The 112,000-nt window shown below is 38.6% G+C and overlaps 1 protein-coding gene across 2 annotated transcripts; it reads left to right on the top strand.

The window, feature by feature from the left end:
• The first annotated feature begins 7,873 nt into the window (after positions 1–7,873).
• LOC101737292 (uncharacterized) lies at positions 7,874–85,558 on the top strand. 2 transcript variants are annotated; one of them, XM_062672799.1, is made up of 3 exons: positions 7,874–7,971; positions 14,523–15,770; positions 83,013–85,558. In XM_062672799.1, the coding sequence occupies exons 2-3, from the start codon at positions 15,044–15,046 to the stop codon at positions 84,305–84,307; spliced, it is 2,022 nt and encodes a 673-aa protein (XP_062528783.1). In that variant the 5' UTR covers positions 7,874–7,971; positions 14,523–15,043; the 3' UTR covers positions 84,308–85,558. The 2 variants fall into 2 exon arrangements, with proteins under 2 accessions (XP_062528783.1, XP_004924463.1); XM_004924406.4 differs by lacking the exon at positions 7,874–7,971 and adding an exon at positions 14,337–14,427.
• The last annotated feature ends 26,442 nt before the right edge of the window (positions 85,559–112,000 follow it).

Here is a 112,000-nt window from a genome sequence, read left to right as displayed (position 1 = left end):
TCATGATCTGTACAATCTTGCGATTTACTTGTCCGTCAATTACGGTGTGCACGTTGCTCATTAAGCGTCCCATGTGAATTAAAAATAGCGTGTCGGAGACAAGAGTTTGTTTGTTTGCATTGAGAAGGAATTTAGTTTTGACCACATTTTATTTTCCCGACCACTGTAAACCATTCTCGTATTCTGCTCTATTCCGCCTTTAGATATACCAAGATACTCCACTAAGAGATTTCGTAGTCAAGATTTAATTGAATTCCACGTCATTGATATTAAATAATATTGTGTGGCCTGCCCAAGTAAGTAAGTACCCTATCCTATTTATTTTTAACACGTTTTCATTAACTTTATCGTTGTCTGTATATAATGTAATTTTCACTAATTTTAGGACGTCCGACTAAAAATTTGCACAGGGGCATAGAATCGATGACAATACAATAAATTATTTTATTACTATTGATCTACTGTATGCTTATGACATGTCCTTCAAAGGAGGCTTGCAGAGAGCACTCCGCGGCAGGCAGTGGCTTGGCTCTGCCCCTGGTATTCCTGACATCCATGAGCCACGAAATTCACTCACCATCAGGCGGCCAGTACCCCCATCTACCTACAAAGAGAATAATAATAATAGCTTGAACAGGATCACGAGTGTAAAAAAAACAACTTTTCGTTTTTTAGTTTTGCTTCCTATAAAAAAGTGTCATAGTATAGTTTATTTCCAAGCAATGTTTTATTACACTACAATACAATTGAGGCTTCCAGCTCTTGATATAAAGTGGATCGTGACATTCGCCTTGTAATGCTTGCAGATCTCATTTCAGATCTAATTTCCCCCGCGGATCATTGCCACAGCTCCGGTAAAAAATAGAAACCTGACCAATTAAAGTCCGAGATACACAACACAAGAACAACAGGAAACAGGAATTACACGTGATAAGAGGACTCGTGTATAAATGGATGACTCACCTGGTACTCAGAGGCAGTAATCACAGTAAGTATAGACGAACGTTTGATAGTAAACAATTTACCTTGCATACTCATCTTGCATAATTTGCACACAATGTTAGGAGTTGTTTACTTTTGCAAAGATGCATAAAAAACTAGAAAATGGTCGCAGTTTTAGTATAAAAATTTGGTTGTTAGATCTATATTTATGGGATGGATAAGAAGGAACCAAGAAGGTATAATGGATAATTTAAAAGAAGTATGCGATTGGGGACGGGAATTAAGAAGATATCGTATGAGGAGTCGTAATGAGAAAGAAAAGTAGTAAGGTATTTTAGTAATTTCATAATAAGTTGTTTTGTTTCCCATTAGGAAGGTATCTCGGGCGCTGTCTGTGAGAGGAAATCTGAAGCGCACGAGACAAATTTCTCATAATTTTATTTTCGAGACCCGCTTTATAATAATATGAAATAGCTATTCAAATTCATTGGTGGGTTTTTTAGCCTTAGTCACAGTTGGTTATCGAAACCCATAGACATCTTGACAGGTCCGATGACAGCATGCATTAACATCTAGTGGACCGATATATTTAGCGTTACACTTTGTGACCAGAAGTCAAAGTATCAATAATAGCGGCTTCCGATCTGGATTCCGAGTCACAGTACGGCCAATAGAGCTCACCCTAATTCGAAGTGATTACATAATTGCGAGAGAAGGAACCATTTGACTCCGTATAGTCGTCAACATACTTATTAGAACCTTCCCGAGGGACGTGTGAATAATTTAACTTCTGTTTACATCGCATGGCGCGCTAAAATGTCGCATACATAAAATGATTACATAAAGATAGTCGTAAGTCACGTACCTCGCAATTTCTGACAGCATCACCAATATTGAAAATATTAAGTAATAAATTATCGTAGCTTTTCTGTTTTTATAGGTTTTTTTTTTTTTGCGTTTGTATGCAAACGATCATACGGCCCACCTGATGGTGAGTGATTATCGTCACCCATGGACGGATTAAGCCGAGACGCTAACTACCGTTAAGTGCTCTTCACAGGCCTCGTTCTATGGAAACGCACGTGGTAGCCATTTTCAGATCACACTAAACTATAAAAAGCTCTTGATAGAATATGAAACTGGTACAAAAATTTAAACCTAAAAATGAAGGTAGGCACGGTTTTATGCCTTATTTGTTTTAATAGTGTAGATCGGATGAAGACTTGAAACGAAACGTCTTTAGGGTCCGTGGTCTTCCACGACATCTATTCCGCTACCCATTTTTAAACATTAAGGCAAAATTTTCGATACACTGAATGAAATAGTCCGGCGTCTTGAAAAGGAAGGGCGGATCGTGAGCACTTCATCCGACAAGGGTTGCAGGGCCCCGCTCACTTTCAATACAAGTTATATTGGTCTTGTGAGGTCACGGGTAGGTTAGGTAATAAAAATCTTGCTTTATATATCGTATATGATATTCAAGCGTCATTCTAACATCTATGTTGATTGGATAATGACGGAACCACGTTACAAGAATAGAGCGTCGCAACGCGTCATGCAATTGAAAACTTCCTCCGTTTGTACTATAAAGCTATTTCTGTCTCAAGAAACATATTCATCGTTGAATAATAGGTTACATTGTTACTAGTACTCTCTACTGGAATATGTTTTGCATATTTCTAAAGTAATATCGCCGCAGCCCTGTTAAATTTACGCCCGTGAATTAATCGTTTTTTCCTTATCTTCGACATAGTCACATTAGTAATTTAGTAAAATATTTGTTGCGTGCTAGTTGTTTCTCTCTGAGTGCTATTTAAACTAATTTTCAAGAATACTATTAGCGTTTTCGCTCAGAAAACAGTTTAATTGCGAGCCGAAATGTTAGTCTTTCGGTAAATCCGAGGAACTGATGAGAGTAACGCCATCGTTTCTATCTACCACCCTCTGAAGGGCAGCGGAGTGGAGTTTATTTCCATTTATTCTCGTATGTCGGACGTACAGGACGCTTCCAGAAATCATTTTCTTTCCGAACCCTATATGTGTGTAATGATATTCCTCCTTCAGTATTCTCTGACTCGGACATGTTTCTCTTTAAACGAGGTTGAAGAAATGCATTGAAATCAGCGACATGTTTGTGAACCTTACGATACCGATGTCCACGGGCGGCTGTGATCACTTCCTGTCGCTGTGGGCTCGATACCTGACCGGCGTAAATACACTCTGTAAAAAAATGATTGCGCAAGTAGCTAACTACATCACACATCTTTTAGAATTTTCTCTTTAACATAACAAAACAAAGCTCCGTAATATTTACATTTTGTTAATTTTATTTAATATCGAGCAAGAATAGAAATGATAGTCGTAAACTTCAACTATGATAAAAAATTAAATAAACATGTCGAATGGTTACAAAGTGAATGCAGTAAATGTAAAACATCTATACGTGCATTGCCGATAAAACTGGCAATTTTTTTAATGCACCAGCCATGACGTCTTTAGCACAGTCTAATAGAGCGTCAGTTAGTTTGTTCATCCTGCTGTCGTCCACTGCTGGTATTAGGCCTGTCCCAATCCACACCATCTAGCCTAGTCTTCGGTTCTCCTTATCTATTCATTAGTTTGTTAATAAATCTTATTTTGTGACCTAGGTTTTATATGAACCACGGGCCGGGGGGGGGGAGCCTGCTGAATGCGGGCTACACAGAAGTGGACAAACCTCACTTGGTTATGAAAATAATACGAGATAGTTTAACTGCTGTGGCTGTGGACAATTTCTAACTCATGTATTTTTCATCATAGTAAATTTGTTAATACTAAATGTTCATTACACTGTAAATTTCATCAAGAATAATTCGCAGATCCACCATACATTGTGGAGAAATTTATGTTCTGATGACGCATGTACCATCATTTGATTTAAATACACGTTTTCAGAAATTGAACAATATATTTTTAGATGAATGCGTAATCGGACTAGTACTGCACTCGCGGCTAATAGGAATACGTCCAATATAGGCGTGTAACAATATCGCATTATTCGTTCATTGCACAAGTCTTATTATACAACACACTAATTGGATCTACAGAGGCTTTGGTTTTCTCCGTATCTGATACCGTATGCACTACGAAAAGTGCTCTTAGGAACACTTGAGAAGTTCCCATAATCTCCTTTAAATTTTGTCGCTCCATCCCAAAATGTAGATGATCCCAAGACCTGACATCGCTGCGACCACGGTGCATTACGATAGGTAGGTATTTCTTATCCGGCTCTGGACTAAATCCATTCCAAGGGGCTTAGGGTTACAACGAAATGTTCTTCTTTAGGCGAGATTTAAAAGACTATTCAATTTATTTTCGCTGAAATTGGTGATGTCTTTGAGTGACGGATGAGTAGTGATAGCTTACCATCAGGTGACTCGTGTGCGATGAATGACTCTAAAAATATATATATTGTTTATTTTAGTGAGTAGACGAGCCTTGTGTGGCTCAACGAAACTACCGTCCACGTCGCCCACATGTATACGAATAAATATAAATATCCTTAACTGTTTTTATCAGGATTTAATAACGCATTAATAATCTTATTCTTCGTTCGATGTCATAGAATTACGTAAGACAATGCTGCCAATTGATGCGAACTCATCACGCCCCGCCGATACCTAAATGTAAGAATGTAAATTGTAAGTACTCATAATGTCAGGTGGTAAAACCGCAGGTAATCTTACGCTGGGTCATCTAGGCACGTGCTCGAACACGTGCTTGTGAACAGCTCGTGCAGTCGTGTTGGTACATCTGTGCTTCACACAGCCGAGATAAACATGCAGTTAAATTTGAGAGAGTTAGTGGAACATTTTTAAATGAAAATGATTTCGATTCGTTGTACAACAAAACCGATGATTTGCAGCTAGTTACATACAAACAACATTTCGGTATCTGTATAATTACAAAATTTTCAATTAAGAAATAAAAATCTAAATCTGTTTCATGTTCTAGCGTAGGATTGTGTAAAATGCAAAATGTTGTAAAAATCCTAAAAAATGTCTTAAGATGCCTTTGAAATCTCATTTTACATCAAAGGTCTCCACGACATTCAGAGGAAAATATTGACGGACTTTACTTTAGCATCGAAACAAACATTTCATAGAAGAACATTAAAGTAACCAATCTGTATCCGACTGTAAATACGAGCCAAACATTGAGAGCACGTCTGTACATTGACACTGGCAGTCTGACCTCACGTGACCCTCATCTGAACGTCGCTCTATGTACGTATATAAAATTTTTTTGGGGAACGAGTATATTAAATACAGTAGCAGATGAAAAATAAGTATTATGTTCTATGCATATATTCAATGCCTTATACTTAACTTAAAATACAATATATTTGTAGTATATTTGAAGTTTACCAAACGGCGCTGTTCGTTTTTTGAGCTATGTTATAGTTTTTTATGTACATATATTTGTGCCATTTCTTATGAAATTAGTTACTGATTAGTTACTACATCTTACAGATAAACTACGTTCATTAAAAATGTCCGCATACCGACTGATAGCTGTCAATACTCGCATTGCTCTATATTCCATTGTAGGTACGATCACTCTCAGAATAAATAAATTTATTTACTGAGATAACACAGGGTCTTGTTGCTTCAGAGCGTGAGTAAAATATTATTTATAAAAGAAATTATATCTTCCTCATAACTGCTTTCACAATCCTCCAGGGTTGGCATTTTATTATTTTTAGTGAGCTCATTTAGGAATGCGTTATTATTAATTGCATCTAGTCAAGAAAGAATAAACTGCGTGCTCTTTTATCAGGCAATAAAAATTCTTAGCAACGTTGACCGTAAATAATCTTGACATTGAAGTAGAATGGCTCCATAAAATCACATGGTACTAAAATAAGACTGAGCAAGCGATCGATGTATGAGTTTTATCGTCTTGAAACTGTTAAAGACATTATGTCTCAGTAAGTGATTGCGATATCGGGCAATACCTATATATGTAGAACTATATGTGTGGAGGTCGGATGCAAGCCTGCTTGTTCGTCCTTCTGGTTAATAAAGTAATTGTAATTTGTTATTACTGGTGGTAGGGCTTCTTGTGAGTCCGCACGGGTAGGTATCACCACCCTGCCTATTTCTTCCGTGAAGCAGTAACGTGTTTCGGTTTGAAGGGTGGGGCAGCCGTTGTACTGTTAAAAGTGAGACCTTGCAACTCGTGTCTCAAGGTAGGTGGCGGAATTTACATTGTGGATGTCTATGGACTCGGGTAATCACTTAAAATCAGGTGGGCCGTGAGCACGTTCACAAATCCGTGCAATAAAAAAATAATTGAATATTCCGTGCTTAAAATCAAATATACTCTCACTAAGCAGCCAGTGTAGATTGTGGTTATTTCTTAAATGTTATTAGTTTCGACGGAAGCTGCGGAACTCTTCTGTGTGTTACCATCCGGCTATGGAATGAACTCCCCTCCACGGTGTTTCCCGAACGCTATGACATGTCCTTCTTCAAACGAGGTTTGTGGAGAGTATTAAGCGGTAGGCAGCGGCTTGGCTCTGCCCCTGGCATTGCTGAAGTCCATGGGCGACGCGCATGAGCGACGCGCTCGTCTGCCTACAAGGGCAATAAAAAAAAGGGAACGATACTAGGCTACTTCATTTCGAGAGCAAGTATTTTCTGTAATAACGCTATGACTAGACGTGACATTGACATTTTCGAAACTCCCTTATTTGCACTTAAATAATTTACAAAACGGTGATTTAGTTACCTGAATGTTTCCTGAAAGTTTCCTAAAATGAAAAGTACGTCTACTAGGGCGATTACTAGTGGGTTGCGCTTACCACATACAACACGTACCTCCTACTCTAGTAACGTACATGGCATCGACAGCGCAATGTGTAATTAACTTCTTGTAAGTGTCTTCCTCCTTAAAGTTTAAGAAGGATCCGTGCATAAGTATTAATTTTTTTTCTTCAAATTTTAACGCACTTTATCTAAGCAGGTCAATGCTAAATTGTTAATTACAGAGATTAAAGGGATCTGTGACCTTCGTCGCCTCCATGCCCTTTTACATAAATCGTTAGATTCAAATTAGGTCGATCTGATGTTATTAGTGTTGGGATATTTAAACTCTGATTTTTTTAGTATAGTTGTTTTTGTTTTAAACGATTACAAATAATATCACTATTGACCAAACTGTGCATTATGCTAGTCATTGTTAGCTTACGGCAGAGAGTTATGCATTTCAAGTTTCACAAAAAAATGCAATTTTTGGAATAACTTTTAGCAATATAACCCTGTCTAGACGTCTTGAAAGCTATACTATTCCAGGAATGTTATTGTAAACAGATATGTAAGGCTTTGTATTGAGAGGTGCCTTATTACTTGTAACAATAGGCACCGGAGAAAATATGTATAAAGAAATCAATAACAGGAAGAAAACGGATAATGGGAAAATTCCGGAAAAACAATATGCTGAGCCGCCGCGTCATGTTGCTCAGGCATACGTCGTACATTCTTCAGAATACAACAGTGACTATATATTGCTGCACTTCAACGAGCAAGTAAAGTCCTCCCCCAAGCCACCAGCTATCGATCACAAAATAAACAATTTGCTCTTAAAATTTTTTAAATACTTTCACAAATGAATATTCAAAATTTCAGTTTATCATTTTTATCAAACCTTTGGTAGCAGTTTTGGGATACATTTATACCGCTCAATAATGTTGATAATGTTAACACTACTTATATAGTATAACACTATTTATAGTGGATAAATTCCCGGCTAATCAAGTCAATGGCGAGTTTAATCTAAATAAAAGCTCATTTGAAACGCGAACAAACGTTTGTGGTCACAATTCCCCTTGACCGCTTTTCAGTAAGCTTTTCGAGCTTACCTTAAGTTCGAGTGAAAGCTGTAAGCTCTCAGTCAGCCGGTAACCGTCGTAGAGATGCTACGCTGCTACGTTACTACGTCGTAGTAAACTGTATCGTGTTTTTATTTTTGATTTCAAATACTTATTTGGTAAGTATTCATATTACATATTATTTCGTTAAGTTATATGTTATATGTACGCTCTTATTTAAGTTAAATTCCGTGTTATCGTTTGATGATTAATCCTTTAATTTGAAGTCATGTTAATACATAGTGTTAGATGACAATACAATAATACATGAGCAAGCTTCATGTAGATAGATAGTTCTAAGTCACTAAAGTAGTATTTACCCCACTGCTTTGTATAAAGGGAACCGACTTTACGAAACGATATTCAATTGTTTCTCGATCTGAAGAACTACGTCCGTACCCACTAGGTGTACTGCTATATTTGATACATTTAGTTTTTGCTATTTTTATTATCAATTATGCAAGGTAGGTATAAAGTATAAGTCGTATGTTTTAAAATTTACCCAAAAAATATTTAAAGGAATCTGTCTTTTTTTATCTGTTTTTTTTTATAGCCCTTGTAGGCAGACGAGCATACCGCCCACCTGATGTGGTGGTGGAGTGGTTACCGTCGCCCATGGACTTCAGCAATGCCAGGGGCAGAGCCAAGCCGCTGCCTTCCGTTAAAATAAAGAATCAATAAGTTCAGAACAAAAAATTAATAAAAAAAATCTACTCAAAATTCTTGAGACGCTACGAAATCAACGAGTAAAACGGAGTGTGAGACTTCAATCTATTTTTAACTCAATTTTAACCTCACATCTCAAAATTTCGGTAGGCTCTCGATCGACAGTAACAGAGAATAAAAGGTTCATATCGATTTCATGACAGCTTTAGATTTTAGATTTAGACAAAATATAATAAAAATAGAAAAAAAATTACAAACATTGCTTCGCTGGATTTAATGCAACGCTATTAAACGTAGTATTATGTAATATAGGTAGGTATACTCGACACACGTGTGATAGAACATAGTTGTTTATCAAGGTCAACATAAGGCATATTTTACCAGCCACGTAAAATCAATTAATTTATTATTAATTGTCTTGAAGATTTATCAAATACATTTTTCATCCATCTGATAAGGCCAATGAGCTTTCTTCGAGCAAAATGCAGATCGTTTTAAACAAAAGCTCAAGCATGGCCGGCTCTGTCACGGGTGTCATCAGACTCGGTCGATATTAAATTTCTTTATTGACATCAGAAACACATATCGCTGCTGTGTTACATACAGATAGGTGCATGCACAAATTAGAAGCTGTACAGAGCGTGTACAGTGAGGTAAGGGTATAAACATTCGTCACTTATGTTCGAGAAGCGCAATAACTGGAATGAGAGAGAGAGAGAGAGCATGCTTGCATGTACACAAAGTAATAAAAAAATGGTAGGATTTCTTGTGAGTCCGCGCGGGTAGGTACCACCGGCCTGTATATTTCTGCCGTGAAGCAGTAATGCGTTTCGGTTTGAAGGGTGGGGCAGCCGTTGTAAGCAAAGTTGAATTCTCGTTGTTTTGTCTAAGCATATCAGTTAGTTGTCTATCATGTCATAATCTTAAGCCGTGTAAGAATAATTATTAGTGCAGGATTACAAAATAATTCATTCTGGACGTACCCTAGCCGACTGCACCGAGGTACTTGTTCAATTGTTTATAACAATACGTTTCGACCGCTGACGAGGTTAACGCAGCTGGTGTGTCGTATGAACATCACACATATGGACGAATATTTTAAGCTGTTTACTGTACAATTATATGTTGGAATGGTATTGAAATCTACACACACTCCAACGCTAATACTTTGAGACACGAAATCAAAGAAGTTTTGAAATTTCCGTGGCCTAATAAGTAAGATGTCCTACCATGGTTTAGTTTCTGAATATTTTGTCAAAATGATTACAAACTATTATCATCGTATTACACAATTTACAGTTTGCTATCACGGTAGGATCATGTTCCGACCTCACACGGCTTATATTGACCCGGTAGTCGAAATTCGACTTTATTTAATTGTAATTATAAGTTTGTACACTCTTATGATTCTATTGTGAAATTCTATAATCACAGATTTCGCCAAGACGACACTTTAGGCAATATTAGTAAAGACGAACAATATTTAATTATTCTCAATTGGACTACAGACTATAAGCAATAAGAAAAGTTTGACAATAAACAAATAGTACGCATGCGTGTGTGTCACATACATGGTAGTGTGTAATGTTTTTTTTATTGATTTATTGTATTTTTTATGCATAATTTAAAAAAAAATTAACATTCTGCACTCCTTCTCTATAGTCTCTACTAGCGGTCCGCTCCGGCTCTGCACGGGTCTTTAACAAAAATTTCAGCGATATTTGACGTTGTTTTATTTTTTTAAATAAAAGAACATTTATTGCGGCATATCTATAACAATTAGACATATGCTGTCGCGACACTTTTTGTAAATAATAATGTGTTCTACAAAGTCGTAGTACATTTTTTTATTCTATCATCAATAGTTTTCGCAGGGCACGCGATGTAAAGAATATTTTAGGTAATTTTTTTACACCTTGGGTTACATTATTAGAGTTTTAGTAAGGATCCCAAATTTAAAAAAAAACATATTATAGCCTGTGTCCATCGATATATCCTGTGTCACTCGGGAATAACGTAGCTTCCAAACAGTGAAAGAATTTTTCAAATTGGTTCAGTAGTTTCGGCGCCTATTCAATACAAACAAACAAACAAATCTTTCCTCTTTATAATATTAATAATAATATAATACATAGTATAGATATAGAGATAAGTGTGGGAAATTTCATACTGCTCCGTCCGCGCAATTTTGGTAAAAGAAGTCCAAAATTTTTGCTTCACGTATATATACCTAGTCAGGTCATAAGTATTGTCATACAGTAAAAACTTTTCTTTTAGAATGCTGGCCACAAAAAAGTTTATTGAATTCGAATTTCGAATTGTTCATGAAAATAAAAATGTATACTTTTAGAATTTTACTCATTTTTAAATATGGAGTGGACGCTTAAAGAAGACCGTGTTGCAGTTATTGCGTTGCATCGTTGCGGTTACGCGCCAATTCAAATTTTTAACATACTGAAAAAATTGAATATAACCAAAAGATTCGTTTATCGTACCATCAAACGATACAATGAAGACTCTAGTGTAGATGACAGGTCAAGAAGTGGTCGCCCTCGGTCTGTTAGGACTCCAGCAGTGATAAAAGCTGTGAAGGCGCGAATTCAAAGAAATCCCAAACGTAAGCAGAAACTGTTGGCCCTTCAGATGGGGTTAAGCAGAACCACGGTGAAAAGGGTGTTAAATGAAGACTTAGAGCTTCGGGCATATCGAAGAAAAACAGGACATCGTTTGAATGCTCGTCTAATGGATCTGAGACTGAAGAGATGCCGCGCTTTGTTGAAGCGGTACGCGGGAAAAAAATATCGGGAAATTCTTTTTTCGGATGAAAAAATTTTTACCGTAGAAGAGAGCTACAACAAACAAAATGATAAGGTGTACGCACACAGTAGTGAAGAAGCGAGCAACCGTATTCCGCGTGTCCAACGAGGTCATTTTCCATCCTCGCTTATGGTATGGTTGGGAATTTCTTATTGGGGCTTAACAGAGGTACATTTTTGTGAGAAAGGTGTAAAAACGAATGCAGTTGTGTATCAAAATACAGTCCTGACGAACCTTGTGGAACCTGTTTCTCATACCATGTTCAATAACAGGCACTGGGTATTCCAACAAGATTCGGCGCCAGCTCATAGAGCGAAGAGCACACAAGACTGGCTGGCGGCGCGTGAAATCGACTTCATCCGGCACGAAGACTGGCCCTCCTCCAGTCCAGATTTGAATCCGTTAGATTACAAGATATGGCAACACTTGGAGGAAAAGGCGTGCTCAAAGCCTCATCCCAATTTGGAGTCACTCAAGACATCCTTGATTAAGGCAGCCGCCGATATTGACATGGACTTCGTTCGTGCTGCGATAGACGACTGGCCGCGCAGATTGAAGGCCTGTATTCAAAATCACGGAGGTCATTTTGAATAAACTTTAGTGTCATAAGAATCTATGTTTTGTTAAGTTTATTTTGGTATATGAATGGTTACATAATGAATAAACTTGTTTCAATTATTTTACAGTAAACATGTGACAGAATTTTTGACCTGACTAGGTATATATAGATTTGTGCTGCAACCGATCTGTGCATGCATGACTGATGCCACGCGATTCGTTTTGATATGTAGGACGGCAGTTGTTTCGACGCAATTGCGGCTTTGACCTTGACGTTACAAGGCTGCGGTGTTGTACATAGATATGTACGGACTCCACTAACAACTTAACGTCAGACGGGCTGTGAGCTTGTCTAATTATCAATGCCAAAACAATGACAATAAACATCACTGAATCGGCCTTTTATTTTCTGGAGTCTTGAGAATTAAATCTATTCACTTGTGGCAGGACCTCTTGTGAGTCCGCACGGGTAGGTACCACCACCCTGCCAATTTCTGCCGTGAAGCAGTAATGCGTTCCGGTTTGAAGGGCGGGGCAGCCGTTGTAACTATACTTGAGAACTTAGAACTTATATCTCAAGGTGGGTGGCGCATTTACGTTGTAGATGACTATGGGCTCCAGTAACCACTTAACTCCAGGTGCGCTGTGAGTTCGTCCATCCATCTACGCAATAAAAAAAAAATAAAAAAAATGTTACCGAACATTTGCTACGCTTTCGCATCATTACAATGATCACAAACGACATTCGAATGAAACCAACGGAACAGAAGAATTAATCGATTGAAATAATGTTTCTCGTTTATGATTGACGAGTGCGATGAAGCATTGATGTGCACTACGGGTACGGTTTACGCATTCAGTTAAACAATTTTAATATACAATATAATATAATAAATTTATATCAGTGGTTTTGTTTGTTTCAACCTAAATCAGGATATTAAGAAATAATAAATTTATGTGCCATGTTATATGCAATTAGGTATTTTTCCTACGAAATTGCCGTTTAGTAGACAGAACTTTAAAATATATATTTTTATTTCTATCAATTTAAATATGCACCTTTTTTATTGCTTAGTTGGGTGGACGACCTCATAGTCCACTTGGTGTTAAGTGGTTACTGGAGCCCATAGAAATCTACAAACGTAAATGCGCCACCCACCTTGAGATATAAGTTCTAAGGTCTCAAGTATAGTTATACAACGGCTGCTCCGCCCTTCAAACCGAAACGCATTACAGCTTCACGGCAGAAACAGGCAGGGTGGTGGTATCTACCCGCGCGGACTCACAAGAGGTCCTACCACCGGTAGTACCGATAATTCTTCTCAGTAATACTGTCCCATTTGGTAGAAAGTTATGATAAATTATACCGGCTCATATTTCTAGTGAATTTTATCCTGCCTTTTTCTGCTGCCAGGGTTACATATATTTTTCTTCTCTTTATGGCCTTAAAATGAAGAGAAGTATACGGTCCAGCTGATCGAGAGCACATGCAGATTGTTCATAGATGACTCAACCTGCTACCTGGGATCGTTCTTGAATCTCGTTAAAGAATGATATGTTATGCACTCAGATAATATCGTGTACTGAATTTCATTGTAAAGCCGGTATAGTAAGTGGAAAAAATGATTTTTAGGAATGCTTTATCAATGAATTAAATAATTTCTGATAATAAGTAATGATTCTGCTTCTATAGTTGGTGATGCGATGATCAAACTCAAAATTAAGATAAGTCTGACATTAATGATACTATTGATACATTTTCAGCTTACGTTTCCAGAATATACCTTCGCGTTCAACTCGTAAACAATTCATTAAAAGTTTTTTGTTCTAGTCACGCTGCTCTATGGTAGAAAACTAAGACGAAGAAAGCGGCGTTGTCCGATACTTTGTAAAATAACTATTGTCAAGATATCTATTTATATAAAAATGAATTGCTGTTCGTCTCGCTAAAACTCGAGAACGGCTGGACCGATTTGGCTAATTTTGGTCTTGAATTATAGATATATCTAGATAAATATGAAAATGCTCGGAATTAAATAAAAATAACAAGTTTGTTTTTCCTTTGATGTCGGAAGGATTCGTTTTGTTTGTTTTAAGTTTATTTTATACAAAAGTTTAGGTCTTTTATTTATCGATTGAGGCACTACGAAGTCTGCCTGGTCAGCTAGTCTATTATAGTTTTATCATTATTTACTTTTTTGAAGTAAATTTGAAGAATTATTGCACTTTCCGTAGTAGTAACTGCCGCTTGGTGATGTTGATGCGTAAACAATGCGTATCAACACGGTGTAGTTTGTTCGGCCTCCGATGGCCAGTGGATGGACTATGAGCTAGACAAGACATTTAAAATGATAAATTATTAGGTAACCATTGCAATCACTTAACGTTTTATTGCACTGCAAAATAAATAACCGCATTATATTAAGTACAGTCGAAGAGTACGTACAAGTACACAAGTGCTGCAGAATAATACTGATAAATTAACTGTGTCACACACCTGTTTCATTGAATTAATCTTCAACACGAAGTCTTACGTACTGTTTCGTTATATACGTAGTCAGAAGCATTAAATACCACGATTTCAATTCTGCTTAATAATTTACTAAAATAATTTAATTCTTTGTTTCAGCGTGGGATCGCTGAGTGCGCATTATTACTCGAGATTACGGCGAACGAGTATCGGACATCGGATTTACATCAATTTTGTATTTACTCGCTGTGCGACAGTGTACAGTGTGCGCCCGCGCCGATCCCCGCCGCCTCCACTTCATTCGGTCGCAGGGAGTAGACGGCTATGGTGGTGTTTACGCTGCTCTCACATACTCGCAACCGCGATAACTAAACACAACAATTTTCTGTCGAACAAGTAAATTAAACCACAAATTAATCTTTAAAGTGATCGTTACTAAACATTAAAATTGTATTTATATCAATATAACTCCTTACAATCGAACAAGTGCATTTAGTGTCGAGAAGGCTACATTCCAAACCGGTGTCGTTCTTGAATGGACGAGGTGTGTGCTCTGTGTGTGTTATTACTTACCGAGGAGTGACTGGTTTGTGCTCGTGAAAGCTCCCGCTGGAACTGTGTGAATAAACACAACATTCATAATGTAATAGTCGTCGACGATCACAGAATTATAAAGAAAAATGGCTCGAGAAAACGAGCGAAACTGTATCGAGACCGCTGCAAAAACGCAATCGGATAGATCTCAAGATGCGGAAAAAACTCTCAGTGATTGCAAACCTAACGGTCTGAGAGTGCGCTTCCTGGATGAGGAAGGTAAGACGGAGAGGACGGTCAGCGCTGACGAGGTCGATTGCAGCGTTACGAGGGTCAAGAAAGTACATATCCTTAAAAATAGGAGCTCAAGCGAAACGAGTATTTTACTGCGGAATCCATCTCTTCTCAAGAGACGTTCCAGCGAACACCGCTTGGTTGACTGTCACACCGACAATCTCAACAATAACAACAACAACAACACGGCTTCCAGCGAGAACCTCAATGGCAAGGTCGAACCCTCCGACGCAGACGGTGGCGAACAAACCAAAGAATCAAATGGACTCTTCAAGAAGAATTGCAACGTCTACAGTGTCCATCAGGCGAAGACCCTTACGCCGGAAAGGAAGAAGTCGATACCGCTGATGATGCCGCGGTTATTGGCGCACAAGCCAGCGGAGGGCAAGTCCATACTACCCGCAGAGGTCTGCTTGGCCGAGGGTCTATCGGGGAAGGACTTTACAGCGAGAGCTATTGGCCGCCTGTCCAGGGGTATCGGTAAGCTCCTGCGTCGGTCCAACAGTGTGCGGATCAGCGAACCAGACCCCGTCTACAAGGTGGCGTATCTCGGCAATGTTCTCACCGGCTGGGCTAGAGGTAAGTCCAAATAAGATAAACTTTATCAAGCGTTTGCCAATGTATTGAATCGATTGAATCTAGGTCAACAATTTCGATAAGTTAAGAAATATAAACAAATAAAAAATGGCAACTTCGTCTCCTGCGAAACGATCAGTTGCTACAATCAAAACATAATACATTCACTTTTGAATTAAATGTAATTACTAAATACAATCAACCCGAGGAATTCGGCAATATCAAAAGTATTGTAAGTCTTTATTGGCTCCGATAATCGTTTCAATAAGCAATCGATAAAAACGCGAATACCGTGCTAAAAAGCAGTAATAGCCGATGTTTACGGTGTGAAAGAACGAGTCAATGAAACATCAGCAAACTACGACATTGTGTAACTGGTCCAAGGCAAATCACTCGACCGAACGATTTTGATCTTCAAAATCGGATACCAAACGATCGTACGCTAATGTTAATCGAGCTTAGAATCGAATTAATTGTCAAAATTATTCGATTATAATAAAATGTTTTTGCACCAGTCGATAATCGTTTTGTAAGAAAAAAGTGAAGTAATCGTTTGGTAATTGTATTTTGTTTTAATAACATGCTATTATATGGCCATTCCAAATTCAAATAACAAAAATTAAATATGAAGTTAAATTGCTTCAATTTTCGTAATTAATTAAACTTATAGGTAGGTATTCAGTTTTCGATAAAGACAAAGGCTTGACTTATAATTTACTAAACGAGCCTCGCTTTACCACTCTCTTTAAATTAAAAATTAAAACATTATGTAAAGTATACTAGTCATTTCTTAGATAAGTTGATACATATAACCACGAACCTACGCACACATTGTCGTATATTTTTATAGTGTGTTCTAATAGAACATATCACCTTCATTCGTTTAAAATAATAGAAAATTTGCAAGCGATGAATATTGAACAATCAAATTAAACATTAAAAATAAAGGCAACTATTATTTTCGGACAATAATTTCTATACTATCAAGGATCTCGTTCATTGTCGTATTTTATTATTTGCTTAGCAATCATTTCGTGATTGTCATCGACTTGACTGACACATGCCAAGGAGGGTTGCTTATAACGGTAGTCCCACCTTTCAAACCGGAGCGCGTTAGTGCTTCGCGAGAGAAACCGGCAAAGTGGTATTAGAGGTGTGTACCCGGCATTAACCGCATCGTGTGACTTAACATGATATTCTATGTTCTAGTCTGATGTATAAGCTATTTCATTGCGTAGTTTCATTACAACTCGTCCACTACTTTTTGCCTGAAAGCGTAACAAACATCCATCGATTTTCACAAGTTTTAGTATTTGTTATATGAGCAGGTTAGTTAGGGATAAAATCCAGGGTGCCTACTTGACATAAGTAAGCAGTTGCTCCATTGATTCTGAGTGTTTGTAGTTAACTTCAGTGCTAACACGTTTGTGACATTCACGAAATTTATGTATCAGAAGATTTAAAATAATTTTGATTCAAGAAATAAAACAAACAACACTACGTCTGTGACGTCCACAAATTTTGTGTGTCAGCAGACTTCAATTACTTTTGATTCAAGATATAAAACAATTAACATTGCGGTTAAAGATTTGCGGTAGGCAGCGGCTTGGCTCTGCCCTTGGCATTGCTGAAGTCCATGGGCGGCGGTAACCACTCACCATCAGGTGGGCCGTATGCTCGTCTGCATACAGGGCCAATAAAAAAAAAACATTTCATTTTTGTTCCTAGTTCCATTTTATTAAGCGCATTCTAGCGTCTATCAGTTTTTATCTTAAATTGAATTTAGTCGTCGTGGCCTAACGGATAAGACGTCCGGTGCATTCGTGTTGAGCGATGCACCGGCGTTCGAATCCCAGGCGGGTACCAATTTTTCTAATGAAATACGTACTCAACAAAATGTTCACGATTGATTTCCACGGTGAAGGAATAACATCGTGTAATAAAAATGAAAGTCGTAAAATTATAATTTGCGTAATTACTGGTGGTAGGACCTCTTGTGAGTCCGCGCGGGTGGGTACCACCACTCTACCTATTTCTGCCGTGAAGCAGTAATGCGTTTTGGTTTGAAGGGTGGGGCAACCGTTGTAACTATACGTGAGACCTTAGCACTTATATCTCAAGGTGGGTGGCGCATTTACGTTGTGGATGTCTATGGGCTCCAGTAACCACTTAACACCAGGTGGGCTGTGAGCTCGTCCACCCATCTAAAAAAAACACACAGTTGGTAAGTAGCCTTTTGACAATAACGACACGACTGACTGGATATATTTTTTGACTTTATTAATTCGTTGAAATATAACTCCATCTAAAGCAATATTTACTTTGTCGTAATAAAACAAAGAATTTATCAATAACATTAGGCCATCATTGTACGTGGTCTAACAGTACCATTCGTTATGTAACTAAACATGTCTTATATAATTACTGATGTTTGTTGTAATTCTGTTTTTCTGAATGTAAAATATTATGTATCAATAGCTAAATATTAAATATATAATTCATAATTCCGTAATTTTGAAGAAAAGAACATATTTAATACCAGTTCATTGATCTCAAAGAGTAGTAAGTAGTACAAAGTGGCACACCATTTTGGCTGTTGCGCCATTCCCGATCCTGCGGACAGAATGGAAAGCAGTCGACGTCGCCCCAAACACGTCATTTCGGATCCTCCCGATCCACTAACGAAGCACCGTTAGTGGATCGGATTAGGTACCTCAAGCACCGGTCATCGTCCTCGTCGAACCCGTCGATTGCGACGAAGGGCTCGACGAGTAAATTAACCCTCAGACACAGCCCACTGAGTTTCTCGCCGGATCTTCTCCGTGAGGCGCGTTTCCGATCCGGTGGTAGATTCTGCGAAGCACGGCTCTTGCTAGGGTTCGTGTTAGCAACGTCATCAGGTTTGAGCCCCGTGAGCTCACCTACTAGTTAAGGATCTGTGGCGGGTAGCCATCATACAACGCAAGATAATTGACAGATGCCTGAATCTCGCTTACGACATTTTCAAGATAAAGCGCATATATACAAGTTCCGAACAACAACATTCGGACCGTCGGTTTACCGAGCAATATCACCCGCTCGGTGGAAGATCTTCCCTCTGTCGTTAAGCTACCCCAAACTGGTGACCTGCGACGTGATGTGAACACGCAACCTTCTGATTCATCATCAGCGCATCAAGAACTTCGGCTACCACAATCCCCGCATTCTCGCAGATAAAAGCATGTCATTGACAGTCGTCCCACAGCAAGCCAGCATCGCAGCCTCAACAGGACCATCGCAGCCGACTCACCGCGCTTCCTGGTCCTACGGCACGCAACTTCACTGCCTCATCACGCCGCTACAGTTCATCGCAGCCCACGACCGGATCATCAACGCTTGGGGTCACACATCTCCGGCGTGGCAGCTCTGCATCACATGGACTACGCACGACACGCACGCAACATTCAAGCTCAGTCTCGACTCACCGCAGACTTCGAGCAGCACTGGCGACAATCACGCAGCATTCAGCTCAGTTTCGACTCACTGCAAATTTCGAGCAGCACTGGCGACACGCACGCAGCATTCAAGCTCAGCCTCGACTCACTGCAGGCTTCGAGCAGCATTGGCCCTTGCAAGCTAATCTCAGCACGGACAACGCTAACTAAAAATGACACGACCTTCAGTCTCGGAGGAGAGTGATGTGGCGGGTAGCCATCATACAACGCAAGATAATTGACAGATGCCTGAATCTCGCTTACGACATTTTCAAGATAAAGCGCATATATACAAGTTCCGAACAACAACATTCGGACCGTCGGTCTACCGAGCAATATCACCCGCTCGGTGGAAGATTTTCCTTCCGTCGTATATTCCCCAAAGATCCACTGATATAGCCTCTCAAGGTTATCAGCTTAGGAAGGGAAAAAAAAAGCTGTTGCGGTAATCACAATGTTTTCTAGTTTGACCGGCAACCGCAGCCAACCACACTTCTCAAGCATGGCTTGTTTTTTTACAACATATCAATGAAATTATTAATCGTTCTTAATTGTTTTTATGATAATAATTGTCTGAAAGTTTCACAGCATATTGTTGGTCATTTGCATTGAATGGAGTCACGTTGGAGTCAATGCGATGTAATAATAAAGTTACTTTTGATTTGAATACAAATCGTTTTAGTTCACAATTCATTATGCCAAACTAAATTGTTAAAAGTTAATTCATATATACATTTATAAAACTTTTTTTGCAAAAAAAAAATCAGACACTTTTTTTCAATTTTAAAACAATTACTTAAAATAGATCGACTAGCCGGTGTAGTTATATCGGGCTTAGCTTCCTTGTTATTTGTATATTTTTTTTTTGCTTAGGTGAGGGGACAGACTTACGCCCCCCTGGTGTTAGGTGATTACCGGAACCCATCGACATAAACAATGTAAATGCCACCACCCACCTTGTGACATGAGTTTTAAGATTCAGTGTTTACAGTACAACGGCTGCTTTACTCTTCAAAATAAAACACATTACTGCTTCACGGCAGAAATTGGCAGGGTGGCGGTACCTACCCGCGCGAACTCGCAAGACGTCCTGCCAACAGTAATTACGCAAATTGTATTTTTTGCGGGTTGGAGTTATATTACACGATGTTATTCCTTCATCGTGGAAGTCGATCGTGAACATTTCCTATGTGCGTATTTCATTAGTAAAATTGTTATCTGCCTGTGGGATTCAAAGACCATCACAATTGCATCGTTCGATACGAATGCACCAGGCGTCTTGTCCATTTGGCCACGACGACTTCGAATCAGTGTAAATAATTTTATCGCATGACTGCGTTAACAATTTACGCCCTATTTAGTGTTAAGTGGTTATGGGTGCCATTAGAAATCTCAACGATAATACCGTTATCCACATTGGAACATAAGCGCAAAGGCTCAATTGTTATTTTTAAAGGACGACCCTCCCTCCCTAACAAATGAAGGAAGGATGTGTCAAAGCGTGCTCTGTCACCGGTAATGCAAATTATTTTAAAACATAGTCGGAATGTAATGACACCACAAGTACACATCTCGCGTTGCTGCCAAAGTACTAATCAGAAGAACTGCATTCTTAAGTGTGAGCCTACGTGCCTTGAAACACATTAACTTTTTGTAATACACACATACACTACAGTAACGCAGTCCTCACCTGTAAGGATTATACAATGCGGAAAATCACACATAGCTATAGTTGGAACTGTAGATTAGATTACCACAGACATCGGTTCTCGTTAAGTGTGAATACTGGAGAGGTCGAGATTTCAACATTCGTCCCTTGTGATTACCTTGGCAAGGGCTACTTCCTAAAAGTTAAATTTCAGGAAAATATCTATTGTGGCTTCCGTGGGTGCGATCCGACCAAGTGTGCGCTAGTGACCGATCGGGTACAGTTGCAATTGTAATGCATAAAATTAGAGTTAATTTTATCACTTTTGAGTAGTCACTTAACATTATTCTTGATCATGATGAACTCGAGCGATACGTTATCCATTTGACAAACAAATTAGATGTTTTACATTTCCTTCATCTTCCTAAACATGATTTGACTGGAGTCTGCGGAGGTCTAGTTTGGTGGTGGTTGGATAGAGTCCAGGAATGACGATAACCACTCATCATGCTGACCACTGGTTCCTCTGCCATTGTAACAATACAATCATTGAACGGTCCACAGTTGTTAAGAGTGCCGGATACGTAATAAGTGCAAGTGCACAAGTCGGAACAAGTATACTGAAATTCTGAAGGTCAAATATATTTAACAAATATGCTCTGACCAAGAATAAAACTCGGAACCTCTGTATTTAGTGTCATTAACCACTAGCCCAGCGAGGTGAACGCTTGCGAAGTCTGTTGCATCCTAATTCACAGTGAAAACACAAATGAAAGCACCGTTTTGCATTCGCACTTTTCAAAACCACTGGCCCTCTGAGTCTGGACACGTGTTTACATTGTCTCCAAGCATGGTCTACTCTCGGCCATGAGGGGTCGTGTGCCGGTGTGCGGTGAAAGTAATCGTGCAATGCAGAATCTTGATCACTCACTTTTACTTTTCCGCTTGAAACGGACGTTTCGCGAATGCATTCCGACAGACAATCTTGCTGTTGAATATTTACATTGTGCTTACGGAAGTTTCGTATCCTGATTTTGTGTGTCGAAAAAGTTTTAGTAAAAATTCGTGCTCGGGTTAGTTAACCGCTACATTTTAATTAGGAAGTCTTATGCTGGCAAAAACACATAAATTTTATAGGAAATTCAATAATTCAAATCGTTTGGAAGTGTCATAATACGTAATGATTTTTTCTGCTGCAATGCTTGTCAATTTTTATTGTGTAATGGAAGACGAATTGTATCCCGCGCGGGAGGCACCTCCATACTGCTTTATTCCGCGTTCTATTGAGAAGAGCGCCCCTCCCAAGCAGATCGCAGACCGGACGAGGACATTAAAAGTTAAGGCGATTTAATAGAGTCGCAAAATATTTGCAAGGGATAAAGAAAATCCCCTTGTTATTACCAAATCCTGGCTCAGGCGTGTATGCTGATCATAATCTGTATTAACTTGCCAAAGTTAGTTCAAAGCATGACGCTACTACATGCGCAATAACGTGATAATCACAATACACGCGCCGTTATCTACAGGGGGCCTGATCTCAGTTTAATTGGTAGCGGGGATTTAATGGGATTAAATTGAGTAATTGACTCTTAAGTCTTTGGATTGAGGGGAACGTCACAGGCGGATAGTGTACTTTGTATGTTGAAATATTAGCAATAATCCAGGTTCATACGAATACCACATTAAATGTGAAAACAATTATGTGAGTTCTCATTAACATTAGATTAGCTTTGAAAAAGGTTAAATTTTTCTAATTTTTTTTTGCAAACAAATTATAACTAATTTAAATAAATTAAAAAGATAAGCCTTGACACGGTTATGTATTTCATTAATTAGAAAACTTTATTTTTATTTTCTTCGGTTATCGTACTCGTGAACGTGATTCAAAAACGTGGACAGACGTATTATTATACGGTCGTTTTTGAATAATATATTATAACATTAATCTTTTCATTATTTTACTTAACTACTTAATGGCATGTTGTATTGTAAGGTTTTTTGTTAATTCTTCAAGATAAATTTGTTTTTGTAGGTCACATTATTTGTATAAATATTAAATAATGAAGTTTTCAGCTATTCATGTTTTGTAGTCAGCCAAGCAGTCAACAAGCCCACGCAGACACAGAATGTCAATATCTGCCTGTTTCTAACGACGAAAGAACAGCTTTATTAGTAAATGCATTTTATAGAAATTATTTCAGTTTAATTTTGCTCGTTCCCGCTAATATCTGAAGCGCCCTGGTCGGCCCTGGGCCCGTTTGGGGGGAATTTCACGGGCTCAGCTATCTAGCTGATGGTATGAGGCTTTTGCTTTTCTTTTTAATTATTTTTATATCTTTAAAATAAATAGTTCCACCTACAGAAATTAAACGTATCTAATAAATAGTAATTCGATTCAAAGAATCCTATTCAAATGGGGAATGATTATTAATATCCGAGAGAGCCTCAGCAACCGGGAATATAATCTGGATCATGTGATACAGTACTCAGGGTGACTAATTAAATGAGCGAGGTCAAAACGTCCTTATGCCCTTACAAATAAACGTTAAAACATTAATGTTCGTATTGCGGACCCCTTGCCCGGAAGCACGGTCGGCGATTATATCTTTCAACTCTTACATTTTTTTTTCTTTTGAATCGCATTCCAAGCATTGTTCTACAGCTCCCACAGACACGGTTCGTCTAACACTGTCGCTCAATGAATTATTACCTTTAAAGTCTGGTGTAAACAGTTCAAAATAGTGTAGAAATATTTTTTAAGTTTATAGACAAGCAATTATATTCTTTATTTATATGACTTTAAAATTCAATTACAAGTGTACTATGATTTTATTCATATCAGGTTTGTGTTAATTCAGTGTCAACCTCCGTGGGATCGTTAGGAAATGTTTTTGGGTCGTTTACGTTGTCAACTCCGATGCAAAAAGAGATGTATAGTATTATAGTTATAAAAGTTTGAAGCTTTATCTTTTTTTTGCCTTTAAAGTTTGATCTGTATGAACAATGAAATCTTCTCATTTCGTCTGATGATCAACAGCTCCATTTTTAGTTACAATAAAGAGATCATAATGTTTTCGTCCTATTGATTCGCATGGCTAGTGGCATTGTGTTGGTTGCGAAAACGATAACGATTTTTAAATTTAAATTACTTACTTATGGTCGTTGATGATGACGAAGTAACAATAGCAGCTAGGCAAGAGTAGGAGGCCTCCATCTAGATGGACAGTCCTCTCCTTGGCAGTACTCTTGGACTAAGACCATTCATGGTGTTCATTCGTTACCGGGACCCATAGAAATCGCAGCGTTAATGCCCAATTTCGAGATATTAGATCGAAATCTCATTTGTATTATATAACGACTCCCCATTTAAACCAAAACCCATGAAACTGGCACCAGAAATAGGAGGAGTGATAACACACATATTATTATGTGGAATCATAATACGTCCCTGCACCGGCTATTTTCTATCAGGAATATTGTACTGAACGCACGGAAGATTCTCATAAACAGGCTTTTTATTTTTTTCCTACCTAAGCTGATAGTCTTGAGAGGCTATTTCAGCGTAACCTTAACTAGTAGGTAAGCTCGCGGGGCTCAAACCCGACGACGTGGCTAACACGAACCCTAGCAAGAGCCTCGCTTCGCAGAATCTACCACTGGATCGGAAACGCGGCCCACTGAGAAGATCCGGCGAGAAACTCTGTGGGCTGTGTCTGTGGGTTAATTTACTCATCGAGCCCTTCGTCGCAAGCGACGGGTTCGACGGGAACGATGACCGGTGTTTGAGGTACCTAAAAGCACCGTTAGTGTGGATCGGGGGGATCCGAAATGACGTGTTCTGGGCGACGTTGACTGCTTTCCATTCTGTTCGCAGGATCGGGAATGGCCAATAAACAGGCGCTGACTGACTTTATTTCCTAAACCTTTCGTATCCATGTTGTAACGATTGACCATCTAGAAGTAAGAGTGACTGTAACGAGACACAGTACGTTGTTACAGTGCATCGGCAGTGCAGTATGTTCAGTCACGGCCGAGCGCGCCGAGAAAGTACCCGTGAAGGCTACGGATACGCTCCTCTTGGTATTGTGTAGAACGAAGGTGAAACAACGCTCATCGGTTTTAATTTAATGTTAGCCGATAAGGCATTATAGGTTTCAGTTTTAATTGTGTTCTAGCGGTATCATCACGCGTGTCCCCAATTCAAGGGGCAGCAGGGATATATTCTGTTTGTGTGCGGTGGTTCAAAGTTAGGATAGCAGTTAGGATAGATAGCAAAACAATTGGAATTTCACCTCACCCATCTGAAGGTGTGCATACTGTCTGCCTGTTGGACTGTGCTGTGTTCCCACACAGTTTCCAAACTCTATGATCATAAAATCTAAAATAACACGTCTCGTACAATTTTTTATATTGCTTGGATTTGTGGATGAGCTCACGGCCCATCTGATGTTAAGTGGCTACCGAAGCCCATAGACATCTACAATGTAAAATGCCGCCACCTACCTTAAGATATGAATTCTAAGGTCTCAGTTTTTACTGTACAACGGCTGCCCTACCCTTCAAACCGAAACGCATTACTGCTTCACGGCAGAAATACGCAGGGTGGTAGTACCCACCCGTGCGGACTCACAATACGTCCTACCACCAGTAATTACGCAAACTATAGTTTTGCGGGTTTGATTCTTATTACACGATGTTATTCCTTCACCATGGAAGTCAATCGCGAACATTTGTTAAGTACGTACATATTTCATTAGAAAAATTGGTACCCGATTGCGGGATTTGAACACCGGTGCATCGCTGGATACGTATGCACCGGACGTCTTATCCTTTAGGCCACGACTTTATCCTTTAGACCACAACGACTATGTCATTAACAATGTCGAGTACAGATGCCCCAGTGACGACATTCGTGAACGCCATTCGTTGTTTCATTATCACATAGATATATTCTTCACATAAAATCAAAATACTAACTAATTTTAAATTTAAATTTGATGTTGTTGCTAACCGAACAAATGTAGTGGTTTGTTGTTATATTATTGGCGTTTAATTAGTCGCTGCGATTGCTGTCTGCTGCGATTAGGGTTTACAAAGACGTTATAACTACGATAATTATGTGTTGTCATGTTTTTAACGTCTTCATCATTGTTTTTACAAATTTTTCGAATGTAATGTTTAATCTATTAGCAACCGCTGCTGTTCTGCGTCCGTTAAAGATATTGAATTTTGCATTAAATCTATATATAAATAAAATTGCGCGGACGGAGCAGTATGAAATTTCCCTCACTTATAGAGAATATAGAGAAGGAGTGCAGAATGTTATTTTTTTTTAAATTTGCATAAAATATACATTAAATCAATAAAAAAAACATTACGCACACTACCATGTATTTGACAGACACACGCATGCATAGTGAATACTATTTCCTTATTGTCAAACTTTTGTTATTGCTTATAGTCTGTGGTCAAATTGAGACTAGATTAAATATTGTTTGTCTTTATTAATACTTGTCTTAAACATAGTCTTGGCGAAATCTGTGATTATAGAAGTATAATAGTCTGACAATAGAACTCTATTCAATTAATTATAGTCGAATTTCGACTACCGGATGACCACTAGTTCATATTAATATGTATAGTGTACGACTACTACATAATAACTACACATTATTATTGTTATTTAAAAGTCCTCAACGTGTACATAAATGAACATAAATGACAACACATAAATGAAACAAGTACAATAAATAATGCAAAGTGAATACATGAGTCAATCATTACAAATAGCAATTTATTGTATTTATCCTCAGAGAACTACATTTTCGAGTTTCAATAGCTCACTATTTTATATTGAATCTGGATAAGTTGACGATCGATGATATCATGGTCTTTACGAGGATTATGGAAGCATTTACCAGAGTTCATTCTAAAGGACAGGACTAACAAAAATAAATTATCACTACAAGCAAACCATAACGGCCGTCTGGTGTAGTGGTAAGTGACATGGTCACTACACAAGGGGGTCGCGGGTTCGAATCCCGCCAAGGGAAGGTATTTGTATGATAAATATAAATGTCTTTTCCAGGGTTATGGATGTATCTTAAATATATGTATGTGTATAATAAAAATCTTACATTTATTTCCGTTGTCTGGTACCTGTAACACAAGTTCTTTACGAACTTATCACGGGACTAGTTAACGTGGTGTGATTGTTAGTAAATATTTATTATTATTATTATTTATTATATGATCTATACCACATTAAATTATTTGATAGGTAATTGTCAACCCTGCATACACACCGATATTGTTTGATAAGCCCTCGCCTTTAGTTTGGGTCGCTTCCAATTATAGTTGTCCGTAGGTCACAAGTCACCCGGTCGCTCATTGGTATCCATGATAACAATTTAATTGTACGTTTCTATCTATATTTAATTTAAAATGACTGTATTTATTACTGGTGGTAGGACCTCTTGTGAGTCCGCACGGGTAGGTACCACCACCCCGCCTATTTCTGCCGTGAAGCAGTAATGCATTTCGGTTTGAAGGGTGGGGCAGCCGTTGTATAATAAAAACTGAGAACTCATATCTTAAGGTAGGTGGCGGCATTTTACTTTGTAGATGTCTATGGGCTCCGGTAACTACTTAACACGAGGTGGGCTGTGAGCTCGTCCACCCATTTAAGCAATAAAAAAAGATTATCTATTCCTGTTATGAAATATTAATAAGAACATGTTAAAAAACTGAACAAATAATGATAAGTAATTATACCAACAGCAATTTGAAACAGTCGTTTGCCATTTTTGTTTTTTTGTTAATACAGAATTTAATAAGATCAATTTTGTATTATAAACTTCAACTTTAATTCGTAGAAATAAGATTCATCTTATCTAATATATTTTGTCAATAGCCGGTTCAGCCTGTTCCTGTCATGATTCTCGAATATACCAGCTAAGATATAATTTTTTTAAAGCCACTTCTTAAATCCAACGAAAATGACTAAATTTTAATTTTATGAAAATAATCGTACACGCCTACATGTTCTGTAGTTTTTGTTCGGTTACCTGACAAATATTTAAATATTTTGAATTAAATTACATAATTTGGTAGTATCATATTAGTGCTACAAGCATAAATTACATTTTGTAGTTGAAAAACGCCTTTGCTTGAAAAATATATTCCAATTTATGCATCTCGTGGCGCAACTAACATCTTGGCTGTTTCGTTATCACAGTTAATGATGCATTATTAAATATTAAATATTCAGTACATTTATACACTTACACATTTGAGGTAACGCGATATTCAATGTTTTTAGCGTTACTTGGTTCATTAATTTATGCTTGTATTACCGCCAATACCACTCATTGCACGATCGAGTTACTACATATAAACGGTGAACTTGGAACAATTTTGAATGTTGGTCAAAATTAAATGAAAGACAATGCATGTTTAATTAAATTAATTATTAAATTTATAATGTTCAGATTTATGATCGGTAATTAAAACAAGACCCAGCTGTACTATAGTGAGAATCACTAACAACTCGACAGTTAGTATTGCCACAATAGGTTGTTTCTACCTGACATACAATAAATAAATAAACGCAAATAAAAGAAAAAAATACCTAACAATAATGTATAATACCTTCTACCAGATAAAGAAAAATTAATACGAAAAGAACGTAATTAATGCATTATGTATGTATATATCATTGCAATTTCCATCTGCTGTGAATACAATCTTTTGAATTTACATATTAACACAGAATATTTCGAACAAAAGTTGTATAATTAGCGTTTTTATTTAGCTGATGATTCCGATGCCAGATATTTGCATTCCAGTCAGACACATTTATATAACTTTGAGTGTCGACTTGTCTGTCAATTATTTTAGCACTCTTTGATAGCTAAAATCTTCATTTAGGTAATCAAATAAACTTTAACGTTCCTAGCAAGCGATTTCTAGTTCATACAATTGTTTTATTTCTTAGACGAGTTTACTGCCCGCCTTGTATCAAGTGGTTACCGGATCCCATAGACATCTACGACGTAAATGCACGACCCCCCTTGAGATATAAGTTCTAAGGTCTCAAGTATAGTTACAACGGTTGCCCCACCCTTCAAACCGAAACTCATTACTGCTTTACGGCAGAAATAGGCAGGGTGGTGGTACCCGCGCGGTCTCACAAGAGGTCCTACCACCAGTAATTACGCAAATTAAAATTTTGCGCGTTTGATTTTTAGTACATGATGTTATTCCTTCACCGTGGAAGTCAATTGTGAAAATTTTATGAGTACGTATTTCATTAGAAAACATTGGTACCAGCCTGGGATTCAAACACCGGATCATCGCTCAAGACGAATACACCGGACGTCTTATCCTTTAGGCCACGACGGCTTCGCACTTACTTATTCATCTCGTGTTCGTGTTGCTTATTTATCGTCTCTTTACTCTTTATAGGAGAGGTACAAGGTGAACAACGCGTGCAGCACACAGACAATAGATTTATTGGAACTTAAAAAAAAACACGTGGTATAAGTGAAACATTCAAAAAGTTTGGCTCCAAAATAATGAGATGAATGTAAAATTTCGGGAAGAGGTTAATTGTATTTAGTAATGATAATAGTGATACAAAGTTTGATAATTATTTTACATTTTATTCATATGTATTATATGGATTTATTTAGAATGTATTAAGTAGGAATATTAGGTACGAAGCAGAGCACAAGAGAACCATGAATATAAGAAACACTGTATAATGCCTCCTATCTCATTTTCTCCCACGTTAAATCTTATGAATTCATGTGTCTGTCTCTTTTTACTGTCGCTTTTTCGTTACATCGACTTTCGAACCACAACGATGCTAAATAAGTTTTCACTTCAAAAAATACACGAACCTACTGAAATAGCTATCAGGTTTAATAATAATCGTAGCGAACAGGTCGAGCTAAGTTATTCTGCACAACATGTTCATTTTTCTCGGATATTTCTTCTCATCATACACAATTTACATATATTTACAATTTTATTTTGTTCATAATGAGCATCTTATGAAATATTTAACGTAGTGTGTAGTGGTGTGTATTCTAAATTCTTATAAATATTAAAATTAAGATTTAAAAGTGCGTCAAAACGTCAATACGTTACGCACATTACGTTAATATAACTAGATTTTAACATTTAATTATGTATTAATATACAATGTAAAATTAATGACCTCCTTTAACCTTTACTTGAATTAATTGAGATTAAGCCACTTGTGCAATTTATAACTATGATAAAAGTGTGTAAATATTCTGTAACGCAAAAACTAAACATTTTAATATAAATTAAACAAATAAACCCGAAATTAAAACGCACTAGTGGTCCCCCAGTAGACGAAATTTATAAAAATTATAAGTTTGATCATTAATAAGGTTCTATTGTCAAAGACTATTATACTTCTATAATCACACATTTCGCCAAGACTACACTATAGACAAATAATATTAAAGACAAACAATATTCATTTAATCTCAATTTGACCATAGACTAAACAATAACAAAAGTTTGACATTATACAAAGAGTTTCATTCGTCTCTGCAATTTCGTAAAAAGGGGTATAAAGTTTTTGCTTCGCGTATTAATATATAGACTTCTGATACTGCGCTAAAATGTCCCAAGTTGTAATCATTAGTGTTGGCAAGTACACGCACGTCCTTGCTACAATCGGCACACATACCGACGCGTTCCTAGTGATGCCTTAACTGAAGTGATTACGTTTAGGCCCACTTGTATTATTAATTTAGGGCAGCGCGTATACTTAAATAAAAATTTGGCTTTGCAAATTGAAAAAAAAAAGCTTTAGTAATGAAAATATGTTTAGTATTTTCTCAGGGTTTCTGTATTTGTGGCAAGTAGTGTTGTTATGGGACATAAAATGCACTTTATATGCTTTACATGCTACTTAAAACATACACGTGCTTAAAGTACATACATATGTATGAGCTATTTTATTTTGTATATTTCGCAAATTCACATTTTCATCAGTTCTTGTAATAATTACTATAATTAAATTTGTCACGTTTTTGTAATATTTTTTTTTTTGTCATTTTATGTACTGTCTAAATTCGTTTTTGTGGTATTTTTCGTCCTTTCCTTCTTCACCAGACTTAAGAACCACATTAATTTGACTTAAAGCTATATTTGTTTATTTTCTTTTCTTTTAAGTTTGGATATTCCTTTTTGCGCTAATTACTTGTAGCTAAAATGGCAGATCAGTCTGTGACCTCGAAACTAAAATGTATGAAATATAATTTTGTTTCGTCGCGGCTGTCATTCGTGAACGCCGTGAAATTTACTTAAATATGTGGAAAAAAAAGTCCAATGACGGATCCACATGTGAAGGTGCATAAAAATAACGTCTTACCAATCATGCCACTGACGTTTTATACATACAGTCTATGATTTTTATAAAAATTATCGGGTAGGTCAATCTTCTTTATTATAGACACGTGTACTGCCTAATATGATTGGTACTTTTTTTTTATTGTTTAAATGGGTAGACGAGCTCACAGCCCACCTGATGTTAAGAGGTTGCTGGAGCCCATAGACATCAACAACGTAAATGCTCCACCCACCTTGAAATATAAGTTCTAAGGTCTCAAATATAGTTACAACGGCTGCCCCATCCTTCAAACCGAAACGCCTATTTCCTAATCCTCCTAGGTGGTGGTACCTACCCGCGCAGACACACAAGAGGTCCTACCACCTGTGAAACGGAAAAACAATGTAGTTTCAATAAAAAATTACCTATCAGATAACAAAAACTCGTTGATAGCTCACTCAGATGTGTCTTAATATATATTTTTTAAGTTCATGTTAGGCTTTTATCGGTTTTAGTCTAGAAGGTCTGTCTAGAAGCGACATGAACAAATTCCGAAGCATTAAAAACACAATGAGACTAAAATGGTTATAGCATGACACGATAGTTCGTTGACACCACGCAAATTCTGCTGCCCACTTTGAGATTTTATCACATTTTTTAATAATTTAACCGAATTTATATGTTGGCATTTAATGATTTTTTTCTTGGTTAATGATATCGACAATGAGGTAGTAACATTTCGCTCGAAGGTCGCCTTTTGGTATTTCCGTGTAATTGATGACATTCTGAAGACCTCTTGGGAATTATTTTGTTTCCAATGTAAAATGGTGAGTGGGAGGTGAAAGCTGCTGCTATTTACGTAAATATAAATCAACAAGTACAATTACATCCGTAGTGGTTTTATTTTGGACCAGTTGCTTGCTACTATGTATTATCTCTTCGAATTTTGCAAGTCGTACATATGTATGTACATACATAATGATATGTAATTAAAACTAGATATACGATTTAATCTCGCGTTTATTATTTTATGACTAAGGAGTTAGAATAGAGGGGGAAGAGGTTGACCGAATAATACATGGATGGAGTGTGTGAATGACGATATGAGAGAGTGAGGAGTGAGTGTCGAGATGACGGCTGATAGATGAGAATGGAAGAGAAAAATTAGCTGTGCCGACCCCACCTAGTGGGAAGGTGAAGAAAAAGAAAGAAAAGTTGTTCATTGATACTTGAATATTGTGCTAATTACCGCTAAATTGAAATATATATTTTTATTATAAAAATAAGTTTGGTAATGGATTATAGATATAAAATAGGTACTGTTGGCGACAGCGGCGTCGCCCCATAATTATAGAATAAGTTGAAGAATATAATAGAATATAGAATAGAATAATAGATTTATATAGATACGTACATAGACATAGAGTTATAACAAATAGATAAATAACAAATAGATAAATTATATAGAGTGCATATAGATAGATAAGGATATAGATAACGTGCTTTGAAATAAATAGTATACACTTTTGCTTTATTATTCCCGATAGTTTTAAGATTAGCATATTAACTTAAATGAACACGCGCCCGGCCCGCGTCCCGAAACGATGTAACAAACAGCATTTATCTGTGTTCAGGACCGGGTATTTTGTTTATACGGGCGCGTCATATAGATTAAGCATAGAATAAGTTATATGTATCGATAGGGATTACAACATAGAATAGTTAAGTATAAGGCATTAGTATATACATTTATTAAATAAATAGATATAACGAATAAACCGAGCCGATCATAGTGAAAATGATCTCGACGAGAGCCGTATTTTACACGAGATCTCTGTAGGGTAACATTCCGAGGTAGTTAAGCGACCTGCCGACTTGCCGACCGACTACCTGCCGACCTACCGACCGACCCTCGACCGACTACCTGCCAACCGCCGGCCGCCGACCCTCCGAACGAAGATTACATAAAAAAAGCACGAGTAAAGACATCAGCGCCTCGAAGATATTTATTGAAGACTCGAAGACCATTGAAAAGATCGTCGGTTATTGAATTCGGTTGTATTGACAGATCGGTCGGCTCGGTTTACGTTAATTAGTAAAGTTTTGAGTTTTAATTTCGAGTGAGCTTGTACGATATCGTACACCTCAGGACCCTACATCGACTGCTTCAGATCGACACGAATAATCGCCACGAGACGGGCATCCGGCGTCTTATAGGATTTCAAGAAATCTTATAAGATTCATAAACCCGTCCAACCTGGGTTGGCGTCACTCGCCTTATCGACACGGGTGACGTGCTGCGTACCCAACAGCTGGTCCTTCGAGCCGGATACAGCGATTATTCAACGATGCCGATCACCAGGAGCAACAAGGGATCATCGAGGGAACAGCCACTCGAACCTGCGGTTCAAGAATCCAGTCCGGAGGCAACAGAAACGACGTCGTACGAAACATACGAGAGCTCCGCGACCGGTACGACCCAGAACACAAAACTTGAAGAGGCAACGACGCGGTCACGTGGTGAAAATAGACCCGCGTCGAAGAAATCGCTACGACGTAAGGAACTGGCAGCGAGAGCGGAGCTGGCGGAAAAAGAATTGATAGAAGCACAAGCAGCCACTATAGCCGCCAGACTCCGCCTGCAATTGATTCAGGCCGAAAGCGAAGACGACGATGATTCCATTATAGAAGAGCCAAAGGACCGGGAGGACCAGCTCAGGGCCTGGGTCCAAACGTCAGCGGGCAGTATGGACAAGGAGCCCGCAGGCGAGCACATTGAGAACCGTCCCGTCAGCAAGGCCAACATGGAAGAGTGCGGCAACAGGGACCTGGCTAAGGCGATAGTGGAAGCAGTGAGGAGCGCGACGACCAAGGAGCTGCCGCCACAACCCGACTACATGCACCAGTTGCCGACGTTCGAAGGCGACTGCAGAGAGTGGGTGGCCTTCAAGGCTGTCTACGAGGATACCGCTCCACTCTTCTCAAGCGCTCAAAACATGGCGAGGCTGAGAAGAGCGCTGAAAGGGCAAGCCAGGGAAGGAGTTCGCAGCCAGCTGTACTCCGAGAGCACACCGGAGGAAGTAATGGAATCACTGCGGCGGTGCTATGGAAGGGCGGACGCTTTAGTCTTAGCGGAGCTAGACCGCATACGAAGACTTCCGACGATAAGCGACTCCGCCTACGACATTTGCTCACTGGCGAGCAATGTTAACAATACCGTCGCAGCGATCAGGGGACTGCGGAAACCCCAATATTTGATGTCGCCCGAACTGCTGAAGAGCATCGTCGACAAGATGCCGACCATCCTGAGGTTCCGGTGGTACGACCACATTATCGATAAAACTGAAGGAGACCCGGACCTCAACACGATGTGCGGCTTCCTGAACAAGATGGCGGACCGGTGCGGGCCACACGCCGTGGCCGAGGTGGCAACAAAAAGACAACCATCGAGGCAACAGGCGACGCACGCCACAACCGACTGTACCGAGCGCGAAACTTCGGACAGAGCAATGAGGGACAAGCCGGCGTGCCCGCAATGCAAGGAAGGACACCCGTTGTACGACTGTCCGAGATACAAGGGAGCTACGGTGCAGGAACGATGGAAAATGGCCAAGGAGTCGCGCCTATGTTACAAGTGCCTCAACGGTAAGCACCGGAAGCAAACATGTCAACGACCGCCATGCCGCACGTGCAAGCGCTGGCATCACCACTCGCTACACAACGAGAGGCCGGAGACAGAGCCAGCAGAGAACAGGGAAGTCGCGAACAACGTGCGACTTCCTATCAACTGCACACGGATCAGCAGGGCGTACTTGAAGATGGTGCCCGTTGAAGTGTACGGGCCGTCGGGATCGACGACGGTGCTGGCCCTGCTGGACGAAGGCTCCACGGTAACTCTCCTGGACTCGAGCGTGGCGAAGCAGATTGGCCTGAAGGGACCCAAGGAGACGCTCCGCCTTGAGACCGTGGGCGGGAAGACCCTGACAAAGAAGGACTCGATGAAGCTTAACATCCGAGTTCGAGGGCTTCACCAGCGGCAGAAGAGGACGATCGTCGGAGCGCGCACAATGGATGACATGAGCCTTGCACCCCAGCGACTGAAAAGAGAGACCATCGAAGGCTACGCGCACCTGAGGAGCCTGGCGGACCAGTTATATTACGAAGAACAATCCCCCAAACTATTGATTGGGCAGGACAACTGGGGACTCATCGCCGCCAGAAGGACGCGCAGGGGCAGGAGGAACCAGCCGGTAGCCTCATTCACCCAATTGGGATGGGTGCTACATGGCCTCGACGGCAGCAACGCAAAAGAGGTCAACTTCCTCACCTGCGCCCATGTATCGATGCGCGAAGAGGCCTTGGACAGACAGGTGAAGGAGCACCTCACGATAGAGTCGCGCCCAAGCGTCCGAGCACGAATATGGAAGCGAAGGTGCTCGACATCTTCGAAAAGGAGGACGACAGAGGTTGGAGACGCGATGACGGCCACTTCGAAGCTCGGACCTACAATCCCTGTTCGAAGCGTTGTTGCGGTTCCGGCAAAGGCTCGTCGTGGTTGTCGCGGACATCAAGGAGAGGTTCCTGCAGATAAGGATCAGGGACGTGGACCGCGACAGCCCAAGATTCCTCTATAGAGAAGATCGACGCGAGGCCGCTCCAAAGAGTATAGAATGACGTCGGTCATATTCGGAGCGGCCTGTTCACCGAGCGTGGCGTCGTTCGTTACAAATAAGAATGCCAAGGATTACGGGTATCGATATCCAGAAGCCGCGCGGGCAATAGAAGGCGCTGCATTCTGGTGAGCCTCGCAGGCGGTGCGACCCCAGGAGACATAGAGCTGGGGTCGAAGGAAGAAAAGACCCTGGGCCTGCGGTGGTTCTACGAGTCGGACGAGATGGGATTCCGGATCCATCCACGAGACTCAAAGGATATAGAAGCACGAACCCCGACCAAACGAGAAGAGCATTTGGCGGAGCGGGATCGACTGGGACGACGTCATCCTGGAAAAGGACGAGGTGGCGTGGAAACGCTACATGGAGAACCTCCGCATGTTGCAAGGCCTCCGAATAGCAAGGTGCTTCTCGTGCTGCAGCACTGAGGGGGGGCTGCACACGTTCACCGACGCCAGCGAGAAGGCCTACGCGTGTGCAGTCTATTGGCGTCAGAAGACAGACGAGAGCACCTACCGCATCACGCTTCTAGCAGGGAAAGCCAGGGTGACCCCACTGAGACCAGTCTCCATCCCAAGGCTGGAGCTGCAAGCTGCGCTGCTGGGGACAAGGATGGCGCAGGCAATAGCGGACGAATTGGACATCGCAGTCGGTGTAAGGACGTACTGGACTGACTCCAGTACAGTCCTGACATGGATAAAGACCGACCCACGCACGTTCAAACCTTTCATCGCGCACCGACTCGCCGAGATAGAAGAGTCAACGAAGCCCCAAGAATGGCGATGGGTGCCTGGCTCGCAAAACCCAGCAGACGACGCAACTAGGGAGGCGCCGGCGGATTTCGACCACACGCATCGGTGGTTTAATGGACCCAAGTTCCTGACGTGGGATGGATCGCGCTGGCCCAAGCCGCGAACATTCAAGCAAGAACCGTCTGGAGAAAAGAAAGAGGCCTTCCTGGTCGCCACGGCGAGGACCGCTGACGCTCGACCCACGCCCGATCCGCACAGATTCTCAAGCTGGGTCAAGTTATTGAGAGCAACAGCCAGGGTCCTCCAGTTTATCGAGCTGTGTCGACCCCGGAAGGAGAGCGCCTGCGCGTCCAGACAATTGAAGCAGCAAGATCCCACGTGGAGGACGACACGAACGAAGCAGCCCCGATCAACATGGAAGTTAAGGACCCCGGAAGCACCAAAGGAAACGTGGCTGCCGCTTGATCCATCCCACTTGAAGGAAGCGGAGAAGATCCTACTGAGAGGTAGCCAAGGAGAGAGCTTCGGTGAAAAAGATCCCGAACGTCACCCCAAGTTGCGACGGCTCGACGTCGTGATGGAAGATGGCCTGTTGCGCCTGCGCGGACGTATCGACGCAGCGCAATACATAGATGCAGGCTGCAAGCGACCGATCGTGCTGGACGGGAAGCACGTGATAGCGAGATTATTGATCAAACACTATCACGAGGCGTTCCAGCACGGTAACCACGCAACGGTGATGAACGAGGTGCGGCAGCGCTACTGGATCCTAGGTCTAAGATCGATCATTTGAGTGACGGCCATCCGATGCCAGTGGTGCAAGGTCTATCGGAGTACACCACGCCTACCGCCCACCGGAGACCTGCCGATAGAGCGGCTACGACATGGAGAGCCGCCGTTCACCTGTGCTGCCGTCGATTACTTCGGGCCGATGACGGTGACTGTAGGACGACGTCACGAGAAGAGGTGGGGTGTGCTGTTCACATGCCTCACCACGAGAGCAGTTCACATGGAGCTAGCAGCGTCACTGACGGCAGACTCAATGCTGTTAGCGCTGCGCAGGATGGCCGCCCGGCGAGGAACGCCCAAAGTCATTTACAGCGACAATGGGACTAACTTCGTCGGCGCTAACAAGGAGCTCAAGCAGGCGATCGAGAACGCGAGGGAAACAGACGTCGTGTCACGGGCCGCTCAGATGAACATAAAATGGAAGTTCATCCCGCCAGGAGCGCCGAATATGGGAGGCGCGTGGGAACGCTTGGTGCGGTCCGTGAAGACCGCGCTGGCGGTCACACTGAAGGAAAGACACCCGAGGGAAGAAGTTCTGCACACTCTTCTGTTGGAGGCAGAGCACGTCATCAACTCGCGACCGCTCGTCGCCAGGGAAGAGAGTTGGGAGTCAGAAGCACTCACGCCGAACCACTTCCTCATAGGGAGGTCTTGCGGAGCTCCAAGCATCGGCGACTACACAGACGAAGACCTGACCGGCAAAAGGACATGGAGAGTGGCGCAGCGTATGGCAGACCACTTCTGGAGTAGGTGGGTCAAGGAATACCTGCCTACGCTGCTGCCCAGGAAGATCAACGGGAGAGCAGCCGGCGAGAACTTGCAATGTGGGGATACCGTCCTCATAGTGGACTCCACGCTGCCACGCAACACATGGCCGCGCGGGCAAGTTGTTCACACCTACCCAGGCCCCGACAACCGTGTACGAACCGTCGACGTCAGAACGAGCGGCGGTCTGCTTAAGAGACCTGCCTCCAAGATGATCCTGCTGGTGCCTGCAACGAGCGACGAGCCCACGCCCATAGAGTCGCCACTACAAGGAGTCGGTGCTGCGCACGAGGGGGAGGATGTTGGCGACAGCGGCGTCGCCCCATAATTATAGAATAAGTTGAAGAATATAATAGAATATAGAATAATAGATTTATATAGATACGTACATAGACATAGAGTTATAACAAATAGATAAATAACAAATAGATAAATTATATAGAGTGCATATAGATAGATAAGGATATAGATAACGTGCTTTGAAATAAATAGTATACACTTTTGCTTTATTATTCCCGATAGTTTTAAGATTAGCATATTAACTTAAATGAACACGCGCCCGGCCCGCGTCCCGAAACGATGTAACAAACAGCATTTATCTGTGTTCAGGACCGGGTATTTTGTTTATACGGGCGCGTCATATAGATTAAGCATAGAATAAGTTATATGTATCGATAGGGATTACAACATAGAATAGTTAAGTATAAGGCATTAGTATATACATTTATTAAATAAATAGATATAACGAATAAACCGAGCCGATCATAGTGAAAATGATCTCGACGAGAGCCGTATTTTACACGAGATCTCTGTAGGGTAACATTCCGAGGTAGTTAAGCGACCTGCCGACTTGCCGACCGACTACCTGCCGACCTACCGACCGACCCTCGACCGACTACCTGCCAACCGCCGGCCGCCGACCCTCCGAACGAAGATTACATAAAAAAAGCACGAGTAAAGACATCAGCGCCTCGAAGATATTTATTGAAGACTCGAAGACCATTGAAAAGATCGTCGGTTATTGAATTCGGTTGTATTGACAGATCGGTCGGCTCGGTTTACGTTAATTAGTAAAGTTTTGAGTTTTAATTTCGAGTGAGCTTGTACGATATCGTACACCTCAGGACCCTACATCGACTGCTTCAGATCGACACGAATAATCGCCACGAGACGGGCATCCGGCGTCTTATAGGATTTCAAGAAATCTTATAAGATTCATAAACCCGTCCAACCTGGGTTGGCGTCACTCGCCTTATCGACACGGGTGACGTGCTGCGTACCCAACAGGTACAATAAAGATTGAAGATCTCGTGTTGATAACTATTGTGTTACTTCTAAACGAGGAGAGATACAACTTATAATAAATAAATAAAATACTTGAACAACAAAGGATTTTCTCTGTCTGTAGTATGCTAAAACCATTTAGAATATGAGTTTAGTATGGTTTAGTTAATCTTTTTGCGAATTTTATGGAGAAGCTCTTTTAATTTCGTTAGTGCTTCAAACAAATTGAGTGTTAGTAATCATACAGGAATCCTTAGTAATGGATGTTATGTAAGAATTGTGAATGTGACTTAGTTCACAAAAGGGGGAGGTTCTCAATTCAACTAAATTTTCCACGCACTATGTTTTAAAGAATTCTTACCAGGATTTTCACATTTAATGATTTCCCGGTATTTTGGCGTGTAGTAAGCGCCGTGACTACGGGCAGAGTCATTATTAGTATAATGTGGATAATAGCGAAAATTTCGAGTTCAGAAAATATCGGAAACCCAATCTGGATGTTTATTCCTCTATGATACCACAAGCGCACATAGCCTTAGTAGGAAACAACATATATCACATATCTAAGACTTGATAACACCTCTATGCACCACCATTAACCGTGAAGATCAGATGCTATTGCGAATTCCATGGGCGCCATAAATATGTATTGAAGGGCCTGGTATTCGATCCCGTTATTAACGGACCAAGGCTGAATGCTTTACCGCTTAATCGTTCGGATTTACTGACTTTTAGATCGGTTCGCTAAGAGACTAAATCCCACAGCTATACTCGTAATGGTGTGATAGATCTTTGTGACCTCCCGAACACGTACGTGCTTGTGTCAAATGTAGTGTGGAGTTTTTTTTCTAGTGCTAGTTAAAATGAGTCCATTTGTCTACCAGAGCAGTCTGAAAAAGCGGGATATAATTATTAATTTTAAAAATTAAAATCTAACTCAAGAATACGACCCAAAGTGCTTGTTTTGCTATATTTTTACGCGGTATAAATAAAGGGAGGCTATAAAACAAACAAAGAAAACAAATTATGGTTTGTCTTAATTTTTTCCTTTCCTGATAAATTTAATTGAAAGAAATGAATATTTAGCTAGCCCGGGAACGAACTTATAATAATAAAAAACCAAATAGCTGATGTAAAGAAGCTAATTCAAGGCTTTAAAACGATAGCTAGCCTCTATCAAGCGTTATTCTTTCGTTATTAGAAATTTCCACAAAAACTCACTTCTATTATAATACTGTAAATCCCAAAAAAACACATGAAACAAAAAACCCTTCAAAAATAACCGGCTCATCGATTTTCATCTTAAACGCCATAAAAAGTTTTGATGCTCAACTCAACAATCCAAACCTGATTTTTAGATTGACGTAAAAAATGATACTTGAATTTGAACTTGAGATGTTGTAGTGTAAATAACAGAAAGACAGTTCACTGGAAATAATTCCGACTGCTACTTTAGGGATAGATTATGAGGCTCATAATAACCTCAGCAAGCTATACTTGCTTTACCGGATGAGTTTAATTATATGGTGGTAAACAGCATATAAACTGTTTCGCGAACAAAACTTCTTTGTAAATAATTGTAAATCCAGAATAGCAGAAATATTAAGAGTCTAGCCTCGAACTTGCGTTCTCTGGAATGAGGTACGAATCATACTGCAGAGACGTGATATGAATAATTAGTTAAGTTAATCAAGTAATTTACTATAAAACCTTTTATGATATTCAACTAAATGTTTTCTGCGTCTTTTTTGAAGTGAAACTTCTTTATCGGCGTTGGAAAAAAATTTACCGTCACATTTTTCGGTTACGCGTCACATTTTTCCGTTACGCGCCATCTTTTTTGTATTCATGTCTATGATAATAAAATCCTTTTGTTTAAACTTTATCTAATTTAACTTTATTTAACCAATTTCTAGAAAGTTGCATGTAGATCATTTTTCGAAAAATAAGGCCATAAAGAAGTTTCACTTCTTACGTGTGTACACTAGTACACGCACACATTTTTTTTTGCTAATGATTATTAATCAACGCGTTATTAAATATACAAGTTGTTGTAAAACACAAGTTTTTTTAAATAGTAATCGTAACTACATAATTAGATTTGAATGTATTTTAATCACATGCAAAAATGTGTTCCACGCTGGGAGACGTTTAAATGGATAAACAAGATGTGAACAAAATATAAATAGAGGGATAAATGACCATTAGATGTTAAATTGTATTTCTTGAAAATCTTTACTTAGCGTACTTTGAAAACTTGCTCTGCTCAGAAAACTTCCGTACAATGATAGCAAAAGGACCATTGATCATTGCACTTGCGATTCGTGAGACATTCCTATCGAAGTGTAGTGAAACAATTGAGATACATTTTGGTGTGAGAACTATGAAGGAATTGAGGGTTTAATTGAATAGATTCTTAACAAGGTGAATAAATTGTACAACACGAAGGCTCCCTTAACACAGAGTCAATTCTAACATCTCAAGACGCAATGAAAGTAGCATTAACAGCTCCAAAAACCCGAAAGAGTTTAAATATTAATGAATTAACTGAACTAATATTCTCAATTGAATGAATTAATTTGAAGATGAACTAGCCATGTAATGGCACAGAATGTTGCTGGCGTCGGCGCGTACTAAACTCGATGTAGGATAAGTATGATTCCAACAAAAGGATTTAGTACTTATTTTATGAAACTCGCGCCAGTCACAGCTAAACGTGGCGGGCTTCATGGCTAATGTTTTATCAAAAATTGTTAATGAATATAAAAAAACCGCTTATTTTTCATTTCTAATCCAAAGTGCTAATGGCGTCAATAATTGTGTGTCTTGTCCTACATACTACTGACTACATATGTACAAAGCGTTGGGGCAATAGAAGAGGTTTGTATTATATATTTGAAAATATACCTATCTATAGCATTCGTCGTAATTCCCCAAATTCCAAAGTAGTAAATACGGTAAAAACTCAACAGTTTTGCTGTTTGCTCTCTTTGTTTGATTATTCGATGATGATTTAAGATCTGTGTTCAAATATTAACCTGTACATTAAAATCATTATTGGAAAAATAATGGAACAATTAGCGATGATTCGTTTGTTAATGTATTACAGATAAAATGTGTTATTAATAACTATTTAATTGCGGATACAAGAGTAATTACAGATATAGGAATATATTTACGAAAACCAATACATATAAGTACATTCGAATCGGTATTTCGATAATACGCTTTTATTAGCTTCAGACGTATGTATGTTTGTAACGGAATCTTTGAACATGATTTTGATCCCCTTCCAAAACATCGGATTAACTCAAAATTTGGTATACTTATTAAGGACTGATAGCAATACAATTAAAAAAAAATTGAAAAAGAAATGAAAAACTTAAAATTCAAATAAAAAATTAAAAATAAATAATAGTTAAAAAAAAACTAACTTAATACGCTTTTATAGAAACTCCAACTAAAAAATAGAAAATAAATTTTAATAAATTTGAATTAAAAATAGTGATAGATAGATATTTATTTTACTACTAGGAAAATCAGTTACGATAAAAAAAAATTTGCGTAAATGGGTGAACGGCCTTTCTCTTGTCCGTGATAAACATTTCGCTTGTCTATTGTTATGCCCCCTCTTTGTATGTTCAACAAAGAAACTAACTTTAATCCCTTAAAAATAGAGAATTTTTTCCGTGTTCAAACTCATGCGCAGGTCCGGAAATGCGCGGCGCCATCTTGTCCAAACGTGACTTCCGTTACCTTTCCCCTCACACAACCAATTATATTCCGTGTCTTTTATGACTTATAATTAGTACAAGTATTGGAACTGTGACTTGAATTAAAAGGCGGTTAACCTGTTACTTTGGAAGTGCTGGACGAAGAAACGGTTGAACGGATAACATAAGCCAGAGTAGGCTCCGAATAGCCCCATAGTCCAGAACCATCTAGTTAATACATGTCCAGTTTATCTTGAAAACCTTATGGCCTTGAAACCTTGAAAACATTATGAAAGGCTTATGATGAAGAGAAATCGCCGCCTTTCTACGTGTTTTGAATGCTTCCTCTGAGATAACAGACTATGCCAGATGGACGTTGTTACCTCGAAAAATAAATAGGCCTTAAACGGAATTAAATAAAATGTCAAAGAGGTTATTTTGCGTAATTACTGGTGGTAAGACCTCTCGTGAGTCTGCGCGGGTAGATACCACCACCCCGCCTATTTCTGCCATGAAGCAGTAATGCGTTTCGGTTTGAAGGGTGGGGCAGCCGTTGTAACTATACTGAGACCTTAGAACTTATATCTCAAGGTGGGTGGCGCATTTACGTCGTATATGTCTATTGGCTCCAGTAACCACTTAACACCAGGTGGACTGTGAGCTCGTCCATCCATCTAAGCAATAAAAAATTATAGTTTTGGATAGCCACGAAAAAACACACACACACAATTAAGCTATTCTTAATCAAAAATCTGCAATTACTACTGTGAGTTCATTTTGATCAGATTTTTATACTGTAGTGTGTTTTAGTTAAGTCAATAAGGAGCGAACCGGTTCAACGAATTTCGAATAGACTCAACAGACTTTATAATTTTATAGCTGTTCCTACTTTAACTTACTTAATTTATGTTAATATCGTAAAATCTGTTCTCAAGTATTCACGGCGCTACAAAGGCTGGCGCTACGACTAAAAGTGTCCAAATTGCTAACGTCAGTGCTGACGGATGTGTTTAGTGAAAACTCGAGTATTGATTTTTATTCATCGTTGACTGAATATAATATTGTCACCAGTCAAAACACCGACGATCATATTGGGGTCTTATCATGAAGTAGTGCGTCTATCTTGGTGGCGGCACTTTTTGATCTTTTGTTTACATCTATGTTGTACAAAAGTGATAATATGTAACTTTGTTTGCCTACTTTTGTCTAAGCGTTGATTATTCTATGGAGCTGAATCTTTCTAGTTGAATATTATTAAATATTAAGAAGATTTCTGCATGCTACCAAAAAAATACGGACATAAGTACGAATGAATTTGTTGGAGAATTTGGTTGCTAGCGTTGGTTTGAAATATAGCGTCTAAAACAGTATTACGACTTAGTCAAATGATTCATTAGGAAACGTTTAAGGCATCAGCAGTGGCTGGTTGTTGTGTTATCTGTCACGAAGAAGCATTCCGGTTTTCCGACAGATTCGATATTCAGATGGTCGTGAATACACAAGTTCTTAAACGACCACAGTGATCCGACTAACCTAAAGAAGCGGGATTGGTAAAGTTTGGAGGGAGTCACATAGATTGGTGGACCGCAGGACCGGATACTACACTTTCGTAAGTCAACGTGCAACTCAGGCAAGGGCTAGTGCAAGTTAGGTAAAGTGCCATCTTTCTACGAAGGAACGTTTTACTCTCTTGGCAGAACATTGGCTGAAGCCTGCCGATCGTCGAGGCGCGTGATTACTTCGTGGCAGCAATAGTCGTACGCTTGTTCACAATTATTAATTAATTATGTAAAAGCTTCATTGTGGAAGCAGCTTCGAGCTTCGTGCACTATTGAATGTAGTGAGCGATGTGTAGAACACAATATTGGGGTCCTTAAACTTGTCCGTTACACAATACGACTTTCGTAATGATTCATGTCTCACAGATGCATCATTACGGGCAATAACCTAGATTTTATCGAGCGTGTGTTTTTGAGCACATTGTGTAATATGTTATGCAAGGCTTGCATATTTAACGCGAACACACGTTTTCGGTAGGCTTATATAAATGTGATGAATGAATTACAATTTTAATTTTGTTGTATAAATTTGAATTATTTTCTTTTTCCTTTTGCTTTAGATAGACAGTCGAGCTCAGTACACATTCGGAGTATGTATGTAGATCTTACAGCGGGAATTTCGCTGTTTTTTTTAAAACAAAATATTGAAGTCTCCTTTCTATTACTACATCGGCAGTCCTCCTATGTTTTAAACTAAAACGCATAATAGATTTGCAGTAGGAATAGGTTTGTGTTGTTCAAGATCGGATAATCTTATAGATGTGCCTAAGCTATCTTATATCCTCACAATAAAAGAGGCACGAATGACCTAGTGCAGCAGCTATAGAAGGTTACAGAATCCCGAGTGGGTAAAGTGTATTATTTAGACTCGACTTAAACTGTGATATAGTTTTCCTATTAATAAAACTTGTTTACGAATCACACAACCATTTATTAACAATCTTTATACGAAATATGTTTCCTCAATTAAACAATCATTTTATGTTTCTTCCGTTTATAAGTAAAAAAAAATAACACAGTAAACCTTCGCATTGGTGGCGTGTTGGCACAAAACGTCAAAGTTCAAATCATTGTATTAACTTTTTGCTTTGTTTTCGATTTCATGACGGAACTCGAAAAATAAGGAATAGCCAAAACATACTTAACCAAAATGTATACACAATCTAATAATCGTTGAAATTACCGGAGCCCATCGCTATCACCGCGTATGCCGCAATCCACCATAAGCGACGAGGTGACTATTCCAATTATTAAATGACTATTCCACCTTACAAATCGAAATACGTGGTACGCGACAGCAAATAGCAAGATGATGGTAACTACCCGTGCGGGCTTACAATACGTCCTACAACCCGATACCCTGATTCATCTTTTACAATATCCGCGGAGTAATGTTGGGTGGAGCTATTTTACCACAATCACAACTCAGCCAAAATGTGCTGTCAGCGATTTAACGCTTTGTAACCAGAGTACGTTGTCATTCCGCGGTCCCTTAACAAGGTTGCCTTGAATCGTTTTTGTGTCAACATTGGCTAATCTATATATTAATACGTTAAGCAAAAACTTTGTATCCCTTTTTACGAAAATTGCGCGGACGGAGGAGTATGAAATTTTCCACACTTATAGAGAATATAAAGAAGAAGTGCACAATGCTAATATTTTTTTTAAATAATGCATAAAAGATACATTGAATCAATAAAGAAAACATTACACACACTACATACCATGTATTTGACGCACACACGCATACATACTATTTATTGTCAAACTTTTGTTCTTGACGTCTGTTGTCAAATTGAAATTAAATATTGTTTGTCTTTGTTAATATTTTTTATAGTGTAGTCTTGGCGAAATTTGTGATTATAGAAGTATAAAATACAATCTTAATAGTGTACCAATTTATTATACAATTCCAATTAATTATAGTCGAATTTCGACTACTGCGGGACCACTAGTTAAAACAATTTTCGTATTAGTCTCGGAAAACAAACCACGTAAATGTTCAGCGCATTAACTCGACATTAAAGAGTCGAGTAGGAAATATAATGAGAGAATAGATAATAGCAGGAAGGAAAACTGTTTCCAACATTAGTGTTGTTATTGAACAGACGATGATGCACCACCTCGAGACATCAGGTCGGCTGCATTGGAATAAAGGTTATCCTGTCCCTCACGGAACATGCGATTGGTTCGCGGGCTACATCTAACGTATGCGCATGAGCAACTAGTGATACGACAAGAATGTTTTCATTAGTCAGTGTAGTGAACAAATAACATGTAATTTTCTTCCTTCTCTTTTTTTTTGTGTGTTGAAAAATAGCTAGCCAGTAGTCAAAAGGTCGTTTTCGTCTACTACTACTCAGTGAAATTTTACGTTTTTAAAAGCACTTAAATTTTTAAATGTTATTATTAAAATTTTAAAATGAGTATCGTTCACAGCTCGCAACCTTTTTTCTTTTTTGTTAAACTGGTTACAGAACTTCCACAGAAATGGTATTGGAGAGTAGAGTGAAAAGAAAAGAAAATTTTACTTTTCCAGAGCCTAGAAAATTTAATACTAGGCCGAAGATTTTAGAAAAGCCAGCGAATATAATATAATAATAGTCTGTCTGGCCCACTGAAAGATACAACCACAGCCACTAGACCGACCTATATATTGCGACTAGGCGCTTCCCATAACCGTTGGTAATATAATAACCTTAAACTTATTTTTCCAACCTAATATTTTCCACTCCTAGCTCTTAAGTATTATTAATACTATTAGTTGAAGGCGTTAGTACCATCGTCCATTAACTACAAGTAGTTTGCGAGCACATCTGCCCATCTTCTTAATAAAATTAATCCCTAATACCTACAGAAAGCTAGATCAACTGTATGCGCATACCAAACCCGAAGTGCTCATAATAAAATTAGTATTAAAAGTTATGGCACAGTCGTAAAGACACGCGTGGCGAGAACTGGCCTCATTCCCGCCACTTTCCAATGTCCAACTTACTGACACGAGCTGGTAAGATAACATTCTTGACTGCCGCAATACATCTATATCTACTGCTGTCTGAATCTCGACATTAGCGGAAATGGACTCTCCATAATTTCAACATAATTGAACAATTAAATACTATTTGGTATTTATGCAAAAAACATATATACAAGACTAGCGACCCGCCCTCGCTTCGCTTCGGAAACTGTAATTTATTATTGATTTCTCCACTATTTAATGGATGTTATTATACATATACTTAAACCTTCCTCTTCAATCACTCTATTAAAACAAAACCGCATCAAAATCCGTTGCGTAGTTTTAAAGAATTAAACATACATAGGGATATAGGGACAGAGAAAGCGACTTTATTTTATACTATGTAGTGGTAAAATCGATAAGGGATTTGTCTATTCAATTCCTGCCAATCCTATTGACAATTCGACTTGACGATATTAATGTGGATTCCAACTAACACCGACGTATGACTAACTGACTTATGGTTCCGCTTAATGTAAAAATTCACAGTAATTAAATCCTCAGTGTCACCTTGCTAATACAAAAGGTACACGTGAATCGTCTCAATCTACTACTTGCCCCATATCCCACATTAACGCACAAACTAAAACTCTATTGGGTTCGTTAACCAGGACCTATTTGATCGTTTGAAATCTATTTGATCTATAAACACTTATGTGTGTAATAACGTAATGATTTTTTTTAGCCTTAAGTGTCAAAGTTCGATGATGAGGCAACAAAAAATGGCGTGTGCGTATGTATTAATTACCTAAATGCGTGTGATTTGAATTGTAATAAAAAAAAGCCTACACATGCTAAATATCGTCGTAAAAAAAGTTGCTCGGCAACATGTGTAGTAAGGCGGAGCGTGTAATGTACGCTCCCCGACAAGTTCTCGCCGCGCGCGGCACTGATCTCCGCATACTATCGGCACTAAATATCACAAACTGCCTAGAAATTTACAGATCGATCGTACATCTAACATTCACTTAGAAGATTAAAATTGTAAGCAGAATAAGTTAGTATGAAATAAGAATACCTAGTTATATTGGTGTTTTTCCTACCTATGCTGATAGCCTTGAGAGGCTATTTCAGCTTCACCCTAACGTTTGTAGGTGAGCTCACGGGGCTCAAACCGGAGAGTTGCTAACACTGACCCTAGCAAGAGCAGTGCTTCGCAGAATTTACCACCGGATCGGAAACAAGACCCACTGAGAAGATCCGGCGAGAAACTCAGTGGGCTCCTAGTTATATAATGTTAAAAGTTAATAAGGTAGCATATACTATCTTATCTAGCACTAAAAATGAAAATGTAAATAGATAATAAGCATAGAATAAGAAATACAAAATGTTAGAACTTAAGAACACATTGATTAAAGTAACGTAAGGATGTCCCAAAATGCTCTGGTGTTAACAGTCGTAAGTGTTAATTGAAATAAAGATAATAATCCTGAAATTATTCCCCCGATTAAACTAAGAAATATAGACAAAAGATGAATAAAGTAACGGGAGTAATATCCCGGATAAGAAAGAAAGGTGATGGACGAATGTGTAGTATGAAGCTTGCAAGTGCGAGAGGCATAAATGCGTGAACTAGTATGAATGAGAAAACATAGAATAATAAGATCCCGTTGAGCCTATGAACGGGGAGAGGCAGGAAACAAAAAAAAAAAGTCTTAGAAATATATAGAATACGGACCGATGCGACATTCGTCAAGTTGCGTTCACCAGAACTGATCTGTTTGAAGTTTTGCTCGTTTTGACTTCTGCATCATTTATCTTCAATCATAGATTTTGCATAATACAATAATATTCGATATTATAAACCCTATGGCACAGCATAAAAGTCTTCATATGGTAGTATGAATAAGTATCTAAAATGAAGTTTTTTTTTTATTGCCCTTATAGGCAGACGAGCATACGGCCCACCTGATGGTGAGTGGTTACCGTCGCGTCGGTAATGACATCGCGTAACAGTTAGCATGTTAGTAAACAATCTCGGATATTCTATAATTCACGGTGAAGGATGTCATGACGCAACATAAACAGGCTTGTGATTTTGATAACGCTGGCTTATCTCGAAACTAAATAAGGATTATCTAAAAATGTCACGAGATGTCCACATGATTAATTCATTAATTGATTAGTTTACGGGTGTCATTTTTTAAACCTAAATGCGCAGAATCCAAACAGTGTATAATATATTAAAAATATTTTTTTATAAATTCGTGTAATCCAATCATTTGAATAGACACCGTGGAGATATTTTTGAACGACGATAATCAGTCGAATCCACTTGTCTCTTTGTCGAGGACAGTTAAAAATGAGCTAAAACGCATGACAACAGACAGACAGACCGCACGCTACTTGTAACAGAGTGGAAGATATTCGCTAACATCTGACACGGCCTTAACGGTGACCTTGATTATGGTAACTTTCCTACATTTTTGGTAGTAGCAAATCCGTGGACTCTAAAACAGCTCAACACGAGCTGGGTTTCTGGTCTACTCATGTTTTCAATATTCATAACATAAGATAGAGCTCGTAAAAAACATATTTTGTTTACAGAATAAAAACGTGCTAAAATTTTCTCTGCACTCTGTTTATCAGTTGTACAAACTAATTAAAATAATTAACGGGTACGTGCAAGTTGTGTTGAACAATATACGTAACGGTGTTGGACGCGCACGCGGCTTAGTGCATATGACTGGGGTCCGAAACTAGGCTAATGAAATGTGGCTTTTTTCTTCATAAAATACGCGTTAAATCTCCAAAAGTAGCTCATAGTCCTAGATGACCAACCGCTTCTTCTATATCTAATTTGTGCTTACCACGCCAATTCAGCATTTGTATAAACTTTTTTTTTCCTACCTAAGCTGATAGCCTTGAGAGGCTATATTAGCGTCGCCTTAACTAGTAGGTGAGCTCGCGGGGCTCAAACCTGATGAAGTTGTTAACACGAACCCTAACAAGAGCCGTGCTTCGCAGAATCTACCACCGGATCGAAAACGCGATCCACTGAGAAGATCCGGCGAGAAACTCAGTGGGCTGTGTCTATGGGTTAATTTACTCATCGAGCCCTTCGTCGCAAGCGACGGGTTCGACGAGAACGATGACCAGTGCTTGAGGTACCTAAAGGCACCGTTAGTGGATCGGGAGGATAAACTTAAATTGAACCTGTAACACTAACATTGACCCTTCACTATACAATAGAAGGGGGGGTTCCGTACATTTGTATCTGTTAATATCACAATCTGGAACTTGGATCTAAAGTTCGGTCGTCAGCAATGTGGCAACCCAAGTTCACCGATGACATTTAAGACGGTGCTCGCCACTTGATAAGTTTTTAAGTTACACAAACATTCTACATGGACGAGCTCATAGTTGACTTAATGTTGAGCAATTATTGGACTACATCATAATGTAAATTCTGTCGCCCACTTTGAGATATAGAACCGATGCCCCAAATACATATAAACTTTTCTATATTTCAAACTGTTTCGGTAAAAACACCTCACACCGCCTCCTGATCCTTTATACAACAGTATCTTATGAAATGATTTATAGCTGAAAGTAATTAGTAATTAAACGCATGATTCACATTACTCTCGACGCTTAGACCGCGGTACTGGTAATTACTGGTTAATTGACGGGCTCGAACCTTTGACTTGTAGTAGTACACTTTATGATATTAACTAGAGCTCAGAGGTCAATATCAATATGTCAAAGAGTTTTTGAATGTAAAGCAAAATAATTTCAGTTTATTTGATACGAATTTTCAAACCGTACAAATATATTTCAGTTGCTTTTTCCTTTATTTTCCGGATGACTGACTGACTCGACGGTGCAGTAGTGTGGATCTGACACGAACAGAGTCGTGGGTTCTATTCCCACATCAGGCAAATATTCGTGTGATGAATAGGTTTGTTTGCTCTTTGTCTGGGCTTTTATTATTCATATATGTATATAATTAAACATACATAAGTATGTTTATCAGTCTTTGGTAGGTACCTATAGCGTAGGGAATTTTAAATTAGTGTGTGATTTGTTTCCAAATTTTATAAAAAATAATATGAGCATGTCCTTTACCCCATTGCGAAAAAGATTCTGACATCCTTCGGACTTCGATTACAACTCAAAACCAGGTGGGTCATCTCTGTTCATCCAAATCAACAAAATTATTACGTTGAAGAGATAATCCTCATTATCGCAAATTCACTTCATCCGTCTTCAGTCTAAACAATACTATACTAGATGATGTCTGATGAAGTATTTATTATAAGTTTGATTCAATATTTCGACTTGTTTTACAACTAGCTGCCTGACGTCAACCCTGCCTTGGGATTAGAGGATTCAAGCCAGGACATGCATTATTTTTTAGGAGCAAGTTAGATACTACTTAAGACTAGTTCAGAAGCGTGTATTGAGGTGGACACGGTCGGTCTCGTGCGCATTACCATTCAAACATGGGTTAAAGCTAACGATAACCGTTTTAGGTATTCTCATGTTAACAATACAAGACGATGTCAACAAGTACACTTCTCATTATTATTTACCCAATTAAATCTTCATGCAAATAGTTTAGTACAAATAATATTTAAGTCTCGTTTAACATTTGTTCTGAATCATAACGCTCTGAGTCAGGCCTGTTGAGATTGGTTAAGAACGTGTAAATAATGACAAATGCCCGATTCAAACGAGTTAATCTTCGGCCAACTTTTTTTTTTTAAATTGCGTACCTAATCTGTCTTTTATTTGTGATAAAGTTAACGATTTGAAGAGAACGAATGAGTGTTTGGTTTAAGGTTAGACAAAGAAAATTATTATTATTATTACTGTTGGTAGGACCTCTTCTGAGTCCGCGCGGGTGGGTACCACCACCCTGCATATTTCTGCCGTGAAGCAGTAATGTGTTTCGGTTTGAAGGGTGGGGCAGCCGTTGTAACTATACTTGAGACCTTAGAACTTATATCTCAAGGTGGGTGGCGCATTTACGTTGTGGATGTCTATGGGCTCCAGTAACCACTTAACACCAGGTGGGATGTGAGCTCGACTACCCATCTAAGCAATAAATAAATAAAAAGTTTTATTTATTTATATTATTTGTGTATTTTTAACTCACGTATTCACTTAAAAATGCCTAAACGATCTTGGAATATTTCATCATTGTATCAATATGTAATTCGTATTTAAATATAATTTCTAAAAAAACACAATTTAACCAAAAAAATATATCAAGCAAAGCTCGATCATCATCTAGTATATTATTATGTAAGTACTTTAGTATTGAAATTTTAACCTAAACAATAATACGTTTTTCATTTCTTTACCGCAACTAATATTCAAGTCTTTTTTTTTTGGAGAAGTCAACGATTAATTTAATCCTAGGAAAATACAAAATTAAAATGTTAACTAGCAACACTCTATAAAAAATACGCCATTGTTTCTGTACGTAATCATCTTCAAACTACAAAATTACTTTAGTGGTCTTGTAATTTATAGAAGAAGAATCTAATTTTATTGTTTTTCTTTTGTTCTCAGGTAAGCGAGTTATAAAACTCGTTTTTGGAATTCATCCAAGATTGGTAAATAGTACATATAGAAGGTAATAGAGTCAGTCACCTGTTGAGTGTTTCAAAATCGTTTGTTAGGTATGTACTCTTTTCTACAACGGAGTGCTTAGTGCGAGTTTTTTTAACGTTTGCCTACGTTTGCCGCTAGGGGCGCTGTTCCAACTGCATACAAATTTGAGTTAACTTTTACGCTATCGAGAACGTTAAAAAACTCACACTAAGCACACTGGTAGTGTATCATGAGCCCATATGTTCCTCCCGATCCACTGACGGTGCTTCTAGGTACTTAAAGCACTGGTCACCGTTCCCGTCTATAAGAGTCCACTTCCAACAGTCAGGAAATAATACACAGATTGCAGTAGTTTACTTAATTTTGCATTGCTTTATTTGAAACTCCACTTTTACAATCTTTTGACATCTGCTCACTACCGAATACACTGATTTCTGTCCCGTTTTTTCAGACTACCGCCTTTTTTATTATGTCACGTCCCCACTACTGTAATTGCTCCCACCAACAGTGTTGCTATTTGGCAATCCGAAAATTGCCTTAACATTAACAAAATTAATTATTTTACAACAAACCTTACATTCGACCGTCCTGACACCATGTATGTCCCCATACATGACCCAGGTGGTAACCTTACATTAGGCCAATATTTACTCAATTAGTCGTCAGGTGTCCCTTCAAAGAAGCGTGCCTTTGTTGGTGCCAAGGGAAATTTAACAGTAAATTACAGATAATAATCAAAAACATAAAAAAAAAAATTGTGGCACTTGAGATCCAATACATTTTCAGTGAAATAAAATACTTCTTAAAAGCTATACATATCAAAATTCCCTTGAAATAAACAATTTTCAATTGTAAAACTTCCTTCAAACGAGTCAATTCTCAGTCGTGAAACTGCCATGACCAGTCAATTCTCAGTCGTGAAACTGCCATGACCAGTCAATTCTCAGTCGTGAAACTGCCATGACCAGTCAATTCTCAGTCGTGAAACTGCCATGACCAGTCAATTCTCAGTCGTGAAACTGCCATGACCAGTCAATTCTCAGTTAATGTGTGCCTTGAACCAATCAATTCTCAAGGACTTTATGAAATACACAAACCGAATCAATCAATTCTCAGCTGTAGTATTTCCTGTCTTGCTTTGAACTAATCAATTCTCAAGGACTTTATGAAATACACAAACTGAACCAATCAATTCTCAGCTGTAGTATTTCCTGTCTTGCCTTGAACCAATCAATTCTCAAGGGCTTTATAAAATACACAAGCTGAACCAATCAATTCTCAGCTGTAGTATTTATTTCCTGCCTTGTCTTGAACCACTCAATTCTCATTCTGGTCGAGGTGCGAACCGATCAATTCTCGCTCCTGACCTGTAAACAAAGAAAGAATAATTCTGTAGCGTAAGTGCTTCATCAATTCAGTTATATATTTGTATTATTTAATCATTCATTTATTACAAAACAACGTTATGTACAGGTTTATAACAACCCTTCATTATTATTTTCTGATAAATAATGATATCTCAACGATAACGATTACTTTAAATTTACAAATGAATGTATATTATTTTTTTGAAGATTTAAAGACAAAAGTTCAGATGACGCGATATGTACCCATGGCTGTATTAAATCAAATTAACAGTATTTTTATGCTTATTTCCCAGTCCCTCAAACTCAGGGACTACTTTATAACGATCTAAAGCTTTTACGATCGGAGATGTACTGACTGACTGAACTTGATTTATAACTAGGTATCTCAAAATATTCTTCAGATACTCTACATAAGATCTTAACTATTTCAGCTGCTCAGTTCTTATACAAATCTAAGTGAGACAGTTCAGACTCCATGCTTAAAAACCGTGAAGTAGCGGAATTTCCATAATGATCGATTAACGAAGAATTATCCAACAGCTGGTTATCACCTAACCTACATAACACTAGCACGAAAGTCATCAATCTCGAGATGAAAAGGTATACTCCTCGAGGACTATATTAGCTTATAACCACAGTCTTTCATGATAGTTGGGCTATTGTTTTGAATGTTCTCTATTCTATGTGTGACACGACTCAAAGACAATATCGTTAAGATAAACGTTTTCGGTAAATTTTGCACTAGAGCTTTTAGAGACCGCACCGAATTCGGTTGAGGAACCCCCTTCCTGATTAAAACAGGTTTCCATGTCGCTTACCAGGAATACCACATAGGTTTAACAGAGACAGTTTTTTATAGTAGTACTCATCTATGAGCTCATTAAGCTTGCTTCTTCGTCGCAACATGTCTTCTAAGCACTGGCCATAATTTGTTCGTGAGGAAACGCGTTTATAATTTATCTTGCCCCTATTGCCACGTAAGATCGTATTTAAACTCTCGAACCACAACTTGGACAGTCCTTGAAGTTTTTTGTAGTGAAAAGTGTATGGTGGTCCTATCGTCCCAACCATAAACCAACGCACATTCATTAACCTTTTTCAGCCACACATCTATTCGCTGATTTTTAACAGAAGAGTCAAAACTTTAAAGAATATTCTTGTGATCTATATTTTCATTAATCATTGTTGTGTTCTGCGGTAACGGTTGAGATTCGGGACCGTGCTTAATAGACTATTATTTTGACAACATCATTGGTAGAAAAGGAAGGACTACGTGACCTGATATGTGTTGCCCGACGTTCATGGTTGACTATTGCATGCTGCCCATCGTCACTCCGGCGCGCCTCGGTAGCTGCACGAAGCGAGGTCGCACGTGGCCTCTCGGTTGAAGAGAGCCGTGTATTTCTCTCGCATCGCCGTACAGTCTCCCGCTCTTGCTGCAGTTCTTGTTCTAGTCGCTGGATACGTTCATGGTATAGTTCCAGCTCCCAGGCCCGGCTGCACGTGCGAGAGCTGCGGCCGCGAGTGCGAGATCGGCTCGGACCTGCTTCGCCTCTGCGTCCTTTACGGCTGCGCGAGTGTGTCATCAAACGACGATCGTCTATTCATGTTCTGGAAGTGAGTCGATCCCACTTCTGAGATATAAGAGTCCACTTCCAACAGTCAGGAAATAATACACAGATTGCAGTAGTTTACTTAATTTTGCATTGCTTTATTTGAAACTCCACTTTTACAATCTTTTGACATCTGCTCACTACCGAATACACTGATTTCTGTCCCGTTTTTTCAGACTACCGCCTTTTTTATTATGTCACGTCCCCACTACTGTAATTGCTCCCACCAACAGTGTTGCTATTTGGCAATCCGAAAATTGCCTTAACATTAACAAAATTAATTATTTTACAACAAACCTTACACGTCGAACCCGTCGCTTGCGACGAAGGGCTCGACGAGTAAATTAACTCTCAGACACAGCCCACTGAGTTTCTCGCCGAATCTTCTCAGTGATAGATTCTACGAAGCACGACTCTTGCTAGGGTCAGTGTTAGCAACTCTCCGGTTTGAGCCCCGTGAGCTCACCTACTAGTTAAGGTTACGCTGGAATAGCCTCTCAAGGCTACCAGCTTAGGTAGGGAAAAAAAAACGGCCCATATCCGTAGACAATGTCTGTGGAATATTTTATCAAATTTCAATTGCTACACTCTATATGATTATTCTTTTTGACGCGTCAGTTAAAACAAGCCACTCGGCCACAGTCAAGAAGTTGTGACCTACAGCAGTTGGCTGGTCATAGTTCGCGATTGAAAACTCTCCCTAATTCGTCGCTAGAACTGATGATTTAAGGTTAACTGGTTTAAGATCCTAGTATTTGTGCGAAGCCATTAGGCATTTGGGTTCAAACGGCAGACATAATATAATGTTTCATTCGATAAAAAATCACATGACACGATCAAAATTACATGTAAATTTTATTATTAAAGTAGGAACAGCTCAGCTTTGTTTTCGATCTCATACTACAACTTTGAAATGAACATACACACACACATTTTTAAATTATTTATTTATGACCACTATGTAGTAATCAGAGGAATAATTGTCTAAAACAACCGGTCGTCAAAACTGAGTTCTAAAGATGATGTGTTAGCAAAAAAAGTTTTTATGTACTCAAGCAATTTTCTCTGTGGCAAAAAGTAAAATGATGTTAAATTGTCGCGAAAATTACTAAAATCACATTGTTAATAGTGCTATTGTGCAAAATTGGCACTTTGCTTTCGAGTTTATTTATAGAATCCTGTATATCTCATTCAGTAAGGTGCATTCCGATTTCAATATTAACTGTTATTTCAATACAATTTCTCATCAAGACTTCACTTCGTGATTAATAGCCTTTAATAACAATTTCCGTGGTCAGTGTATGAAGTATGTGAAGTGCTGGAAATAATATAAAACGAGGGATTAAATCGTAAAAGCAGTTTTAAATGCAATAAAAATGTAACAAAAAAAAAGTCGCTAGTCTGGTCACCAATAATACCTACACAGATACAGGAGTATCTCATCACATACCAAGATAGAAAAGCGTGCGGCCTCATGTGAAGCCGTTGTCGGAACGCATACTCAACAATTTACTGGTGGTAGGACCTCTTGTGAGTCCGCGCGGGTAGGTACCACCATTCTGCCTATTTCTGCCGTGAAGCAGTAATGCGTTTCGGTTTGAAGGGTGGGGCAGCCGTTGTAACTAGAGAGACTGAGACCTTAGAACTTATATCTCAAGGTGGGTGGCGCATTTACGTTGTAGATGTCTCCAGTAACCACCTAACACCAGGTGGGCTGTGAGCTCGTCTACCCATCTAAGCATTTAACGGCCGTCTGGTGTAGTGGTAAGTGACATGGTCACTACATAAGGGGGTCGCGGGTTCGAATCCCGCCAAGGGAAGATATTTGTATGATAAATATAAATGTCTTTTCCAGGGTTATGGATGTATATTAAATATATGTATGTGTATAATAAAAATCTTACATTTATATCCGTTATCAGGTACCTGTAACACAAGTTCTTTACGAACTTACCACGGGACCAGTTAACGTGGCGTGATTGTTAGTAGATATTTATATTTATTAAAAAATAAATAAATAAAAAAAACAATAAAAAAAAACTGCCGTCGCCGCACACATTGAAACAACAACAATCGTCCTATCGTTGAAATAGGAACGCATGTATCGACCAAACACACGCAGGGATGTGAAAGTCAAGCTGGCTTACAATATGCCCTAGCCATACTACTTCAGCTAGGAAATAGGGGATTAAGGATTGCGTAATAGGGAATGAATATAGGTGATACTGTTGTACTGACAACTACAGTATACTCCGAAGCACAACCGTAGCTTGAGGTGGCTGAGGTTAAATACCCATAATATCTAAATAATGATCTCTAATCTCACTTAATGTGTGGTACTTAATGTGAGTTCTTCCACTTATCACGAGTGTTCACGATTAGTGTAATAAGTATATTGACATTAACGACGGCAACTGGCTGACGTCTAAGCTAAAAGTCTTCTTGTAACTCAAAATGTTCAAACCAGATACAACCTCCGTATTATTATTTAAATCCTTGGATGATCATTCATGTCAATCGGAAGAGGCTTTTCTTTCTTTATATAATACTAGCGACCCGCCCTCGCTTCGCTTCGGAAACATTAAAACACAAATGAAACCAAAAAAAAATTAAAAAAAGTAGCCTATGTTCATCAGGGACAATGTCGGCTTCTAATGGAAAAATAATTTTTCAAATCGGTCCAGTAGTTTCGGAGCCTATTCGAAACAAACAAACAAACAAATCTTTCCTCTTTATAATATTAGTATAGACTTATAATTCTACGGTCTATGCGCTGCGATGATCATAACAATGAAATATAAATCGCAGATAACTTTACAAATTCAAACACATATTTCGTTCATTATAAAAACAATAGAGATACATCTAGAAGCAATAACAATACTAAATGAATAATATTACGCCAATATTCTGATATAAGCGTGCTGTTAACGATCGTTTATTAATTCATTCGAACTCTTTAAGAATGCTTGTTGCGTGCACACGAACCTAATAAGGCTTGGACGTCAAACGTGGGCCAAATACGACCCCAGCGGACCTAACAGACCACGCTATTAAAAATAATCGTGCCAATTCGACCTTTAGTGTTTCAGAAATAAAACAGATATTCGCTGATCGACCCACATTTAAGTAGGCTATAGTGCATTACTAAATTAATAAAATGTAACCTGTTTGTGCTTTACGGCGTTGAAAATAAGAGTTACATTAGTTATCTATGACGGTAATCAAGTTTTATGTCAGTACCTTTATTGAGCGCTGTGGTTTTTTAATATTGTGTAGTTAATGGTTATCAGTATTATGCATACAAAATGAATCGACGTAGTTTTTGTGAACGTTCGTTGCAAACCCACCAAGCGGAAACTCATCACAGATTATTGAAGTATTATACGGCCTGGTTGTTAAACAGTTCGGAGAGCTCATGGACACAACGTGTAGGCCGTCGATATTGAGACGTGTATTCGAAGTCTCAACTGTTCCGACATTTCCAAGGGTCAATTTATACTTAAACACCATAGCCCATGTAGAGACGGCAGTACTATGTCCATATATCTTCGGCCTTCGGATGCACTTCGCAACAGAACTCATTCTCATAATCTGGAGCCATTACGTTTATCTCTGCTGCGTTTAGTTCTGGAATTAATTCCCTTCTACGATAATTCCCGAATATTACCACGTGTTTTTTTTAAAAGGGTAGGATTAGATGCTTCATTGGTAGGTATTAACTTGATTTTGCCCCCGATGGCACAAGCAAGTCTGCGTATAAATGCGTATTATTGCGTATTATCTTACATCTAACTCTGCAGGCGTATAGGCAGCGTCACAAAGTCCGTTCTTTGAATCTATGTTTATTATTCGTGTAGGTAATACAAGTGCGTATTTAATTACCATTAATTTTAGGTCGAACTAGATAATTCGTCCGCCATTGTTGTGAACCAATATGAATGTTGCTGGTTTAGGCTTTATCTTTTATTACTGGGTCAAGGGAAGCATTTCTGAGACTACGTGCTTGAGGAAATTTAGATTTTATTTATAAACTATTAAATATACATATGTTTGTTACATTGGTTTAAAATTTTTCGCGCTCTTGTGATCTCTTTTAAAGAAGGATAATATGTTTTTTGCGTATGTGTGTAGTTGAACTCGTGTCTATCTTTTGCCAAGTTATTGAAAAGGAAATAGACAGCAGTAGTAGTAACTCTACAAATACTTATGACCAACAAACAGACATACTCTGATCATGTAAGCTCCTCTGACGTTTACATTGTGAATACATAACATCGACAAATTAGAAGCGAAATTTAATCTAAATAATGTAATTTGCCGATATACATATATTACACAATTAACATAACTACACCAGCTCCCACCCACCTTACACCCACGTACATTGTGTAAATGTGGAACTGTATTCGTGAATGTCAATGACATGATAATATGTAGGCTTTGGGACAGTTCCTACATATAGCCTTGGCTAGTAGAACATGCGGTAAATGTAAGTTTCCATGTTGTTAATAATTAGGAAATTGTTGCCTACTTTAAGAACTTTAGGAATTTACTGCTGGTAGGACCACTTATGAGTCCGCGCGGGTAGGTACCACCACCCCGCCTATTTCTGCCATGAAATAGTAATGCGTTTCTGTTTGAAAGGTGGGACACCCGTTGTAACTATACCTACTTAAGACCTTAGAACTTGTATCTCAAGTTGGGTGGCGCATTTACGTTGAAGATGTCTATGGGCTCCAGTAACCACTTAACACCTGGTGGGCTGTGAGCTCGTCCACCCTATCAACTAATAAAAAAAATTGTAATTCGCAAAACTCAGTCCCAGCAAAGTCCGCCCGTCGTCGTGAATCTAGAAAGAACTCTGGGTCACAAGCAATTCCTTCATCATAAAAAGTACATACTCAGGCGGTTTCTACTGTTTTAATTTTGTTTTTATAACATGCAAATTCTTCCTTGCATATTCACCTGTAGGCTAGTGTCGTCACCTTACTTTACGGCCTAAGTTACTGGATATCTTCTATTCTAGTTTAGCTTTGAGTTAGTACCAGTGACATGACGTGCCGCAGATCCGCACTCTCTGGTGCCACCATACTGCCTATATCTGTCGTGAAGCCATGCCTTCAGTTTTGAATGGTAGGGTAGCTTTTTTATTAATTTTTTATTGCGTGGATGGGTGGACGAGCTCACAGCCCACCTTGTATTAAGTGCTTACTGGAGCCCATAGACATCTACGACTTAAATGCGCCACCCACCTTGAGATACGAGTTCTGAGGTCTCAGTATAGTTACAACGGCTGCCTCGCCCTTCAAAACGAAACGCATTACTGCTTCACGGCAGAAATAGGCAGGGTGGTGGTACCTACCCGCTCAGACTCACAAGATGTCCTACCATCAGTAAACAAGAGGTCCCACCACCAGTAAAGCCGTTCTCTACCAATGCAATTGAGACCTCATTTTATGTCTCAAGGTGGGTAGCGATATTCACATTGTGGCCCTCGTGGACTTGAAATAAAAGTATGCAAGCTATGTTTTGATAGCCCGAATTACCTCGGGGATCAGTTTTGTGGGAAATGTGCCTCTCATGCGAAGTGACAGCTTCCATTTTAAAGTTCTGAAAGTCGGCAAAGACTTCCAAACCGAGAAGAATGTGTGCACTTGTAAAACTTAAAAAACGAACAAGAATAACGTTTTTCCAATAATGTTTTAATTTGCCAAAATTATTGGCAAAATACCAAAACTCGTAAATTAGATAGATCCGCGCACAGCACGAACGATCATTTATTATTAGAACATTGTTACCGAGCAAATTAAGATGGGTTCATACTGACGTTAAAAAAAACGTTTTTTTGGGTTTTTTACATTTAAATTCAAACAGTTTATATTAAGTCAAAAGTCATTAAAACATACTTGTTGAATATCAAAATACAAAAAGTTCCAAAAAATAATCAGCATCGCGAGAAAAGGTCCGTTGAAGTACTGACCAGCGGAATTTATTAACGTGACGTCAGAGTTCGAGGTCTAAACCGGGAAGCTTGTTGTTGTTTTTTTTTTTAAATAACTACAAAACGTGGCTGAATGCATTTACATTCCATGTGACGTCATTCAGCTAAATCGACCAGCTGCTGGTGGCTGGGCGCTGGTGCGCACAACGTGACCGAACCATAGAATATACCTACACTGAAACACAATGATTAACCACATGACATCATATCTTGTATCTTGGCAGAAGTGTACAATTGTTACATTTTACAATTTAAACTATTAGGACACGAAAAATAATAATAAGATGATCATGTAAATCTAATTAAAGACCTTCATAAATACTTCTTAGATTATTTGTTAAGGATTTCCGATTGTCTATGCTGAGTAGCGGTGACTGTTGTACCATTCGGATGAGGGTGCACGACTCACGCTGCACACAACTTCTTCAACGCGCAGTTTTTTTCTTACCTATTTGCGGGTAGTTTTTTTTTTTCTTCCTCCCTGTGCTGATAGCCTAGAGAGGGTATAGCAAGAGCAGTGCTTCGCAGAATCTGCCACCGGATCGGAAACGCGACCCACTGAGAAGATCCGGCGAGAAGCTCAGTGGGCTGTGTCTATGGGTTAATTTACTCGTTGAGCCCTTCCGTGCTTGAGGTACCTAAAAGCACCGTTTATGGATCGGGAGGATCCGTAATGATGCGTTCGCAGGTAGCTTAAGAGGCTATTTAAGCTACGCCCGGGTAGGTGACTTTAACCTGAGAGAATTAGCTAACGCGGGTCCTAGGAAGAGCGGTGCTTCGCAGAATCTACCACCGAATCGGTACGCATAGTGTGAACGGTTCCTGTTCGAATAAAAACCTGATCGTGTACTTTATATTTCGTCTTGATGTTCCGTCACGGTACACGGCCCCGTCGATTGATTTGTTGAGATCTATTCTATATATACCAATATTATAATGCTGTAATTTTCCTTAATGATTGTGGTAGGCAGATAAATATGTAATGTATGTAAATTACTAATAATTTAAAAGTGAAGCTACTTTGGAATGAACGTGCGTATGTTTTCAAGGTTGAATTTGAGTGCAACGGCGTAAAATATTTTTCTCCATCATTCGTATCTTTTTATTGATCGAGTTGCAGCAACGAGCTCGCGGCCTATCTGGTGCTAAGTGGGTATTGAAGCCCACAGACATTAGGTCGTAAATGCAATATCACATCTTAAGACATGTAGCGGTTGTTTCGTTTGTGTAAAACATTGATGCTTCGCGGGAGAAATAGGCAGAAATCGTGAAGATGTTCACCACCAAAATAATTCTTGATTTATTTCTGTGATGTTCGCGCTTAGAATATGATCTTCGCTTTTGTCGCGTGGTATACGCTATCTTTGTTAGCTATCTTTGGTAGCAGGAAAAAAACACATTAACACATTTTTTAACGCAGGAAAAAAACAATATGTTGCGGCCAATGAATATACAACGTTTGTCATTTATTGATTAATAATTAAAAGTCATTAATAAAAATTCGTGTTGAAATATTTCGAAAGTGATTGCGTCCATAATATCTAAAAACAAAACAAATTACCCACTTCGCTAAGAACACTTCGCAATCCAATAAGAAAATCCAACTTCAATGTTGAACATGTTTACGGTCGGTAAACAAACCTTAGCCTTGTTTATCGTTAGGCGTAAACACATTAGAGCAGATTGCTGCGATTCGTTACTGCCTTTATCGATAGAGCGTTAATAAAGTATTGTAGTAAGTGTAAACAATTATTTCTGATTGCGTTTTTTTACTGAAACATCTGTTTTGTGATGTAGGTTATCTAGTCGTAACCTCTGAAGATTGTTATATGTAACTATGGGGCCTAACAAACACAATCGACTTTGCAAAATTTACTTCTTGCTATTATTTCTTCAAGCTGTAGTGATAGATTTGGGGTAGATATTGTTAAAATAAATTTAAACTAAAGTTCAGTTGACCTCGATAAGTTCATGTTGACGCATTTTGTTTGTCATTTTCTAATAGTCCTTTTAACCAAAATTTAAAGCAGCATGATTATTTTATTACATTCTTATGCTATGTACATAAGTCCACAAATAAAATAAATCTCGTGACGTCACCGCTACACGCGAGCGTGCGAAAGAGATAGCGATATTTTACTTTACCACTCTTCAGTGCTTTTCAGACAAATATTCCATTTTAATGGTTTTCATTATTGCTTACAAAACAATATACACATTAAAACATAGTATCGCTCCAATCATGAATTTACTTATGATGGCGATGCTAATGCGGTAAATTTTACCAGTACTTACATCATTTACAGACGACATTACAACTTGACTTTGAAGGTAGACGCAGGCGTAGGTAGACCAGCATACAGCCCGGTCTCGTTATTAAGAAAAAGTGAGAAATGGTCTGGCGGAGTGTAAGTAAATGTAAAAAAACAGAAAAGTCGAAAATTTTTATTTTTCGTAATTGTTCGCGGTATGGCCTCTTGTGAGCCCACAGAACTAGTAATTACAACCCTGTTTGTATCTGCCGCGAAGTAATAATGCTTTCCTGCTTCTAGGGGCAGCCGTTGTACTTATAGAACTCACGTCTCAAGGAGATCGGTTGCAGTCACGCAGTCCATGGACTCCGGTACCCAATTGATATCTAGTGGGCCGTGAGCTGGTACACTCGTCAAAGTAAAACATTAACGTTTTATCATATGTAACAGTATTTATTCGAAGTCGTCGTAGCCTAAAGAATCAGACGTCCGGTGCATTCGTGTTGAGCGATGCACCGGTGTTCGAGGCGGGTACCAATTTTGCTAATGAAATACGTACTCAACAAATGTTCTCGACTTCCACGGTGAAGGAATAACATCGTGTAATAAAAATCAAACCCCCAAATTTTAATTTGCGTAATTACTGGTGGTAGGACCACTTGTGAGTCCGCGCGGGTAGATACCACTACCCCGCCTATTTCTACCGTGAAGCAGTAATGCGTTTCGGTTTGAAGGATGGGCAGCCGTTGTAACTATGCTTGAGACCTTAGAACTGATATCTCAAGGTGAGTGGCGCATTTACGTCGTAGATGTCTATGGGCCCCAGTAACCACGTAACACCAGGTGGGCTGTGAGCTCGTCCACCCATCTAAGCAATAAGCAATAAAAAAATAAATTATGACCAGACGATATATTTCTGCATGACATCACATGTGTCATCCGACGGGCTGAGACTCCACTTCCCGTGCATTGAACTTACGAATACAAAAACACGAGTTTGTAAACGACTAACTCGGTGGTGCAATAATTAGAGCCCCTGACTGTTGCGGAGAGGGCCGTGGGTTCGATTCCCACATCGGGTAAATATTTCGTAATAAACTTTTTTTTTTTGCTCGTTGTCTGTATATATATAAACATAATTATATTATATAAGTATGTTTATCAGTCTCTGGTACCCATAACACAGGGAATCCTAAATTGGGACCAGATGATCGAGCGTGATTTGTTCCCAGTTGTTATTATTATTCTACTATATTTATTTAAAATATTATTAATTATAAAATATTTATTTAAAAAGATATTAACAATAACATTTTTAAAAGCACTATATATAAATAGATTACCGCCGATGGCGGTGTCTACTTTGTTATTATTAATCATTATTATAAAGTAACGGCCACATTCAAATATTAATGTAAGATTTAAGAATGAGTCCATAATCGTTGTAGCACTATAATCACGCCCATGTCGGTCGATAAGCTATATGAATATATCGACCCACGAGGTCGCGGCTAGGCCCCTGAAGCTGGAATACTTTAAGACAAATATTTTTTCTGTACGGCTAGCGACATCTTGTAGCGGATGCCCCTAACTTTATACGTTGTTAAAGTTAAGGCATTTAGTTATGATATAATTAAATACAGAGAATAAAAAAAAATAAAAAATCATACAATTCTTTATTTTTTATAGACAAATTGATTAAATTTTATCAATTTGTGGTTTCTGAAAATTTACAAAATCCTTCATTAAAAATAAAATATACGTAATATGTTACTGCCATTTACAGGAGTAATGAGAAACTAATCGAAGCGAATCCATCTAGTGGCTGACGCCCGTAAACATTTTTTGTTGAGCGCTTGAGTTGCTTATCTATAACTAATTTATCTGGAATATCTATGGTCGGGGTATCTTATATTGAAACGTATGATTATAGATTTCATTATGAACTAACTGAAAGTCTAGTAAAGGAATATTATACTGGTAATGTGCATGCCACGGGTCACGGCTTACCTTTCCGGTTTTCGTTTCAATTTACAAGTATCAATATTAATTTTTTCATTAACTGCCCTAATGGGAATTTCATACCTTGCCGAGGCTATGTGATATGTCTAAGGACAGTCATAAGGCGTGTTGTCAGTTCCTAGTATTTCATCACTATGTAATAATTTATAAAAGAGCTGCCGGTGACCACTTAACATTTCGAAGGATTCGTGAGTTCATGTGTAATAAGAAAAAGAGCTGCCACTTAAGTTTTCGGAGGGCTCCTGAGTAGATCTGTAATAAAAAAACCTGAAAATATCATATTTAATAACTTATATCGTACAATCCACAATTCTAAGCAGAGAATAAGGGACAGTAAAGTAGGTGGAGCTTTCTCTAAACTCAGGTAAGAACGCGAGCTTTCGCGGCCATAGAATGTCACTATTACTTGTTCCAACATTCCCATCGTGGGATAAGGTGTTTTATTGGTACCACTTACTATTACATCGGCCGTTTGCGTATTAACTAATTAGATGCTTTATTTTTTAAAGTTATACTTTACAGCAAGAAACAAATATTATTCTTTTACATTTAAATATAATAAAGATATAAAATACTATTATTAATAAGAAATTATTAAAGGTATAAGAAAAGGGTGCGAATTTTTTTCTGAATTATATTTATATTTTAGTCCGTCGACGATCTTTTTATTTATTTTTAATTGCCTCTGCTGGCAGCCGAGCATACTGCCCACCTGATGGTGAGTAGTCACCGTCGCTTATAGAAGTCAGCAATGAGTAAAACCAATTCCAGATCTTTATCGAACTGTCTTTGCCATTGGACCAACGTTCACCTATTACCTAGATAAAGAGGTTAAATTAACCTTAGCCGTTTGACAGATCAATAGTCTAATGATGCCATAATGCGACTATATAATCGTATATGACGAGTTCAAATCCTCTCGGGGACTATATTTAGCCTTAGCAATTTATCAGATGATAGAGTTATCCGTTAAAATCAAATGTTTTTCAGATTCATCAATAGGTACCAAAATGTTTTTTTTTTTGGATCAATGACCTTTTCCACGCCGCCAGCCGCAGGAACTGATTAGAATTACATAAATAACAATAGTAGGAAGTACGCTGGCCATTACTGTGTTTACGCAATGACAAATAGACTGATAGTTGCGTAATTACACGACATTACACGTATAGAAAGTTTACTTGATCAGCTCACGGCTCACGGCTGACGCGGCAACCAAACTAACCTCATTCAGGCTCATACTGTGAATAATGTCAATGTTATTTATTATACATATCCTTCACAACTAACGTTAAATCCACTTGCCTTAATATCAACTACTAAAAACGAGGTCAATAACCTGACTGAAAGATACCACGACCGACTTCAAATGTACGTACCGCATTGAAATCATCACACGTGAGCAGTGGACTTTATCTTTAAGATATACACGAGAATTCTAATAATTATCAATCACAAAGAAGCACTCATAAAATTCGCTTAACTTACAGTAATATTTGCAGATATTAACCAAACTAGTAAAATATCATCTCAAAACACAGTCTCCCATAAGAAATGCTAATATTGTGTATTACAAAATACCTGGATGGAATTTTTAATTTGCGTAAAGTTAATGACAACATATCATTGACCAATCAGTCGCGAGGATGTCGATTTGCCATGACGTGATCTGCGCTCCTCCTCCTCCTCGCGTCGTTTTCCTCATTACTGAGGGTCATGACTCCCCCGCTGCATCAGTTTCTCCCGTACGATTTCCCTCCGCTAGACCCTACGAATAAATAGACTAGGCCCAGCTCAGACGATGTTTATGAAACTCGCTTTAACACAGTTGACCAGCTATTCACACTTTCATTTGATATTGTTACGCACTGGGGTTCGGAATAAATAAAACTTCCACCGAAGTACAAATTAAAACTCGTAATCCACTTCTTCCGCTTCGCTCCCCCTGATACCCTCGCTGTTTCGCTTCGATTAGAACCGCTTACTAACTCTGTGTCAATTTTGCAACGCATTTATAGTTGATACAACATCCCTAGAATAATCGAGAACATTCTCGGGAAGACCAGTCGTTTCGATGTGTGCTTCCGCTATTTGATAATAGATGGCGTTGCACTTCTCGAGTGTTCTTGATTTTACTAGTTATTTTAATATTCGTTTCTGCTATTAGACGATAGATGGCGTTGCTTTTACCGATATTTTTTTTTTTTTATTGCTTAGATGTGTGGACGATCTCACAGCCCACCTGGTGTTAAGTGGTTACTGGAGCCCATAGACATCTACAACGTAAATGCGCCACACACCTTGAGATATAGTTCTAAGGTCTCAGTATAGTCACAACGGCTGCCCCACCCTTCAAACCGAAACGCATTACTGCTTCACGGCAGAAATAGGCGGGGCGGTGGTACCTACCCGTGCGGACTCACAAGAGGTCCTACCACCAGTAAATAACATATAACAATATTAAGATTTTTTCATTTTAAATTGGACAATTAGGAGTTCATTATTAAAAGACCGCTCACACGAGTGTGTGCCCAGCGGAATTCACACTATACTATTCGTTTTGAGTTGCTAGTGCTAATTAATTATATAGGTTCATGAGCCCGTCTTTACTGGCAATAGAAAGGCCGACAGTTAGCTTTGATAATACGGTGACGCACTTAACAAAGAAAATTAACCTCTGGGTCACAATTGCATTACCGGAAATGACATAACATCATTCAACAATTCAACAATAATAGAATTTGAGTGACAGATATTGTATTCGCATTACAGTTCACAATGGGTATTGAAATTTAGTGATATTTTAATCATGTGCTCAAATAGGCGTTCTCATCTTTTTATGTAATACTAATTACATAAAAATGATTACGTAAAAGTTCAATGAATTTCATTTCTACCAAATAAGGTCAAAGTTAAATATTATAGTTATTTACCCGACTATACCGGTATTTAAGGCAAGGAATATGGTGACATTGATGTCAGTATCTGTATTTCAGTGATTCTCTCTCAAGGTAGAATGGTGGTAGCACAAAAGTTATCATCTATTTATCTCTCTTCTTCTATATTGTTCCCTCACTACTGAGGATCGCGACCACATGGGACGTACTTCCAATGTGCTCGATCATGGGTGGCACGGACCGCATGGTACAGACTACCACCAACTGCTTGTCTTGCTAGATCTGACCATCTGGCTGGTGTTCTGCCCACGGCGCGCTTGCCGTCTATGCGACCCGCAATTATGAGCTTCTCTAATTCATGTCTGGGAGACCGCATGATGTGTCCGAAGAAGCTCATAACACGTTCCCGGCAGATGGAAGAGAGCCTTTTTCGGATGTTTAATTGCCTAAGAATGGACTTATTTTATTATTAATTAATTTATCTAGACTCTGGTAATCACTTACCACAAATTAGACGATGTTGTGTCCATGATTGACACATTACAAAGGTGGTCGATTTATCGCACGAGTGAACCAATTTTCATCCCTTGTCATTAAAATCGTGAGCGGAATCACTATTGATCCCGGATGCATTCGATTTCCTCGTTTATGTCATGAAATGCGGAACTCATCTCACATTACACACGTGTGTCCCGCGTGTGCTCTTGAATTTAAATTTGTTTACGTCCTAAACACATTTCTATTGCGTTTCTATGTAAATCTGTGTGTTGTGCGAATCTTTAAACACTGATAAGGAGGATCCGTGTGATAGTGGACTCTGACGATTTTGAACATGAACGAGGATCCAAACGTCACTCCCGACTGTAATAGACTGTCATTAAAATCATGGTACTCCTAAAACATTTTGAACCTTCGTCAGAGCGGTTCTTATCTGATTTATTTTGACAGAAGCTGTGTCAATGTCTACTTTGTGTAGTAATTAAAACTACTTTTACGATTTACTGTTTTCATTTCATTAAATCTGATACTCCGAATAATTTCACGAATTACTGTAAAGACATATTAATAGTAAACGCCAGATTAAATTAAACTTAAAATTAAATGAAGCTTAAAATTAAATGGCAATATAGAATAATTTAAATTTAATTACAAACCCACGCGCAAAATCGTCGTGGCCTAAAGGATAAGACGTCCGGTGCATTCGTATCTAGCGATTCAACAGTATTGGAATCCCGCAGGCGAGTACCATATTTTCTAATAAAATACGTACTTGACAAATATTCACGATTGTCTTCAACGGTGAAGTAATAACATCGTGTAATAAAAATCAAACTCGTAAAATTATAATTTGCGTAATTACTGGTGGTAGGACCTCTTGTGAGTCCGCACCGCCACTCTGCCTATTTCTGCCGTGAAGCAGTAATGCGTTTCGGTTTGAAGGGTGGGGCAGCCGTTGTAACTATACTGAGACTTTCGAATTTATATCTCAAGATGGGTGGCGCATTTACGTTGTAGATGTTTATGGGCTCCAGTAACCACTTACCACCAGGTGGGCTGTGAGCTCATCAACCCATCTAAGCACATTAAATACGTACGCGGGTCCTCACACGTGTGCGCGAACAATCTCCACTATACAGGAATAATCTCCTGCAATAAACATAAAACTGAAAAATTTATGCACATTTCTTAATGGAAGGGCATATTGTGAGACGGCTTGGGTACGTACCAACATCGTGGTTTTTTTTAATTGGTAGTAGCTTGACATTGCATGGATCGGCATTTCACCCATTAGCAACGTCCAGTGCACAGCTGAGCCTGCCGTTAAGGACTTCCCTGAAAAGGTCACATGTATACTCTAAGAAGGTTACGCCCTCATAAAGTACAGGAATGCTGCGACTAATAGTTACGCAATAAGTTTAAATTGCCAAATTGCGAAATATCTTTATCGTTCGCTGTCCATAGGTGTTCATATATTGTCGCACAGTTACAAAGCTGATAATAAAAAATAGTATTTTGATAATAAACGCTTCTGTTTCGCAGATTTTGTTATTGCTGTTACCTACCAATTATTTTTGATAACATTTCGCGGAGCCACTGATCTCTAATGATGAACATATAAAATATTAAGAACAGTATAGTGTTGTCATGCAACCTCACTAGTTTTAAAGCTACGAAAGCCCACTGAGTTTTTCGCCAGATTTTCTCAGTGGGTCGCGTTTCCGATCCGGTGGTAGATTCTGCGAAGCACTGCTCTTGCTAGGGCTAGTGTTAGCAAATTCTACCTCGGCTTGAACTCGTGACCTCACCTGCCCGTCCGGGTGTCACTAGAATAATCTCTTAGGCTACCAGCAAATTGGCATGGAAAAAGGCTACGAAAGAATTGACGAAGATGCCTACTTGAATATTATATTATAGCCTTCTACGATGACGCAAATAAACGGTTTCCTTTCCTGGTCTACGTGAATATGCCATACGAGTTGTGTACTACAGCGATAACGCCGTTTCCGCCATTGAAACAAATCAATTTCGTATAAAATTTAATCGACTAGTAGTTTGATTGCAATATTCCTGATCCAAACTAGTTTCGGACAAAGAAATCTACGCATGTTCATGCAACTGGTTTCTATACTAGTTTATTTTTTGTATATTTTGACATTTATTGACTTATAAATCGTTAGGCTATATTAGCATAGCATATGATATGTGTATAAGGAAGTCTTCGCCGAAGTCGACATTAATAATACTACGTTTAGACGAACCTTTACTTATTGGCCACGACGCCGCGACGGGCAGATAAGTCGCGACACTCCTGACGACCATCAGTATAGTGTATGCCAGTGTCTAGTTGGAGACTTCAAAAGTATTATTTGTTCTTTAACCAGAGCTGCAGTTAAGAACGAATTACTAACCCAACAATAAACACTTGTAAACCGCTCCTAAGCTGCCTCATGTTTATTTATAATGCGGTTATTCTTTCTGGAAGCTGACAATGTGGTATTAAGACCAAGACTGCTGGCGGACGCGAACGGACCGACACCTAAAGCCGATGAAACAAATTAATAATTATAGTCCAAAGACGACAAAATCTCGTCTTATACAATTGATTGACGCCACCATGCTAGTCTGAAACACGGTATCTTGATAGTTCATTGAACCATAGATTGGATCAAGTTTGGCGCCTCGTGAAAAGTGAAAGTGACGCTCGCCTAGAGCTAATGTTTTTATCTGAAGATATCTCAGTTATTAGATGAATATCTAGTTCTAGAACTAATCGTTCTTCATTAAGTGGACTTTTAAACTCAATCATAGTTTTTATTAATGGTTTCATTTTACCGAATATATTCTCAATATTCGGCTGGGTTGCGTTGTCCCTGGTTACCCCTGGAGAGTTTCGGTCGATGACATGTGAGCCTTTTAGATTTACAGACGCGTTAGGTTCATAAGCTGGTGATGTCATTATCGGTCTTCTTATTTTAATGTGCTTAGTGGGATTGTGGCGGTAGTCGACATAGAATCCAAGATCTTTCCCAGATTCCTGAATATCGCTAACGACATTTTTAAGATTCACTTGCATGATATACAAGTTCCGAAAAATAATATTCGTACCGTCGGTCTACCCAGCAACTTCACCCGCTCTGTGGAAGACCTACTTACTCTTTGTCGTTTCTTCCCCAAAGGATTAGGTCCGAAAAGCTTACAGAAGAATTCCCAGAACTAAATTATGAGCGAAATTGGATTTTAGCCGTAAATTATGTAATGTGCCATACCTACATTACTATCAACGTCAGTCCCTAATAAATGACTATCAGTTAATACGAAGTTCGTTTTCCAATGTTCTTTCTACAAAATGATGCTAATAAATATCATTTGAAGTTTGCTCATAAGTGCTTTCGGTTGGGTAAGTGACTGGTATCGGTCGTGTTCATTAAAAGCAATGGATTTATAAAATGATACCTAGTCTAAATCCGTTAGTAAAATACTAAGATAAAAATTTCTTTACTTTATGTGGAGATTGAGAAGAAATGCTTTGTCTCTTTCACGTAAAGTGTTTAGGTGTTTAATGGGTATGGCGAATGGGAAACATTGAAATTAAAATTAAAATTTCACACAACTTCATATAAATACAACAAATTTTAATTTAGCTGTCCTTGTTATTTCGCATTTATATTATTGTGATACGACTATCAAAAGGTACAAGTGGGCATACTTTATGGAGACATATGCCCATGAATGATCACCAGTTTATTTCATTTTATTTTTATTGCATAGATGGGTGGACGAGCTCACAGCTCTCCTGGTGTTATGTGGTTACCGGAGCCCATAGATATCTACAACGTAAATTGAGATTGAGATATGAGTTCTTAAGTCTCAGTATAGTTACAACGGCTGCCCCGCCAGTCAAACCGAAACGCATTACTGCTTCACGGCAGAAATCGGCCGGGTGATGGTACCTACCCGTGCGGACTCACAAGAGGTACCGCCAGTAAAGTGTGCGCGCCATCGGTCACTTGTAGGCAATACATTATTTAGTTGAATAATTGATTATGTGATAAAATTCCAGTCTACCGGAGTATATAAATAATTCAATAGCACATACTAATGGAACGAATAAAAACATTATAAATTTAGAAATTTTCTAGAAAATTTTGATCTACAAAAACACGGTCGTGCAGGATCTCAATTAATTAACATATTTACGTTATTCCGAGTAATTTGGATCGCTTTTACTAAAATTTGAATATAAATGGTGAACACCAAAAAATAAAACAATTCAAAATGAAAATTTAATGGGCTCTGTTACTGTTAAAATTCACATCTTGTAGACAGCCATTTAACAAGAACTATCTATAAAAATGAACAATATTTACATATAAAAGCTATACATATATGTATGTTTTGTGATTTAGTAAAATTGTGTCTATTTTGGGAAATATTTAGATAACGCGTTTTGTATCTCGTCACTGGCGTCTATATCGCTTCTCTGTCGGAGCTTGCCTAATTATTATACCTAAAAGCAAAGTTGTTTTGAAAAAAAAAAAGAATAGAAATTTGGTGTCAATCCGTGTAGATATAAATCAATGGAATGTCTATTCTAGTATTAATTTTTCTTTCAATACCAAGATCAACCAATTTTTTTAAATAAAAAATTTCAATAAACTGTTTCACACGCACTCCCAGACCTATTAGGATTTGCTTTGATTTTTTAATCGACTTCAAAAAAGAAATGGGATCCCAATTCCACTATATCTGTTATATTATATTATTATTGTTCTTTACCTCAGAACATATTTACTTTAGTTGAACAGATTTTTATGATCATTTCTTTATTATTTGAAAGCTGTTGCTTCTCATTTGATCGCTTTTAATCAAGATCTGACCACTGCCTTTTGAGTTATCCTTAATAATGCACATATAATTGACTTCGACTATTAGAATATTGCGATATTTAGTGAATTTTTTAACGTAGTTTTTTTGTTGAAAACCATTTTCTTTATTATTAATGTTGTTTATACGATATGTGTTATAAAACTGATGTATTATGTGAGTACATCGGGCACGTCACTCACATATCAGCCGTGAGCGCTTCTTTGTCCCAGTCCCACACGATCATCCGTAGCTACAAGTATGTGTGTAACTGTATAACGAGCTTCAAATAACATATTCGAATTTCAACTTAGGTTGTATCCGAGAAATTTGCAACGAGAGGCTTTTTCTAAGAAAATCCACAAGAATGTTACACATAACAGGGCTTAATGCTGGCCTTACACCTAGTACGCTATGCTATGTAAAGCGCGTGGCTTTCTCCAGGTGGCAAAGGCTCCTGTATTCTCGAAGCGAGCATTATTTTTTTGCTACCTATTCTAATACTTGAGTGAGTATTCCAGCTTCCTCTTGACGTGTAGGTGAGCTCCCGGGACTCAAACCGGGACTGTTGCTAATACTGGCCCTAGCAAGAGCAGTGCTTCGCAGAATTTACTACCGGATCGGAAACGTGACCCACTGAGAAGATCCGGCGAGAAACTCAGTGGTCTGTGCGGGCGTGAGAGACGATATGTGTAGCGGGGATTGAGCGAAAAAATGGTATATGATAGAGGAGTATCGATGGAGAAAACTTGTTGCGCCAACCCCAGGTGACTGGGAGAAGAACAGGAGAACGATGATTCTCAATGCGGGCGTGCAGTGTTAGTTTGATGTGAAAATATATCAATATTTATATCTCTTATCTATCGTTTCAGCGTTTGTAACAAAAGCTAGAAATCTGTAGAACGCTTGCTTGTATTGCTCTAGGCGGGCAAAACAGGCCCATCGATCACTTGTGTTTACTAATTACCGAAACTCTGAGACATTTGTCTCTGAGACAGAATATTATAAAAAAAATGTGTGCGTGTACTAGTGTACACACGTAAGAAGTGAAACATTAATGCTATCCCTACTCCGTTGGAGAAAGTGAAAGTACTCTTCGTCTGAACCAACCGTGGTAGGGGCAAGAAAAAGATGGCGCGTAACGGAGAAATGTGACGCGTAACCGAAAAACGTGACGGTAAATTTTTTTCCAACGCCGATAAGGAAGTTTCACTTCAAAAAGAAAAAACTAAAACTAAACTACGCTCTTTTGACAGTATTTATGAGAAAAATACTGGTCAAATATTTTTGGAAATTGTACACTTTTAATGCGAAAAGACGATATAATATGATTTACACGCATAGTTAACAAAACGTCAAAAGATATTATAGTGGCTAGTTGTAGCTTGATCCGTGGATAGCAGCCTCAAGCCAGCGTTACACAAGCAGCCGGTGGATCGCGGGCATTACACCCGACTGACGTAACTCGCTTGCCCAACACCATACGGTCGCGACCGAACTAACATATGACAACACAACTAGAATAACATCCGATTTACCTTTGAAGGGAGAAGTAGTCTAGGAGACCAATGAATATGTTAACGACAATGAATATAAAATAGTCGTACAACCTCCAGACTCCAGACATTCGTGTTTCTTTACGCATTGTATGAAATAGTTTATCTTCCTATAACTATACACACATATTGCCTAGATATTGTAAACATATAAACTATTATATAATGCTATAAAATTGTAAATTACAGATAAAAAACAAACCATATTTTAAGTTTTATCGCCGCTATCGGCAACGTATTGTCGTTTAAAATTGCTCATAATTGTTATCATAACTTTAATAAGACAGATCCGCCTCGGATAATTAAAGTTCGTGGTTTTTTTAACTAAACAATTACTATTAAGAAATAATTGCGACTATTAAATATTTCGCTGGCTGTATATTAAAGATTTTAACCATTATATTTTTCTATAAAATACCGGATTGTTAAAACTCTGATCTGAGATTCCATTTAATATTTTCTGTTTTTTCTGTGCGTTTGCGTTCGTCAACAATGCCGTAAATAATTGAAATAAAATGATAAAAGATAATGCATCGATCTAAATTTCTAGAAGTAGAACGAATAACTATAAATGAATAAGTGTAACTATTAGAACGAAGTGTTTGCGCGAGTAATATTGTGTCAAATAAGTTACATTAACAACGTGAATAAACATTTACACGTGTATCTTTACCGACGAAATTGAATCATTTAGATAAAGATCGAAGGTTCGGTACTGACCATAAACCAATATGTTTGAAGTTGTCCCAAAATTAGCATAATTATTCTAACGACTTTTTACAGTTGGCAGCCTGTATCGTATGCTAACGTATTCTAACACAATATAAATTCAGTAGATCAACCAGAGTCTTCGGAGGAGAACTTTCCCGGGCAACTATGTATTCATTTTATTATACGATATTGTCTCTTCAACTTGGAAGGCACTCGTAAGCACAAATTGGGTGGGGGCTTAGAAACATTAAGACTTGCCCCTGGGATTTGAACCCGACACAAGTACATATGTGTACATCGCTCAAAGCGAGCACAGTGTGCATTTTATTTAGTTGACTACTCAACAGAGTAACAGAAAAATAAGCAAAATAGCTCATAGCTTCAATCTTCTAAACACGTAATTGACGAACATACTATTTTAACTGAGATCCTGTGACCTGATGTTGCAATCTTATGTAGTTTCATCTATTAAAATACAACTTGTAATCCGAATGCTAATTATAAATAACGTACAATTAACATGTTCAGCTATTTGCTAATTTTCCCACAAATAAAGCGACTCACTGACGTGTTCGGTATTTATTTAAATATTATATTTAGTTTAATATATTTTTGCACGCACACAAGCGCTGAGCAAGTGATTATGACGACTGTGTATTATTGATAGTGTAAATATGTATACTTACTACAATATGATGTTCTAATTGTGATAAATTGTACATGGAGATTGTAGATTGAACATGGATAACCATGTTTCCTGACGTTAAGTTATAACCGAATTCTATAGTATTGCAACTGCAATAGCGACTTCCGCATTGAGGCATGAAAGGTCGAAATATCAATTACATTTTAATAACCGCAATCCTAAAACATACGACTACTTGACGGCAGAAATAATTAAGATGCAGGGACTTGCCCCTACAGGCGACGGCAGGCGCAAAAAAACTTACCAACTTTGTCTGATCTGTATTCAAAAACACAAAGTTATTCCTTGACTATGGTTTCTCCAAGTCTTTCGTTGAATACATAGTTAAGTATCTACTAATTATTTTCTAAATACTATCAAAACCAATTCATATCCAATTGAATTGAAATGTATGCGCCTGTTGCTTGGTCATCGGAGAGGTTTTCGTCATAGTAGCATCAACGTCTGAGAGTAATGTTGCATACATTTGGCGATACTGCGTAGCACGCTAGGAAATCAACACTTTTTTTTTGCCTTTGTAGGCAGACTAGCGTACGGCCCACCTGATGGTATGTGGTTACCGTCGCCGTAACATTGCCAATTTATATACGTTGCATTAAATTGTGACCGTAAGTTAGTTTAAAAAAAAATGTATTTGCGTCTGTTTGTCTCATTAAGAATAATTTCAGCGTCTCTACACACGTCTTATCTAAGTAAACATAATTAAACGTTAACATGCACTCCACGTTTCTTAACGAAGTAAATCGTGTATCGCTCGACATGAGAATTCGTGACCCTTCATACTAATCTGTATATTTTTGAGTATTTATTTTATTTAAGACATATGCGTAATATACGGTGGTGGGTTCTATTTTGGCTATAATTAAAATCATTTTTTTCTGTTTAAATGGAGAGACACTTATTATTCCATTACAATAAGATTTTCATTATTATCAATCCCTAAGATTTTCATTATTATCAATCCCTGATTAATTTAATATATTATTATGTATAATATAATTTATCCGTCTTATTGTGTAGCTAGCGAAGTAAGTGGAAAATGTCATGATGATGTGTTAACTAGACGATGTTTATCAGTACTCATTTGAAAGTATTGAAAGTATTTTTTACTGGTGGTAGGATCTCTTGTGAGTCTGCGCGGGTAGGTACCACCACCCAGCCTATTTCTACCGTGAAGCAGTAATGCGTTTCGGTTTGAAGGGTGGGGCAGCCGTTGTAACTATACTCGAGACCTTAGAACTTATATTTCAAGGTGGGTGGCGCATATACGTTGTAGATTTCTATGGGCTCCAGTAACCACTTAACACCAGGTGGCCTGTGAGCTCGTCCACCCATCAAAGCAATAAAAAAAAGACAACACTTAAAATATATGTGGGAGAACCGACCTCCTGAGTTTAGCTTCACACGTCCCGAAATGTAATAATCCTAAAGTTTGCTCCTGTACCTGTACAATAAATCATCATTTTATAAATAATATATAACATATTTTTTATTTTTAAAGCTAGACTAGATGAGGCGAGACTAGACTGGTAACAATACTGTTAGCAGTAGTCGGTAACTGGTAACAGTAAAAGTGTACGGTGGTTGGCTAGAGAACGGTTCCTGATTGAGAGTGGTGACTTGGTGTGACGTCTCTTCACTACGTACTAAAGTGACATGGGTAATATGTGTCTAACTTTATGCTCGAGCTCTGACGCAAACAAAATAGTAATGTTGTCGATCTTGGACACTCGTAAAAAGTGTGTCGACTGAAGAGTCAGGTGGATTTGTTTGCTTGCGACTGCGAAAATAGTATGAGCCTTATTATGAGCCTTTTACGGCTTGACAAAATTCCTTATTGAAGTCAAAATCATTTTTAATGTTTTCCAATTAAGCAAGTATTTTTTATCTAAAACGAAAAAAATCTAAATAGAAAACAAATATAAACTGATGTCACTTGTCTAGTGATAATTTACTAATTTATTCTAAATACTAGCGACCCGCCCTCGCTTCGCTTCGGAAACTGTAATTTATTATTGATTTCTCCACTATTTAATGGATGTTATTATACATATAAACCTTCCTCTTCAATCACTCTATATATTAAAAAAACCGCATCAAAATGCGTTATCTAGTTTTAAAGATTTAAGCATACATAGGGATATAGGGACAGAGAAAGCGACTTTGTTTTATACTATGTAGTGATGATCAATTGCATTGACAAGCCTGCTATTCACTTAAACTGGGGTATTTCACTAATTGTCATTTTAAGCGCGTACATTCGAGCACTGATGTAATACTAGTAGTATGTAGTTGGCAAATATTCAAATTCTTTGCTTAGAACTAGCGATAGACGTTAGCAGCTCACACAGCGAACGATGCCTGCTTCGTTTTACGGCTATGAATGATATTAAATTCGAATCTGTTTGTTATTGACGAAGGGCATCTATCTATTTAATCACCTCTTTTTGTTGCACTCGGTGATTGAGAAAAAATTGTAATACTGACATGTTGGGATAAACATATTAATAATAATATATTGTGTTGCCGCCTCCACTGCGGCTTATACTATGTCCTTAGTTATACTGGTCGTTATTATGTATCTTTTATTTCCCGGTGATGCGTAGACAATTTCACAGATCATCATAAATTAATCAGGTTTGTGAATGTGCTATTTCATAAATGACACCTATAAATGCAATTCAAATATCAAAATCACCTATCAAGGTGAGCGGTGACGTAACCGGCTACTGCGGGTCTATTTTGGACCTTCATTAGTAAATTATACTTATGACATTTTCTCTAAATGCAATCTTCATTTCAGTCTAGCTTCTAATATTATTAGCGCTTTCGTGCAAGTCTAAAAATAAGTCTAGCATAATCAGGCAGAAATAGCGGTTTGACCGCTACCTCTACCGTTTTTATGTTTACTTTATTCTAAAACGAATCTGAAATTTGATATCAAATTGGAATCTGATGTAGGATATTAGCTTTAATGCCACGCATCGTGCACCCTAGCTTGGAGGCAGAGCACCCCTGCCTATAGACACTACAGTCAAGAGCTAGAAAAGTGCATGAAGTCAAAAGTTAATTTAACCTCAATAACGGTTGGGTGGCGCCGCGAGTCTGGTTGTTATGTTGACCGCGGGAACCCCCTACTCTGACCGGGTTCTGATCCCGGACGGAGATCGGACGTCGGGTGTAAGAGTGCAGGGGAGTCGTTTAGTACAGTAGGCTCCTAAAACTCCTTGGGCCCGCGGTCTGCTCCCAACATCAACAGATCCTCAAGTCCCACATACCCACCGCGCCCCCTTTGCGCGGGGACGTCGAAGGAGGTTCGGTTCCCACCCTAAAAAAAATCTTCAATAACGGTTACCTTACCTATATATTAATACGTGAAGGAAAAACTTTGTATCCCTTTTTACGAAAATTTCACGGACGGAGGAGTATGAAATTTTCCACACTTATAGAGAATATAGAGAAGGAGTGCAGAATGTTAATATTTTTTTACATTATGCCTAAAAATTCATTAAATCAATAAAAAAAAACATTACACACACTACCATGTATTTGACGCACACACACATAAATACTATTTATTTATTGTCAAACTTTTGTTCTTGACGTCTGTGGTCAAATTGAGAATAGATTAAATATTGTTTGTCTTTATTAATATTTTTCGATAGTATAGCCTTGGCGAATTTGTAATTATAGAAGTATTTGAAAATAGAATATAGTATATACATAAAGAATATACATAATAGTGTACAAACTTACAATTTCAATTAATTATAGTCGAATTTCGACTACTGCGGGACCACTAGTCTTATCAAATAGAGAACCAGAAATTTTTGTTAAGTTGATTGTGGAATACACCACCCAAATCGCCTGCAATATTCGTTATTCGGTCAGTATAACATCAGATCGACATTGTCCTACAAAAACCAATATTTGTGAACCAAATACGTTTTTCTTAAAACCGTTGTTCAGAATCAATTTGGATCGCAATCAAAAGAATAAATGAATACATTACTTCTTTCATATAACTTGTTTATATGTTAAAAAATTGCAAATGAACTTTGAAATCAAAGAGAAAATATATCAACATTAAATTTTGTGTGATCGTGACCTTTCGTTTTTTTTTTGGTGATACGATGTGTTTTGTGTCGCCCAAGAGGTCAACACTTTACCGTCTATTTGCGTCTCGTTCTCCCATTTGAAGGTACAGGCGCTACGCATTCAAAAACAACCTAATACCATGCCAAATTTGTAAATTAATCATTGTGTTCTACGTAGTAAAATAATGACTATTTGTAACCCAATGACATAAAAAAATGCGACTAAATGCAATGAAACACGTATCCGCAGGCAAATAGCCGTCAGCATTCGTGGAAAAACTACGCTCGAAACCAGTTAAACAAATTAGAATATTTTTATGGGTTCCAAAAAACCTGTTCCGACTCGTTTGTTCCCGAAGTACATTAGAACAGGAAGCAGCGACGTTCCACGACCCGGACATTACCATTCGTAGCCCCTCCGAAGGTCCTCCCCAGTTCCCATTCTATAAACTCTTATCTTCTAAACTTTAAAGCGCATTTTAGAATATATCATATGTAAATAGGTCCCCTGTTTAAGTCATTAAAAGTACGCGAGGATTTCATTCGTACCATGAATATTTCTGTGTTCCTATTCAAATATAATAGCAATTAATTATTTTTATAAGAAAGAAAGTGCGAAGTTTTTTTTAATATAAAACATAGTTTTCGGGCTGCCTGGGGTTGGGGGTTACCGGAATCCAAATATATTGAACAAAAAGAAGGTGAATGAATCGCGCCGAATCTCAACAATTGCACTTAACAATCAGCCTGTATGAATTTTGCAAATTTGTTTCGATAAGCCGGCACAATTACTTGAACGTGGAAATTGTTCATTTTGCAACCCAATTACAAGTTTGTTAGATTATAAAAAAACTGGTTCATGTCTTGTTTTCGAATGCACATCCCATCGGGCGTTTTATGTTTTAGACCACGACGCTCTTACCAGCTCTAGGATTAGGAAACTATGATTTGAATGCAATAAACACTAGAGAACAAAAAGCTTGGTAAAGCTAGTATATTAATTTTCACCAGCATTTACAAAGTTTTTAATATCGATAATTATATTTCCAGGTGAGAACTGCATCGAGAAGCCGCTGGCGACGTTGTGGCGCAACTACCAGCAATCAACAAAACCTGACGTGGTCATGAAGCTCTCTGTTACCAACTCCGGCCTCAAAGGATTTACCAAAGAACACGGACTAACCGAGTACTGGTCTCACCGGATCACTTATTGCGCCAGCCCACCCCACTACCCCAAACTCTTCTGCTGGGTCTACCGTCACGAAGGCAAGAAGCTCAAACATGAACTCCGATGCCACGCAGTTTTATGCACCAAAGAATCTATATCTAAAAAGATCACCGAAGAACTGCAGGTCAAGTTGAAGCAAGCATTGGTTGAGTTCAAAAAGGAAAGAATCTCAAAGCAAAACGCAAGGCTGAGTCTTGCGAACAGCGTGTATGACAACCCCAGCATGCCGCGTCGTAAAATACTTTTAAGTGTTGGTTCTATGAACTACAGACCTCCTTTAGAAAGGTCCAAATCAGCTCCGAAGCTTGGAGCGATCGAGGAACTTTGCTCCGAAGAAGACGAGGAGGAGGCCGAGATGAACGCAAGAGCTAACTTGTGTAATGAATGGACGAGATCATCATTCTCCAACGACATGGACAATATGTCGATACAGACACTTGACAGGCGACGGCCGGATGTGAAGAGTCCAAGGAAGATGTCTTGTCCCGAAGGCATCATGAACCGTCTTTTAGCGTCGCCTGGTAGCGAAACTGTTACACTTACAGATGAACTACTCGATTTAATCTCCAAAGAGAGTAATAAAGATGTGGGAACTAGTCATGAAGATGATAAACTTGAAGCAATAGTAGAGACAAACGAAATAATCGATACAGCAGCAGCAAACGTGACAGAATGCAAATTGTCTAGTAACTTCCTCGTCACGGACAGCGACGATGGATCTGTTTCTTCTGGATGCGAGACTGCCAGTACCGCTGCTTCTGACTCCGAACCTACCTCCCTCCCATCGTTACCCCAAGAAGACAAAGTTGCAGAAGAAACCGGTGATAGAATTGGTAATTATTCTAATGAAGTAAATCATGTCCCTATTGGCGAGAAAAACGGGTTCCGACGTAGATCTACGTACCCTCCTCTCAGCGCTAGTATCTTGAGCAACTTTGAAGAGAACTTTGAATCTCTGATTGATAACCTCACTGATGCGGACAGTCTGACTTCTAGCACCGAAACTGAAGTGTTCAAGAGTGTGGGTGACAGCGACAGCGCCTGCAGTGATGAATCAGGCTACTCCGAGTTCTTGGATGGAAAGGAAAGCATTATTGGGAACACTATTATGGTTTAAATCATGTGTCGCGATTTCATGAAAATCGGTGCAGATTATAAGTTCACAGTTACATGCTCGTTTCTTCAATCAATATTAAACTTTATCTGTGCGACTTGGAGCTTACATACTAGGACCACCTTAGCGTTGTAAATACGGTGTTTTAGTTATAGATAATGTATCCTGTATGAAGTTTTGTTTGGTAAATTAACTGTCCTTAAAACAGTTTGTGCTGGACATGGTCCCATAAGTTGAGATGTTTATTTTTGATTTGTATATAACAGGGTACATATGTACTTTAGCCAGTTGACGTATTACTATATTTAGATGTTTGTTTGTATATAATGTAAGTTGAAGATGTTAATAAAAATGGAAATTATTGTCATGTAGATCGTAGTTGTGAAGAGATTTCTAGAGATATATCTTACGCCCTTTTTTGTTTAGGTTATGGTGTTGATGGTATAGCAGTGTAGGGTAAAAAGCGTAACCCTCATCTTTAGATGCATCTTAGCTTTCATAAACGATTTATGAATTTATTATAAGTTATAAAAAAATATCCGCGAGAAATAATTATTGTCCAACTTATTATTGATTAAAGGCTTCGTGCACAAGGCGTGTTAAAGGAAATTTGAAATCGAAATTTTACTTAAAATTAAAAAAAATTGTAATATAACTTTCTGTTCATATCATTTTCTTAATTTTTTTCCATAATTAACACTATTAATGGCAGTAGCAAATTGTTTGTTAACCAATAGGAAAAAAATAAAAAAAATCACAATATTAAATCGTTAACTTGTACAAAAGAAAATATTAAGAAATCAAACTAGTTTTAAAATTATTTTATTTACAATTTATATTTGTTACGTAGTGTATACAGAACTTTTGGTACATGTGTGTTGTCAAACAATTAGCAAAATCACTTCACGACACTACTATCTCGATGTATTAATAATTATTATTATATCATAAAATAAATTAATTTTGGGAAAATGTTTATGCAGCAATGTATTAAAAAAAACTAGTGCGACCAAACTAGAAAGAGACAATTAATGAACAGAACAATTAAGTCAATAATATTGACTCTTCCCAGCGGTCGATGTACGCAAAATATTTCCGCGATCGGTACGTATGACGTCACTATGTAGCTTAGAATCTAAAGGTCGTAGGTACTTACGCATTCCACATTTTTTGGGCAGTGTCTGTAAGCAGTGTCACGTTTGTAGAGAGGATTTATTAATGAAATTAATAAAGTGAAAAATGATGAAAAACAAATTGTTTCATTTACCTCTTTGTAGGGTAGTCTAGTGTTTATAATAATACCCGCCCATATACACTTATAAAATAATATAGTTAGATATCATACTGTGTTGAGAAATTAATTACTGGTGGTAGAATCTCTTGTGAGTCCGCACGGGTAGGTGCTACCGCCCTGCCTATTTCTGCCGTGAACTTCGATCAACAAGCCGTGAAGCAGTAATGCGTTTCGGTTTGAAGGATGGGGCAGCCATTGTACTATATTGAGATTTTAGAACTCATGGCTCAAGGTGGATAACGCCATTTACGTTGTAGATGTCAATGGGCTCCGGTAACCACTTAACACCAAGTGGGCCGTTAGCTCGACCACCCATCTAAGCAATAAAAAATAAAAACGGCTGATAAATTCGATTAAAGTTTTGGGAAAATTATTACGGGAATTCTCTATCCTTTTCCCGCAAACCGAGTTTTGACATAGAATTTGACGGATGTGAAAGCTCCCGAATCTTGAGTTTCGAACAGAAATTTTTCGATCTTATATTCACTGATCGGCTTTATGTAGCGTTAGCTTTTATAAATTGATAATAATATTAATAAACTCGCGAGCTATGAGTTTTTGCAAATTGCTTGTTCTATTTCTTATCGTAATTTTCTAGGTTGAAAGGAGTGAAGTGTAATCCAAGTCAATGCGGCACTTATTTATAGCATTAACAATGTAAGCACATTGCTTATAAGATAATCGCGTATATGATCATTACATTTACTAATACAGAAAGCATGATTCTATGTGGCAAGGCTTGAATTAGATTGTTTATAGTGTTAAGATGAGCTCATAGCGTAGCTGATACGACGTGGCTTCTTAAATTTTTAAACACATATCAGCTGCCCTGCTTAGTCTAGAGAAAGCCGAGAAATAGCCTATATAGCTAAATAGCTATGGTGATTGCGCCTACTAGGATGTGGGCTATAGGTATTGTTGCGCGTTGGGGTTCGGGATAATTAAATCCCACCAAAGTACAAATAAAAACTGTACTCAACGCTTAGAACAAACACAAAACACTTTAAAATTCTCAATTCGCTTCTTCCGCTTCGCTTCAGGTGATCCGTTCATCAAGTCTGCTCCTTCCAACACTACATGACGATCACGACCACTCTGTCAAGAGTGACACGACTGAGAAGAAGAAAGACATTTTAAGCGGTAGAAGTCGTCCATTCCAGTGAATATAATTCTTATAACCGCAAATCCTACATCAGCCAAAACTACAAAAATTAAATTTAAGATTGTCGCTAGTACGTTATTGAAGACTGAATTGATTAAACCCACTGGATTTCTCGCCGGATCTTCTCAGTGGGTCGCGATTCGGATCCGGTGGTAGATTTCACTGGTGGTAGGACCTCTTGGGAGTCCGCACGGGTAGGTACCACCACCCCGCCTATTTCCGCCGTGAAGCAGTAATGCGTTTCGGTTCGAAGGGTGGGGTAGGCGTTGTAACTATAGTGAGACCTTAGAACTTATATCTCGAGGTGGATGGCGCATTTACGTTGTAGATGTCTATGGGCTCCAGTAACCACTTAACATCAGGTGGGCTGTGAGCTCGTCCATCCATCTAAGCAATAAAAATAAAAAATAAAAAAAAGCCCTGCTCTTGCTAGTGTTAGCAAATTCTGTCAGGTTGAATCCGTGAGCTCACTTACCTATTCGAGCTGGAATACCCCTTTAGCTTCCAGCGATTAGGTAGGGGAAAAAAATTAATAATATTGTTTCCGCTACACAGGACAACAACGGAAACGCCATGTGTGTTCCCTCCGTGACGTCAGCACCTGCTTTTGACGAATTTAAGGGTTTAGATTATAATTTATCTATACTTAATATTATAAAGCTGAAGAGTTTGTTTGTTTGAACGCGCTAATCTCAGGAACTACTCGTCCGATTTGAAAAATTATTTCAGTGTTAGATAGCCCATTTATCGAGGAAGGCTATAGGCTATATAACATCACGCTAAGACCAATGCAGGCATAGCACCAATAAATAATGTTTCAAAATCGGGTTTTTTCCCTTTTGAGAGCTTCTACTGCGTGCGCTGCGAAAACGGTTAAAGTTTCGTAAAAGTAATGTATGAGAGAATTGTTCCCCTTTAAAAGATCTAAAAACAAGTCCGCGATAGCGCGACATGCCTACATGCTAAGGTTGGCTCACTATAACGTTTTTTATGCAAACCAAATTTGTTCTAAAATAAAGCATATTATTTGTGAACTATTCCACGCGGATGAAGTCGCGATTACAAATTTATTGAATGTCAACTTACCCTATCCGGAACCAATTGATTAGACAGAATCGGAACATAATCTATCTGAAATAAGTGGTTCACCTAGTTCTGACACGCTGCTGCTGGGCGCCGTGACTTCCGCCTGGTAGAGGTACGCCGTGACGCTTTATTGCGCGCCGTAGACCTGCTCGACGCTGCATGAGGTGCAGGAAACACATACCTACATATGCTGTTATCCTTGTGGTATATGCAGCTTCTCGACGACACGTCGGTCGGGCGTCCTCGGGGTGGCGCCACGTGTTTGGTTGTAGTGTTGACCGCGGGAACCCCCCTACTCTGACCGGGATCTGACCCCGGACGGAGATCGGACGTCGGGTGTAAGAGTGCAGGGGAGTCGTAGGGCCCTAAAATTCCTTGGTCCCGCGGTCTGCTCCCAACGCCTGCAGATCGTCAAGTCCCACATACCCCGCGCGCCCCTTAAGTGCGGGGACCTCGTAGGAGGTTCGGCCCGCGACCCAAAAAAAATATGCAGTTTTGTTTTGACGTTCCTAGTTAAAAGTATAATAAAATTGTTTAATATACAATAGGCTTCCTGCGGTCCGGGGAATGTGCTAGTGCTGGGAAACCGATGTCTAATCATAGCGTTAATTTTATGTTTTGGATTGTAAATTTATTTTCATGTATTGTTAAATTATAACTACAAAATGAAAGAATAAGGTAAGAGCAGTGACGTCACTACATTATGATGAGATGCGTTAAGCAAGTCAAGATGTAACTCGAGGCTTGCCCTCGGGTTGTGGCTCCTGCGACATCGGCTCCCCGGACCGGCAGAACAAACCTTTTGATTTATCTTTTAAAGGAGAAGTATACATGTATGTATCGGGTGATTGTGAAGTGTAGACTCCAATAAATATAAAAATTAGTTATTATCTGTGGCACAATATCTCTTGTTTATGTAAAATATCTATGATTGTAACGATTGCGGATACAAAATAATAAAAAGAAAAAAAATATTTTTTTCTCCACCGAGTTTTATTAAATTTTATCATCACAAACATTCTACAAGCCCATAACTCATCACAGTAATGTGTTGTTTATTGAAACAAAAAAAAAACAAGATGTTGCTCTGCAAAGAGGGTTATTTTATTATTATTTTATTAAGATAATTCTATACTTACAATTATTATTATTATTTTCGAACCTGCAAAGAGAAACAACATTGAAAGCTATTGCTTCAATATTTAATCTCTTCAATATCTATTTTTTTTTAATTATCAAGAAAGTTCGTTATCTTTTTGAATGTACCAAGCCAGAAAGCAATTTTTCCAATTATAGAATGAACATGGCTGCCACCATAGATAATACAATGATTACAGTCGAAGCTAATACGCGGGAAATTCAAATGTAACGTAGGACCAAGAGAGCTTCATTTACATATTATATTATCAATAAATAAGTTTATATTTTTGTTATTTTTATAAATGACAAAATAAAGCAGGACAACAAACGCATACAATAAAATTAACAACGTTGGGGCACATCTGCTAACTCGCAGGTCATTAACCCTTGTCCCCCAACACAGACTCTTCGAAGTAAAAATTACTTTGAATAAAATTCAAATTAAAGTATATCCTTTTTAGTAAAACTGATCCGATTTTATAGTCCGGATCTGAATGTTTACGACTTTTGTACTTGCGTAAGTAACCTTATTGCTTAACTTGGAATTGAATAATGAAGTATTTTAAACTTTTTAACGCTTTAAACGCTTCTGTCGTCCTTTTTATTTATTGCTTAGATGGGTGGACGGGCTCACAGCCCACCCGGTGTTAAGTGGTCATTGAAGCCCATAGACTTCTACAACGTAAATGCGCCACCCACCTTGAGATATAACTTCCAAGGTCTAGCCAGGGCGGGGTACCAAACCGTGTGGATTCAAGAGGACCTACCACCAGTAATTACGCAAATTATAATTTTGCGAGTTTTGATTTTTATTAAGGATGATATTCATTCACGACACCGTGGAAGTCAATCGTGTAGGTACATTGATTAAGTACGTATTTCATTAGAAAATTGGTATCCGCCTGAGGGATTCGAACACCGTTGCATCGCTAGATACGAATGCACCGGACCTCTTATCCTTTGGGCCACCACAACTTCAAAGCGTTATGACGTTAACAATAAATTACTAATATACAAGTGCTTAGAAGCCGTGGCCTTTCTCTCGTATGAGGCATGCATACACTGACTCTAAAATAGTATTATTTTATTTTATTTATTTATTACACTTCATGTAAAATTTACATTGGCGGACTTAATGCCTAAGGCATTCTCTACCAGTCAACCAAAGGTAGTGCAGAGTGAATAGTGGTAGGTGCAATGAAATTTATATTAAGATATAAATAGATACATAAAAAAGTATATACATACATATATACACATTTACATATATATACAAACATACATATATACATATAATAGTTTACACAGTATTAAAAGGTATTATCGTCGCCCGCGATCATGGTAACAAAAAAATCTAAAATGTATATTGCACTAATATCGTTCACTATATATACATAGGCATACGATTAGTTCGTAATGTGAAGGACAAGTGTATCCCTGTCTTGATAACACAGTATCCCATCAAATATTCACTCGTGAGCTCCAACACGTAACTAAAATCGTAAACGGACGGACTGCAGCCGTACGTACAATCAACCACAACGTTTTTATTTTAACGAGATCAGCACAATGTTTTTAGAAAGAATAAAACATATTACTACAGGATATATTATTACATATTATTACAGGAAAATATATATCGAACAGGAGATGAAAGCGAGAAATTTTTACATTAAATTAACTATACTTGAGACCTTAGAACTTATATCTCAAGGTGGGTGGCGCATTAACGTTGTAGATGTCTATGGGCTCCAGTAACAACTTTTAACACCAGGTGGGCTGTGACCTCGTTCACCCATCTAAGCAATAAATAAATAAATAAATAATTTAGATCAATAATTTAGATAGACTGAAATAAAAGTAATTGAGAAATAATAGAATTAATTATTCGATTATTTCCGTCAATTTAGTAAATTATAAGTGAAAACATGAGCAGCCGGACATTCTAGTATCAGTCAGTCTGCGATCATCTGCGCTCGTGTGACACAACACATATCACACTATTATTATATGTATATTTTCCAAAAAAACATGGAGGTGCTTATTGTGCTGATAATGGGATATTTCGAATTGATTCTCTGTACGTCCCAAACGAGTTCTGCGTTACGTTCGGAATGGTGCAACAGCCGTCATTTGCTAAAAATAAGACTTTTCTCTCACATTTCAAAGAGGATGGCGTCATTTATGGGCTCCGTTGTAGATGTTTATGGGCTCCGGTAACCACATAACACCAGGTGGGCTTTGAGCTCGTCCGTCTATCGGTTAAAGGGACCGTCTATTGGGTCGCTTATCTATTATTATTCTGTTTGAATGTTTACACACACAGATAACTTTCTATGCTTCATTTATTATTTGAAAGTTTTTTTTTTAAGGGATTTTATGACCTGGTAACTAAGACCTTTAAGTGATATCTTATTTTAATTTATATTATTTTTATAAAAATGATAAAATGGGGTGAAATGAAATGAAGATGATTAATTTGAGGCATTAATCAACTGGGATGAAATTAAATGAAATGATGTGATATGGGATGAAATATAATTTCAGTAAAATGGTGGTCATTTACTGATATTTTTTCAGTGGAATTTTTGGAGGATCCCGAGAAGCTACGTCCAACGGCTTTGTTTCATTTTCCCTTATTTGTGCACTTTCACAGATATTAAACAATTAATAAATCACCGTTATTACACATTTAAACCTACAGAAACACTAAATAGACAAAATAAAACAAATCACACAATGCCACTCCTCGCGTTCCCGCCAAAAAGTCGTTTTTTTTTTTTTTCCTACCTAAGCTGATAGCCTTGAGAGGCTATGTCAGCGTAACCCTAACTTTAGTAGGTGAGCTCACGGGGCTCAAACCTGACGATGTTGCTAACACGAACCCTAGCAAGAGCCGTGCTTCGCAGAATCTACCACCGGATCGGAAACGCGACCCACTGAGAAGATCCGGCGAGAAACTCAGTGGGCTGTGTCTGAGAGTTAATTTACTCGTCGAGCCCTTCGACGCAAGCGTCGGGTTCGACGAGAACGGTGACCGGTGCTTGAAGTACCTAAAAGCACCGTTAGTGGATCGGGAGGATCCGAAATGACGTGTTTTGGGCGACGTCGACTGCTTTCCATTCTGTCCGCAGGATCGGGAATGTAGTTACCGGCGGCCACGATGAGAGGGTTCTCGTGTCGTGCCGCTTTATCGAAGTGGCGCATGGACGCCGACTGCAGATACTTACTGGTGGACTCTAAGTCCAGGTCGTCATGGAGGTCGACGTTCCTGACGAACCACGGGGCTCCGACGGCTATCCTGCAAAAACGGGATTGAATGACTTGGAATGATTTTAAGTGTATGCGGGCCGCGTGAGCGAACACTACACTTGCATAGGTCATGACGGGGCGTATGCAAGTTTTGTAGAGTGTCACCTTATTTCTAAGGGACATTTTACTTCGCCTACATATCATCGGGTAAAAGGTCGTAGTTGTCAGTGTTGTGACGAAAAAAAAAAAGTCTTTCTTCTATTTACTTTATTCATTTTTGGTCACAAACTTGGAGCCACGCTCTATTACTGTACTACTGAACTGTACTGTCTATTACTGTACATAATTAAATTACTATAGATTTTGTGGACAGTGCCCCTGGCATTGTCAATATCTATGTGCGAAGACGACCGAGTTCACCTGAGACCGAATGCGGTCACAAATAAACTTCGAAATTCGTTACAAATGTTATAACATTAGTGTAGCTGACAGTACTGAAGACATAGACAAGTAGGTCGGGTATCTTGTGGTCGATCGTATGACGCGACGTGTGCTTCCTGCGCTACCACCGACCGCCAAGCCCAGAAATAATATAATTTATATATAATAAAACATTACAATATACTAGCGGCACGCTCCAGCTCCGCTCGGGTCTTTAACAAAAATTTCAACGATATTTGACGGGGTTTTATTTTTTTAAATAAAAGAACGCTTATTGCGGCATAACTACAATAGTTAGACATATGCTGTCGCGACACTTTTTGTAAATAATAATGTGTTCTGCAAAGTCGTAGTACATTATTTTATTCTATCTTCAATAGTTTTGTGCAGGGCACGCGATGTAAATAATATTTTAGGTAATTTTTTTACACCTTGGGTTACATTATTGGAGTTTTAGTAAGAATCCCTAATTTTTTTCGAAAAAGTTATAGCATATATCACTAGGGAATAGTGTAGCTTCCAAACAGTGAAAGAATTTTGCAAATCGGTTCAGTAGTTTCGGAGCCTATTCAATACAAACAAATAAATCTATCCTCTTTATAATATTAGTATAGAAGTATAGATTTTAGGACCTCTTATGAGTCTGCACGGGTAGGTACCACCACCCTGCCTATTTCTGCCGTGAAGCAGTAATGCGTTACGGTTTCAAGGTTGGGGCAGCCGTTGTAACTATACTGAGACCTTAGAACTCATGTCTCAAGGTGGATGGCGGCATTTACGTTGTAGATGTCTATGGGCTCCAGTAACCACTTAACACCAGATGGGCCGTGAACTCGTCCACCTATAAAGCAATAAATAAAAAAACAATGTATATCAAGTACCGAGTACCTATTTGTCTTTTCTTATATACTACCCGTTTGTCTTGGAAGGCAAAAAAGTGAAACTGGTATTTATATCACTCAACTATTGGCGCAAAATGGGCTTATTTCTTGAGAACTAGCACTAATAGTGCCCAAAAGTAGTATTCATATATGTACACAAATTTTATTTTATTTAGTGTCTGTGAGCATACGGCGCATCTGATCTTAAGTGTTTATTTACCGAAGCCGATGGACCCGAACGCCATCCTTCATCATCTAGTATCAGGTCGCATACGATTGCATACGATGATGGTTCTTTTCACTTATTTAAGGACGACGTGTGAAAGAGCGAGTGCATGTCGCCGTCTCTCTCGCACGACCCTGCTTAAATCGATGACATCATGAATAATTTTGTGCAACCTTTTTGTTACTTTCCTCAATCACCAGAGTCAAAAGGTTTCGTATTTTATAATAATAATTAGTGAACGAAAACATACCTAAATAATTGTTTTAAAAGTAAATACGTATCCCTCCCTGTTAATGAAACTTTATTTATACAAATTAAACAATGGAAATTATGATTGAAAGTTCATCTACCTTAAATAAGAGTTTCGAATAATGTAAAAACACTTCTATTGTTCGTGGAGAATGGTCAATACACCGGGGGTTTCCTTGGTGGGTAAAACAGGTCGTTGTCATGGCAACGACGTGCACAACAATAAGTCGTGTTTATATGTTCTCGTTAAACATTGATTTACCTTTAAAATTTAGGGGATTTAACGAAAAATCCAAATTATATCATTAGGGACTGTTATATAAGTCGTCGTAGCCTAAAGGATAAGTTATCCGGTGCATTCGTATCTAGCGTTCGTATCCCGCAGACGGGTACCAATTTATCTAATGAAATACGCACTTAAGTAAAATTCGCGATTGACTTCCACGGTGAAGAAATAACATCTCTATATATAAAAATGAATTGCTGTTCGTTAGTCTCGCTAAAACTCGAGAACGGCTGGACCGATTTGGCTAATTTTGGTCTTGAATTATTTGTGGAAGTCCAGAGAAGGTTTAAAAGGTAGGTAAATATGAAAATGCTCGGAATTAAATAAAAATTACAATTTTGTTTTTCCTTAGATGTGCCCCCGGCGGACAGATTCCTTTTGTTTGTTTTAAGTTTATTTTATACAAAAGTTTAGGTCTTTTATTTATCGATTGAGGTACTGCGAAGTCTGCCGGGTCAGCTAGTCGTGTAATAAAAATCATACTCGCAAAATTATAATTTGCGTAATTACTGGTGGTAGGAACTCCTGTGAGTCCGCACGAGTAGGTATTTATAGGTAGGTACCCTACCTATTTCTGCCGTGAAGCAGTGATGTGTTTCGGTGTGAAGGGTGGGGCAGCTGTACTGTTTAAACTCGTCCGTTTAGGCTCGTCCTCCATCTATGCAATAACAAAAGAAGAAATAAAGAAAGACAAATTATCTTGTGCATCGAATAAACAACGCGTGCGTACAGAATATAAGGAGTATTTATAAATCATATTCACGAAATTAGTAGAGTAGTGAAGTGAATCCTTGATACCGAGGTGGGTTAGTGACCTTAATATCTGCTACATCAATAAGATCTTTAATGAGTTAAATGTCGCGACAGTACACAGGATATATCAATTATCAAAAAAAAGTGGTCAAGAATCTTCATTTTAAATAAATAACATTATTTATAGATAATCCTTTAGATTTTTGTGCAAACTTTTAATGTTTCAAGAAAAATAATCTTAATACCTGCGTAATAATTATTTTGACCTTTTTAGGTTTGTGTCCGGGCGGAGTCGTAATCGGCATACATCTTCTTAATGTTATCAAATGCAGACGGGCGTCGCCAAATTAAATGCAAGTGCTGTTTATATATATATATATATATATTAATACGTGAAGCAACAAAGGTACAAAGTTACCTCTTTTTGCGAAAATTGCGCCGACGGAGGAGCATGAAATTTCCCACACTTATAGAGAATATAGAGAAGGAGTGCAGAATGTTAATATTTTTTAGTCCTAGCAAAGAGCAGGGCTTCGCAGAATCTACCATCGGATCGGAAACGCGACCCACTGAGAAGATCCGGCGAGGAACTCAGCGGGCTGTGTCTGTGGGTTAGTTTACTCACCGAGCCCTTCTTCGCAAGACTCGCAAGCGACGGATTCGACGAGAACGATGACCGGTGCTTGAGGTACCTAAAAGCACCGTTAGTGGATCGGGAGGATCCGAAATGACGTAACTAAGACACATGAGATGGATGTCACAGTTGTATTCCACGCCCTGCCCGATTACGTACATCAACAACTTGTTATCGTTAGAGCGACTGCTCGTCTGCCACCGAAGATCAACAAATATATTAACTTACGGGTGCTTTACGTTTTATTTTGTTTAACTTAGAACGAACGCTTCAATTTCGAATGATAATTTTTAATTTTAATACTAAAGTTTTGTACGTTTTGTCATATTGAGCTATATGAGCTCGTGATGACCTCAGTTTTCATTTTTTGGTAGCATGTCAGCGAAAACAGCTATATCTAAATAATGGATTACAACAAACAAACGACTCAGAATTTATTTGTTTGACTCTTCGTGTCTCGTATATTTCTCGATTCGGTTCACGAAGAACAAAAACTTTACAGCTATATAATAGTTTTTAGGGAGAACGAGGGAGACCGAATGTTAGACCGGAGGGCAGTTCGCGGGTTGAAAGGTTGTTTTTGGGAACTTCAACGTCTGCAAATTGATCTCGTTAGGTCGAGCAATGATATAATGATACAGTGGATAATAATAATGTACAATAACATGTAAGATAAAGATTCTTAACCTAAGTTAGATGCAATGTTATTCGCTGCAAGTGTTAGAACGTAATTTTGAAACAATGAATAGGTTTTTATTGGTATAAACAGATTAACAGCCGAAGCCCTTGGAAATCTTGAAACGACAGGTCAAAATTTCAATTGTTTAAGATTGATATCGTCTATCACAACTTATGCCTTATGACTCCTTTGTTGTTGAAAATAGGTAGGTTGTTAGACGTACCCCGTTCGGGTTCAACTTGAGTCACAGCTTCAGAAATACCATAGATAATAAACATAAATTATTTGTAGATAAGCAATTCAAGTACTCAACAATAATGTTTACGGGCGTCGGCCACTAGATGGCTTCGCTTCGATTAGTTTCTCATTGCTCCTGTAGATGGCAGTAGTATACTCGTATTACCTATCCTATGTTTTATTTTTAACTAGCTGACCCGCCAGACTTCGTAGTGCCTCAATCGATAAATAAGAGACACATCAAAGGAAAAACAAAATTGTTTGTTTTTATATAATTCCGAGTTTTTTTTATATTTTCTCACCTTTTAAACCTTCCCTGGACTTCCACGAATAATTCAAGACCAAAATTAGCCAAATCGGTCCAGCCGTTCTCGAGTTTTAGCGAGACTAACGAACAGCAATTCATTTTTATATAATATTATAGAGATGAAAGTTTTTGTAAATTTTCAGAAACCACAAATTGTTAAAATTTAATCAATTTGTCTATAACAAAAAAAGCATTGTGTGATAATTTTTTTTAATTTTCTGTTTTTAGTTATACAATAATTAAATGTCTTAATTTTCACAACATATAAGTTTAGGGGCAACTAAAAGATGTCGCTAGTATCAATACAAAAAATATTTGTCATATAGTATCGCAATTTCAGGGCCCTGATAACTACTAATGCTGCAAGCCGGTAACATAAAGCGACTACTAGAAGTGATAAATGCTACTGCTAGTGACATCTGTGTACTTAAATAAAACTATTACTAGCGACATCTATCGACGCCATTAAATAAAGTTTTCCCACTCTGCCAATAAAATTAATTGTTGTTCATTTTTACATTAATTTCATTATGATGTATGTACTTTTAGAAACATTCTCACTCTTCACACTACTTATTTTTGTCAATCAGTACTACAATGTAATAAATATAAAATATTATTTTAGTTAGATATTGACTTAAATAGGTTTCACGGATAAGCGCCATCTCTTGTCAAACTATATAACTTTTAATGTGAGTTGAAAATGATTTGAGATTTTGGTTATTAAAACTACCGCTAGATGGAAACGAGAATAAAAACAAATGTCAAGGTGTGAAAGGCTTCTTAGCTAAAGCGAAATTTTTTAAGCTTTACAGGAGAGCCAGCTATTTTAATGGTTTAAACACAATTGAAGTTCGATTAAAAACATCGAATTGTGGTTGCTGATACTCGTACCAAATAAAACGGACCTTAATTACAAAGATAAATGTCGCGTATTAAGCGAAATGTCGCGTATTAAGCGAAATGTCGCTTAAACCACCTTTGTAGTGCTTTTCACCCCTCGATGTGATTTTCCTTTAACGCATTTTAATAGGTTTTAATTAAAAGTCATCATTTTAATGAAAGCAGTCTTTTATATAGGACATTTGAAAATTAGAATCGATATTCTTTGGAAATCTAATCATTTAATATTTCATTCCAAATACAAATATTCAGAGAGATTGTATTTAAAAAAATTAGATTCGTAAATAGCAGGCGATCGCTGATTTCCACAATACAACTGAGGGTATAATATGTCAGAACAAAATGAATCGATACCGCATGTTCCATGGGGAGTGCTCTGAGGAATTGTTCGAGATGATACCAACGTCTCGTTTTTACCATCGCACCGCCCGCCACCGGAGTAGAGTTCACCCATACTACCTGGAGCCACTGCGGTCATCCACAGTGCGTTTCCAGAGATCTTTTTTGCCACGTACCATCCGGCTATGGAATGAGCTCCCCTCCGCGGTGTTTCCCGAGCGCTATGACATGTCCTTCTTCAAACGAGGCTTGTGGAGAGTATTAAGCGGTAAGCGGCGGCTTGGCTCTGCCCCTGGCATTGCTGAAGTCCATGGGCGACGGTAACCACTCACCATCAGGTGGGCCGTATGCTCGTTTGCCTACAAAGGCAATAAAAAAAAACCTAATTAATAAAATTATACGCTCAGTGTCCTTAGTGCGAGTTTCTTAACGTTCTCGATAGCGTAAAAGTTAATAATAATAAAACATTTATTTCAGAAAAAATCCATAAATTAATAATAATACAATAGTCAGCACACAAACAGTTCAACAATACAAATAGAAAATGAACAATATACTAATTCAATTAATTAAATATACAAAGGAAATGAATTAGAAACACATAATTATATCAATACAGTAAGTAGTAACCACTCTATGTCAATATTAGCTATCATTATGTCAATCAGTTAATTAATTTGGAGAAAAAATAAAATAAAAAGAAAATCATACACATTTCATAATGAGGAGTAAAATAATAATAAGGATATGTCAGTCTTGTCCGGTAATTATACACATCCATTTATGTTGGATCGGACAATCAGCGCGAGAAGCAATCATCCCGAGGATGCCATTACTACTGTTTCTCACTCGTCTTAAAAAAGAGGCAACCTTTTTTCGGATTATAGCTTGATAGCCATCCGTCCGGGCATCAGCAAACATTTGCGACGCACTGCAGTAGGGGGGCAGCCGCAATAGCACCCTGAAGATGTTGTTATATTGAACGCGCAGGACCCTGGCAGCCCGTTGAGTATGATTCACCCATAGACTGCTCGCGTAAAACGATTGGCAAAATGCCTTAAACAAAGAAATTTTTACTGGGGAGGAGCACCGAGCGAATCTACGGGCAACCATGTTTCCTCGGACCGCCAATGCCCTGCGCTCCCGCTCCAAATCTGCGTCATCGGACAAATCATCCGTTACAATGTGGCCCAGGTACTTAAAACTGGTCACTCTCTGCGGTTCCTCATCATATAATTTAATTGAAGGAACACGAACTGGAACGGCCATTCCATACAAATATGAGCTAACTTTTACGCTATCGAGAACGTTAAGAAACTCGTAATGATCTGAGATACTTTGCTAACACTAGCCCTAGCAAAAGCAGTGCTTCGCAGAATTTACCACCGGATCGAAATCGCGACCCACTGAGAAAATCTGGCGAGAAACTCAGTGGGCTGTGTTTATGGGTTAGTTTGCCCGAAACATGTCTTGTCGGATCCCCCGGTTACACTATCAGTGCTTTTAGGTCCCTCAAGGAAGTATGTCATTAATTGTTAGTAACTCTTAAGATCTGTAGCAGAAAAAGACAAAGAAAATGAATCAAACTTTGTTTCAAATCGCTTGTATTTCTTTGCCGCAGTTTGCCTTCCTTGGCTTATCGGGGATCGAACAAGTAACTGCTACTGGCTCACCGACAAGCACGATTTTTTTATGTTTCACTTGAATCACTATAAACCTTGAATTACCTTTCAAACAACCTGCTCCACGCTTATAAAGAACAAAACATAAAATGGACAACAGTAGGAAATTGACAAAGAAAACGCTACAGGTGTATACAAAATTGTACAATGATTTAAAAAAAAAACAAATAAAAAACACGTTAAACAGTAGCTTCGAAAATAAAAATATTTTGGTGAGCATTTGTGTAGCCTTGTCGGGTCTCAGCGGGGCTTAGGAACACAGGTAGCCTTTTGTTCTGAAATTATTGTTGACAGGTAAAAAATATAAATGGCTTCCGTGACATTTCTTACGTCAAATGTCAAAAGAATTGTCAATTTTTTGCTTGCGCAGCACATTAGGTTGGAGTCACAGAGTTCTTTACATTAAACTGGACTCGGCTATGATGAAAGAGTGTAAAGTAAAATCGTGGTAGAATCATTCGTCGGAAGGCTGGCGAAGTCTTCGCTCTCCCTTGATTTGTATTAGTAGTATGGAGGGAAGTAGTAGCTCGCGGCTATACCGGTGTAAAGAGCTAGTTATCGGACTCGAAGACCTAGGACCGATGTTACAATTATAGGTATTGCATGACGGTTGTTCACCCTTCCAAGCATACAAATTTGAGTTAACTTTTACGCTATCGAGAACGTTAAACAGCTCGCTTTTTTCCCTACCTATGCTGATAGCCTTGAGAGGCTATTTCAGTTTCGTCTTGACGTGTAGATGAGCTAACGGGGCTTAAACTGTTGCTAACACTGGCCCTAGCAAAAGCAGTGATTCGCAGAATCTACCACCGGATCGGAAACGCGACCCACTGAAAAGGTCCGGCGAGAAACTCAGTGGGCTGTGTCTATAGGTTAATTTACTCATCGAGCCCTTCGTCGCACGCGACGGGTTCGGTGAGGACGGTGACGGATGCTTAAGGTAACAAGGTAACTTGCACTAAGCACACACGTAAGAACGATTTAAGGGCTGATAAAGTAGGAGGCTGAGCCCTTGCTCGCCCACCTGTCCTGGTGAAACTGGAAAGGCCTCCGGGCCACCAGTAAACCTTCAATCATAAAAAACGGTGAGAAAGTGTGGAGTTGTATAAGTAAATAGACAAGGAGCAGCGATTATGGCTCGAGAGGATTAATATCTCAATTGTTTAGGTCTGAAGGTTTACAATCGCCGTTCTAATGGAGTTCAGACTCGTCTCGAAGTTACCTTCAGCTCGTCACCTGTTTAATCTCGAGAACTGTATCACATCGGGTGAGTTCCGAGCTTGGCTGCTCATTGACTGCTCTTAAAGGCTACAATAAAACTCAAGCACGCCAGTTTAGTCACGTAAACGTCCATCAAATATCGTCAATCGTCGAAGGACACTAATAAATAATCCCAGACAAAAACAGGTGTCAAATAGAACCGCCCAGGTTACAAAATTACTTACAATTGCATAGAGTCGTATTGTCGTGCACAATGCGCCTAGTAGCTGCCCGGCGTGGCGGCGACGGAACGAATTACGAACAAAACTAACAATTTCGATTTACAAAATTTAACGAAATTGATATTTTTTTTGCTTAGATGGATGGACAAGCTCACCTGGTGTTAAGTGGTTACCAGAGTCCATAGACATCTGCAACATTAATGTCGCCACCCACCTTGAGATATGAGTTCTAAGGCCTCAGTTTTTACAGCTTTTTTGTTTCCTCAATATACTTATCAATTTTCAGTGTTACAGAAGAGAATAAAACATCAAGAAAAGGTATTATAGATGGGTAATCAGCGCTGAGTCCCATAAGCTAAAAATTGTCTTAACTCCACGAGACACCAGACTGGAGACAGTCTTGGCCAGCTATCTCCCCGCCTAACTACAAGTACATCAGGCGCCTTACCTTTTAGATAATCGATACGTAAAGCAATAAAAAAAAACATAAAGCCAAAAGTGTTTCTCCACTTTAAAAAGAAAACGATACTTGAACCATCGCAACAGTACTAATAAAATTTAAGCACAAAAAATATTTTCCTAAACAGTTGCAAATAACTGTTCACCTGCGTCTTTTGATTATCATATCGACGATCACCGTTAGCGGTCACCGTCGATCGTTCAAGGTTTGATACCATCGATCATTTTAACTAATACACTTTGACAGTTGATTACTGTTTTTTGTTCGGTTATTATTTTACTAGCGAAAGCCGGCCAGGGTTTGCAGGGACCATCGCGTATTATTATGATACGACATGTAACAATAGTTTGTAGTAAAACAAGTCGCAGTGACCTAAAGGATAAGACACCCGGTGCATTCGTGATGAGTGATGCGACTGTCCCGGTGATCGAATCCCTTAGGCTGATACTATTTTTACTGCCAATTAAATACGTACTAAAAATTTTTTTTACCACAGGAGAAAATCGCCGGATCCCCACCCGCACGGCAGGTGGGGTATGTGGGAGTCGAACCTCACTAAAAACTCCTGCCGCTCACAGCCGGCGCCCTACCCCGGACCGGGCGGAAACCCAGTCGGAGCTATTGAGACGGCAGGACAGGGTTTACGCAGAGCACATTATATCCATCCCGCCGTCCCCCAGACGCCGGACCGGCGGCCGCCAGCAACATGACCACCGGTTCCCTCGGTCGACGGGCCAAGAGCCCGATTGATAGTGCCGCGCTACACCTTCCCCCGGAAATTAAATACGTACTAAGCACATGTTCACTAATTATTTCCACGATGAAGGAATAACATAGTGAAATAAAAATCAAACCAAATGAAATCAAAGGAAATATAATTTGCGTAAGTACTGGTCGAGTGTCTTGTAAGCTCACAGGGGTAGGTACCACCAACACCTGCCTGGCTGCCTGTTTCTGCTGGGAAACATTAATGCCTTTCGGTTCGAAGGATGAGGCAACCATTGTACTATACAACTGAGACTCAGAACTCATGTTTCCAGAAGGGAGGCCGCATTTACTTGGTTGAGGTCAATGGGCTTAGGTAACCACAGAATACCAGATGGTTTGTTGGTTCGTCCGTCTATCTAAGCCATAATAAAAACATGTTAAGTCTGTCTTGATAAAACTCAAACTTTGGTTACACTCACTTCCCACCCACTTTGGCTTTGATTCCCGGTTGAAGTTAGTAGCTTTGTGATAAACATTTCGTATTCGCGGTACAGGTGCTTTTGTTCGTTCTTGTCTCGTGTGTGTTTACGATATCCCAGAGAAAATCCTAGCTTGAAGGACGTTGAATTTGGAACGTTTCTTTATTTATATATGAACCTATTCTTCGCTAATGCAATCCAAAATTCATGCCGCAAGAGTAGGTAGTGTTTTTTATCGAAATGTAGTGACTGTTTTTATAGACCAAGTAGGATGCAAACACGCACACGGATATATTATGTATGTGTGAAAGCTACATTTACTATTTTATAAAAACTAAATAATAAAAATCACAATTTTTGTAAAGTTGTCTGTCAACAACGTCGTTTGCTTGGAGAACGATATATCCAGCTGTAGACGCCTATGGTTGGAGGCGCTCAGGCAACTCTTAGCAAATCCCACCCCTTCTGGCTGAGCCTTTGCGCGCCCAACTGTCCTGGTGAAACTATTAAAGGTCTCCGGGCCACCAGTATCCCTCAATCATAAAGAAAATGATATGACCCAATCACATCAGAGGTGGAGAACATCACGTATCTATTGGTGTAAGTAACTATAAATCATTTTGTATTTTAACAAAAAAAAAGTTGTGTTAGTTAAGCCCTTGTTTAAATTTAAACTGGTAGTATGGTAGTACACTAGCCATTGCCTAATGACTGTTCTATTCTTATAGCTGGTGTGCATGTCTGCATCGCGGCTGGATTAAACCGGATTGTGTCACCTACCCGTGTGGACTTACAAAGCCCGTTACCGCCAGTACTCCCAGTAGATCGCCATTTACAAAACAGTCGGAATAAACCCGGTTTCATTTTGTCGTTCTCTCTCAGTGTGTCGCGGGCGCGCTCGGAACGGTGTCGCGATCCGGTCGGTCCGCTCCACTTGCATTTTGGGTTACCGCGAAGCCTTCGGTGCTTTACTGTGGCGCTCGCTACTTCGTTAATAACCTTTTCTACATATTATTATTAAATTAGTTTTATTTACTAGTATTACTGTAGTGATATCCCCACTGGTACAGTTGAACATATTTTCTAATATTCTACTAATAGACAGTGAATCGAAAGCACGGCGTGGTTAGGTTTGAGCTATAGAAAATTTGAGCTAAATGGGGCTATACGATTTTTTTTGTTACTAAGATCACCACGGACAACACAGTCCACACGGTGTTAAGTGGTCACTTGAGCCCATAGGCATCTTTTTTTTATTGCTTAGATGGGTGGGTGGGATGAGTTCTAAGGTCTCAATTTTTACAGTACAACGGCTGCCCCACCCTTCAAACCGAAACGTATTTCTGCTTTACGGCAGAAATAGGCAGGGTGGTGGTATTTACACGTGCGGACTCACAAGAGGTCCACCATACCACCAGTAATTACGCAAATTATAATTTTGCGGGTTAGATTTTTCTTACGCGATGTTATTCCATCACTGTAGAAGTCAATCGTGAACATTGGTTAAGTACTCATTTCATTTAAGAAAATGGATCCTGTCTAAGGATTCGAATATCGGTTCAGTCGCATCCCTCTATACGAATGTACCGGGTGTCTTTATCCTTTAGGCCACGAACTTCAAAACTGTTTTGCGTTTGATGTTTGGGATAAATGGATAGACCAGGTTACGAAGCATCTATGGTGTTATCTAAGTGGTTACCAGAACTCGTAGTTACGATTAGCTGTAAGTGTAAACATAGCATTATAATTCGAACCACGAAATATTACATTTATTGGAATTTATGAAAGCAATTCAAAATAACTACTATTACACATAATTTTAAACGTTTTTTTTGAGTATTACTGCTATTTTCCAAAACTAACATAAACATTCCTTTCCTAAATTTTATTCAAAATAAGTGGTAGGTCGCTTATGGAACCTGATTTATGTGCTCCTAAAAAACAAACGAAATTTTACACAATTACGTAAACACGGGACAGTAAAGCAATTCAAACAAAACACGATCATAATTGTTCGATCAACCAACAAATGTGTTCTCCGATTCAGACAAAAGCATCTTAATCGTCAAACAACAGAGCGTGATGATTTGAAGAACACGTGTTCCTCTCTGGAGTTCATACTCACAACAAACAAACAATAGCTTAAAAAGTTTAAAACAATGATTCTAAGATCTCTTTCTGCACATTATTTATGATGTTTTCACCCAAATGTGTTCACGGTTAAACGAAAACACGTGTGAAAGGAGAAGGTCGGATTCATCCATTATTGTACAGAGAGGTAGCTGTGAAATGTTTTGGCTACAGAATTATTTCGAATTAATTTCACTATGAGTAAGAACTCTTATAACTCTCTTCTATTTTCTAGCAAACCGAAGTGCTTGATTTTTTGTAAAAAGTAATCCTAATTATTTCTTGTATTTTATCCCTCGTTACAGTAGGAGCTACATTCAGCGACATTTCTGTAGGTGTCTGTGGGCTGCAGTAGTCCGTGGGCTACAGGCGGGCCGTGCTCTCGTCTGCACGACCATCACAGTACACAACCAGCCCGTGTGATTTGCCCTCAGTGCCCCGTAGCAACATATTTTGAACTCACTGATTCGTGCGCGACTACAATTTTTAGATTTAATGAAGAAATATTTCAAAACCGGCCATAAAACATGAACAGTTTGAATGTTAATGCCTTTAATATTTTAGTATCATCTTCCCAGCTATCGGAGCCACCTATCCGCTTCGGGATATTCTTACTCTCATTTTGCTCCACTTGTTTGGTAGACAAGACTAGTGTATGTCTCAAAATAAAACGATGATTGTATTTGGTCGTCTTGTCGGTCTAGTGCTAAATGAGTCTACTTATTGCATCACGCCCTAAACATGTCATTACGGATTCTTCTGATCCATTAAGGGTGCTTTTAGGTAACTCAAGCACCGGTCACCGTCCTCGTCGAACCTGTCGCTTGCGACGAAGGACTCGACGAGCAAATTAACCCATAGACACAGCCCGCTGAGTTTCTCACCGGGTCTTCTCAGTGGGTCGCGTGTCCGATCCGGTTGTAGATTCTGCGAAACACTGCTCTTGCTAGGGCCAGTGTTAGCAATACTCCCGGTTTGAGCCTCGTGAGCTCACCTACATCAAGGAGAGACTCTCCTCGAGGAGAGGCTGAAATAGCCTTCCAAGGCCAGCATAGGTAGGGAAAAAAATGTACCACGGGTGCAGCTTCGATTGCCGGTCAGAGACAGCGTCTGTTATTTCGGGGTCTCCGTGTTTTTTAATGTTTTCGCAGGCATAGCATCATATGACCTGCATGATCTTAATCCTTCACCGTCGCTTATGGATGTCAGTAATGCTAGACGCAGAGCCAAGCGGCGACCTACCACATAGTACTCTTCGCAAGCTTCGTTTGAAGAAATACATGTCATAGCGAGCGGGAAACACCGTAGAGGGAAGTTAATTCCCGAGCCGCATGCTTATAAGACAGTTAGCGCCTAAAGAGCCTAAAGTTAAATATAAGATATATGCAATAACTTAATGTCTCGTAAGTATGGTTTAGGCATGCATTTTTAATTGATTTAGTAGAGCTTAATGTATGCGCAGTAAATAAATAGCCCACCGCTAAAGGCCGAGTCTGGACTACACAGAAACGGATCCTTCAAAATGTGAAATATATGATTATAAAACATATTTATGGTGCGGCTATTAAACAACTGTTAGCAGAATGCCCTTTTAAATGAACCGTTGATTGTTATTCGTGGCTGACACTCGTACTGCCGCTGTGGAGTTCAACTTGTGAACGTCATCAACAACTGCTGCTGACGACTTTTAATTTTAATTTAATTAAAAAAAAAGGACCTTATCTGGTTTCCTCACGGTTGGTGTTTGATTCTTCGAGAAATTAACTGCATTGTAGATTCTTTACTATGGATATTCTAAAAATAATAATAATTAAGGTGAATTATATATCCACTGGCAGATATTTAACATTTACCGAAGATTCCGTTATCGAGTGAGGAAGGCGATCCATGTTAGATTGATTATTTATTATTGTGCAATGTTTATAGGCGCGCTCAAGGTCCCCATTATCGGAGTCTATAGATATGAGAGTCCCAATTCTATCCGTCACTTTATCTCATCCGGAAAATGATGAAAGTGTAATGTACCATTAAGGTAAGATTCAGCTTTACCTTAATTTCACTATACTAACTCATCTCATAAACCCTATTGTGAGTGAGGTACAGGTGCGATATCCTGTTTGCAGAGATCACTACTGTTATATTTGACGTTTGTACATACTGGAGCCCCCTCGCGTTGAGTGGTGACAATTCCCCCCGCAGTCCCGGTAGACCCAGATGACATCAAGGCTCACAGCACAATGAAGGTCTCTATTGCTACGCGCTTGGGTTCGGGATAAATAAAGCTTCCACCGAAGTACAAATTAAAACTTTAATAAACACTTAGAATACTTACAGAGCACTTTGAAATCCGTAATTCACTTCTTACGCCTCGTTTCAGGTGATCCCCTCGCTGTTTCGCTTCGAGTAGAACCGATTACTGACTAACTCCGTGTCAATTCTGCAACGCTTTTATAGTCAATACGACATCCCTAGAATAATCGAGAACATTCTCGGGAAGACCAGTGGTTTCGATATGTGTTTTCGCTATTTGATAATAAATGGCGTTGCATTTCTCGAGCGTTCTCGATTTTGCTAGTTGTTTTGATATTCATTTCTGCTATTCGCCAATAGATGGGGTTACTTTTACCCACGTAAAAATATGTTTGTTTGCCCACCAACCCAACTAAGGTGAAATGTCGTCTAGTCACAGATAATTGTATTTTGAAATAAGTTCGGTACTAAAGAGTTCAACGCGTGCTTATCGACATGAACTTGAAGTAGTTAATTAGTTGAATATAGTGAGAATTATAGACGCTACATGAATATACGCATGTATACATTGTAGATCGTGAGTAAAATATAAATACTTTAGCTACATTGGAGTAACGCTGCAATTCGAGTAAGATATCCCGCTTCATCTCCTCAAAATGATGGGGACATAAAGTTGCGGTACCACGCAGCAGCATTGGAGTACCATAAACTCCAATAACCACTTAACACCAAGAGAATCGTGAGTTTGTCTTATCACTTAGAACAACAACAAACCCGTTAAGGCTCCAAGTTAACATGTTGAAAGTAGCATAAAATTTAACAAATTAAAAGTATAACAAAGTCAAAACTTCAACTTTACGACAACACCGCCTCGTTAAATATCAAAACAAATTCTAAAATCTCTTCCTAAAAGAGCCGCGACAATCTTGAAAATCAAGTGGGCCTATCTTTTGGTCAATTATTATTATTTCACGCCAAAACCGAATCGTTCAAACACCAAACGGAATAACAATAAGGCACAGAACCAACTTCCAGCGCACCCTTGTTTCCCACGTCACGTTATCTACTAAACGGCCTTAATTTTCCTCAAAGAATTTCCGTTGACATTGTTTAGTACAGAGTAGAACATCTCCCACAGTCCGCCGACCAAGATAATTAAAGTCCGCGTGTAAGTTCATACGAAAGCGCGTACTTAATACTCGCCTCCAGTTCGTCGGTTGCCAAAAATTTAGCGTTCGCAAAAACTGGTGAGTCTCTTGACCCAGTTCTCGGGACCGTTAGCGGATGAATCGCGGTCAACCTAGGGATGTGCTCGCCGCCTCTACATTTCGACGGCTGTTCTGTCGAATACTTATGAGACTGTGTCGTGTTTTTTTATTTATTGCTTAAATAGGTGGAAGAGCTCACGGCTCAACTAGTGTTAAGTGGTTACCGGAGCCCATAGACATCTACAACGTAAATGCCACCACCCATCTAGAGACATGAGTTCTAAGATCTCAGTTTTATAACAGTACAGTGCATCATCTCGTATTTGTTAATTGAGTTTGGTACCGTTGTGCACAACTGTCAATTTAGATATTTATAGGGGTAAATTTAATTGTCGCACCAACCAAACTTTACTGCAATGCTCATTTCATTGCTGCTAAAGTAGTCTTACTATACGGCATAATGGACTTTATTTTGGAGCCGGTAGTAGAGTTTGGTTTTCAACAAGTAAGTGAGGTAATGTCCTCCTTGAGATAAACAATTCGAAGGTTAACAAGGCTGCATCACGTGAACCCTTCATGGGTATTGGATTAACGAATAGGGATAAGAACCAGTAACGGAGTGAAATTGAAATTGACTCTACGACTCTAGTTATCGAAACTATTTAATTATATTTAATTATAACTACTTGCGATAAATGTCCGTGAAATGTTAGAGAGCTTCTCACAGCCCTGACTCTCAGGGGATAAAAGGAAGTAAAGTTAGGAACTCTCCCTCCTCTCTCACAGAGATGACTTCACGTTGTGCAATCACGTTGTGTGAGCAGAGACACGTGCTCAGTTTACAGTTACACGTGTTGGCGGCACGATGTGGGTCGTACGCCACTAAATAAAAGGCTATTATTGTTATTATAATAGTGATCTCCTGATTTGTTGCAAGAACGATCTTGCTCTTGGAGTGACATCATGCGCGTTTATGACAACATAGGGCTACGGGTTCGACACTTGGTTTATAATTTTAGATGTGTTCGACGCTCACCTGATGATAAGCTGCTAAATCTCACGCAACGTGATTGCTCACCTTGAGATTACAAATCCAATTTTTATTGGTCTCAGAGAGCGGACGGATCATTTCATGAGTATGTCTCTAAATATTCCAAGCTGTTTAAAAAAGTCTGTACATTGGCCAAGTCATTGCACTTAGGCAATCTTATAAAAAATGCACCTGACAAAATTAAAATGACTTGGAATATCATTAATAGGGAGACTGGGAATGTCAGAAACAGCAATGCTGAATTAAGTTTAAAAATCAATAATCGAATAATAACTTCTCATCAAGAAGTGGCCAGTGCCTTTGAGCACTACTTTGCTGATATCCCAGCTTCTACCACAAAATCTTTAATTTCATCTCCTACCGTCGCCGAATCATTACTGCAAAATCATGTTGATAAATGCAGTGTTAACTTTAAGTTCACAAATATTGATATAAAGGACATAATTGATAATTTCAAGCTCATTAATATTAAGAAAACTGGTGATTTATGGGGAATTTCAATTAATGTTATAAAATCCATTATTGATATAATTGCACCTTACCTTGCTACAATATTTAATGACTGTATTGATGGTGGTGTGTTTCCTGATCTAATGAAATATAGTAAAATAATACCTTTATTTAAATCTGGTAGTACTTTTGACCCCTCTAACTTTAGGCCCATTTCAGTACTACCTACATTGAGTAAAATTTTTGAAAAAATTATTCTGGAACAACTTTTGAACCACTTCAATTCTAATAACCTGATTCATAACAAACAATATGGATTCACTAGAGGTCGGTCAACTATTGATGCAGGTGTAGATCTCATTAAAAATATTTTTCAGGCTTGGGAAGAGTCTCATAATGCCCTTGGGGTTTTCTGCGACTTATCTAAAGCTTTTGATTGTGTTGAGCATAATACATTGTTGAGGAAATTACACCATTATGGTATTAGGGGCGTTTCATTAGAACTTATTAAATCTTATTTATCCGGAAGAATCCAAAAGGTAGACGTTAAAGGAACGAGATCTTCCGGTGTCTTACTTAATATGGGTGTTCCTCAGGGTTCCTTATTGGGTCCCTTCCTATTTCTTGTATATATCAATGATTTACCTAAGTTTATTGAAACCCGTCACGAGGTCGTATTATTCGCTGATGATACATCATTATTGTTTAAAATTAAACGACATTTGGAAGATTATGACGATGTGAATGATGCTATCTCGCGCGTGGTACATTGGTTTAGTGTTAATAATCTGTTATTAAATAACAAAAAAACAAAATGTATAAAATTTACCACACCTAATGTTAGACAAGTTGACACTAATATTACTGTAAGTGGAGAGACACTGGAGCTTGTGGATTCGACAGTTTTTCTTGGTATAACAGTTGATTCCAAGCTGCAGTGGGGTCCTCACATATGCAAGTTAGCGAGTAGGCTTAGTTCTGCAGCGTTTGCGGTAAAAAAAATACGAATGTATATTAATGAAGATACGGCACGCCTGGTTTATTTTAGTTATTTTCATAGTGTTATGTCCTATGGCATTTTGCTATGGGGCAATGCTGCCGATGTCGAAACGATTTTCATCCTGCAGAAGAGGGCTATTCGTGCTATTTATAATATGCACCCGAGGGAATCCTTGAGGGACAAGTTTAAGGAAATCAAAATTCTAACTTTAGCGTCCCAATACATTTTTGAAAATTTATTGTACGTGCGTAAAAACATTGAAGAATTCCCCAGAGTCTGCGATTTGCACAATGTGAACACTAGGAACAAACATAGGCTTGCGTTGCCGGCGGCTCGAATTAAGAAAATAAGCAACTCTTTTAGAGGGCTGGGTGTACAGCTTTTCAACAAGATCCCACTAAACGTTCAACTACTACCTGTTCATAGATTTAAGAAAACTGTTAAGGAACGTTTGTGCAACAAGGCATATTATAAAGTTAAGGATTATTTACTAGATGGCACTACGTGGGAATGAGGCGCTCGCTCCTGGCCTTTTCATTTTTCATTATTATTATTATTTTTTTAATTGTATTTTTTGACTTGTTTTTTCTTTTATTGTGAATATTTCTATTTATTTAAAAAAAAAAGAAGAAAATATTTGAGAAAAAACAAAAAAAAAGCCCGCTGAGTTTGTTTCGCCGGTTCTTCTCAGGACTGTGGCTTTTTTTGGAACCGGTGGTAGAGTTAACATTGTTATTTGTATTTTGACATTCAACAAGTGTGTCATACTGACATCTAAGTTGAAATAAATGATTTTGAATTTGAATTTTGATTTTGAATTTGACGAGCTCACGGCCCTTTTGATATTAAGTGGTTGCAGACGACCATAGACGCGCTTAATTTTAAATATAACTAACCTTATAATATAAGGCTTAAGTTTCGAATTAGATTGTATTAGGCCTACGTCCAGCTGTGGGCAGATAAGGGC

This window comes from Bombyx mori, chromosome 15 (genome assembly GCF_030269925.1).
Source record: "Bombyx mori chromosome 15, ASM3026992v2".
Lineage (NCBI taxonomy): Eukaryota > Metazoa > Arthropoda > Insecta > Lepidoptera > Bombycidae > Bombyx > Bombyx mori.
The sequence above is the reverse complement of the archived record's forward strand: the minus strand, read 5'-3'. Positions and strand labels throughout refer to the sequence as shown.

What these genes read in the sequence shown, in the direction of transcription:
- LOC101737292 (XM_062672799.1), top strand. Translation starts at nt 15,044, where the DNA reads ATGGCTCGAGAAAACGAGCGAAACTGTATCGAGACCGCTGCAAAAACG. An exon ending in TCTCACCGGCTGGGCTAGAG is followed by an intron (nt 15,771 to 83,012) that starts GTAAGTCCAAAT and finishes TTATATTTCCAG; the next exon opens with GTGAGAACTGCATCGAGAAG.